Here is a 113,319-nt window from a genome sequence, read left to right as displayed (position 1 = left end):
CCCAGGAGAGCGCTGAGATTTTTTTTCTCCAAACTGTCTCTGATGTTTGAACTTCCCTTTGAATTCCTACAATCACCCCCCAGGCCCTCAAGCCTAGATGTCTAGAATCCCTTCCTGACTCAGCCAATCCACCCTGCACACTGCCCTGCATCTTCGCTCCCACCAGGCCAGTCCTTTCCAAGAATGCAGGTGGCTCCGTGTCCTGTCAGATGCAGCGTTACCCAGGCTACCTCCATCCATGGTCCCACCTGGATCTCTGCAAACTTTTCTTCCCTTAGCAACCAACTCCTCTGGTCCACTTGGGTTTGAAGAGCTTCCTGTTCCCTGCCTTCCCCTGGGCAGCTCCTTGCTTCCTGCTCTTCCCTAAACCTTGCCTACCCTGTGTGTCCGGAATCCCTTCAAGGCTTTTCTGATTTCTAAACCCCTTGTTCCCATTTTTTCCTGTCAGTATGTGTATGTGTCCACACAATACCATGTGACTGGAACACTGCTTTAGGTTTACTTTTACTTTATAATTGTAGCACAACTGACCCTTTCCCCACCTAGTACTCCTTTCCTAGAACAAAAAGCATTGGACGTGGGTGTCACAACCACCTAAGTCTGCATGCAGGGTAAAATTAGGCCTCCCTGAGCTTGTTTCCCTCAGCCGTAACATGAGCTTAATAAATAACGCTTACCTCACAGAACTGTCACTGAGGATTAGATGAGACAACAAGAGAAAATACCGGTGTCTGCTATAAAACAGAAATGCAAAAACTACCGGCTGAATTGTGGCCTGAGCTTCAATCTTAGCTTGATGTAAGAAACAGCAGTTATGTATGACTTTTCAAATTTTACACAAAATGAAATTTTAGAGGTACTATTCACTATGTTGCTCAGGATTTCTCATTTAAAACCCCTATAGTACATTCTTCTCTGAAGAGTAAGGAAAACATTTGTTTCTTCTGATGAATAAGTACACTTCCTTGCACGCCACAATAGGAACTACATAACTTTAAGGCTTTCCCGTTTCTGCCTTTGATTGCCAGGAAGCTCAGAGCGAGGTTTAGTACAAAACTGCAGACTTCCTCGCTGACCTGCGGGAGGCAGTGTGAGATGAGGAGAGAGCAAGGGCCCTGAGCTTGGAAGGTGTGGGCTGGGGCACTCTTGGCCCCTTCTTACCCTGGGTAACCTGCCAGGCCTGTCCGAGCCTTAGTCCCCTCACTTATGTAAAGTGGATAAGAACGATGAGGATAATACCTATTTATAGGACTGCTGTGAGATAATGCATTAAAAACACTTCACAAATTACCCAAAAAGTCATGAAAGTTGGAAATTAGCAGCCTAGATTTTCTAACATGATTATTTTCCTTCTTTTCCCTTTCAATACTTGCAGCTTATCTTTTAACCCTTGTTTTGTTTTGTAGTTTTATTACAACGGTGTCTTTTTATTTGCTGTGATCCTTTCTGGAAGTACACAGAGTATAAATGACAAAATTATTCCTAGACAGAAATCTCTCTGAGGGCAAGAAATCACGTCCTTCACTTATTTTGTTGAGTAACAATTTACAATAGAAAAAACACACGGAGCTATATAGAATATTTTTGTTCCTACATAAAAGCCAAAGGAGGTACTTCATACTGAATTGTTAAAATAAGCTAAATTGTAGGTTAGACTGAGAATGGTCCAGAAAGGGGCTTTTTTATTGGGGTTGCACTGATAATAACTGATGATTTAGTCATTCATTCCTTCTTTCATTTATTAAAGCTTACACTGATGTCTACTATAAGCCAGGCAGTCTGCTGGGAACTGGAAAAACAAAGGTGACAACCCAAACCCAGTGCTCACTCTGAAGGAGCTCACAGTGCAGAATGGGGGTTGGGGACATAAAAGAGTTACAGCAGAGGACACCGCCTGGGGCAGACAGGAGAGGGGAGGGTATTTGAGGACCTGTGGTATTTCTTTAGTCAGAAGAGGGAGGGAGAGGGTCCAGGTAAAGGAACACACAGGGTAGCCTCTTCAGGTAACCCATAGTGGTTCAGTTAGCTCAGGGAAGAAATGGGTTAGCGACTCACAAAAACAAGCAGGAGTCAAAATAAGAAGAGCCTTGTAGCCTCCAAGCAGCCTGGATTTTATCTTGAAGGGGATTGGGAGGGGGTAGTCAGTGAAAGATGCCAACAGCCAGAAAGTGAGGGCTTCGGGACACCATAGACATGAGAGTCCAATCTGGCTCTTTGAAGCAGCTCCGTATACAAGTTGCAAGCAGTGTTTGATGATTGCTCATCTTATGAAGACGGGATTTGACTCCCAGGCCAGAACCATCTGCTGCTGGAAGTATTCAGATAAGGGCCTGTCTGTATGAACAAGGCCAAGTGGGATGTTGAGAAGTGGAATCAAGTTCTGGACCAGGGCTGGACTAAAGGACCTCTAAAGTTCCTTCCAAGTCGGAGATCCCATGATTCTAAAGCAAGCCCGGTAGCTGAACTGGGATCTGTGGCTGGGGAGCTGCTGTGGGCAGCAAATGGGTTAAGGCTCAAATAACTTTTATATATGAATTAATGTGCAGAGTTGGGAGCCAAAATCTGTTCCATTAATTTTTCCATCCATTCCAGGAGCAGTTAGGTACACACAGTAAAGTTTATTTTGGTGCATGGTATACTTCACTCCATTAAAAATAAATTAATCAGCAAATTCCTGCCTGGCTCAGCTCTGGTTTATGTAAATAGTGCCCAGCTGTAATGAGTTACAAGGTGTTATTATCTCACACACACAGAGGAGGCTTCACTCTAGAGCTCCGTTCGCAACAAAAGCATCTTAAATAAACTCAGAGAAGGCGGTTTGATTTGTAATGTTTTCACAGAAGTGGGATATACCTCACCCATATAGAGTTTCTTTATATGACTCATTTTATAGCAAGTTAAATGAAGGAAGTTTGATGGGGGGGAGGGAGGGGCAATATGGTTCCCCGCCCCCTTTCTTCAAGTTAAAGAAAATCCCCCAAGAGATGACCCATACTCAGAGGGAGGAGGGGACTGGGCCTCAAGTGCTCAGACTGAAGTGGCTCCGCAGCACGCGCTCCAGGAGTTGGGAAGGGCGTAGAAAGGTGGGCACGGGGCTGGGTCCTGGGAGGGTACAACTAAGCCAGGAAGAATGTTCTCTTTTCCCCAGTATCTCATATAAGGTGGGAAGCAAGAGAGGGCAGACACCATGTTCCTCACCTGGTTCACTGAAGGGTGACAAAAGGTCCTTTGTTCTTGAGGCCTCTATCCAAATGACTTGGGAGATGACAAGCCCTTGGCCATCAGAGGCCTCTGGGGCCCCAGATGACGGGGGCTGGCAAGCTGTGGCGTGGCCGTAACAGTGACGTCTCCATGAACTGAAGGCAGAAGCAGCAGGAGACCCTCCTGACCCTCTCCCCATCGCCGTCTCAGAGTTCCCCATGCCTGCACTCCTCAGCTTATAGCATCTGCCACCTTAGATAAGTTTCTAAAAGACCCTGGAATAAAGAAGAATCATGGCAGAGTGAAGTCTCTGTTTCCTTTAATGGCCAACTCAATCTCAAGGCTCAAAGCCAGGGCACAGAGCATAGTTAACCTGTCTTGACTCAGCAGCATTACGAACAACTCCTAGGCCACAGTGGGCCCTTGGTGGGGGTGTTGCCTTTCTAGCCTTCTCCATCCCTTCTGTGGCCTTTGGGAAACGCTGTCAATCACAAGGCTGCTAGAGGGCACTCGGGAATGTGTGCTGGGAGCTCCTGCTCAGGGCTTCTCTTGAGGAAGAGGACACCCCAGAAGAGCTTCTTCTAGCACTGTACCCAACTAGGTCAGATTCCTGGGCACACACTAAGAGGAAAATCAACACAAATGGGGCCAGGTATTTGACAGATGCTGTTCGTAGGTCAGTTCGGGCCATTCTTCAGGGTCCTGAGCCAAACAGGCACCTCTCTCCTGGCGGTTCCTCAAAGCCAGCTGGCCAGCTCTTTCTTCAGAGGGACAAGCCTATCAAAGACCCTCGTCGTTATAAACTGGGGAATGGGGCTTCAGGATGCTCTGAGGATTCTTCTCCACCAGAGGGCGCCAGCTGACCTCCCCTGTCAGAAGCAGGTCCTCACCATTCATGGAGTCCAGGTACTGAATCTGCAACAGGGACAGCAGGAAACAGGAAAGGAACAGGGCAGGACAGACGTGAGGTGGCATAAGGAATCGGCTTTCCAAAGGAGAGTGGGAAGGGGGCATGAGCGAACTTCTGACTATCCCAGGCCAAGGGATGCTGGGGGTGTGAGGGGGGAGAGCGGGGCGCACGGAGAACGACCTCTGATCTCCCCGATTAAGTCACTGAGGAAACTCTTTAGGAAATTCCCCATCATGCCTCTGAACAGACACACAGACATACAAGCCCTGACTTTCAGGACTGAAAGACTTCTAGGGACAATGTATCAGGAGGAGACATGTCCTTGAGGTAGGTGTGTGTGTGTGTGTCCATCCATTCAGAGTAGCAATGGTACCCAAGGCAAGCCAGTCCCCTTGTCTGAGATTTAAGTTTCCTGGTCTGAGAGAGGGGTAGTAACCTGCACCCCACAGGACTTACGACAAGATTAAATGACAGAACATGTGTACACTGCAAGTCACTGGAACTTTTTTCGTTTTAACAACGTACATCTTTAGTGAGCTTTGACCCCTTAGTTGGTTGGTCCTGACTCTGGTCAGTGGGTTTCATCCCTCTAGGATGGATGGCTGGGGAGTTTATGCCCCTGAACAGCTCTGCAGAGAGGGGACACCGGTGACGGAGAACAGGAACGGCTGCAGGGGAGGTGTGGTCAGGCAGTTCTGCAAGAAGCAGGTGATCTAATGAGTGGCTGAGTCTCAGGAGATACAGACGGTCCCTGGGAGGAGTCCCCAAGCTGCTGCTAACAAGGGGGGGCAGGGGCCAGAAGAATGAGAAATGCTTGAGTGGCCAGGCAAAATCTAGGGTGAGAGCTGGATCAGAGCAGGGGTCAGCACTGGATACGGAAAGATGAGGCTCCATTTGGGGGTGAGAAGGCATTTGGAGGCTAAGGGGAGGGGGCAGGAGTCCAGAGGCCCCATCTTAGGCCTTGGGCCATCTCCCTCTTCCAAGAATTCCTTTACTCCTGTTGTTTTCCTCTTCAGGCTGCTGACCCTCGAACCGCACCCGTCTCTCACACGTGCCTCAGGTCTAGATGCCACATGTTCTGCTGTCCTCCAGTGCAAGATCAACTGGCCCATTACCTTCCCTAAAGCCACTCCTCTTTCCATCTACTCCATTTCTCTCCCTAAGGCCACCACTACGCGCATCTCCTGGGATGGAAATCTCAACACGACCTGTGACTGGGTCTCGGGCCACCTACCACACCAACCAGCACCGGTGCCAGACTACCGTTTGCTCAGCTTCCTGGTCTCCCCGATCCCCTCATTCAGACTTAGTCCCTCCTTTCTTTGGCCTCCACAGCACTCTGTTCCTACCTGTGTCACCTCACAGACTGACTGATTCCATGTTCGCCTTGTGTCTGCCCAGCTCTATGACTCCTGGAGGGCAGGACGAGGATTTATTAATCTCTGCTTTGTGAACAGTGCCTGGCACCGTAGGTGCTCTGAAGGTTTGCTGATGGAACTGAGTCCCCAGAAAAGCTCTACACTTCCCTGAGAGTCCCATCACTGTTTTCCTGATGCCTGCCTCTTGCTGGGGCAACATGGAACTTCTCGTAGAGGCACTGGGATGGCAGCCCCTTCCTTTAGGACCCACAGAGAGGTCCCAGCTGTGTCCTTGTTGTGGCCCCTGGCACAAGCCCACCACAGCAACTGGAAACATTGGGCTGGTCCCTCAGAAAACGCAGCATTTGCTTTGCCTATTGCTACTCCTGTCTGAGGGCGAGTCCAGTCAACAGTGGTGAGTCTCAGAATTCTCTGTGGGTGGGGTCCTCTGGCCACAGTGCCTTCTCTCTGGCTCTGGTAGATCTGAAGAATCTACCAGAAGTCCTGGCTTTGGGGGTTCTCTCCCCTTTGGGTCTGAAGAGCCTCAGTATGTAGCTTTTCCAGCAATCAACCAGCAAGACTGGTGCTGTTGACCGTCTTCTCTTCAAGAACCAGAGCCTAGCTTTCCATTTTCTGGTTGTTGGGGCCATGGACACAGGTGAATAAGAGAATAATTATGGGGTTAGGCCCCTTTAGCTCCAGGGGCCAGGTCCATGAAAAAAAGGTGTGACTCATGGGACAGCCTGAGCTGATGAGCCGTCTGGAGCAGCTAAGGCCTCCAGTGGCTACATGAATCACCCGGCTTAGGGTTCTAGGCCAGCTGTGTAGGCTGACTCACTGGGAGACCCTGGAAAAGCCTCTATGTTTCTCTTCCTTGCCACTCAGCTCATTCATCTATAAATGAATACAAGATGATGGGGCAGAGAGATCACAGAGTGAATTGAGGAAAACTAGTTAAGCAGTCCTCACTCTGGAGCTTTCTCCTAGAAACCTGCGTGTCAGAAAGCCCTGGAGAGCCAGAGGGGTGAGGAACGAAGTGGCGGGACCCTACTTGACTATGCATAGCAAGTACACCGTGGAAAGAAGCTTAAGGGGTCTGTGGCATGCTGCCTGGAACCCAGACCTGTCAGAAATCAGGAGCAGGAAATATGAATCCTGAAGCTCACAGAGGGTACAGACTGGGGCTACAGTGGGTGGCTGCACTGCACCCCATTGCCCATATTTTACAGGACTGTGTGCCCAGGTTCTAGCATAGCACTTGGCATGCAGAAGGTAATCAATGTGTAGTGAATGAATGACTAAAAGTTTCTGAAAGCAGAAGACTACTTGGTGCCTTTCCTTCCATTCCCATTCCCTGACCTCTTGCCTAGCTCACGGTGGATACACAGAAGGTGCTCTTCATTGGTGCCCAGTGCTGAAATAATTTGGTCAGAATTACTTCAGACTGGCCTCTGGGAACTCAGCCTCTCAGGATCCTCTGACAGTCCAGCACCGGCAGACATCAGGAAGGACAGCTTTCCATGAGATTCTGGAGAGGAGGGGAAGGGCCACTCACCTGTTTCCTCACATATTCCACCAACAATTCAAGTTGTCGAGGGTCTTCACATTTCTGGTTGAAGAAGGTTCTCCAGAGGGCAGCAGCCAGCCCATGATCATCTGAAAGAATCCCCTGGAACACAGAGTACAACTGGTTTTCCGAGGAGTGTGGAAGAGCCATGATACAAAAGCTGGGGATATTTTGAACATGTCAGTAACCCAAGAATTGGCTCAGGACATTACAGATACTACAAAAAATGGAGAAGATACATAGAGCTGGAAGTGGTCTTCAGAGAGCACCTGGTCCAACTTTTCATTAAAATATATAAATACAGAGAAGAACATGAGACCCAGAAGGGCTGAGTGACTGGCTAAGGTTGACGCAGAGATGCGACTCATGTCTGGTCAATCCTCCCAGGTCACCGCTCCCTCTACGCCACAGCACTGCACCCAGGCAACACTTGAGAGGCTAAGAAGAGAAATAGTAGCAGCTGTGGTTCCATTGCTCTCCTCAAGGCATGGGCTCGAACTATTTTAAGTGTGTATTTTTCCCCAGGAACAGAGGAGGGCGTGGACTGCACCTTCTCTCCTGGGCCAAGGGTGCACATCTGCAAGGAAGCTGGCCCTTTGGGAAAGGAAACTAGGTACCTTGGCCTCAGTTACCCAGCTCTGGGCTGGCCCAGCCTCTAAGTAGAGGAACAGAACAGCCTGTTTGGCAGGACTGCCGGGGGTCACAGAGAATGCTCCGAGCCTGTGTGCATGCGTGCCTATATTGTCTCTTCCGGCACAGAGGAGACCTCTGTTGAGAAGTCCAAATATCACAGAGGCTAATCAGCAGCTGGGCCATGGACTAGGGCCATTTTCTAGCTTGGACCTCTAAGGGAGGGCAGGGGGAGGGTCTTGCTTCCTGGATAAGGGGGACTGAAGGGAAAGGCCCAGAGAAGTTGCTCTGTCCAGGTGCCAAGGTAGTGTGTGGAATAAGAAAAAGTGCTGACTGGGAGTTAGACGGCTGGAGCAAGTCCTAGTTCTGCCATTGCCAAGCTCAGAGATGGTGGGCAATTCACTAAATCTGAGTCTCAACTTTCTCATCTATAAAATAGAAATGAAAATACTTGCCCTTCTCACAGCATCCTTGAATTTATAAATGTAAGATAATGTCAAGGTGTTTTAAGTGCAATATATCAGATACAAAGATTAAGAGCTTGCTTTGGCAGGCAGCTGTGGATATAGTTGAAACAACAGTGCAATCTGGGGATCAGACCACCTGAGTGCAAATGGCAGCCCTGTCACCTGATAGCTCTGCAGGCTTTGGAAAGCCACTAGCCCTCCCTGAGCCTCATGGGCTAAACAAGCATAACAATACCCATCCCACGGAGTTGTTGCAGGAATTAAGAGAGGTAATGGCCATGAAAGGTCCTGAAAGTGGTAAATCATTACACAAAGACCCAGGACCATTTATTCGACTTATGCTGTGGGCTGGCCTCTGGGGCATCGCAGTACATGAAGTCTGGCTTTAGTTCTGCTGCCAGGAAGGGCCGTGTCCCGTATGGGGTACTGACAGTTTTGTGGGAAAACAGTCCACCTGTTCCAAATGCCTCTGCTAAACACCCCTAAAATTCCACCACTTGAGAGACTGTCCTGGCACAAGGGCCAAGTCAGGAAAACCAGCTTCTTCCGGTAGATGGGGATAAGAGCCAAGGACAAGCTCAGGCACAACACCGTTTTCCAAGCTATTTGCTAACACAACAGCCTGCCTGTGTCTGAAGTGCCCTGGGCACATGCCGGAGTGCTGCTGGCAGCGACCCACGTGTGCTACGCGGGAAGGAATCGAAGTTGGAGCAGGTATTCTGAGGACTTAGAGATGAGCACAGAGCACAGGACAGCAGAAGCCTGGGAGTCATGGCCTGCTGTAAACAGGCAGCCTCGCGGTGGGTGAGATGGCTGGGAAGGGGCTAACCCACAATCAGTTCCTGGGCTGTCAGAAGGAAAAGGATGACTCAAGACTCTGATGAGCAGTGATAGCAGCCTTACTATTCCAGACGGCCGGAATTTCTGGATCCTAATGACTATGTATGCCAGGAAGAACAGGTATTATTATCCCCATTTGAAAGAAAAGTAAACTGAGGCTTAGAGGTTATCTAGCTAAGTGGTGGTAGAACTAGGACCAGAATGCACTGGTGAGGTCAGGGGATGGTGCCTGACTAGATCCAGAGTGCAAGTGCAGTAAAAATGGCTGAATAAATCCACAAAGCCAGCTTCAACCTTCTTGCCACCATGCTGCTAAGATATCAGTGAAAACAAATGGGAGACTGGTCTGAGAGAATATGAATTTCAAAACTAGGAAGCAGGAAAGGAAAAACGGTGTGTGAGAGCCAAATATTAGGTTGCATGGCAATTTTCCCACAATCTACTAGGGTGCCTACTTGTTTTCCCTCACGATACAGTCCAAGCATCCATCAGGAAAATCAAGACACCTAGGTCTAGAATAACTGAGAGGACGCCAAAGGGCCTGTCCTGGCTCTGGTTAATAATTAAGGGTGTAGAGTAGCAGTTTCCCTCAGTGAAGACTGACTTGACACTACTACGTGCTTAACATGATGCTAAGAACACAGAATCACAGCAAAATGGTCTCAGCTCACGGGCAGCTTGCAATCTAGTTGAAGGAACAAAGCTAATGCACATCAAACGGCAGCACAGAATTCAATCCTGGAGAATGAGCAAATGCTAATCTGTATAGGGAAACTCTGAGGTATACTTTGTACATGGCTGGCTCATTTTCCTTTTTTTTGGTGATGGAGCTAATTACATTTAAAGTTTTTTTTTCCACTGACAGTTGACATACAATATTGTATAAGTTTCTGGTGTACAACATAGTAATTAGACATTTATGTAACTTACAAAGTGATCAACCCCAATAAATCTAGTACCCATTTGACACCATACGGTTATTACAATATTACTATATTATTTATGCTCTACTTTACATCCCCATGACTACTTTGTTACTGTCAATTTATACTTCTTAATCCCTTCCCCTTTTTCACCCACCCTCCCCCCGTTCCCAGTTGGCAACCATCAAAATGTTCCTGTACCTATGAGTTTGTTTTGTTCTTTAGATTCCACATAGAAGCAGAATCATATGGTATTTGTCTCTCTGTCTGACTTACACCATTCAGCACAATACCCTCTAGAGCCATCCATGTTGTTGAACATGGCAAGATTTCATTCTTTTTTACAGCTGAGTTATAGTCCATATATATATATATGTATCACCTCTTCTTTATCCATTCATTTATTGATGGACACCTAGGTTGCCTCATGTCTTGGCTATTATAATTAATGCTGCAATGAATATATGAATGTACATTCCCTTAAAAGTAGTGTTTTGGGTTTCCTTGGATAAATACCCAGAAGTGGGATTACTCGGTCCTTCTTTGTCTCGTTATAGCCTTTGTTTTAAAGTCTATTTTGTCTGGTATAAGTATTACTACCTCACCATTTTTTTTTTCTGTTTCCATTTTCATGAAATATGTTTTTCCATTCCTTTAGTTTCAGTCCCTGTGTGTCTTTCAATCTGAAGTGAGTCTCTTGTAGGCAGCATATGTAAGGATCTTGTTTTCTGATCCATTCAGCCATGCTATCTTTTGATTAGAGCATTTAATCCATTTACATTGAAAGTAATTGTTGATAGATATGTAATTATTGCCATTTTATCATTAATATTTTTTAGGTTTTTTTTCTTCTAATTGAAGAAGTCACTAACATTTCTTGTAATGCTGGTTTGGTGGTGATGAACTCCTTTAGCTTTTTGTCTGGGAAAACTCTATCTGTCCTTCTATTCTAAATGATAGCTTCGCTGGGTAAAAAATCTTGGTTGTAGGTCCTCACTTATCACCACTTTGAATATTTCATGCCAACCCCTTCTGGCCTGCAAAGTTTCTGCTGAGAAATCAGCTGACAGTCTTATGGGAGCTCCCTTGTAGATAACTAACTGCTTTTTTTTTTTGCTGCTTTTAAGAATCTTTGTCTTTAAACTTTGGCATTTTAATTATGATGTGTCTTGGTATGGGCCTCTTTAGGTTCAACTTGTTTGGGACTCTGCACTTTCTGGGCTTGTGTGTCTATTTCCTTTGCCAGGTTAGGGAAGTTTTCCGTCATTATTTCTTTAAATAGGTTTCCAATTCCTTGCTCTTTCTGTTCTCCTTCTGGTAGCCCAATAATGCAAATGTCGGTACACTTGATGTTGCCCCAGAGGCACTCCGTCCCTTAAATTATCCTCATTTTTTTTGGATTCTTTCTTCATTTTGCTGTTCTGATTGGGTGTTTTCTGCTACCTTAACTTTTGAATCACTGATTTGATGCTCTGCTTCATCTAATCTACTGTTGATCCCTCTAACGTATTCTTTCTTTGTTATGGTAGTCTTCATTTCTGACTGGTTCTTTTTGATGTTTCCTATCTCTCTGTTAAAGTTCTCTTTGAGATCAGCGAGCATCCTTACATCAGTGCATTGAACTCTTGTGTCTGGTAGATTGCATGTCTCCCTTTTTAGTTCTTTTTCTTGAACTTTGTCCTGTTCTTTCATTTGAGACATGTTTGTCTCCTCACTTTGGCTGCCTCAGTGTTTGTTGCTATGTAGGGCTACTATGTCTCCCAGCCTTAATAGGGTGGGCCTTATGTAGTATGTGTCCTGTGGGGCCCAGTCATGCAGTTTCCCTGGTCACCTGAGGCAGGTGTTTCCCTTGTGTCAGTTGTGCATGCCCTCCTGTTGTAGTTGAGACTTGGTTGCTGTTTGCATGTCAATGGAAGGGATTAACCCTCAGGCTGATTATTGGTGAGGACTGGCAGAGACTACAGTGGGAGCTGTTGTGCAGAGGCTGACACTACAGAGCAGGATTTGCTCTAGCAGTGCTCCAGTGCCTGCCCAGTCTGCTCTTTGGGTGTGCCGTCTGCAGAGGCAGCTGGGTGGTGCTCTGGCTCAATCTAACATTGGCCACCCAGTGTGCTGGCCCCAGGGCCTTCAGGGAGGGGCCCCACCACAGGCCAATTTCAGCTGCAACCTGTGCCGCCCGGGGCCACCTGGCATGATCCACAAAGAAATCTGCAAATGGCAGCCACCCACACTGGGCTTGGAGGTGTCTGGGAGAGGCCAAGCCTTGAACTAAGTCTGGCTGCCAATGGTGCTAGGCTTGTGCTGTTCAGCAAGAGGTATGGGGCATGCTAAGGCCAGATGCTGCTTGTTTGGGGTTTGTGAACCTTTAAGAAATTTTAGGAAAGTCCGCAGCATGAGTCAAGACAGGCCATTTGTACTGAAAAGCCACTGGAAGAGGCGTGGGTGGATCCACAAGTTGGGTGGGATGAGATCTCAGGGAATCACCAAGGTGGGGCGAACATTGTTAGCCAGGTTTATGGAGACTCAGATATGGCAGCTGCCTGTGTTTGCACATCAGGAGTGGGGGAGAGCTCAACAAAGAAAAAATGGATTCTGCCAGCACTTCTATCTGGGAGAAAACTGCTCTTCCAGCACTCGTCCTGAAGCCAGACAACTCTGTTCCTCACCCCTCCCCCTCTAAATCCCCCTATGTCCCTGGCACCTTTTGAGCTGTTGCTCCAATGTTGGAGCTCAGAGCAAGTGAGTCCGTCAGTAAGTAAGTCTGTGAATGGGCCCTTTAAGAAGAGCACCTGGGACTCTAGCAGCCCTCAATCTCACTCTGCCACAATCTCCACTGGTTTTCACAGTCAGAAATTGTAGGGACTTCTCTTCCCAGCACTAGATCCATAGGCTGGGAAGCCTGGTGTGGGGCTGGGACCTCTCGCTCTTCCACAGTGACCTCTGCAGCTGAGATATCTCTCTCCCCCCTTTTTTTTTTAAGTTTTTTTGGGGAGGGGGAACAGGACTTTACTGGGGAACAGTGTGTACTTCCGGGGCTTTTTTCAAATCAAGTTGTTGTCCTTTCAATCTTAGTTGTGGAGGGCGCAGCTCAGCTCCAGGTCCAGCTGCCATTGTTAGTTGTAGGGTGCACAGCCCACCATCCCCTGCAGGAGCCAAACTGGCAACGTGTGGTTGAAAGTATGCGCTCCAACCTACTGAGCCATCCAGGAGCTCAGCAGCAGCTCAGCTCAAGGTGCCGTGTTCAATCTTAGTTGCAGGGGGCGCAGCCCACCATCCCTTGCGTATCCCAATTCTTAACCACCACACGCGTGTGGGACCAGCCTGTTCTGCCTCTCAGTCCCTCCTACCAGTTTCAAGGTGGTTTCCTCTGTATGTCCTTAATCGTAGGAATTCTGTTCAGCTAGACTTCAGCGATTCTCAATGATGGTTATTCTGTAGTTTAGTTGTAATTCTGATGTGGTCGTGAGAGGAGGCAAGCACAGTGCTTACCTACTCCACCATCTTGACTGGAAATCCCGGGCTCCTCATTCCTGAGTCTTAGCTTCTATGACAACTCTTCAGAGACCTTCCCAGTCCACACTACATACATTCCCCTTGTTATTCTCTATCACTGCATTCCATTTATAATTACTTACTTGTTTACTGCCTATCTCCCCATTAGAAGGTAGGCTCCAATGGGAAAGAACCAGACCATGTTTGTTTTATTCACCAATATACTCCCAGTGCATCACACATGGTAGGCACTTAATAAATAACTTTTAAATTGATGGATGGATGGATGCTGAAATTCGGAGTAAAAAAAGAGATCTAGAGAGGTCAGGGAAAGCTCTGTGGGAAAGGGGGCCTTCAGGAATGGAGCATATTTGGAGAGTTACATGACATTCTAAGCAAGACAGAATAATTTTAGTTCACTAAATATTTACAGAGGGGTTGCCTATAAGGTGCCAGGCTTTGAACCTGGTTGTCAGGGCCAAAGCTGACAGACTCAGCTACTATCTTTTATACCTGGTTGTCTAGAATAGCCTCAATCAGGCACAGCATGTCTATGGGGCAGTGAGGCAAATGGCCTCACTTAGAAGGCTACACATTGGCAGGCAATGAGAGTTTAATAAATGTGGATAGGACTTGTCACAATGGGGACCGTTCACAGAAGGCCTGAAGTTCCATGGAAAACTTTGGACCTAATATTGCAGAAAACAGGAAGGTTCCAAAAGTGTCTAGGGTGGGGGCATAATCCAGGAAAGATTCTAGGAAAAGGGTACTACATAACAGCACTGTCCACTTGAAATTTCTGATGATGGAAATGTTCTACAGCTGCACTGTCCACTACAGTAGCCACCAGCCACATATAGCTCTTGAACACCTGAAATCCAACTAGTGAAACTGAGGAACTGAATTAATTTTAATTTAATGAATTTAAATCAAAATAGCTGCATGTGGCTAGTACTGGACAGCACAGCTCTAAGACCTTGTGACTCCCAGTGTGGTTTGCAGAATTGCTGCATCCATACCACCCGCAGCTTGTTAACAATGCAGAATCTCAGGCCTCACTTCAGACTTGCTGAGTCAGAATCAGAATTTTACCGAGGTCTCCAGATGATCCGCATGCATATTAAAATTTAAGAAAAACCATTCTAGATTTGCATATTAAAATTACCTGGGAAACTTTTACAATTACAGATGCCTACCTATACCAGTTAAATCAGAACTTTTGGGGCATAGAACCCAAATTGATATTCTAAAAAGTGTCCCAGGTAATTAGTACATCTCCCAAACTTTCCCACTCTTAAGAGTTATCTGGGCTACTTGTCGAAATACCAGGCCCCACTCCTATTGATCTGGAATCTTCAGAGAGGTTCTCAAAAATTAGATTTAAAAAACACCCCTGGTGACTTGTGATCAGTCAAATGTTTGTAAGGTGGCTCTGCCAAAATGGACTAGGATGGAGGACGGAGAAGAGACACAATTCAGAACCTCTTTATTAATACTGAACGGAATCAACTGAGCCATCTGCAATAAAGATCTCAAAAAAATGTTAATAGAGACTTATACTGCTTCAATTCTAAGCCTCATTTTTTATACACTGTAAGGTTTCTGAAGTCAGAATGCATCTCATTTAACAACTGATGTATAGATTTAAGCAGTGTTTCAACTCCCATCCCACTCCTACAAAGCTCATGTTAAATTAACGATGGGTGTTGTATGCAATCTAAATTGCTCTCTTATAACTGAGGATATCTGGTGGTTTGGGAATCAGGAAATCTCAAGTTTAACTAGTGCTATGACCCTAAGCAAGTCATTTAACTTAATTTTTTTTGTAAGCTTATCTCCTGGCTTTAATTATTGTCTTCAGGCTGATAACATTTCCTCCAGCCTGAACTCTAGTTTCTTACTTTCATCCTTTTATGCATTTCCTCCTTTCCTCACTCTTCACCTACCACGTGCCACGCACCATATTACCCAATAGAAATACAAACACTGCCATTACCCAGAAGAAACCCCCACCCATCCAGGATGGCAGTTAACACTAATATAGCAAGAACTGTGGAGTCCAGGGAGGATGGAATGCACTGAGCCTGGGGAAGTTCTGGGACTGTTTCCCAGAGGGATGATAAATCTGGAGGTAACCACAAAATGAGCATAAAAACACATGGTTTATTAAAAAGATGAGGTATGATGAATCCTGGTGGTGTGCACACAGGTGTTCATTACACCATTCTTTTAGCTTTTCTATGTGTTTGAAATTCCCATAATAACACGGGGAAAAAGATGAGACAGATGCTACAACATGGATGAAACCTGAAGACATTATATTAACTGAAATAAGCCAGACACAAAAGGACAAAAACTGTAAGATTCCACTTATATGAGGTATTTAGAATAGTCAACATCATAGAGACAGAAAACAGAATAGTGGTTACCAAGGGCTGTGGGGAGTGGAGAATAGGAGAACAGTATTTAATGGGTAGAGTTTCAATTTGGGCAGATGGAAAAAGTCTAGAGGTGGATGGTGGTGATGGTTGTACAATAATGTGAATGTACTTAATACCACTAAAATGTATACTTAAAAATGGTCAAATGGTTAAAATTTTGTTATGTATATTTTTTAATTAAAAAAGGATCTAAATGTTCTAATGTGTAAGAATGCCCAAGACATGTTCTTTAGTGAAAAAAGTGAGTTGCAGAATAGTGTGTATAGTGTTAACTCCCATTTGCATAAAGAAAATAAATACATAGGTGCTGGTGTATGGTGTATGCATAGATGTCTGGAAGGACACCCAACAGACTATTAACAGAGTTCTCTGGGGCAGGGAAGTTGGCAGGATAGGAAAGAGGCCTTCTATTTTCTACTTCAACCACTTAGGTACAGTTTTATGAATTTTTAAAATGAGTATGTACTGCTTTTATAATTAAAGCCAAAAAAGTGTGCGACTTTTCTGGCAGATGGCACTACTTACGTGTGTATGTCTTCCTCTCTCTAGGGGCACCAGGAACTACGAAAGGGACTGATTTGCCTTTGTTCCTCCATCTAGCTCCCCATAGGCACTCAATAAATGCTGACTAGTTGAATGACCTGTCCATATTATAAAATGCTCTCTTTCCCAAGCACAGGCAAACTAGGGCACATTCATTCTATTTGCCAATGAAAATGAGGAAATAAATACTAAGCCATAATGGCAGGCAGTGACAACTCCTGAAGGTCCGGTCAGAGGCTCTCATCAAAACCTCTGCTGGGGAGGCCACTGTTCAGCCTCAGGCTTAGCAAATGATCTTACCTCATCGTATCCCAAGATTGCTGCATAGAAATTATTTGTCATAACCATCATGTTCTTCTTCAGGATATACGGGTTAACCTACAGAAATAAAAATGGCAAAAACGAAAGTATGAAAGAAAGGAACACACCAAATAGTAGGATCTTCGGCTTTTAGCTCTCACACACTCTTAGTAGAACAAAGAGAGAGGGTCTCAAATATGTCAAGTGCCAGTCCATCCCCATTTCCCTGATCTGTCAGGGTACTCCCCAGACTGACAGCTTCTTTTAGGTTTTGATGCCAAATTACACAAAGCAGGAACTCAGTTTAATGAACTGAGCCCCAATTATGTGTCAGGTTTTGTACTAGATCCTAGGAGCACAAAGTAGAAGAAACAGCTTCTTGACTGAAGGAGCACACAGGTTAGTATGGGAAAACAGACATGTAAGAACTACTGTTGACACTTGAACAACATGGGTTTGAATGGTGCCGGTCCATTTACACATAGATTTTTTTGCAGTAAGTACCTGTACTGTTTTTGATCCACAGGTGGAAATCTGCAGATGAACAAGGCCAAACGTATTTGTCTACGCCATTGTATAGAGGGCACTTGAGCACCCACGGATTTTGGTATCTGCAGGGGGTCCTTAAACTAATCCCATGTGGATACCGAGAGTAGTTAAGTTTTTGGGGAGTCAAAAGTTATACGTGGATTTTCGACTGAGCAGAGGGGGGGGCTCAGTGTCAGATTGTTCAAGGGTCAAGGGTAATCGTCCTACAATGTGTTGTCTCAAAATCTATTCCAAAAGGGGTGAACCATGAATGAATTTTAGGATAAATGGTCTCTGCTTGGGGGACTGGGGAAGAGTTCTCTAGGAGGCCATGTTTAAGTGGAACTCAGAGGTGGAGCCTGACAGTGAGGGGTGGAAGAGAGGAAGGACATCCTAGACAGAGGGAACATGGAGTACAAAGGTGCAGAGGCAGGAAAGAAAATCTCGGGAGTACCAGGGAGGGTGAATGGGCAGGAACATTAGAAAGACACATTGGGTCCAGGTTAGGAAATGTCTTAAGGACCACTCAATAGAGCTTATTGTGGTAAACGGACAGAAGAAGGAAGTGACAGAGGTGGGAAGAAGAGGAAGAGAGGCAGGATTCTGACAAGCTGAGGAGAAAGGGGAGACTCTAAGGCTATAGGGAGCAGGGGAGAATAAGATGGGCTGAAGTAGTAAGATCGTTACTGTTAAGAGACTATTTTAGGAATGCAATTCCAGTGAGAGAGTGGAGACCCTGGTACAATTCCTCTCAGAGAAGGGCCAGCAGAGCCTTCCGAGCCTAGAGTGGAGTTCACTGAATGTCTTCAATGGGGTAAAACTTTGGCCTCTAGGAATATGACCTCCAGGAATATGCTTGAGGGCACGACCCAGCTTTCATTCCTCTCTGGGATTCCAGCAGAAAGCCTGGTGTGATGTGTAATGTTTAGTAACGACTCATGGAGTATTTAAACTAACAAGTTTTAAAAACAACCAAAAGTCATTTGGACCCTGACCATAACCATGCCCGCCATCATCTCCTCCATTTACAGAGTACTGGTTAAGAGCCAGGTGCTCTATGGATATCATCTCCTCTAATCGTCGCTGGAACTCGAAGAGGCAGATGCTCTATAGTCACACTCGTACAGACACAGAAAACGGAGACTCAGATGGGAGAAGTGACTTGCCCTAGGTCCCACAGCAAATTAGTGATAAAGCTGAGATTAGCAGCCAGGTGAGTCTGATTCCAAAGTCTGTGCACCTTACATACCATCAAGTTTCTGCCTCCAGGAGGATAATTTTACTTTAGATCATAAATCAAAGACTGAGTGACTTAATCTCGTGGTGTATAACTGGTCTCTGCAGATGGTCACTTCACCATCTGCAGGACATTTCTGAAGAAGGGCCGAAAGGAGTAGTGAAGGATTTAGTTCAGGAAACCTGGGTTCACGCCATAATTCTGCTACACACATAGGATGTGATCTTGGGTAAGTCAAGTAACCTCTGAGTCTATTTTGTTGCCTTTTAAATATCCTACACACAGGGCTGGTTTGAAGAACAAACGAATTAGCATGTATTCATTCATTAATTCAATAATGCATGCTGAAAGCCTTGGTAGGCTGTGATGTACTCAGCAAATGCAAGGGATTATGAGTAAATACCTTCTGGTTTGTTTACATAAAACTGAAATCGGTTCCAATACTTTATAGTCAGGGATAATTTTCAACAAGAGAGAATTGTGAAGCTCAAGACTGGAAAATGTGAGATTGGGTGTAGGCTGGTAGTGCAATCCATGACCTTTCCCACCCATCTTCAACCCAGGCCAAATTAGCTACCATCCTTTGTGTTCCCAAAGCTCTCTGTCTAGAGTTGCTTGGTTTAGAGTTGCTTAAGGACCTGTCTCTCCCATTAGTCTGTAAACTACTCAAAGCACATAAGGTACTCTGTCTGAGTAATCTCAGCACCCCTGACACCCAGCCCAGGGCCTGGCCCAGAGCAGGGTTTACGACAGGCATGCTGAAGACCAAATCCTTACAAGGGCCTGACTGCCACACATAGCGTGGTCTAGCCAATGACACCCATTTGTTTGTTTCCTTTGTTTTGCTGCTTAGTACCTTCCATGTTTCTGAAATTTCAGAAACATATACTGCCCAACTTCCACTGCACCATCCTCCAGAATGGGCTGAGGTGAAAGGAGAGTCAAGGAACAAGCCAGAGCTAGAGTTCATTCCTTCCGTAATGTGAGGATAGGACTAGAGCCCGAACTTGTTGATACTCATTTGGGGGGCTCTCCCTACTCCTATCCTAGTTGTTCTCCTAATTGAACAAGAATAACCACAGCCACAAACGGACAATGTCAGAGGTGTCAAACACAAAGGCGGGAGTGTCTCCGAGGTAAACATATACTGAACCTCCTCACAGAGCTGGTTTATGGACCTGTTTAAAGACCTGTCTCTCCCACTAGTCTGGAAGCTACTCAAAGCGCATAAGGAACTCTGTTATGTGTTTTATCAAACCAGGAGACGTTAGAGCTGCAAGGGCCCTCAGAAATCACCTAGCTCACAATCCCTTTGAGGAAATGGTGAACTGAGACCCCAAAAAGAGAAGAGACTTGTCCAAAGTCACACATCAAGTTAGTGTCAGAGTGAGGATTAGAACTGGATTTCTGGATGAGTGCTTTTCCTACTTCACCATCTGCAGGACATTTCCAGAGATCAGCAACACATTAATCTGCAAACCACAGTTCTTGCTTTCCAGTAAGGTCTGTTTACATATGAACACACTTACTCCTCTCGGGATGTACCTGCATTCTGGCTGGCTATTGCCCAGGAGAACGGATAGCAGGAGTGCAATTCCTTATTAGTAAGGCTCCTCTGCCTCCTTGTCCTACATTCTAACTCTAGTGACCTGTGAGCTGCCTCTCCCCCTCACCTCTAGCTGAGAGATGGCAAGCTGCCACAGCTAGGAATGGTTTGCAGATATCATCACCCAGGCTGGATTAGATCATGAAAAGGGCCCTTCCTGGAAGAGGATGGAAGCTTGATCAGTGCAGACACATGATCTGTAGGCAACAGGTGAGCGTAAGTGAGAGCAGCTTCCTGAACTACTGGACTCACCCTGCTGGGCCCTTCTAGCCAGCCCATCAGCCAAGGGGAGCTGGATATTCCCTCTGGTGAACCTCTGTTGGGATTTTATTCTCTCACTTCAGCTTTTGTTTGCTGGTGTATAGGTTCTGTGTCCCCACTGCTGGAACATTCTACATGGAGCAGCACTCTGCCCATGAATATATAGATGGATAAACAGGAAGAGAAACTCCTCCCAGATAGTGTTGAGCTGTTTTCTTATTAAACTCTTATTCTTTCCATAATGCTTTGCTTTTTATAAAAACCCATACATACAGCACCACCACAAGGAAAAGGTTCCTTTTATATCAGTTACTCATATTTTCCCATTTATTTAAGCTATTAAAATTCATGCAGATATTTTATAAGCCATCAGGATTTGGTGACTGGTATTACTGAATGTTTAATAATAAACTAAACAGAAGAAATCAGAGGGTTAAATGATGACTGCAATTCCTGTAATGACTTAATTAAATTTTTATTGAGTACATAAACTATGATGTCATTTCTAGCCAACCCTGAGTCTGCTTTCCCAGCATGTCACAGGGTGGGAGCACTCAATAGGAGGCGAGGCTAAATGAGCAGCAAGTCTCAGCTGAAATGGGGAGGGGAGCAAGGCTCATGTAACACACTCAATAAATTATCCGTTCATTTTTAAACAAAGTCCATGAGTTATAATATATTTGCCATGCACTTTTTATGACATAATAAAAATGTTACCTTAAGGATTACTTAACACATACTACAAATGTTATAGCAGGGGCAGGCACAAGGGGCAAAGAAAACAAACATGAGCAGGCCAGGGACGGGTCCTGGAGTTTATGTCCCGGGGGAACAGCATAGTATATTAAAAAGGGAATGCAAAAAAAGGGAGGGGGGGGGAATGCAAGAGTTCAGGGTTACTAATCAGCCGATTAATGAATGAGACAACCAACAGGGAGCACGAGCAAAGCAATAATGAATCTTGCAAAGCACATGTTTAATTAATGTAGTATTCTCAAGGAGGAATATTAGCTTTAAAGAGATGCCAGTTCATTTGAGGCCAATTCACTGCCCTTTCCCCTTTTCGTTTATGTGACTGCTTAACAGAGGAACCAGATTATGTGGATGGGGGAACTGATGGAGGATCCAGTTTAAACTCCATGAGCGCTACAAAGTTCTTCACGATCTGCTCCTGATAGTCTTTCCTGCCTCGCCTCGTCCCACCTCCCCACTTTTATCTCACCCTTCACAGTAAACCACAAGCAAGTTCCACAAACATGTCATGTTCCCTGACAGTTAAGTGTACTGCTGCTGGGAATCCTCCTCCTTTCTTTATCCACTGGGATGCTAAGTCCTTCTTATCCTCTAACACGAAGCTTACAAATTTTACCTTCTACAAAGCTGCTTCTCTCCCCAGACTACAGGTGCCACAAAAGTGATCTGAGTCCAGCAACAGGTCCCATAACTCACCGTTTACCATGTGCCAAGAACTATGCTGAGAGTTTTATATGTATGAGCTCACTTAATCCTTCCCAACAACACTGTGAGATGGGTATTGTTACGATCCCTGCTTTAGAGAAAAGGAAACTGAGGTTTGGGAAGGTTAAGGTTACACAGCCAGGAAAAAGTGGGTCAAGATTAGAATCCATAGCAGTCTGACTCCAGCACTTATCTGTGTTGAACAAACACCCTCAATAATGCGGCTGACACTCTGTGTGCCCCACACCTCAGGTTATTTGTAGAGGCAAGCCTAAGAAGTGCTAGTCTGGTCTTGGGTAAACACAACTCAGGGAATCCCAATCCCGATGCTAGCTAGAGATGGACTAGCAGATGGGTCATCAGTGGCTAGTTAACTACTACATCCGACATCGCTAGTACAGCTGAGCCCCACTCCTGGGAAAACTAGGGGGAAATGGTGTAACTGTGCTGTGGGAGAATGGCAGGTTGGTATGGACAACACAACAACTGATGAGCATGAAAGTGAGAATAAGCTTTAAGGCGACCAGCTTGAGGCCAAGTTGCTAACAGTAGCAGGCTGGTCAGATTTTGTTAAAAGGAATGAATGATAAAAGGTGGCTAGAGTTGCTGACTGAAGCCTAAAGAACATATCAAATTCATCATACAGTTAAAACACAGTGCAAAAGATTGTGGGGCAGGTTTTAGTTGTCTTTCTAGTATCCAACAGTGTCATTAGCAATGCTTTGCAGAATCAACACAACAAGCCACAGACATTGCGTGGCAATAGGCTATGTGCACTGAACCTCGGCCAGCGTATTTCAATTTAAGGCCAGAAATTAATTCAGTGCACAGTATCATGTGAAACACAGAAACAGGTGAGAGTAAAAGGGAGAAAAGGGAGAGACCAAATACACACGTATGCACATAACACATTTACTTGCATTATGACTAAAAATATCTAAGGGTCTTTTAGTAATGATCACTAAATATAACAAATACAACTAACTCTAACTGTATGTGTGTGCATGTGTTAGTGTGTATGTGTGTGTGTGTGTGTGTGTGTGTGTGTATTAGAGATGGTACATGGTTAGCAAGCAGAAATGCAGAACCAGTAGCCTTAATTTCTGAATGGTCCCAAAGTACAGGAGCCTTTTCCTCAGGTTTGGAAAAGAGCCAATCAAGAGATAGCTGGCCTTGGAAATGACAGTCATTTAGCCACTTGACAAGGCATTCAAACACATCAGTAAGTCTGTAATCACACTGAAAAGAAGTTGATGAGGTATATGAAGATCAAACTATCACCCCAATTTAACCTTCTATTCCAGGACATACAGGTGAGAGGAAGATAACGCTACAGTCCACTCTGCTTTCTGAAGTTGTTGATTGGATCCCACATGACAAGTTTCATGCATAATCCACTTAGAGGGTCAACAGTGGCTTGAACAAGTCACTGTTTTAACAACAGCACTGATGGCACAAAATCCTAAAGGAAATAATGTTGGGGAAAGACAACATTCAGTGGGGGTCTCCACTGAAAATCTGTACTGATAATAATTATGATGGTAGTGGGAATAATAAGCATATATCACATTTGATTTGATAATGCTTTCACGTATATGATCTTATTTGGGCCTCACAATCATACTTTGCCCTCCAGCAGCTCATAGACTAACCGCTACTTCTGTCTTGATTCTATAAACAAGGAAACAGAAGCAAAAATGTGAAATGATTTGCCCCAATGTCGGGACTTTTATCTCAGACAACCAGTCCCTAAATCTAGTGTCTTCTCTGTACTGTCACACCTTTTGGCTTCGGATGAGTCATGTCAGAAATGGAGAGCCACACAAGCAAAAAGCTAAAATTGCTAATTTCGGTACTTTGGAAAACAAGGGTGAAAATCTGAGTTGTTGAAAAAGTATCCTAGAAACAAAATAAGATTCAACAAGCTCAAACACACAGTAGCATGTCTGGACCAAAATAAATAAATAACAGCATGAAAAAAGGTTTGACTAGGTAGGCATAATAAAGTCCCAGAGCAAATCCCTGATCGTGAGCTGATAAATGAGAACTGTGAAAAGGTAATCATAATTGAACATACAAAAAGAAATGCCACCCACAAAGGTCAAAAAGTTGTCTTTCCTCTACTATCATAATAGTCAAGAGTCTTTGCTTTAGCTACCACACTTGAGAATAAACATGGAAAACCAGAGAAATTTCAAGGAAGGATGTCAGATAGGTATGGTCCTATTGGGTTGGCATTGATCACAAGCCAGGGCATTCAAGATTCTAGGGCCAAAGAGAAGCACACAGAGGCTGTTCCATGGTTGGCCTCGTTGTATCCATCACCAACCTCAATGGACCAGCAGATCTTAGAGGTACTCTGATACTGTCTGCGGTGAGTATCACTCACTCTCTCTGCAAACCCTCTTTAGGTTTGGGAACCCCCCAACTCCATATGAGTTGGCTGGCTGTGATCCTAGAACCCTGTCGCCTCATAACAGAGACGAGCAGAGTCCCAACTCATCTAATCAGACTCTCACTTCTGAGTAGAGATATACAAAGATAAAAAGCAGCTAAAGTTGGGTTGGGTTATCCCAAAGAGACTATATTAAGTTCTTATTACTAATACTAGGATCTCTAAACTTCCTTGTATCTTTCCTACCTGAGGACTGTTGTTACACTCTCCTTTCCATTCTGTGAGCCTTGCTACCCTCCAATACAGTCCCTTGTTTGCTTAAGTTAGCAGAAGTCAGTCTCTGTTGCTTGCAATCAATGGATATACTGTGAATTCAATAAAACCTGTCCATAATGACATAACGAGCTAACATTTGTTACATGCCTACCATGTGCCAGCATATGTGTTATCTCTTTAATCTTCACAATAATCCTAAAAAGGGGGTGTTATTACCCTCATCTTATAGAAAAGGCATCACCTCACCTCATTTTTTGTGAGCCTTTCAAGTTCTCCAAAGCTTGTTTTTTCCTTCACATGGTTTTTAATGTTGCTACCAAGAAGACTTACTGTATTATTTTAATAATCTATTTATAGGCTGCGTCCCCACTCTCCCACTGCATTAGACTGTGAACTCCTTGAAGACAAAGATGGCACATTGCTCAGCACTCGTCGGTACAATGAATCAGTATAATATTTGTCATAATAACTTTATATTATTGATGTCCTCGCACTTTTACAAATTTCAAGAAAGCTCCCTGAGTACAAGGATTTGGGGAGGGGGTGAGAAACTTTGTGTACATGCTGCCGCTCTTTTTGTGGTTTTCAAATACAACTCTAGCTTAAGGAGACACGACTCCTGTCCTTTTCAGTCTGCCCTCACATGGCCTCTGAAACCCCACACCCCGCTCAGACTAATCTCTTCCATGAAATAAGTTTCACGACCACCTCTAGTTCCATTACTGCCATCTACTAGAGTTCTAGATTTGGAGTCAAAAGCAGTTAGAAGTAAAAAGGAGAGCTTCTGACTGGACAAGAACTTTCAGACTGCAAAAGAAAGAAAACACAAAGTGGGCAACTGAGTTTTCCTCTGACACTGTCACTGGTCTCTCTAACAAGATAATAGCCAACTAACTCTCTGAAGTGAACAGGTTAAACACGAACAGATCTCTGATCCTTGCCTGCTCTCTAACAAATGTGATGGAAGAATAATTAGGAAACTTTCTAAGAAGTCCCTTTCTGCTCAAACTCCCAAGTTTAAGAAAGGGCTTATGCTCTACTAACAAGTGCCAGTGCATGAAAGTTTTGGTCAGGCTCTGGTTTTCTTTTGTTAAACACAAGATTTGGAAAGTGAAAACAGTTTATTAGTGATCACTAATGGCCAATAATCAAGGTAGAACCAATTAGCAAGACGATTTACTGAAGTATAAGCCAAAGATAATGCCATTCACACCTATCAGAATGGCTATAATTTTTTTAAAAAAGAAAAAGGAAAATAAGTGTTGGCGAGGATGTAGAAAAACTGGAACCCTCATGCACTGCTGATGAGAATGTAAAATGGTATAGTTACTGTGGCAAATAGTTTGGTTGGTGATTTGTCAAAAGATTAAACATAGAACTATTCTCTGACTGATCCAGTAACTCCATTCCTAAGTATATATCCAAAAGAACTAAAAGCTGAGACTGGAACAGATATTTGTACACCAATGTTCACAAAGCATTATTTTCAAAAGCCAAAAGGTAGAAACAACCTAAGTATTCATCAAGAGATAAATGGATAACAAAATGTGGTATATACACATTAGGTTGGTGCAAAAGTAATTGCGGTTTTTGTGATTAACCTTTTAAACCTCAATTACTTTTGCACCAACCTAATACAATGGAATTTTATCCACCCAAAAAAGGAATGAAGTTCTGATATATGGTACAACATAGATGGACCTTGAAAATACTACGCTTAGTGAAATAAGTCAGACAGAAAAAAAAATACTGTGATTCCACTGATATGAGGTATCTAGGACAGGCAAATTCATAGAGACAGAAAATAGACTAGAGGCTACCAATGTCTGGGGAGAGCAGAAATGGGGAAGTTATTTCATGGGTACGGAGTGTTTGTTAAGGATGATGATAAAGCTGTGGGAAGAGAGAGTGGCGATAGTTACATAACATTGTGAATGTATGTAATGCCACCCAATTGTACACTTATAGGTGGTGAAAATGATAAATATTATGTATATTTTACCACATTAAATGCAAATTCCAATTACAAATGGTTCTTCCCCTACAAGTATTTCAATCTCTGACTTAACTATACGTATATTAAAGCCTCTCATGACATTTACCCTATTCTGAGCAGCGGTATCACGACGTAATTTATGTTCCTTGCCAGACCGTAAACTGTCTGGGTACAGAATACTACACTGCCCTGTAGTGTCCAGTATATGTTGGATAAGCATATGCTGAGTGCTTACTACACTCTAGACACTGTGGTACATGGAGGTGAAAGATGACTAAAACACAGCACCCGTCCTCAAGAAGTTTGTAATCTCATGTGAAAGGCACACCACACACAAATGATTAAAACTCTTAGCACACTGCATGTAAATAATGGCAATGGTTGAGTCTGGGGGTTGAAAGACTTCGGGGTGAGGCAACATTTATTATACTAGGTATTAAAGAATGAACAGGGATTAGAACTTTTTAGACAGAAAGAATGGTAAGTGCAAAGCCACAGAGAGGTGAACGGTATAGCGTTTTTCCAAGGAAAATCTGTCACAAAGACCTTGTGATGGGAAGAAGCAGAAGGTAGAGTTGGAAAGGCAGTTTGTGGTTGACTGTACATGGCCTTAAATGCCCCATGAAGGAAAGATCAAGAAGAGTTCTAAGCAAAGGGAGGTTGCAGGGAATGGCATGGACAGATTTATTGTCAAAAAGTAACACTAGAAGTATGGACCACATAGCTGGGAAAAGGACCAGAGGCAGGAATACCAAAGGAGGCTGGGCCATAGCTCAGGTGGGAGTTGGGAAGGAACTGAATTAATGTAAGTGGCAAGAGTCACAAAGGAAGAAAGGCTTTCAAGAGAAATGTCTACAGCAGGCTCAACAGGATTTGATTGTCAAGTGGAGGAGAAAAGGTAGGCCGTGACCTGCACATGATCAGATCCCACTGAATGCAAACTGAAGAAAGAATTCAACAGTTCCACGCGGTCATAAGCTGATGACTTTCTGACCCTGGCAGCACTGAGTGTAGACAACCAGTCTTGTAGGGTTTTAGCAGTCACTGTGCCCTCAATGTCTCCTATGCTGTGGTAATGGAAAATCTTACTTGGACAAGATGTAATACGAGCAAGATGTGTATTTAGCTTGAGCCCGGCAGGCGTCTCCAGCAGAGCAGGAGTACAGTGCACCAGGGCCTAGGAGCCTGAGCCCTTTCCCCAGGGATTTGTTCACTACCTGTCAGTGGGTATCATTCCTCTGGGTCCTCTGCATTCTACCTGCAGCCGTGACATGTGACTGTTGTCAGCAGGAAGATGCTGACACACCTCAGCTTCCCAGAGACATCCGCAGGCTCCCAATCGCACCCTGGACCTCATGACTGACTGACTACCTTTATGAGGGCAGAAAAGCTTCAGGCACAACTGTGCCCGTTTAATGATTTTCTATTACATTTAGGTAGACTGGGGACAGTGGAAAATTACAGGATGCATGCTCCCCATCAACACTGGCCATCTCAAATGCACTGACACATAAGCCAAACAGCTGAAAACGGATAATTAACAAGTTCATGAGTTCTTTGCTGATGGAGCCTGGGCACTGTCACTTGTCCTGGGTGCTGAGGATCCAAACAACCGAGAGGAGCTAGATGCAATGCTGAGCTCACTGACCCCAGCCGGAGCCACTTCCCACTCGGCAATTCCGAGACACACAGTGCGCCGCCTGCACAGCAGTACTTTCTCAGAGGGTCCACAATCGTGAGAGTCCTAGCCCTTTCATCAAATAGCCCTGCGCTTGCGCGCTCTTCTCTCTCTCTCTCTCTCTCTCTCTCTCTCTCTCTCTCTCTCTCTCTCTCGTAATGAGAAGTAAAAGAGCTGGGCCACTCTAATGAAAGGGATCACACAGGTTAACTGGTGACTCCAGCTGGGCAGAGGAAGTCAGACCAACATCTATAGCCCAAAACAGTAACATGGACATTTCCACTCTTCTCCACGGGTCACAGAATGCTTGTTTTTAGCCACTGTTTCCTTACCGCTTACTATTCAGAACTGTGCGATTTCCAAAATACTGACCCTGTGGTAATCTGAGAAAGAGGCTGTTCCCTGATGTAGCGATAAGGAAACAAGGGCTCAGAAAGGTCAGGGGAGTCTCCCAGTTATCACTCAGCTCATGGATGGACGAGAGGTTCACAGAAACAAGGTCTCTGATTCCTAGTCCAACACTCCTTTATTGAAGGCTCACACAGAATTGCTAGTCAGCTGACATCTTACCGAATCCTGAGAAGTATCCTGAGAACGGCCTGGATTCTGGGTAGGAGCAACACGATCACTCCTGCCTGAGTAATGAGGGGACCCAGAGTGAGGGAAAGCGTGACGTTCAGAGACTCCCTGAAAATGCAATGGACACCTGGCCTTACGAGCTCTGACAGTGGCCTCATCTCTGTAGGATAATTCTTTTTGTCCTCTCTTTTTCAGTAACAGGTTCTTAAAAGGGTAAGCATTTTATCTAAAGGAAAAAGAAATGGTGTATCTGTTAAAGAAATGTTCTCTCTAGCCATCTGTATTCAAGTCCCACTCGGACCTAAGAAACACTACGAAATCTAAGTAAATTCTGGGCCTAAGAGCTCCATTTCCCTACCTTGTGACTCTGGGAAGACAAGTCTCTGAGTCTCAGTTTTTCCATGAAAACTACGCAAAATTGCCTTTCCTTTTTCTTTTTCCATTATCATGAGAGATAAAAATGCTTAACAATAAGCGATAAAATGACTAGCAGCAAACATCTATCCAAACCTCAAGCACTGTTTCGAGTCTCACATGTGATAACTCATTTAACCCCACGATGGTGCAAGGTGAGGTGGGGACTAGAGCAATCCCTATTTTACAGAGAGGAAACTGAGGAACAGAGATTAAGGACCTTGCCCAAGGTCACATGGCTGGAGTGGATCTAAACCCAAAAAGTCTGGCTTCCGTGCCCAAGCGCTTTCAATCCAAGCGCCCTGGAAAGAAATTTACAAACCCAATCCACTCCTCCACCTGAGAAGCAGGCCTGGCAGCTGCCATCCCTTTCAGCACCTGGGGGTCTCCTACTCTCCTACACCATCCTGCCATCACTCTCAGCCCTGCTCTGGGCCAGTTTCTCTAGGAAGTCTGCAGAAGAAAAAAAAACAAACAAAAAAACCCAGCGAACTCGTATGTTACTTGTTTATCTATTTAGTTTGGAACTTAACCTAAGAAAGAGACAACTTCATTTCTTTCCTTGCCATAAACTAGATTGTAAACCCTGTAAGATCACTTCTCTCTGATGTACTCTCTACCAATAGCATTTAGGGATTAGCATGTGGTGAGAGACAAAAATGTCCCTTAAATAAATGACTGAATGAGTGAAACAATCCTTAAGAGAGCCATACAAATTAATAATGCTGCTGGACCTGGAGGGGAAAAAAATTCAACAATGCCTCCGTCATTCACCAAATGTACACTCAGTGCTAACCATGCACCAAGCACTGTTCTAGGAGCTGAGGCTACAGCAGGAAGCAAGAAACATCTTGAACTCCTGGAGCTTACATTCGAGGAGAGGGAGGATGGGACACAATAACATATACAGACTGTTAGGTGATGATTTAGTGCTATCGCCCAATCCTGTCATTCAAGATCCTTAAGATGAGAACTGCCCAGGGCTGTGGTGTACAGATGTGGGCACAGGTTGGGAATCTGCTGCTGCTAAATGCAGGCCAGCACTGATGTGAAAGTAAGAGAAACTGATCGGGGACAGATGAAGGATGTATGATGGAAGATTGACTATAAACTCCTGGAGGACAAGGCTATGTTTCGGCCCCATCTGTATCACCAGCGCAGTGCCTAGCACAAAGCAGGCACTGAGTGAATGCCTCATGATGGTGCAGAACATCTGGGGACTGAGGCAGAATGGAAAGCGCCATGCCTCCGTACACATCACTGCTCTGCACCGCCATGCTGGGTGAGCGAGGGTCAAGAGGATAGCTGGGGGAAATTAATCAAGAACATTTTATTCAGAGTATGTTTTACCCACATATCTAGCACAGACATCAAATAGCTATGTTAATTTTTAAAGGATTATCTTTACTTCATTCTATTCTTCCCTTGGAGCTCCTTGCAATGCAACAAAACTACTTGTTCAATCTAGAGGCATTTCCTGTGTACCTCGACTTAAGAAGTTTACAATTGGGCGGCCAGATAGCTCAGTTGGTTGGAGCGTGAGCTCTGAACAACAGGGTTGCTGGTTTGATTCCCACATGGGCCAGTGAGCTGCGCCCTCCACAACTAGATTGAAAGATAACGACTTAGAGCTGATGGGCCCTGGAGAAACACACTATTCCCCAATAAAAAATTTAAAAAAAAAAAAAAAAGAAGTTTACAATTGTATTGGTAGAACAAAACATAAATGTAAATCTGGAGTGGTCAGGGAAGATTTCAGGAGGGAGTCGGCAGAATATGGACAGGCAGAGGCCAGAAGAAAAGTTCTGCAAGCAGAAAAGATAATAAAATGATGGTGAACCACAGACAGCCTTGAAGACAGGTGAAGGGGTCTGGTGCACATCTAGCAGGCGCCAGGGAGCCATGGCGGGTTTCCGTGTGACCAGTACTTGACATAAGAAGTGTTTAGGAAGATGAACTGGGCTGTTGAATGATTTGCAGGATGGATATGAGATAGTGAGAGTGGAGAGGCAGGGGACCAGTGAAGCAGCCGACAGTGAGTTTAGGGGAGAGGTCAGGACTGGATCTGTGCGTCAGTAAGACCACTACGGTCCTGTTAGTGGTTGTTTTAGAGAAGGGCTCTGGGGGCGGCCGGACGGCTCCGTTGGTTAGAATGTGAGCTCAGGGTTGCTGGTTCGATTCCCACATGGGATGGTGGGTTGCAACCCCTGCAACTAAAGATTGAAAACGGCGACTGGACTTGGAGCTGGGCTGCGCCCTCTACTAGATTGAAGGACAACGACTTGGAGCTGATGGGCCCCAGAAGAACACACTGTTCCCCAATATTCCCCAATAAAATTTGTTTTAAAAATTTATTAAAAAGAAATAAAGAAGGGCTCCGTGTAGCTCCACCTGCTCCTTTGAGGACCAGACATGTTACACTTACAGCAAGTATCAGTGCCACTCAGAAAGGATCAGCCAAACAGATGGCAACTGACATCGAAAAAGAAGTCCCTCCTTTTTAGCTAGGCCGCTTCAGTTCCAACCAATCCCACAGGCTCATATGCCCAGCATTTTAGGGAAACAAAGGGAACAAGGGGTGTTACAGCTGCCTCACCAGTGGATCCAGAAACACAGTACATCCAGAGCAGCTGCAATCAGTGTCTGGCTCTACTGTATCCTGGGTCTGACCCCTAGATTCCAGAATTTTTTCACAGAGCCCTCCAGATCTTAGCTGAGCCACTGCCCTCTGGTAGTGCCCAGCGAGGGGCTAACCCACAGGACAAAGGAGCAGAAGGCTGCCAAAAGAGAGGGGCATCATCAATCTTGCATCACCACCTCAAGAGCTCCTCAAGGTGCTACTGCAATCCAATCACTCCTTCTGAGCACACTATTTACAGAAAGCACTTGTTAAAATGCAAGTGTTATCTGAGACCATTAAACTATTATCCTAGTAGCGTCCATTCACGATTTAGCATTAATTAGTTTGTCAGGTAAGGTAGTAGGAGAGAACTGACTCTAGAAAGTAAGGTTAGGATAGACGCTGAATTCATTCACTAACATTTGATGAAGACCTATTACATACTAAACACTGTGCTAGTCACTGGAACTGACCTTAAAAGGTCAGAAAAGGTCTGTAAGCTAGAAGGACAAAATGGAGGGTGTGTGTGTATGGTCACCCCAGGGAATGGCAAAGGTGACAGTATGATGTAATGAAAAGAGTAACAAAATGAATCAGCAGTGAGTTTAGTCTCTGCTCTGCTACTAATATGTGACACTGAACAAGCCATTTTTCTTGCCAGGACTAAGTGTCCTCAACTGGAAAGGGCTGATTTAGGATCATCACTGCAGCTGTCAAGCTTCTAGAAGGTTGCCGGCCACTGAAGTGGTCCAAAATATAAACGTTGCTTTGCAATTCTGATCAGCTAGGGCAGTCTGGACTTCCTTCACTAGTCACCATCTAGTAGAATTTTTTCTGATATCCATATCCACGCACTGCTTCAGACCAGAAAACTCTAGCATGTTCTGAACCTCACATTTGTCCCCAAACCATGTGAGGCTTTCCCGGGCCTTTGAGCTGAAGATATCAGGAATGGGGCCAGTTCTTCAGGGCTACACAGCAAGAGAGGCTTAGAGAACAAGCAGGAAGCCTGGCAAAATGCTATTCATTCTTATAAATTCTACCCTGGCTTGGAAAATTATTTTTTTTTCCCCCAAGCTGGAAGGGTCCTTAGAAATAACCTGGTCTAGGTTCTTCATCTGAGTCCACTAGTTAATGGTAGAACCAAGTCATTACAAGAGTCCCTCCTCTTCTGGCTTCAAGACTAGTTGAGTGTTTTTTCAACTCTTCCTTCCTCTGCTCCCTCTACAGGAAGGCTCTTTGGCAGTCGACTCAGCTTGGGACCTAAAGCACAGCACACAATAAACATTGTCTTTGAAAGAGAAGAAGTACGGCCATAAATATACACCCAAAACACCAAAGACAACGGAGTTCACTTGCTATCTCAAGAATCTTAGCAAAAGGGCAAGGGACAGGAGGCAAGTCACAGTGCGGGAGACACTGAGACCACTGAGCGCTTGATGGGGATTGTCTCCTCCTTCCCCCACCACGAGGCACACACCACAAGCTTGCTGATTCTTAACCCCAGCAGCTGAACTGCTCAAGGCCCAGAAAAGGGGCAACGCACACAGTTTACACCTTTTATTATTCTGATAGAAATTTCTCTCTCGAGAGCAAAAAGGGGTCAAAAGTCCAAAACCAAAAATATATGTCTTTATAAGTCAGAGCAAAGAAGCATTAAAGCAGTTATTAAAAAAAAAAAAAAGCCTCAGTGAACAGAGCCGAGTAGGAGGTGTTAGAAAACTCACTCCAAGTAATTTATTCGCTGGGAACCACAAAGGGCTTTCCCAAGAACAGCAAAAACACCATTAATTTCCCCAGTACCCTCCTTTCAAAGGGCTCCAAACACTTCACACATATCGTTTTAAATTGTCCTCAAAGGCTCCAAAATAAGGGGTTACTATTTCCCCAGGTTCAGATGGAGAAACTAAAACATTCGTGCCTGCCCTGCTCTGTCCAAGTCATCCTAACAGATTCGGCCAACATGGACTGCGCGCCTGCTCTACATGAAGCCCGTGCCAGGGTGAACAGGAGATACAAAGATGAAAGGTACGATCCCCACCCTCCAGAAAGTCAGAATCCAGTGGGGCATGACAGACGTGTATAGAAATCCTTTTGAAATAAGGCAGCCAACATCAGGTGCCATATACCAGGTCCAAATACAGCGCCCATTTTATTAAGTGCCTAAAATGTGCCAAGCAATGCACTAAGTCTTTGCTAGAATCATATTAAGTCACACATTGTGTGTGGCTTATCTTATAGAGAAAGGAACGGAGGCAATGACAAGGTAGAGAGACTTGCCTAAGATCTCAAGGCCATACTATGGCAGAGCAGGGATTAGAACCCAGGTCTACCTGGTTCCAAAACCCATGTGATGGGAGGTAACTGCTTGGGAAACTAAGTGCTAGCCTTTGGACGTTTTAGTACCAAATGCCCACATCTTAGAGGTGGACAGCGTAACACAGGAGCTATGTTATTAAATTTGGGGGCAATGTCCTGTTTCCCTGGCCCCAAATTGTATCTGTATGTACTAATTTGGATTCTCCAATCACAGGGACTGTCTTTCTGAGTCAGGAAACCAAAGGGAAGAGTCTTCCAAGAGGGAATAGAAGGGCTGAAAGGTCCTGAGCACTTTTTGTTCTACTGGTGGGCACTGGAAGCAGGTCAGGGTCAGGGGGCGTGGGGTCCCCTGGATGGAATGAACAGAAGGTCTGGTGAGGTCATGGTACGCATACCGACAGAGCATTCTTTGCTCAGAGCTGGAGGGAAACTCCGGCAGGGGAAGGAACCCCTTGCTAGAGATCCCTGGAGAAGGGCCTTGCTTGGTGACAGCTCTGCAGAGCTGGGTAATCTTTGTGTCTTTTGTCAAGGCTCCATTTTGGAAGCCAAGGAAGAAAGTACCAGGCTTACAGGAAAAAGAGCTTATAGGGCAGCAGGCCACTGTCCCTAGACCAGACAGGTCACAGCAAGCACTGTCAGCCCTGGGGAATCCCTGGGTCTTAACAAGAGCCAGGTTAATACAGAGGCTCTATTTTAAGCCCACAGGACCTGAGGCTGATGAGGGAAGAAGATACTCCAAATTCTGGGAGCAAATCTGAAACTGGAACTAAGGAAGCCCAATCGCCAGTCAAGCATTCTCTCCATGTCATTCATGACATCCTTCTGCAATTGATTTTAAATCTTAATTTCACCCTAACACAACACCACCAACAAAAACCCTTTGATGGAGCCAGATACCTCTGTGTACTACTATCTCATTTAACACAAGTGACTTTGCTCCAATCAGTGGATGGCTCAGGAATTAGTTCGCTCATTCATTACTTATATTTTACCTACTTCAAAAAAAAAAAAAAAGGTTCACATTGGCTTACTAGAAAAGGCATGTGGTAAGGCCCACACAGCAAAACTGTTAAAATCAGTGAGATCTAGACTTGTGACTTACTATGGTGGCCACAGCCAAGTCCTTTAACTTTTCTGCCCCCCAGTTCTCCTCAGCTGCAAAACGCGGACCCTCTCATCTCTACTTGTAAGAATCAAAGCAGATGGTTTCTGAGAAATGCCTGGCACAGACGTGGGCCCAGAGTATGCATCTCAACCAAAACAAAAAAGCGTTAAGCAATAAAATGTGTGTGAGAGAGAAAGGGGCTGATGAATAATTATATCAAAAGCTCTAAATATGAGAAGCTCTGTCCTTTCGGGCAACAGGGAAGCAGGACTGTTAGACCCTTCTCACTGTTAAATAAAGCGAAGCACAGAAGTTCATCAGGACAGAGAAAGTTCTTCATTCTACATGCAGAGAGGCTCATATACACACAAGCGAATGTGAACGTGCACACACAGACGCACGCACGCACGCTTTTACTATTTTTCTCTCCAACAGGAACAGGGCAAACGGCTCTCCAGAGTCCTGCTGCCCCTGACCCACACTACTGCTGTGCGATGAAGTACTTCAACAGTTAAAACATTTTTGTGCCAATATTTTAAGAGTGCAGAAGGTTCCAAATTACATGTAAAATAAACAATGCCAGACTGTGAAAACTCTTGGCTGCAACGTTCTCTGATGTTAACAAGAGTTTCTTTATTACTGTAACCTTTCAGAAGTGAATAAAAATTATTTCTCTGCCCTAGTTTTGCCCTCCAGTAAAAGGGAAGAGAACAGTGACCATGGAAAGAGCTGTACAATGACCTCTCCTGAAGGCTGGGAGGCTGGGAAGGGGGCAGTTTAAAACACAAAGCCTTCCATATATGTTTCTGGTCAAAGGTTGGAAATTTAGTTTGTGCTGTGCTGATCATATTGTAAAATTTTACGTTCCTAATATTTTTATGTAACTAAAACCCTTAGGGGGACGAGAGGGCATTTGCGAGAGCCCAGACTAAGCGGGCGCTATGGAGAAAACCCAAATCTTGACCAAGACTCCTCAGTCATTCGTAAATCTCCCTACTCAGAAACCGAGTCTGAAGGCCCCTTAAGAAACAGGGAAGAGCTACGGGTGGGCAGGACTTAGACAAAATATGTTACTTTGCAGACCCTTGAGGCAATGTGAATATTGGACACAGAAGGATCTCCAAATGGAGCTAGTCTGGATAGTCTTCTTTCACCAGTGCGGGAAAAGTCACCAAATGAAGGCAAACGTGCTTTGTCCTCTCACCTGTCGGCCTTTATCCACTGTTCCTCTACTAGGGATGCTCTTCTTGCATAGCAAACACTTATCTGAAAAGATACATCCCAAATGCCATCTACCCCAAGCTTTTCTCCTCTAGGCCTTTCAGCAATTTTCAAATATCATAATTTCTTAATACTGTAACCACCTGTTTATGTTTGTACTTTTCCTACTAGACTCGGGAGTCAGGGACAATATCTTCATCACCTTTGTAGCTCTAGTGCCTAGCAGAATACCTAGAAGCTAGCAGGCCACAATAAAATGGATGGATAGATGGGTAAAACCATGTTTGCGTCTGGGAACAGAAATAAGACAGAGAATGATGAACTGCTAAAAAAACAGAACACAAGCTCTGGGATTTAACACAAGGCTAGCTTTTCAGACTTTCACAGAGTTGCAGAATGTTAAGTCTGGAAGAGAATTTAGAAATCATCTAGCTCTCCTCCCCAGAGAGGTGAGGTGATTTGACTTACTCAAGCTCACCCAGAGAGCAGCCAGGCTGGCCAGAATTCCTTCCATTATACCATCCCATCCCTTCTCTCTACTGTTGAAAACTGTAGGTGTAAATATTTATTTGGCAGGAACAGGAGACATATGATTAAGACTACATATTGTGAGAATGTTATTTCATTATAAACAAATGAACAATAGATATCACGCTAGGAATTCAAACAAGATACGATATCTGAGTTGCTCAAAAAGCTAAACACAGAGTCACCATATGACCAAGCAATTCCACGCCTAGGTATATACCCAAGAGAATGAAAACATATGTTCAGACAAAAACTTGTACATGAATGTTGACAGCAGCATTATTCATAAAAGCCAAAAATTGAAAATAACCTAAATGTCTATCAACCCATGAATGGATAATAAAATGTGGTATAATCCATACAATAGACTATCTATAAAAATAATGAAATACTGACACGTTACAATGTGAACCTTGAAAACATTATGTTCAGTGAAAGGAACCAGACGTAAAAGGCCACATATGATATGATTCCATTTACATGAAATGCCCACAATAGGTAAGTCCATAGAGACAAAAAGTAGCATAGGGAGTGCCAAGGGCTGGAGGGGGAGGAGTGGGGAGTGATTGCTAATGGGCATGAAGTTTCTTTTTGAGGTGATGAAAATGTTTTGGAATTAGATAGTGGTGATGGTTGCATAACATTGTGAATTTATAAAAAAGCACATTTAAAATAGTGAATTTTATGGTTTATGAACTATGTCTCCATTTTTTAAAATGGAATAAAAAAATGATACAATTTCTTCCCTCTAGGAGCTAACAATGTAACGGAAAGAGTCAAGACCAACATACAGAGATACTGAAGAACTCTTAGACTCAGCATTATGTGACAAATAACGTTATGCAAGTTAGAGGAAGAAGGAAACACTTCAGTTTAAAATCTTCATGCTAATGCTAGAGCCACCATTTTTAGTAACCATCTTGGCAGGCAATACAGAGTAGTGATTAAGAGCATGATCTCTAGAGTCTAGCAGGTTTGGATTCTAATCCAGGCTGCCATATTTACTGTGCGAGCCTGATGAAGTTACCTGACTGGTAGGCTAAATAGTGGTCTCCCAAAAGATAGCTATATAGTATTCCTGGAACCTATGACTATTACTTTATATGGGAGAAAAGAACTTCGCGGCTGTGATTAGATTAAGGCTCTTCAGATGGGGAGAGTGTCGGGGATTATCCAGGCGTGCCCTTAATGTAATGACATGTAACCTTAAAAAGAAGGAGGCAGAGGGCTCTTAGACCCAGACAGAACAGAAGGCAACATGATCACAGCGGCAGAGTCTGGAGTGATGTGGCTGCTAGCCAAGGAATGCCAGAAGCCACCAGAAACTGGAAGGAGCAAGGAAAAGATTCGCCCCTACGGCCTCCCGAAAGAGCACAGCCCTGCTAACACCTTGATTTCGGCCCAAACTGATTTCTGGCCTCCAAAGCTATGAGAGAATAAATTTCTGTTGTTTTAAGCCTCCAAGATTGTGGTAAATTGTTACAGCAGCTACAGATAACTAATACACTAACCTCTCTGAGCCTTAGTTTCTTCATCTGTAAAATGAGGATAGAAATCCTACCTATCTCACAGGTAAGATTGTTGTAAGATGCTTGGAAAGTACACCGCAAAGAGAACGTGCTCAATAAATGTTAGCCATTACCATAGGTGAGCTCTGTATTGATGAGTTTCTCTGTATTATGCTGAAATCCTCATGTTACTAGCCCATGCCCAGACCCTGCTCTTCTTAGCAGGGAAGGCCAGTGATCAGGAGATCTGAATTGCTGCTCTTCAGTTGGTTTCTAACTTACACTTACTCAGCTTTCCCAGGGCCAGTTTCTCCATCAGTTAAAAATGAAGCTCAGACAAGAGCAATGGGTCTCAAACTGGAGTGTTTGTGAAAACAGATTGCTGGGTCCCGCTTCTAGAGTTTCTGATCAGCAGATCCAAGGTGGGGCACTAAACGTGCATTTTTAACAAGTTGCTATGTGATGCTGCTGGTCTGGGGACCACACTTTTTTGAGAATCTCTGGACTCGATTATTTCACAGTTCCTTTCCAGTTTAACAGATTCTCCAGGCACATCTGACAGATGTAGCACTCAAATAAGAAACACTGCTGTATCAGGCTGAATAACAGCCTTAACACTAAGTTCCTTTCCTGGTAGAGAGAGGGGGGGAAGGGGTAGCATGACTATGAGGTACACGGTAAAGACCAGTTTTAACTTTTGAACTAAGCAGAATGAAAAATCTTATGCAATGGTGGGAACAGGAAGAGGCTGTCCCATTATCCAACATGCTGGCCCCATTTTAATTTATCTTAATCCCACCTTTCTGCCTTTTTTACCAGACCCCCTCCCCCTCACACTCTCCTCTAGAAACACATCTAGGTGTCTCCTGAATTCATTTATTGGCTTTGCCGTGCACAGTATAATACTGCCTTTGTTAGTCTCCCGGCCCAGCCTCTCCGAGCACCAGTATTCAGTCTCGGTGTTCCTCTACTCTTAAAAAAACATAAGCAAGGAGTCTCTGAAAAATAATTGTAAAATCAACTAAGGCAAATTCAGACGATGTGGAGACATTCAGACTCTAAATGCTGGAAAAAGAAACAAATTCAGAACATTGTTAGCATTCTCATCTGTCTCCCCCACCCCCTTAATCTCTATTAGTCCCATTGAGTAGGAAATCTCTGCCGTATTGGATTAGAAATTTTGAATAAAAAGTGCCTCAGGTTTGGGACTGCACTGAAGAAATGGAATGCCTCTGGATTCAAGAAAGGCTGTCCTCTTGGTCTTTGGAAATCTTCAGTAATACGACAGGGGAGAAGGAAGCTGCCATGGGGTTGATTTGGGGAAGATATAAAATGGACGCTGGACTGGGAATCAGCATACCCTCGTTTGGGTCTTCATTCTGCTGTTTTCTAGCTGCAAGACCTCAGGCAAACCAATTAACTTCTCTGGGGCTCCCTTGCCTCACGACAGAAATGAGAGGGAGGGAACAGATCTATGGTCCTTAACCTGAGATGAGCCTAAGAAATCTTCTGGGGAGATTTTTCAAATTATATACAACTGAGCCCCTTCAGACTGAGAACCATTTAATGAGAGAATCTCTGAGACAGTCTAACATTCTAAGCTTCACCTAGTCTATAAAGTGGAATAAAAGTATAAATGACGAGAGAGCCAGGGAACCCATGAGGCAGGGCAGGAAAAGAAAAACGAACTTGGGGTTGGGGGCAGTAAGCAAAATTGAATGCAGGTGTGACATAAGATGACTCATTAAGTCAGTATGTGGAAGACAGTGCTGGCCAGACACTAACAGCAGAAGCAAGTACCTATATTTACCCAGCAAATATCAAAAGGCACTCTGTTTACGACCTCAGGGATCCTAAGATCCTTATCCCACCTAATGGTTGTGACCTGCACAAACCCATAATTACAGTACAGTATAGTACTTTCTAGCTCAGTTCGTGCAAAGTGCTGCAGGAACACAGAGCAGCGAGTAGCCGAATACCCTAACATTGTTGGGGATGCTGGGAAAAGCTTCTTGGAGGGTGTACTATCCAGCTGTGTCTTGTAGCATCATGAGCAGAGAAGATGGGTTACGACCACTTCAGACAGAGGCAGCAGCATAAACAAAAAGACCAGAAGCATAAAAAAGCATGACGTAATGTGGCACCGGTGAAAATCTGGATGAGTGGAGCATGTGTTTGAGTGTTTGTGTGCAGGTACCTGCGCATCAAAAACCCACGTGTGGGTGGAGTTTGTTGGAAATTAGACTACAAAGGCAGGCTGGAGCCAGAATGTGAAAATTCTTTACCCCCAGTTTTTACTTTTAAGAATTGCAAACTTACAAACATGTATGATTTTTAGATTCATAATTAATATTTTGTGGCATTTGTTTAGCTTTATCTACAGTTGACCCTTAAAAAACATGGGTTTGAACGCTGAAGGTCTACTTATATGCGGATTTGTTTCAATAAATACTGTAAATGTATTTTCTCTTCCTTCGGATTTTCTTAACATTTTCTTTAGCTTACTTTATTATAAGAGTACAGTATAAATACATATAATATACAAAGTATGTGCTAATCGACTATTTATGTTATCAGCTTCCGGTCAACGAAGTTAAGTCTTGAGGGAGTCAAAACTTCTATGTGGATTTTTTCACTTTGCATGGGGGGTGGGGTCAGCGCCCCTAAGCCGTGCATTGTTCAAGAGTCTACTGCATTCATACACACACACACACACCTTTTTATCTTTTGCTAAACCATTTGAAGATAGTTGCAGGTAACATTTTACCCAGATACTTCAGCATGTATCTTCTAAGAACAAGCACATTCTCCTACACAGTACTACAAAGGGTACTGTATGCTATTGCTAAGAAGTTTGAATTTTGTCCTATATGAGATGAGGGCCCTCAAAGATTTCTAGACCGAGGAGGGACATACTCATATGTGGGATTTAGGAAGAAAACCTCTGCCAGGGATACAGTGGGAGGGTTCAAGAGTGGGGAAGTCCAGGAGCTAGTGAAGAGGCCTTGTGTGACAAGGGAGAGATGATAAGGATCGACATGAAGCAGTGGAACAGAGGAGAGAGAAAATCCAGATCTATTTTGGGCGGAAATTGGACAGGCCAACTAGATGCAGAGGATGGCAGGGGTTGAAGATGACTTGAAGAATTCTGTCTTGGGGGGCTGGATGGAGGGTGATGACATCAGAAGTGAGACAGGAAACACAGGAAGAACAGGTTCATGGAGCTATTTATCCCTTGTCTGCTGAGCGCGACTTATTTAGAAGTATCAGCGACCCCTCAGGGAGGTGTGGAAAAGGGTTTTGGCTGTGCCTAATGCACACAGCTCTATGCAGTATTGTAACTATGGTACAAAAGGTAATCAAATGGAATAGGGCACCCAGAAAGACTGGAGGCAAGAGATGTGATGGGTTGGAGAGCTGAACAGTTCTGAAATGATGAGCTGAATCGGGATTACTTAGCATGAGGAGTAAGTACTTCAACGGATCATAGAAAGGCAGGACAGGGCATCGAAGCAGCCAAGGCTTGAAAGTGGAATTAGGTCACTGTCTTTCTCCTACAGAAATGCCATGAGATAAACTGTAGTTAACAAAAGGGGATCAAATTCACTCACTCACTGACTCATTCAGTCAAGAAGAAATTTACTGAATGCCTATTATGTACAAAACTCAATTCTAGGAGTTTATAGGAACACAAAAACAAATAGGAATTAGACCTCAGGAAACTTACAATCTCTAACTGAAGGTAAAAATGACCATAAGAGAGATAAATAAATGATCATGTGCACAGATAGAAGATTCATGCTTTATTGAATTTCAAATACAAACAGGTTTATAACTTCTCTTTCAGAGACATGCCCTGAAATAGTGATCCAGTATGGCACTCAGGACAGGCAACCAGAACCATCAGACTGGCATGCTGGGTGCATGTACCCTGGCATAGAATCAGTTGGAAAACCACCTAAAGCACATACTCCACGAACTCTTGCTACCTCGTAAGGCCTGAGGGTATAAAACTTATATAGAGAAAGGAATAGAGACATACATCTTCATTTGGACCCTATTTAAATTCATTAGCCAATTCCAAAATGGAATTGCTCTGCATTCTAAGAATTTAGCCTTCTCTCTGCTAATGAACAAGCATCCACTCCAACAGCTTAAGACATTTTAAAAACTTTCAAAAGATAGACTGATATCTGAGGACAAACATATATTCTGATTTTAAAGGCCTCGAGCCCAAGGGATGTCTTTGTATTTACACTCAACCATACTATTGACCACAAAAACTATACCATTAAATTGATTCTTATCTTTTAAAAATATACCTTTGACGGTTACTTTGTGATCTAGAGATACAAAGTATAGCAAAATTTTTACCTCATGGTAAAACAGGGGAGTTTGAAGTCTGGAAGTGGGGGGAGATCTGAGTGGAATTACAGAAGCCTGGAAGGAAATTTCCAGAAAAACTAAAATATGTGTAATTGTCATTTTGACCACCCCTTACAGATTTAAAGCTTTTGTTAGTTTAGAAACATAAAATACTGTATGTATAAGTTGATTTTTTAATCAAATAATTCCATTAGAAGAGGGGAAAGGATGGAAAAAGAAAAATTGAGGGTACAGGAAACAATTTGTTTTTCTTCCAATATTTAAGACTAACGCAGCAAACACATGTCCAAATAAAAAAGGATACCTCCCCACCCCACTTTTTCCAATACTCATGGTAAGCTTCCAAAACGTTCTTCTTTCATCAGCTGTTTACACATTCAGCCAAGGGGCAATGACAGGCACTTTGCAGACTACAAAAAGGGGTACATGTGATCCTGCCCCCCTCCCCAACCCACTTCCCCTGGAAGGTAGTCAACATACATGAATGACAATGACACAAATGTAGACAGTGAGAGCCAGAAGAAGGGTACATATAAATTATTACGATACTTCCAACTAGAGGAAACTGGGATTGGCTTCCCGTTTGGGGTGGAGAGATGTGAAGGAGTTGGGATTGGGATGTTAGGCCAATCCAGGCTTATGTACCACAGGAGGAAAGGCACAAGACAGGAAGAGCAAGGCATTCGGCTTGGCTGGAGCGAAGAGTATGTGAAGCAAGGATGGAATGTGATGTTCACTGAGTCTTACTATGTGCCAGGCACATGTGCTAGAAGGTTTTACATATTCACAGTTCAAGAAGAGCTAAGGGAAATTAGATTGGAAAGGGAGGCTGGAGTGTGATCAGAGAGAATCTTGCAAAGCAAAATGCTGGTACTAAAAAGCAAAATAGAATTTTACAAAGGCGTCCAGTTCAGCCCACAGCTCCACCTCTTCCTAGGCCCTCTCTGCACCAGCCCATCAGGCAGTTCTGCGAGGGAGAGCAGTAGACCATCAAGTAACAGGAGGGTCATCCTTATTCTGGAATGGTGCTAGCAAAAAGTCATCTGAAGTCCTGCAAAGGCACCCAGCATGCCAGGGCCCACTGATAAGGATAAACTTGTGCAGTGTCTTAACTAGCCCACCCCCACCCTTTCTTCCCACCTAGTCTCCAGGGCTTGGAAAGCTTAAACCTGCTCATTGTAAGCCACAAGGTGGAGATGTCTGGCAGGGCAGAACTGAGAGGAAGTCGTTTAGCCAGCCTAAGGTTACCATTAACACTTTGAGCCACTGCCTTGAGCTAATTTTTATGTTTGTTTTTAAAGTTTGGTTGAAATGTCACAAATGGAAAAATTAAGTAAAGCGCCCCGGTTAGCCACAAGACTGGACACACCTGGCTGCAGACCCAGCAAAAGAAACTTACTTCATTAGTAGGGGAGGCAGAAAGTCAAATTTACATCTGAAATCTGCCTGCACCAGGAGAAAGAGCTGAGGCCAAAGGCGCTGTCTGTTTTTACAGCTGTGTCAAGTCTTAGTTCTCTACTCTTACCAACACTCAGGAGTGAGGCAAGGGCCCAAGGAAAAATGGTCTCCAACCTCTTCAGCTGCAACTCAGCTCACAAAGGTTTTTAAGAACCAGTTAATGAAATAAAACAAGACCAGATGAGGTGATATAATGAACTTTATTTCCACAGCTAATTTATATGTTTAAATCCTAAATAATGTTTTTTTAAAAAGTCAGAACACTCTAAATTATTGATGTGATTTCTGTAACCTCAAATTTAACACTTGCTTTATACCAGCTTCAATGAAGATATATGAGTCTGCCTTATTTTTCACAATAGTTGGGCTCCTAAAAAGCTGGCAAAAAGCAAATTTTTGTAAAATGAAAAATTCCCACCAAACGAGACTGCAATTGTAATTTCAAAGTGCTTGATTCGAATTTCTGATTCGTCATTAATTCATAAGTGGCTCTATTAGTTCTGAATGTTCCCCCACACAAATCCACTCAAGTAAAGTAATGGCCTCTAAGAATTCTTTGGCACAAGAAAAATCACTACTACATTGATCAGTCTTATAAAGCCTTATATGAGTTTTCTTAAAGATGTACACCTGGGATGCCAAATAACACAGATAGATTTGCAAATTACCACCTTCAAATCACAGGTTGTCCAAGCTGAAAAGAAATCATGTAGCCCACCTCCATTCCCCCCCTTTTTTTTAATGAAAACACAGAAACAGAGGAGGAAAGACTTGCTAGCTAGAGTCAGAAACAGGCCAGACAGGCTCCAGACTGCCTTCTACTCCCTAACTCTCCAGCCACATGACCCTAACTTTCCCATTTCTTTAGGTTATACACACAGAGAAGACTGAAATCCCCTCTACATACACAATTACACTCAGAACTTAGAAGTGTTGAATATATAATTTTCTTGCCCGTATAAACGGTGTCTGCTTATACCATGAGACTGAAAAGGGGGGATGAAATCAATTATAATAGAAAAGCAATAATAGTAATTCCTCAACGCTTCCAAATCTCTTATTATTTTTAAATCATCATCTTTTATTTATAGTCTTTGTAACTAAACTGGAGCTAGGCATTTCCCTTCATGAAGGTGCACTGAAGAGTCTACTTGGGGAGCATTATGGATCATGTGAAACCCTGCTCTTCAAAGTGCCGTTGCCCCTTCCCTACCCTGCCCTACCAGTGGAGTTGCCCCTTCCCTACCCTGCCCTACCAGTGGAGTTGCCCCTTCCCTACCCTGCCCTACCAGTGGAGTTGCCCCTTCCCTACCCTGCCCTACCAGTGTCGTTGGCATCACTGAGGCTTTATTGACTCTCTGGTCCCACCTCAACACTACTGAATCAGAATTTGTATTTTAACAAGGTCCCCAGGTGAACTATAGGCACATTCAAGTTTGAGAAACACTGATCTAACACACTTCTCTACAGGGCAGCATCATACCTAGAACAATACAGATTTTTTAAAAAAATGGCTGAGTAAAATGAAAGGATAAAGAAAAGGAAAGACTAATGCTTGCAGGACTGCACCGATATATACACCTGGACCAGAAATTAAGAAATCAAGTATGATTTATCTGAAAGATAGGTGGACTTTAAAACAGAATCTCAGAGGCTGAAGTTCAATTTCTTCACCCAATGTTTACTGTGTAAGCAAGAAAACTGGAGATAAGAGAGGTCTCCTGTCTTTATAAAGCATAATGAACATTAAAAAGTAGCACAGGAGAAGGCTCAAAGTGTTAAATATTGTGCTGGAGATATACATGGAAATCCAAAAGGAAATTCATGGAGGAGGGGCAACTAAAAGGTTTTCCTGTGACCCAGAAGTCACATATGGCTCCTTAAGCTATTCAGGTTGGGGACAGGTGGCCCACATGGCTCTAGTAGTCCAACTTCCAGCACAGTTTAGTCAACAGTGGTAAGAAACAAGGAGAACTAATAGAAGAGCTACTGTGGAACTGCATGGCAGTCAGCCAAGGCTTTAGCTAGCCGGGGGTATCACGGGTCATCATCAATGGGATGATCTGAGTCTGCCAGCACCACCCTATGTCCACTGTGTGCTGCCAGAGTTGGGTAGTAAGTACTTGAGGGCAACTGGAACACTTGGCTGGATGAATAGCCTAAGGCTGCTGACCCCACTCTAGGCAGCTAGGACAGCAGACAGGCATGGCAGGAAGAAAGAAAAGGAACCAAAGAGCACAATTACAAAGACAGTTGAACAGTGACTCCAAAATAGATGATGATGACGATGACGATAGCAGCTAAAACTGTGACATATGCTATCACCTTCTTAGACTGAACCGATTTGCCAATAGGCTATTGTCCCAGAGAAAGGCATATAAACGCCAGTGAAGTATTCCCATGTCCACTGTGCTTCCTAGGCAGATCCTCTAAAGACAAGAGAATTTGAAAATATCCTCAACCCACTCTCAGTAGGCAACCATCATTTCCGTAACAGTCTCAAAGACTATAATTTTACACACATAGTAAGCACATGATACCATTAGACAATAACATAGGGATATGTGAAAATAATTACAATAAATGAAAGTAAACCCTGGGTGAAGATCTTCCACTTAACTCCCATGCAGCATGGAAAGATCTCCAAGACATATTATTGAGTGAAAAAATGGAAGTTTCATGTAAATACATAGAGGATGATATCATATATAATAAAATACATACACCCAAAACCAATACTACAAATTTTCTATGGATAACTGGAAAAAGTCTTAAAAGACAAATGCAAAGTTGAAACAGTGATAACTTCTTGAAAGGAGGTAACTGGCCAGGACTGGGATTTAAAGGGATTTCAGTCTTAGTTAAAACATTTTGAATTTTAAAAACAACTCTAAAGCAAAAACACATCTAATATACATTAAGTTTAAAAAGCCAAGATATAAAACAGTGTGTATAGTATAAGCCCACTTGTGTTATGTTACAAGAATTACAGTTATACATTTGTATTTGTATAGAAAACAACTAGAAAGATACATCAACTCTTAACAATGGTTACTTCTGGGAAGCTGGACTGGGGAAAGACAATCGTTTTTTCCATTAAGCGCTTTTTACTATACGATTTTTATTCTATGAACATGTATGACTTTGTAACAAATCTATAAACTTTGTTTACTTCTCAATCTACAGACAGAACTTTGCTCTGTAATGAAAGAAACCAAATTAACCCATTTTGTGACCCTGTCTGATGGTTCTGTTTTAGATGTTCCCAAGCTGGGAGGCAACAAAATGGGAAAACACAAAGAACTACAATCTAATAAAACATGGTCGAGACACATAAAATACACAAAATACACAAAGGAAAAAAGTATTTATATAACCAACTGTATTCTAATATTTTTGTTTCATCTTTCTATTATATTCTCTGTTATATATATACTACATAGTCTCTTTCCTCATGTTAATGATTAAGTGTACTAATGTGCATTTCCAGAAGGTACCTTGCCAAAAATATTCTTGGTTGTTAGTGATCAAGGAGCTGGTTATTCGGTACCTGAGAACAGTACAGGCCCCATGCCAGGGTCTTTTCATTCAATCTAAATTAGAGAACTGGTTCAAATATTGAATCGGTGTCAACAGCATAGTGTCCTTACACTGGATTATTATTAGATTTCCTCCAGTCACCAAATTCATCCCTATCACCATGTTTTAGGCTTAATAATCCCATCTCCATACACAGGGTATCCTCACACTTACCAGTGTGTGCAAACATATAAATAAAGCCGTCTGTGGCTTGTCAGTCTCCAGAGAGGCAGAAGTGACTCTAGCTGAATTACCACTTGGCATTAGGCAGCATTTCACAGAAATCTAAAAGCAAGGCCATTCTAGAACAAATAAAACTTCAACTCAGTCCCTCATTGTAGTTTCCAGGACCAGAATCTCACAGCACTCACTTACCCCCATGACTCTGCCACGCTGTTCAACATCCTCCCACATAAAATGAACTATGACGCGACACATGTATTTCCCACTCCGGCCTTCCTGCTTCATTCGGACAAGACACATCCTGGGTGGGAAGAAGACGTAAAGAGTCACTGGCTGTTTGCATTTTTCACCACACATTCCCACTGAAGGTCAGCTCATCTGAGTGAATTCAGCAGAGCAGAGAATCACAAAACTGGAAGTGATTTTTAAAAAGCTTTTATTGAGGTATAGATACCATAAACTACATAAATCTTAAGTGTACAGCTTGATGAATTTGTACATATTATGTACATCTATGTAATCACCACCCAGATCAAGGCATAGATTATTTAGGGCACCTCAGAGGGCCCCCTCACACATGGAAGGGACCACTTCAGGTTGTAGAAGATAAGGAAGTCTGAACCCTTCATTTTACTGATGACAACAGGAGTCCTACAGAAGTAAAGGAATCTGCCCAACATCACAGAGTCTGTAAAGATGGGTAAAGTACTGAGCTGTCCAATATGGAAGCCGCTAGCTACATGTAGCTATTTGAGCACTTTAAATATGGCTAGTTCAAATTGAGATGTGGTATAAGTTTAAGATTTCAAAGATTTAGTTCAAGAAAAAGAAGAGAAATATCTCAAATTGTTTATACTGATTACACGTTGAAATATTATCAGATATATTGAGTTAAATAAAACCTATTACTAAAGTTTTCATTTTTTTATTTTTGCTTTTTTTAATGGAGCTACTAGAAACTTTTAAATATGTGGCTTGTATTATATTTCTGTTGCACAGCACTTGTCCAGAATGTAAATCACAGAAAGTATTATGATTTCATCTGTGAAATTATCAAATTGTTTCCCCCATTAGAACGTAAGCTCCACTGAAGGTAAAGACCAAGTCTGGTTTTTCATTATTACTGTTATTTCCAGAGTTTATATATAGTAAGCACTCGATATATATGTGCTGAATAAATAAATGAATAAAACACCTCAGGGACAAATTCAGGGCTCCTTCCCCTTTTCCACACTGCCTTTAATCAATCCAGAGGGCTCTGTCTGCTTAAGACCTTACATAAGAATATGAGAATTATATTTATTAATTCGTAAGTACAATATTATAAGATATTATAATATTATAAGTACAATATTATAAGATATTACATATCTTATTTAAATATATAAGAATATGAACAGGGTCATCAACTTTCCAAGTTAGTTCCTAATCTCATTCTCATACTTATTTCTATTATCTCCATTAGTTAGTCAGTAGCTACAACTGGACTAATCACCTAAAAGACAATTCCTGTTTTAATTATGAAATATTCAGTCTGAACCAACAATTGTATCCCCATACACAATTAATCCTGCCCATTACAATCTACTAGCAATAGCATGGTACATCGGAATGATTCCAGCCTGGCTTGCCCCAACATCTCTGTTAGTAGCTAAGATGGAGAAAAGAAAACATACTTATCAAATTTGCAGATGACAAGACGCTGGGCAAGAAGACAAATATGCTGGATGACCCAACCATGAACCAAAAATACTTCAACAGGCTGTTTCAACGGGCTGAATCTAGCAGAATGAATTTGAACAGGAATAAATCTAAGGTCCTGTACTTCGGCCTAAAAGAACCCGGTATAGAGGTACAGGATAGGTGACTCATGCCTACCTATGTGTGCAAAAGCCTTACAGGCTTAGGTTGACAGTATATGTTTAGAGGGAGTCAAGAGGATGATGAGGTTGCCCCCAAAATGTATGTGGTTTTAGATACAGTAATGGAGATATGATACCTTCAATGTGCAAAGTTAAATCTTCTTTCTACTCAGCATAGATTGACTCTACTTGGAATACTGTTCATAGTTTTGAACATTATGTTTTAAAAGACAAGAGAAAGAGAAGAAAGGTCAGAAGACATTTAACCTGGAGAAAAACAGGAGAGCTGCCTTAAATATTACAGAAGAGTGATTAGACTGTCCAAGAATTTAGAATCAGAACCAATGTGTGGGCCACAGAAAGAAAAATAATTAACATTGAAATAATTAACATTGAAAGCAAAGCTTTCTAACAAGGGTTCCAATGATGGAATGGATAACCTCAAAAAGTAGAGAACTCGTAAATGTTTAGTAGGAACTCAGCTATCTGACAGAAGAGTGACAACCTGATCTCTATCATCCCTTCCAACCTTGGATCTGCTGATGCTGTGATTCTAAATGTGCAACTTCTGAACCCAGTTAGTGCCTAAGAAACACCATTTGTGACAGTACAAACAGCAGGTCATGGAAAAAGATTTGGCCACTTTATATAATATAGGGCATATTCCAAGGCAGAAACAAACTGGGGAAAGTTCAACAGTTCTTTTCATAAGATCACTCATGTCAGCCTCTCACGTGAAAAGAACTGTGTGTACTGATGCTTAAGTGTCGTCAGAGGCCAATTCATCAACAGCTATAGTGAGGTAATGGAATTCTTCATTTATTTGAAAATTCTGTAGTTTGTTAATACACCTGCCCTCTGAGGTTTAAAAGGCACAGATTTTCTCAGGCCATAAACTTATTAACTATATCAACATGGAGTGAAGTATTTTTTGTTTCACAGCTGTTTGTTCTGTAGCCCTTAACCGATAACAGTAAGCTCAAATGGTCATCTGGATTGAAAAGATAAAGCAAATTGAAGACACATTCAGGATGCTGACTGACAATTCATTCAATGAACATAAACTGAGTTCCTGCTGTGTGAGGGAATGTATATGGTTGGATTCTGTGGGGGTTAGAGTGATGGTTAAAAAGAGCCCAGCTTCTAGGGGAGCTTCCTAGGGGAGACAAAATACCGTGTTTCCTGAAAATGAGACCTAGACAGACAATCAAGTCTAATGCATCTTTTGGAGCAAAAATTAATATATATATAATTATATTACATTATATTGTATTATGCTATGCTATGCTATATTATATTATATTACATTATACCCGGTCTTATAGTAAAATAAAACCAGGTCTTATATTAATTTTTGCTCCAAAAGACACATTAAAGCTGATTGTTCAGCTAGATCTTATTTTCGGGGAAACACGCACGGTATACCATGTACAAACAGCCCTAAAAGAGAATGTGGTAAATGTCCCATGAGAAGCACAAAGTGCAGTGGAGTTTGAGAGGATTACTTTTGGCTGAGTGGGATCAGAGAAAGCTTCATGGAAATGAAACATTATACCTGGGGCTTGGAAAGATGAGCTGGACAGGTAGAGACAAAAGATAAAGAGAATTTCCAGTAGATGGAACATTATGAGCAGAGAGGCAGGGAGATGGAAGAGCTCAGCACACGTAAGGGAACAATGAATCCTAGATTTTGTGGGAGGGCAGGTATAGGAAACAGAAAAATATGCCACAGAGGTTATGAAGGGCTTTGAAAGGCCATGCTAAAAAAGTCTGGACTTTACTCAGTAGACAATGGAGAGCCACTGAATGTTTTTCAGGAAGAAGGGCTATAATAAGATTAGAACCTTGGCATTGATAGCAGATGAGTCTCTAAGAAGTTAACGTCATCAGAGTTGGAAAATGACAAATTTGGTGAATATTTACTTAGCAGAACTACAGTATTCAGAATAGTCTGATTCAGACATATAAACTAAAGTGTGCAACTGCCTTTTGAGAGATACGTAACAAGCAAAGCTTATTATAACCTATACCTATTTTTTTGCTGATACCAACAGTTTAGAAAACATGGATTCAAGTCTGCTAAGTGAAAGGAGGGCAAATTCTAATTACTCCTAAAACACTGTTCCTAATTAGTTCAAAAGACACTTAGTTGATGCAAAACACTTTCAAATATAAAGCTCTACAGTAAATTTCATCACACCTGGCTAACGTTATAAAATCAAAACAAAGAATCAGTCTCCTCATCAACAAGAAGTATAATGAAGACTCTCCCATGAATTTGGGAAAATAAGATTCTGATCCACAGAGCTGTCCAGTCACCAGCGTGGTACCACGTTCAGCTAACTGAAAGCTCAACTAATTTTTACCCTGAATGTGTTAATCTAATTCTCTAGGTAGTTAAGGACAGAAAGTAGTCCTGTTGTGAAGAACTTCTGTGTTTGCCCTCTTCAAGGAGAAAGAACAGAAGGTGGGGTCCCACATCTTAGAAAGTCAGCTGCCTGGAATGTCCAGACAGAGCAGCCGAAGGTCAATTCTTAGGCCACCTGACCTTGAAGCCTACACATTCAGTCTACTCCTATCTCTATTTAATAACTGTTTTGAATAGGTAATACATGCACATGGTAATGAAAACTAAGTCTCCTTCCTACCCACTTTCCCCAGCCAGCCAGTTCCTCTCTCTAAGGCAACCACAGTTAGAAGTTTCTTAGGAATCCTTCCACATATAATCCACAAACTAATAGGAATATGTGTTCTTTTTACAAAAATGGTAGCCTCCTTTTTCCCTATTTTTCACAATGATAGCCTCCTACACACACTGTTCTTACATTGAGAAAATACTTAAGCTGCTACAAAAGGATGTAAGTGAAGAAATTGCAATTCTAACTCTGTGTTTCATCCACAGATACCACAGTCACCCCAGTAAAAATTTTTTTAGGTGTCAGAGATAATAGATTTCCACCAATTTACATAGCACTTGTTAGGGTAACATCTGATCTAGCTGAATTGAGCTTATCTGGCAATTTTCCCTATTCTAAAAATGACTAAAGAATAGGAAGAAAAAAATCCTTGATAGCAAAAATGAACAAGTGCTATAATTAACAGCTAACACAACTGTGTGCCAGGCACTGTGCTGTGATTTAGGAGCACTATTTCATTTAATCCTTACAACAACTCTATGAGGCTGGTATTCTTACTGTCCCATATTATAGACGAGGAAACTGAGTCTTAGAGAAGTAACTTGCCCAGAGTTACAAGCCTAGTAAGTGTCAACAGACATCTGAACCCTGATAATCTGATCCCAGAGTCATATTGTTTCTCTGCCTCCTTTAATGACTAAATGAAACCCTCTAGATTCCATTTATTCTATTTTGTATATAATCCTCACAAGGGCAGTAAATTTAAGTTTCAAAACTAGCATCACATTAGAAATAGCATATCAGAAGGGAAAAGACTGGCTAACTTGAGGCTACAAACAACAAAAAGTAACTCTTGGTAGCCTAACAAGAAAGGAAGAAGGATCGGCCTGGTGGCTCAGGTGGTTTGAGCACCATGTTCCTAAACTGAGGTCGCGGATTCGATTCCCATATGGACCAGTGAGCTGCGCCCTCTACAGCTAAGATTGTGAACAACAGCTCTCCCTAGAGCTGGGTTGCCGGGAGCAGCCCGAGGTTGGCGCCGGCTGTTGTGTGCTGCCCTGGGCTACCGAGAGCTGTTGCGGGCTACCGTGTGCTACCATGAGTGGCCAGTGGCGGGAAGCCAGCGTGAGCGGCCGACCAATGACCGGCGACTGACTGCCTCAGCCCAAGGGAGCGCAAGGCTCATAATACCAGCATGGGCCAGGGAGCTGTGTCCTACAACTAGACTAAGAAACAACAGCTTGAACTGGAGTGCGGGGGGAGGCGGGGGGGGGGGGGGGGTGTTGAGGACTAAAAATTTACTTAAAACAGAACCAAAAAATAGTACAGTAACTGAGGTTCAATAGGGAAGGTAAACCCACCCCATACACCTCAAAGAAGACAGCCTGGCAAAATCAGTTACAAGTTATCAGGGCCTCCTGAATCATCCAGAACTTGTTAAAGTATGTTGGAAAGTGAAAAGAAAATGAGTGAAACAAATTCAAAATGGTAAACAAAAAAAGATTTGATGATCCTGGTACCCACTGCAAAACTAAGCTAACACTTGGCACAGGCTCTGACCAAATGACAATGTCTGAGTCAGTAAGTAAACTATTCCACAGCAACTGAGAATACTAGGTTTAAATAAAGGAAGAACAAAAGAGCTCTGCTTCAATTCACATCGTAGATGCATTCCTCATAACAAATGCTTAAATTAAATGTTGAGAGGTCAAATTACATTTTGCTACTGATTCAACTTCATAATTTCAGAGCTCTAGCTCTGTTCTGGGGAGATTAGAGTAGGAGGGCGGGGGGACTTCCATGCTAAAACATAATAAAAAATTCTTTTAAGAATGCAAAATAAACTTTAAAAGGGATCACTTTATGCTCAATTTTGCTGTGAACCTAAAACTGCTCTTAAAAATATAGTCTATTTTTAAAAATCTTTTTAAAAAGAGACAATCTAGATTAGGACAACAGAAATATTTTACAATGAAAATTGATTACCTGGAAGAAGCATATAAAAAGAATAAAAGACTGCATGCTTTAAAAAGAGACAATCTTGTAACAAAACAAAAAAAATTGTTTTAAATAATTTAGTCATTCACCTATCAAGTATTTACTGAGCACTTACTCTAAGTATAGACTTAATCTGCATAAACTACTCTGTTTAGGAGCAATTCCTAAAAGAAACCAAAAAGAAACTACAAATTTATTTAAAACAGAACCAAACACTAGTACAGTAACTGAGGTTCCATAGGGAGGGTAAACCCACCCCACACACCTCAAAGAAGACAGCCTGGCAAAATCAGTTACAAGTTATCAGGGCCTCCTGAATCGTGCGGTTTGATGCTGTTCCTAAATCTACAATTTATTATTGAGGTTTTAAGCTTCACAGGACTATCCTTGTCTCTCAGTGATTCCAGTGGCTCATAAATAATACTGATCTCTTTTACATATAAGGAAAGCAAATAACCCAGCTAGCAAAGTAAAGAAAAAAAGGAGCGTTCAAGCCCTACCTAGTCTGATGGCTCCCTAACATCTCTAAAAGGCAAGCGCAGAGACAGGAAAAGGGAAGAAAGACTCACTGACGAGGAAACTCAAAAACTAAAGCGTTGGGCTATAAATTCTGCCTATGTCAAATAATAATGATTACTACCATTTATTAAATCCTCCCATGTGAGACTTGTCACTGTAAGAAGCGTTTGCATTCACTATCGCTTTCAATCTACCTAACCACCTGACTAGCCTAACTATCCCCATTTCATAGAAGAGAAAACTGACACTCTCAGGAGGTTAAGTAACAAGACTGCACAGTGGAGAAGAGAGGAGCTGGATGAAGCCTGAGCTTGCCCTTTCTTTCCCCCAAGCCACAGTGTCACCCACTGTCAGCATTGGCCATTTCCCCCATTCTGTGACAGCACAGCTCCAAGCGCCTCTTCCTGCTGAATCAGACGAGGAGAAAGACAACACTGCCTGCAGAGTTCAAACGAACTGAGAGTTTCCCAGCCATGCTTTCCTCCTCTCTGCCTAAATCTGGGAGGGAAGAATTCTTGTTATTCCTGACACTGACCTCCTGCCATGTACTGGCAGCTCTGAGTATCCTGTCTCGCTTGCTCTATTTGGGCCTTCTGATAATGCCAGTTGTGTTTTGGCCTGTTTCTCCCTTAGGGTAGTTTAGAAGCTGCTCAGAGCGGATCTGATTTTGAATTAAATGAAGACTAGTGGGCACTCAGGCAGGTCTGTCACTCTGCTGCTATGAAGGAATCCCAAAGGGGACTTTTGCATAGCTTGTTTCCCTTATTCTACCACCAGCTGAGGCCAAGAAAGCAGAGTCTACATGGCCACACTCAAGCCTCCACAGTGTACTAATGAATGGGTTTATTTATTTGTGAGCTGGCACGCTGACCATTTCCCGGGGCTGTGTGCATGGCTATCTCCACCTGGTTTCCTAAACTCTCTCCCCACGAGGCCTAACCTTTATGTGGGGAGCATGGGGGCCACAAGACAGTCTGTGGGCAAACAGACAAGTGGGGTGAGGCACTTCCTGAAGCCATCTCACCTGACAGTGAGCCTCCTCCAAGAGCTATACCTGCCCTGCAGCCTGCCTGTCAAATCCACTGTAAAGAACAAGCTCCTGGGTAGCAGGGACCAGTGCTCTTAGGTTATACAATGTTAGTAAAATGATGCTGCATAAGCCTTTGGTTTGGGGAAAAAGCTCCACGTGTAGGTATTTTAACAGAGCGACTGTAGCTGAGAAAGGGAGAAAGCGAATATGCACAGGGCCAGGGCTCACCATATATAGCAGGTCTGGAGCTGCTGGAATCCGGTGTGAGCTCGAAAGCCCTACAGCTACAGCAACACTGCTCTGGTGGTTTTAAAGAGCCCTCTTGCAAAGACTGGGAGTGTCTGCCAGGGCAGTTCTCGGGCTGGACTGAAACTGGAACCAGTCTGTTTTCCAACCCCTTCCCACCTCCACACTTTACTTCTCTTTTTTCCCAGAGGCTTCTTCCCCTAGGCATATAAAAAAAACATTTCAGTGTTTCCCCGTCTTAAAAAAAAATAACAAAATGTTTCCGCCCCCCATCCTGTTTCTCCCTCTAGTGACCATCCTCTCATCTTTCCTTCTCACTTGGAACATCTAAAAAGTAGTTTACAATTACTTCTTCCCCTCTTAAAAACTCCTTAAGATCCCATGTCCTCCAGTTCTAGCCCCAGAGGCCAATGCAAACTGCTTTCCTTGACCATCCCCAGGAAGCCCCCTTCCCATGTCCCCATAAGAGCTGTATGTCTGCTCAACACACTTATCACCCTGTGCTATTTTCAGATTTACTTGTTGTCTCACCCAGCACACAGACAGTGAGTGCCAAGAAACACAGTTTCATGTAGTTGGTGGTCAGTGCTATTCTGTTCATCTTCAGAGGAAGAAACCCTTCTCCCCATGACCACCAAAAGGGACACTCCAGCAGGAAGCAAAGTGTTGCTGAAGGAGAAGTTCACATAGTTAGCTTTGGATTTGAGCCTTGGATCTTCCATTACCGATAAACAAGCCTGTGACAAATCCCTTAAAACTGCCTAAAGTTGTCTCCCCATTTGTAACATGCCAGTTGAACTAGATCTGCAGTTTTCAAACTGTTCTGAGTTTCCATGGAGCTACGTAAGCATCCCTTCCCAGTGGGTATGTTGTAAAGACCTGAAATGAGCAGGTCATTCCCACTTCTTCAACCCGAGCAGCAATCCTTTTATCTATTCACACATTATGACTGAGCATAAATTTTCATTTTTAAAAGACTCTGCTGCTAAAAAGATTGAAAACCACTAGGTCCTTCTGCCTGGAATGCTTTTGCATCCACTCTTTGACTTATTAACTTCTACTCATCATTTAGGCGTCATTTTAAACGTCATCTCTTCAGTGAAGCCCTACCTGACTGACCCACATCCCCAACTAAATTATGTGCCCCTTTTCTCTCCCAGAGCCCTATTATTTCCTCTCATAGCACCTATCCCAAGTGTTTTATTAATGATTTGTTTATTGTCTCTCTTCCAAACTCTAAGCCCTATGAAGGAAAAAAACAAATCTATTATATACAGCAGGTTCAATTAAAGAATAAATGCCATAATTTTATGGATTTATGTTTAAGAATAAGCAGGTACTTAACTAAATAATAAATATTATTAATACTAAATATTATTAGTATTACTATTAAATAGTGTTACTATTAATAATTAATTAGTTACTTTGGTGGTTTTATACCAATGAGGAAACAACTTAATACTTTGAACCAGCCAGACCCACATTTGAATTTCCTCTCCACCATGTACTAACTAGTTCTTTAGACAAGTTCTCTGACTTCTCCAAGTTTCTGATCCCTTATATGGAAAACAGGAATGAAGCAGTTGTAAAAATGTGTGCGATAATATATATAAGTAAATAAAATATAACATATGTAAAGGACCTAGTAGTTATTATATTTATAATACACATGACTTTAAAATATTTTTTTAAAAATACAAACTGCATTTTACTCCCTCTCCACTTGATCTCGATCATAGGCATATTCTACTTTTATTTGTTCCATTCCATTTTCTAAAATTAATTTGTGCATTTAGAAGGTACTAGTGTTCCATGACAAATTTTAATAGATGAGTCTCTACAAACGTATTAACACAACGCCAACATGACTTCCAACCTCACACGTGTCACCGCCCAGGGAAACTCAAGTAGGAGTAAAGCTTTACCACTCTCACCTGACAGATAGACATGGCCAGGACCCTTCCAATTGCCACAGGAGCCAAGTAGGTTCTGAGGCCATTATCTATTTTATAAACATTTACTGATGAAAACTAAGAGTAAGACATGGAACTGAGGGGAAGATATATCTCATTTTCATATCTTTCTGAATAGATAAAAATTCTCAATAACTTCATCCACAAAGAAGATTAATACATATATGATAAAATATAAAAACGTTATGTGATGAGTGCTATAATAGAGGTATCCAAAATACTAAGGGAGCACAGAAGGGAAACTAACTCTGCCTTCAGAGGGAAGGACAGGCTTCAAAGAGGAGATGATATCTGAATTGGATAATGAACGAAAAACAGGAATTTGTCAGGTGAAGAGGAAGGAGGCCTTCTAGGCAGAAGAAAACTTCATGCAGAAGCCTTGGTATTTCTATTATATAGTTTTGCTTTTTCGTGCAGAAGAAGGAGTGGTGGTGGTAGTGCTACCTAGAATGGACCAGATGAGGCTGGTAAAGGCATTATATTTGGTGGGATATAAATGCCATAGTAAGAAACATACTTTATCCTGAGAACAATGGAGAATATAAGAAGTATGTATGCGTCTGTGTGTGTACTGATCCAATTTGTATTGAGAAGTATTAATCAGTATTAAATATTATTAGTGTTAATTGGCACAGGCAGAGAGAAGTTGCAGGCCAAAGACCAGTTTTCAGCTACTGTTGCTTATGACCTAGTGAAATCAATTTAATGGGTGACATCTTGAATTTTTGTTTAAAATGAATTCAAACGGAATAGAAAATATCAGAGATTATCAGACATTGTAAGAGTTTAAGTTTTACAAAACTTTTATATCAGATACATGTGTGTGTTCTGGTTCATGACGTAAAATGCATTTGTTACTATGGGTCATGGATAAAAGAAGTTTGAGTTAATGACTGGTAACTAACCAGATGAAGAGAGTAAGGGAAAAGGCAAGGAGGGCTCCCAGCTTTCTGGTGTGGGCGCCTAAATAGATCACACCACCACTGACTGAGCCAGGGAACGGAGGAGGCCTGCTTTTCTCAGGTCCGCTGGGGATTGTGGGAGCCCAGACAGCAAGCTCTCTCAACATTTTTTCAGCAGCTATAGTCAACACTAATCTTGTTCGGTGAAGACAAAGGACACGCAGGCATTGCAGCTGCAAGCTCACATGAATATACAGCTGATAAGGCCCCTCTGGAGTGGTCCCAATACGCAGAAAAACTTGAGAATTAGAGAAAGCAGACAGGATAAGGAAAAGATCAACACCTCCTCCAGGGAACTCACAGGATGTGAGAAATCCTGCCCCCGTTCTAAGAGTCAACAGGGAGCCATCACCCTTGGGAACCCAAGGAAGCTTTCTGGAAAGTCCACTGCCAGGATATTCTGTTTATTATTGTTTCCATGGGGGACGGGGATGGTATTCTTCCTACTTTAATGACTACTCTTTAAACCTCACCACCTCTCCCTCTCACTACCACCTACAGGGAGGTATTTCAATCCTTATATATCTCCAGCAAGTCCAGTGAATCCTGTAATGCTGGATTTAGCTACCCCTTGGTTATCCTCCTCAGACAGAAAAGGGCCGGACCACGGCTTCTGCACAGACTTGGGGCGGATCCATGGCTCCTCCACCTATCCCTGACTAGAGAGAGCGTTCCCCATGTTTTCTTGGAGAATCATAGAACAATTGAGCCCCAAACTACCTTTCTGGGGATCCTTCCCACTGACCTGCCCTCCACAAACCTGCCCCAGGCACTTCAGACAACTGGCTCCCCTCAAATACTCGATGTTCTTTTTTTTTTTTTTTTAACTCCCTCCCCATTCTTTCTTTTATTGTGGTCAAATATACGGAACATAAATTTTGCCATTTAACCATTTTAAGTATACAATTTAGTGGCATTAATTACGTCCACAATGTTATGCAACCATCACCACTATCTATTTTTAAAACTTTTCATCACACCAAACAATTCCTTAACCATTAAGCAATAACGCCCCATCCCCGTCTCCTCTCAGCCTGTCGTCTACTTTCTGTCTCTATGAATTTGCTAATTCTAGGTACCTCGTGTAAGTGGAATGATACAATATTTGTCCTTTTGTGTCTGGCTTATTTCACTTTCCATGTCTTTTATATGATCCGTTTTGCTCCTGATATCCCCTCCATCTAAAATGCCCTCCTTTTCTCTGACAGAAATTCACCCTTCATGATGCATCTCAAATGTCACCTCTACTACAGAGCCACTCTTTATCCAACACTCCCCCCGACCACCACCACCAAATTTGGATTTAATCACACCTCCTCGTGCGTACATAGGATCTACTTGTGCCTTGGGCACCGCACTTCCTTCACTGTCTTCTATTACAGGCAACTGTACTTTATGTCTGTTTTCCATGAGACTAAGTTTCTTGAAGGTGCACATAATGTCATAGCCTTCTCTCCAACACCTACAGTCCTTAACACACAGTAGGTCCTCAATAAGAATTTGCTGATTCAAACTGAAAAGCTACTGCTTCATTTCACCAAAGCCTGCAGATCATGAGAACTAATGGAAGCAGGGTGGAGGGGAGAGCAAGGGGAGATCTGAAGCAAACAGCTCCCTCCTCCCACCTAACCGGTGGTGGAACTCCCCACTCCTCTGAGAAATTAAACCAACCTCAGCAAGAAAGACTCGGCGACACGTTTGGAAATGGTGGCCAACTTGAAAGAGCTACAAGTAGCTTCAAGGTTCTCCCAGCTGCTATTAGTCAGGTATTGACCTTGGGATGTGGTCACAGGGATTATATATTTTATTTTGCCATCCACTCCCTCTAACACTCTGATACCTCTAACTATATGGGCAATAAAGAGTCTTTCATACAGGCTCTGAATATTATCTTTGAGCTCCTCTGGGAACAGCCTAGCCTCCTCTCAACCTTCCCACCTTTCCAGTGAGTAATTCGGTGCCACCTCTGCAGTCTTCCCTCTTGAAAAAGTAGTTTTTCTCTTAGTATACCCAGCTTCCCTCCCTGAGGCTTTTCCTACCTTCACCATTCACAAAGAAGGTAGTTTGCCTTCTCAGCTGCCTGACTAAAAGACATGGCACATTTCAAAGAAATAGGTAGAACTAGTAAAGGTTTCTATAGTTGATCCCATAAGCACTACTTACTCAGATTTATTATAGACCTTAGCCATTCTGATTTATAACTGACCATTTCACATCTTATCTCCCTCACTAGATTGTAAGCTTCTTAGAATTGTTGCTAATTCCCAGCAAACGGCCCAGGACATAGTGTGCACGAAATATTACCTACCAGCTTAGCAAAAAAATAACATAAAATGAACTGCCACCTTAGGCCCCTTAGCCAATCTCAGTGACTGAGTTCAGAAGAAATATTTCAGAGATGATCAAAACCAAAAAGTCTTTATATAGTAGTCAGTCCTGTGATGCAAAGCTCAGCTGAACACGGTCTCAAACAAGGGTCCTTTTGACAGGGCAACCATTCCCCACGTTCCTCAGATACTCACTATGGTCAAAGTAGTAAACTTAGTTCTCCAGAATTTACTTTCCCAAGACCTGGCAGTTCAATAAATACATTCCCCAGCCCCCACTTCAATGTCTTTCCTATATCCTTCTGACCTTTAATACTGGGTAACATTAGATGAAAAATTAATTTTTTTTGGCTACTTATTTTGCAGCTGAAGAAAAAATATACTGTTTAAGGTGTTAAATATTTTTACATGCAACAAACCTGGCATGAATCTAACCTGTATGCACATTTTAGAGGTACAGGCGTAAATGTCAGTGCTATAATTTGTTATAGGTTTCTGATGACCAGCAATGAAAATGACCACGGATTCTCACAATTCAAACCACTTTTACGTAAATGTGAACTTTCCTAAAACAGCCAAGGGAGAGAACTTTCCATCCATGCTCATAGAGTCTCTTAGAGATACTGATAGCATTGTTCACTGGGTTAGGTGTTCTTTTGAGAAAATCCTACAAATATTAGCTTCTTTCTGAGACTATGCTTTGACCTTTAATAAAAATTTGCTTCAAGACACCAGTTCTTAAAATCAAAGGAACAGTTTTTAATGCCTGAACAACTGCCATTTCATATAATCAGCCCTGCTGAAGGCTATATGTTACAAGTCAGCAGTGTTTTAAAAAAAAAAAAAAATACATTTGGTGACTTCACTTACATTGCTCACTTACCAGACGTGAAGAAGAGTTATAAGAAACCATGAATTGAATGTATCAGGCATCTCACACCCTAGAAAATAATAATATAGTATAAATGTGTGTGGGTTTAGAGGAGGAATATTGACTATATTTTAAATATTGGTAGGAATGCGTTCAACTACAATATACGGCAGTTACAGCGCTCTCGGCTTATGCTATCAGAGTGGGCCGGGGGGAACCACTGCACAAGGCCACAGATTGAAAGAGCAATGAACGCAGTCAGGCAACCAGCCTTCTAATCCCAGCCCTGTTATCACCTTGCTGTGCAGCCTTGGGGAAATCAATTCTCTCCTCTGAGCCTCCATTTTCTCACTTTGTATAATGGCCCAGATGATCTCTATGGTTCCTTCCAACTTCCATGCAATTCTGTGTTCTTCTCCCTTCCTGGTCTCAAATTCTTCTGGAAAGCTAGGCAGGCACACCTTGCCTACTCCACTGTTAAATACAGGCTTTTTCCACTTGAGCCCCACTGAGAAATCAAACTTCTTCTAGTCTCCTTTTCCTGTCTTCTTTCTTTAAGGTGACCCAATGTGCTACAAACACGGGTGTACTGAATGATTCAGCCAAAACAAATGACCAGGAGAAAGAAGGAGGACTCCAGGAGAAAGAAGGAGGACTCCAGGGAGCTGTGGCTGAATAAGAAAGCAGAACAAAAGGCTGTTCATCACCTCCAGGAATGACAAAACTGGGCAGGACTTCTCCCTTGGCTTAAGATAGCAAAAATCAGGTCAGTGCTCAGACATCCAAGCCTCTCAATTCTCACATCTCTAGGAAATGCCTCTGGCTGGATGAGGGGACCCCCACTGAACGCATTCTCCTTATTCCATGACAAGGAGAAAAACTGGAGCAAAAGAATAAAGAGAAAAGAGAATCAGTGGATAGAATCCGTCCTTTGGAGCCACCACGACTCAAACAATGAAGTACACAATGTACTAAATGATAACAAATAGGGGCCATTAGGAGAGAAAACACACAGCGGGACCCCTGTGAGGTATACTAACACCACCAATAATAAGAAAGGTCTGTCATTCATTATAATAGATGCTTTACATACACTGGCTCAATGCGTGTAAATCCAAACAATCCTACGAAGTGTGTACTGGTGTTATCCCCATTTGACAGGTGCAAAAACTAACTTTCAGAGAGATCAAGACGATTGCCCAAGGTCACACAGCTATGAAATGAGACACGTGGGATTAAATTCAGATCTGCTTGATTCCAGACACTGTTCTTAATTGCTAACTGCCTCTCTAATACTCATATCAGAAAGGAACATTCACGAAGGGCCCATCACGCCAGGTCCACTGCTAGTCATGTCAATACATTATCTCACTTAACCCTCATTTTAACCCTGAAGGGAGGCCTTATAGTCCTCATTCTAGAGATGAGAAAATGGGCTCAAAAGGCTAAGTAACTTGTGGGCAGCCATTATATTAACAAGCGAGTGGCTGGGCAGGGGTTTAAGTCCAGGTCTGTCACAAAGTGACACCAAAATATTCTGGTGAGCTTCCTGGGAGGTGCCCAGCAGCTGTCAAGTGGACTTCCTCTTGGAGCCCAGCAGTAGGGAGGTAAGGCTGGCCTGGCTGGCCATACAGCTATTAAGACACATGCCATCTGAGAGTGGGCCAACCACCCTCCACCTAGAACAAGAATAGCCATGAGAAACTCTCAAGCCCGGATCTGAAGTTGGGTCTTTTTTGGATGCTAGAACAAAACATTAAAAAGAAAAGTTTTCTTGGAAGTCTGTCTTTCAATCTGGAAAATGAAATTTGGCTGCTTCTAAAGGACAATCTGTTCAATTGCTACCTCTACATCAAAGCTTCTCAGCAGCCTCCAGGAGCGTTTCCAATTTTCTCAGAGAGGGAATCAGTTCTTGGGCTGAAAGCACAGACAGACAGACAGGCCAGCAGCTGGACTTGGGTCATAGTTTTCCCTTCTGGGGGTCGGTTCAGGGCTGAGGATGGGAAAAGAGCTGGCATATGATTGACTCCCTGAACCACTGGGGTCAAAATAGAAACCCACAGCATAAAGCCCTAAAAAACAAGACCACTGAATGTTTGACTGTGAGCAACATAAAAACACAGCAGATTCTTTAGCTCAATGAAATGTGCTTTAACACTTCAAAGTTGAAACCTGCTGTAGTCTTTTGCCATAATCACAGTCTTGCTCCAATACACACTCAGTGCATTATTTTCTGAGGTGAGGTACTTTCTTCCTCAGCACCAAGTTGGATAAAATTAAATAATTCATTACTGTTACGGGGAGGCAGTATTAACACAGTTGTTTGTTTAATGCAGGGTCTGGGGTCAGACTGCCTGATTTAAAACTGTGACTACCTCTCACTCGTTACATGACTCTGAACAAAGTTACTTAGCCTCTCAGTGCCTCAGTTTTCTTCTCTATAAAAATGGGGAGAACAAGAGAACCTACCTTATAGGATTTTTGTGAGGATTAAATAAGGCCTGTAAAATGTTTAGCAAAATGGTTAGCATTTAATAGGTACTCATAAATATTCACTATTATTTTTCAGTGAGTTATTTAAACACTAGGGTTTGAATTGTCTTTGGAAAAACTCAAATTATTTAAAATAATATGTCAATAACATGATGAATTTCAATCACTGAATCAGAACTTACTCATTAAAGAGCCTCCTCTCAAAGTATTGTCTCTTAAGGGCTAACAAACAAGCAGTCTGTAGACAACAGTATGGAATTAGACACAAACTTTACTGATTGGCCACCTCTGATCCAAAGTGCTCTTCATGACAGAACTGCTCTCCAAAAGACCATTTAGCAAACCCCTGTGTGCTCATGTATACACAGCAGTGGGCTGCTAAGGTATCTCACCAGTCAAAATCCCTAATATCCAGCTCTCAGGATCAAGACCTTTGAACACTTTGGCTCTGAGATAACAGTCTACTTTAGCATTTTCTGGGAGCCTGTCCAAGAGACTGTAGGCATATTGTTTATTCACAAACAGACTGCGAGTAAATAATGCATTCTTATACAATCAATCTTCATGAAACTGGCCTCACTTTTGTTGGAATCAGGATGACACTGGCAAGCTACCGTTATCCTTTTTAAAAATTACTGAACTCTCAGGACTCTAAAATACCAAAATCCAAGGGACCAATGGCCACTTTAATGATGTAATCTTGAGAAGCAATATATATATTCTCTTCTTTTACCCTAAACCTGTCTGGCCTACTCTTTAGAATCTAAGATGCAAAACAGTCAATCTCAATATTTTATAGATATTCTTTATCTGCCTCCAAATAGTACTTTCCAGATTAGCTCCCTTTTTTATTCACTAGCCACAGTTTGGAGCCACTTTGGTTTGATTTTAAAATGTAATCTATCCACAAACGACAAAGATGGACCAGAATGGAGCATAATATACAAATGAACATTCTATGGGTCTAAAAGGCAATTCTCAAATTGAGTCTTAGAAAACCTGGTGTAAGAGTGGTATCACTGAAAAATGTACAGCCTCCATAGTTAGCTATTTCAAAGAGCAAAGCTAGGACAAAGCTCATTAAGATGTACTCCTTAATATATAATAAACATCAGTTTACTATACTAATAGGGCATCTCATAGGTAGTTCTCGTTTAAGTATAATAAATTACAAAAATATTAAGATGGACTACAATTTCTAGTTTGAAGTTATATTCACTCACAAACAATATGTTATAGTGGGAAAATTCCTACATTTTAAACCAGGTGACATAGGATCAAGACTTGACTAAGCACCTTTGGGCAAGTCTTTAGCCTCTTTAAGTTTCAATTGCTTCTAAAAAAAAAAAAAAAAAAAAAAAAAAGGAAATAAGAATATAAGCCTTGCCTATCCCACAAGGATTTTTAACTCCTAAATGAGAAAAATGTAAAAGCATACCACATAAATATAAATTTTTAGTATATAATGGTAATAATTTTTATGAACTTTTATTTTTATAAGTAGATTACAACAGATTATAAATTGAAACATGATAAACTAATTTAAATATGTAATAGTCTCATTCGATACTAGAATATTAACTCAAGAATCTTCAACAGTAAAGACTGGCTTTGAAGATAGCTTCCAAAATAACTATAATACTTTTCTGAGTTATTTATTGAATCAAATATTAAAGATATCTGAGGATGAGGTTTTAAACATATCTGATGAAAAATACTTGAAAAATCCAGCCTCTACTATTAATAGTTTCTTCATCATGTAGAGAAAGAATATTTTCTCCTTTCAGACTAATTTTTCCTAAAATGAGAAATTGTTAGAGATTAAAAAGCAGGAAAGTTTTCTTTCTTTACTATGAATAAATAGGAAATGGAAGATAGATACTAAATTAGTATTACAACTGAGTATGGTATTTTAAGTTTCTAATATAATATCAACTGGTTGAAATAGTAAAATAAACAAAATTTGCATTTGGTTTTAAAAAACCAAAATAGTTATTAAATCATCAAAACTGCATCTAGCTTTCTTCATTGTTGTTAACATAATTATATATAAATATTTGCTGTCTGTGAAAAATACCAAGTTATTTTGGTATTTGTTTGGTGTTTGTTGCTTTGAGGATAATGGCTGTTACCAAAGACATGCATAGCACACATTTCCTTCCGAAATCTGTGGTACTGGAAATGGCTTAAACTTTCCCAATGGCTTTACAGGCATCTGCTTTAATTAACTTTGTTTATAACTACAACAGTTTACAGCATCAAAATGAATACTGTATTGATACAATCAAAGGCTAGTAGTGATAGTCTAAACTAGTAAATCCCTTTTGGAAAGCAAATTATCAGTGGGCTATAAATAATAAAAGTCTATGTGCCTTTTGACCCAATAGTCCTTGAACAGAAAGAAGAAATATACTGAGGCACATTCCAGGATTAACTAAAACAATTAACACCTAGAAATAAAAGAGGACCGATTGAGGAAAAGTTGACATCAAAATGCTAAGTAAAACATCCAGAATGTAAAACAGGATTCTGTTTGCATGAGTCTTCTTTCATACAAAGATGCATGTGTGGACAAGGGGGATGACAATGTCAAAGTACTAGATACATTTTTAGGTTTTTTTTCAAACTTGTTAAAATGTTTTATTTATAGGGCTCTTCTATTCTTTGTCTATTCTATTAAAAGAGAAAAATAAGCAGCTTTTATTATGCACTTTGTGAAGGAAAAATGATTTTACTAGTGACTTTAAAAAAATCTATCCTATTAATACTCAATCATAAAAATGAAAAGTAGATTTCTTTTCCTTTTCAGAACTATCAAAAACAGTAACTTACTTAGAAAGAATTCCTCGAAGTCAGTTTTCTTCACACAGCTAGTATACATGCGCAGGGCCGCAATCTTAATCTTCTAGACAAAGAAAATAAAACCAAACTCAAGACATGACCGAGTGGATGTTCTATTGCCATTAGACATAAGTCACAAAACTTTGTTTCTTTAACTAGAAGGAATGGTCCAAACCTGTCTCTAGGCAATTTAATAGCTAAACCAACAGAGGTATTTCTTTCTACTTTTAAAGCTATTCATTCATACAGACTTCACACAAGTTTCACATTTCAGGACTTCAGCATGAAAATGTCAAAAGGTTTTTCCAATATTTAAATAAAACCTCTTTTTTAGTTTGAGCCCATTTCACCACATGTGAACCTCTAAACCACTGAAAAGCATCATCCACATTAGCTCTTTATAATCTGAAACCCTTTATATTAAAAAATTACTCATTCCTCTGACCAAAATCAAACAAACAAAAACCTTAATCCTTCAACCTTTCTTCAGAGGTGCAATTTTCTATTCCATAAGTCTTTTTTTTCCTTGGGAAAGATGTCATTTTTTTCTATATTTCCCTAGTTTTATAATTAGCTGATTAACAGAAGACCATATTTATAAAAGTTTCTAATGAATATAAAACATAGTAGAAGAACTGACCTTTAACAATCTTCCAAAGCAATAAGAATTCTCTTAGAATCTTGATATGAGTGGTGGTTTTAATTTATTCACTGAGCTATATACTTAAGATTTGTATGTTTTACTATATGTACATTATGCCTTAATGAAAATAAATCTAAAAATAAAAACTAAGTTCTTTTAAAAGTTGAACTGTAGGTCTGAAGACCAATTCAGTGCTAAGTGAACAGGTATTTCCAAGAACTTTCAAAATGTTTCCTTAAGGATACAATTAAATAAATTAGCACATCAACAAAAGGCTTGTAGAAGTTTATTTCTTCTTAAAATGACAGAGAAAATTATAAACTCAAATATGCACAGACTAAAAAGAAATATGCACAGTCTGAGAATGATATAGCAACTGAAGAAAACTAATCTAGAATTTTAATAGAGGTATGGTTCTAAGGTTCAAAGTCACCAAAGGTATTTATTATAGCCAATACTCCCTGGAGTGCCAAAAAATGTATACACATGACTTGTATTCATCTTTTGTTATCGGTATATATTGAGTATTACAATTTTAATACAGTTTTTTCCTTTCTTACAGTATGTATACATTTTTGAGGCACCTTCTGTATATAATGTTCATATTTCTCTATACTCTCTAGAGTCTGATGGGTAGAATACCCATAATAAATTAAGGAAGAATTATGTTTCTGATTATAATTAAGATTTTTTTATTTGCTAATTTGAGGCCTGTCATGATTTCAAGGTTTTTGTCTAAAGCTCATATAGGGGAAAATAGAACATGTTAACAAGTGGAAATCAGATATACCTATATGGGGAGTAAATCAGCATTAGAAGCCCACAATTAAACAAAATCCATGATAAGGCACTAGAAAAAAAGGGCAAATTAAGCCTAAAAGCAAGGAGAAAGTATAATAAAGACTAACAGCAGAAATAAAATTGAACATAGAAAAATAATACAGAAAATTAAAGAAGTCGAAGCTAGTTCTTGAAATATCAATAAAATTGGTAAAATTTTAGTCACACTGATAAAGAAAAAAACACAAAACAGAGAAGATACAAATTACCAATATCAGGAATGAGAGGGGACATCACTAGAAATCCTTCAGATAGGATAATAAGGGAAGATTATGGAAAACCTTAGGCCAATAAATTTGATTACCTAGATGAAATGGACAAATTCCTAGAAAGACACAAACTACCAAAACTCACTAAAATAAAAAAATAACATGAATAGTCCTATAGCTATTAAAGAAATTCTATTTGTGTTTAAAAACCTTCCCACAAAGAAAACACTAGGCTCAATGGGATCACTACAGAATTCCAAACATCTAAAGAAATGATAGCAAATCTACACAAACTCTTCCAAAAAAACAAGAGAAAAGAACACTACCCAGCTCATTCTATGAGACCAACATTACTCTCATAATTAAACCAAAGTCATCAGAAGAAAACAAAACTAGAGAGCCTTCATAAACATAAATACAAAAATCCTTAACAAAATATTAACAAATCGAATCCATCAATATTTAAAAAGGACAATTATCATGATCAAGTGGAATTTATCCCAGGAATATAGAGTTGATTTAACGTTTGCAAATCAATATATCAGTAGGCTGAAAAACAAGCCTGTTTAACTTTTTAACACTGCAGGTTCTTGGAAGTATGTGATACAACACATTTTGGGAACCACTGGTCTGTACAATCACCAAACTGATGATATCCTAATGATATCATTATCCTACTCCTTTGGCCTTTGACAGACCTATCCTTGTGACAGGGAGTTAGGACATCTGCTAGCTCTTCACTTCATTTGACAATTTACTGAGTACCTAACTCAGTGCCAGGTATTGATTTGGATGCTGGGAATAGAGCAGTACACAAAGCAGTCAAAAACTCCAGCTTTCATGGAGCTTATGGCCTAGTTCAACTATAGACACATTTATCATTTTAAATACAATTCCTAACGGCCTATTTCTTGATTTGTTTTTAACTCTACAGTTTCCTTCAGATTCTTAGATAGAGTATCCTCTAGGTTCATAATTAATCACCCCGCCTGGCAAAGGCAGACTTGCCTCCAAAGCCCAAATCTTTCCTTGAAAAGGAGCTTTTACCCCACAACATGTTTATGAAGAAAGCATTCATTACAAATAATGAAGACGTCACCAGATTGGCCATTGTTATTTATACAGTGCTCATATTGGGGCAATAAGGAGCATTTTATAGTTCCTCACTTTTCCTACAGAGAAGTCAAGCCTTTAGTGAGCCATTTTCCTGGACAAATGTCTAAGGAAGTCCCTTAAGACCATCACACAGGGACTGGAAATAACAACCTGAGGAGAGAACCTCTTCAACATTCACGTGCTAATATATATTAAGGAGGTAGGTGGACTACATTTCCCTCCAGTCAATACATAACCAATTGTTCTGGTCCTCAGATGACTTTGTGTTTATTTCATTCTAACTTTGGAAGACTTCACCAGTCTACCTGACTAAAACAGAAACACCTAAGACAACTTTTGGAAATGAAAATCAGCTCTTCCATTAACTGATGCATTTTATACCATCCCACAAGATGAAAAACAAATCTAGGAAAAGGCTTGTACTAAGGGAAAGGGCTCTGAAGTTATCCGAACCTTTTATTCTGTACTGGAATTCCTACTACAGCACTCTTGATTCATGGTCAACCATCTGGGCTTCAAACAAGTCCTATGACCCTGTGAGGCTGCCTCTCCTACTGAAGGACAATTCTTAGATTGTTGTTTACTGAACTTAAATTTGCCTCATGTAACATTCACTAAACATCACCTGCCCACTGGAATACGTCATATTAAGTATCTTCATTTTGTTTTTCACATTTGCCCCTCAAGTACCTGAGAAGAGCCATGTCTTCTCTTTTCCAGGCTGAGTATACCTATTTCCTTCACCTATTCTTCATTCAACATGGTTTATGGTTTCTAAGGCCTTCACAAGGCTCAGTGCTGACTTCTGAATGCATTCCCGTTCATCAGTATCCTTCACAACTGAACAATTTTTTTTGCTTAATGCTAATCTGGAAACTGCCTATTTTATGACATGTGGCTGAATCTAGTCAATGTTGTCCTTGTCTCACTTGACACTGCTATATATAATGACAAAGAATGTTTATTTCAGAATAGTCAAATATGTAAGGAAAAGCTATACTTAAATTCCTAGATATGAATCTAAAAGAAAAATGGAACTCCACATGAAAACATTACAGAAAAAGATGGAGGATACTGCTAATGTGGACAGACAACTAGTCATTTTACTCCCTAATCAAAGACATGTAAAAAAACACAAAACTCAAAGAATCTTGCCAGTGCAAGATTTCTGAGTCAGCAATTGCTTAAAAGGGCTCACAATCTTTCAAAATGGAAAGCTCTACCTACATTTTCCCACATAAATTTTACCAAAATGTCATATTCTGATGTTTTGAAGTCATGATTAAAAAATGAAGGTTATAGAAAGTAGACATGGCCACATCACGAAAGATTTTTTAAATGCAAATATTAGAGACTTAGTTGAGGTCACAAGGGAATTAAGAAAAATCAGAGGCTAACTTAAGCTAAAACGTGAAGAAATTTTCTGGTGATTTAATAGTCTTCCAAATGGTAACCAACTTTCCCTCTGGAATCATAAAAAAACAGACTAGCAAAAGCATATAGAAGCAACCAAGTGGAAGAAGCAACCAAGTGGAACCCAACCATCAAATTGCTAAAACCAATTTTTTTTCTCTTTTGCTTCTTTCTGCTCTCATTTCCCTTTCCTTTAATTTCTAATTTTCAAGCAAAACACTTATTTTAAGTTTTTAAACCCAAATGCGATAATCACAACCATTTTTTAATAGAGGAAAAGATTGTGGTTAATAACATTACCAAACACACCAATAATTATCAATTGTCAAAGAATTACGATGTAGAAAAGGTAACTTTAATAAATATAACTAATATTTCTTTTATGATTAAGAAGGCACTTCATAACTTTTAATGTCTCAAGAACATCATTATTATCTAGTATGTGTGTTATTTTCTATACTTTTCATAGCCCCTTACAAACAAAATGTTTGTGGAATCACTGTTCGCGTTTCAGAATTTATGTAAAAGGGAGATTATAGAGAGAAGCCTATGTTCGCTACAGTGAGAATTGTTAGGAAGACAACCAGACATTATAAGACGAAATTAAAAATAGACGTCTAATAAAATCGAAATTCTAATTTGAATTCAATTTGTTAAAATGGTATAAATGGCATTATTTGGTAATTTTGGGCAGAGCTATGATGTTTTCTAGAAAAGTCTTCCCTACTGCGTTTGTGTTGGCTTGCTTTAATATATAACTTATGACTGATTAGGCTTATCGAACCTTCTAGCAACCTTGAAAGGCACTTATACCATAATGGTAGAGAGAAATTCATAGTACTAGGTGATAACTGGAATGAGAAACACTGAATGTCAACGTTTTATTTAATTGGTTAGAGCCATTGGTTAAAAAAAAAAAAGTCTGGGGCAGTATGCACCTGATGCAGAGAGGACATTCATTCAGTTATAATAACTACTATGTAACAGTAATTATATGCTAGGCCAAGAGTTGACTAGAAATGATACAGCTAGCAAATTTCCCCCTATAAGTCAATACAATGATCAAGTGAAAATTACTTATGAATAGAGATTCATCAGAGAGTAATGTTTCCTTAAGAACACTGTCCATCACATCTGACCTGTCTAATTCCTTAGAACTCATCTATATGGCATATCATATCTCAGTAGCAAGCAAGCCAGTAAGACTGGGCTTTCCAGGCCCTCGCTACATGATGGACATGTTGTATAGATATGTGTAGATCTGACTTAGAAAGGAGAGTAGAAGGGCAACAAAACATTTTGAAGCTTTCAAAATAATGTATGAATTTCACAAACGCAAAGCAGAAGCTTTAAAAAACATCTTCTCTGAGGAGCACAAAACATAAAGCCTAAACAGAAAAACGAGAAGAACTTAAAAGACTTTACCCATTTACTGTATTTCAAAGGTCCTGTGAATCCCATGGCTTCTATTATCTTCGTGAAGGCACCAACCTTCTCAGCAGACTGTGGAGAATCCTTGGTGGTAGAAAGCTATTTAACCAAAAAGAAGGAGGCCAAAATTAGTTGCAAAAAAGATTTTTTTTTAAAGAATACTTTTGTTTCTCATTAGGTCTAAGGGCATTTTTATTGCTTAGAATTTTTTTCACCTCAAATTTCTAATTCTCATTTTTTTCTGGTCATCTCATCATTCAGTGCAAACACATCTGCAATTCTACCTAATAGATGTCCTCCAAATTTCAGAACAAGACATACCCACCTCACTGACCATATGCCTATGAACCTATGTGTAAAAAATGATACATTTGGGGTATCAGAATAAAAGTTCTATGAAAAAGAGTACTTTTTAAAGAAAATCTTGACCCTCATTTCCCAAAGAACAATTCTGAGAAAAGGAATAGTCTATGTTTATTTATATAACAGGAAAAGGAAAGAAAAATACTGTCTGATAGCAGTTGAATACTCACTGGATAAATGTTTTTGGACTCTCTAATTTTTTAGTATAACAAATTTTATTAATGACTATAGAAGACACGAGGCTTGCAGTTTGCAAATAAACTCCAAGGAAAACTCTGTTCTAATGCTAAGCCTCTCCAAATGAAGGCAGGCTATAGAACCAATAATTCTCCAAAAGTTATATATTACTTTATGTTTAACATATAAAAAAATTCATAAGGACTTCTTTCTCTAAACTATTTTTCAGGTAAGACAGTACAATGGAAGAAATTAAGCCTTTGGTTCAAATATTCAGTTGGTCTGTCACTTATCATCCTTGTGACCTTGAGTAAGTCATTTCACTTCCCTGAGCCTCACGTTCTGCACTGGATAAAATTCCTTGCATCATCCCGCTAACAATTTTGCTGAGATTCAAATAAGAACTCCTGTGTGAAAGTACTCTATAAACATAGAAAGCACTAATGTTCTCACCTTATTTGTGGTGTGATACTTCCTACTCAGCTGCATGTCTATTCCAGGAATCTGTTGTGATCCACCACATGCTAGGGACTGGCTCATTTGAGGCCACTTGGGAATTTAAAAATAAAAAACAAACAAAAAAACAGAGGTAAGTAACACTGAACATTCACTTAGAAGGTGCATCTAACCTAAGCCGAGCTACTTCAAAGAAGACTATAGACTCTTGCTTAACCCAATTCCTGGTGATCTGATCACCAAGAGGATCCAAGATTGACACCTAGAATGTTGTTGGGTTAGGCACTCAGTAAATGTCTGTGGAATACTTAAATTTATAAAAGGATTTGGCCCTGGAAACCTGGAACTAAATAAATCTGAGTCAACTCTAAGAACTAGAATTGCAATAAGTACCTATTTAAACATTGGCAACAGTACAATATGTGGGGGGGGGGGGGACCAAAGACTTTAACATCAGTCAATTTTAAGTTTAAAACTTGCTTCTGTCACTTACAAGCTAGGTGGCCATGGGCAAGTTACTGAACCTCAGTTGTAATGATGGATTAAAGGAAATAACACAGTAATCCCCCCATTATCTGTCGTTTCACTTTCAGTGGTTCCAGTTACCCGCGGTCAATGCAGTCTAAAATATTAAGTGAAGGGCCGGCCTGGTGGCTCAGGTGGTTGGAGCTCCATGCTCCTAACTCTGAAGGCTGCAGGTTCGATTCCCACATGGGCAGGTGGGCTCTCAACCAGAAGGTTGCCAGTTCGATTCCTTGACAAGGGTGCCGGTTTAACTCTCTCAAGGGATGGTGGGCTGTGCCCCCTGCAACTAACAATGGCAATTGGACCTGGAGCTAAACTGTGCCCCCCACAACTAAGATTGAAAGGACAACAACTTGACTTGGAAAAAAGCCCTGGAAGTACACATTGTTCCCCAATAAAGTCCTGTTCCCCTTCCCCAATTTAAAAAAATAAAATAAAAATATTAAGTGAAAAATTCCAGAAGCAAATAACTCATAAGTTTTAAATTCGGAGTAGTTATAAAATCTCACCCCTTTCCATTCTGTCCCACCTGGGACGTGAATCAGCCCTCTGTCAGTGTATCCACGTCGTATACACTCCCAGCCCACTCATCACTTAGTAGCTGCCTGGGTTATCAGATCCACTGTCGCAGTAATGCAGTGCTTATGCTCAAGGAACCTTTATTTTAATTACTAATGGCCCCAAAGCTCAAGAGTAGTGACGCTGACAATTCAGACATGTCAAAGAGAAGCCAAAAGTGCTTCCTTTAAGTGAAAAGGTAATTATAGTACAATACGGTATTTTAACACAGAGACCACATTCACATAACTTTTATTACAGTATTTGATTATAATTGTTCTCTTATTATTAGCTATTGTTGTTAATCTCTTACTATGCCTAATTTACATATTAAACTTTATCACAGGTATGTATGTAGAGGAAAAAACAAAGTATATATAGGGCTTGGTACTATCTGCAGTTTAAGGCAGCCACTGGGGATGCTGGAACATATCCCCCATGGATAAGGGGGGACTACTGTATATGTAAAATGCCTTTTATAAAATAATAAATAATAGAAGCTTCCATCATCACCACCATCATTGTTCAGATCAGTATTGCCTTCCTTTTATGTTCACACATTGCATTTGAAAGCATTTTGGCAATATAATAGCAAAACTATTTACAATTATTATATGCCTTACATATATTATCTTATTTAATTATTACCATAACTCTATTAGGTTGGTAGTATTATAATCAAGACCAATAAATATAGTTTTGAAAATAAATTCCTAAGGAAAAAAACTACATGCAAGAGATCCTCATTGCAGAGTGAATATGGGTAAAACTGGGGGAAAGTCCAATAAATTAAGGTACTCAATGGAAAATCAGGTAACCACTGAGATTTTTTTTTTTAATAGACTTTATTTTTTAAAGCAGTTTTAGGTTCACAGCAAAAACTGCGCAGGAAGTATGGAGAGCGCCATGCATCCGCTCCCCACACCTCCCCCACCAGAAAGGTATGTTTGTTACAGTCAATGAACATGGACACATCACTATTACTCAAAGTCCATAGTTTACATTCGAGATGATTATTTTTAGCAACATGAAAAAATACATAATATGTATATTACAGGTAAAACCATGAATGCATATGGATAAGTCTAGAAAGGAACTAACTCACTACAGAGAGTTATTTTGCTAAGTTAGTAGAATTATGGATGACTTTAAAATCTAGTTTCCACACTCCGTAATGTTATATTATCTTTACAATAAAAAAGGGGTCAGCAGGGGGCAGGAGGAGGGCTAACCCTTCAATTCTGGTTTACTCCAAAAAGAGATGAGACACATGAAACGAAAATTATTTTTTCGTTAATCCTAACAAAGAAAAAATGGAATTTTTAATTGTGGAGTTACTATTTACTTTTATTTCCAAACAAGGATATTCAAAGATTAGTCAGGATTCTTCTGGTCAGTCTCAAGGACACTTGTGCTTTAATTCACAGGCATCCAGCAGGCTTTGTAAAATACAGACTAAACACAGAACACCTCCCATTACATCGCATACATCAATGTAATGGTTCATCCAGAACACAAAGCACTTAAAACAGGTTCAAAAAGCACAACCACCAGCAGTTTTGGCTTTGGGGCAAGTTCTCTTCTATTAAATTATGTGATCTTTCTCTCCCCCCACAGCTCCAGGACTAACCAATGGATTCCTTCCATGGCTGTCTCACCACCTGTTGTATTTCTGTCCTATCATTATTTGTGAGCTAACATTTGACATTACAATGAACGAGTGAAGTACCTAGGTATCTAGTACCAAGAACAAGATCTCCTTTCTCCATACATATACAGTACCTCTATAAGCATACACATTTACTTTTTTGTACCTCCATGACCCCCCAAAACAATTCCCTTTGACCTTCAAGACATCATTTTTCCTTTGTTTAAACTGAAAAGATATCAATATTTTTTCGTAAAAGAGGAAAAAAGCCCCTGAAATACTCAAATGTCACCCTTCTCTGACCATTTTATCTAAAATAGTTTTTTATCATCCCATTATTCTCTATCAGAGCAGTAACCTGTCCATGTCATTCATAGTACTCATTACAGTGTATAATTATATATTTATTTACGTACTTGTTATTTTCCATCACCACTACCAAAAATATCCACGAGGGTAGGAACTAGGTATATTATCAGAATCAAGTACAATGCATGGTACCTGGGAAACACTCAAATATTGATTGTAGGAACAAACCCAACCACCTGTATGGTTATTTCTTATTATTTCCTTCCTGTCCTTTTCACACACACTCCATGCAAACATGCTTCATTCATCCAACCCCTGTAAAATGCCCAGGATATGTCCGCCCTTATACTAGGTTTTAGGACACAAACAGAATCCCTACCCTCAAGGAGCTCATAACCTTGTGGAGAAGAGAAAGAAGATTCACTACATAAGAGACAGACAAATATCACGTTTTAAAACACTTAAAGATCACCTACCCCCCCACACACACACACATAAAAAGTTAGCAAGGATGTAGAGCCACTAGAGCTCTCATACACTGTTGGTGGGAGTGTAAAATAGTACAATCACTTTGGAAAATCATTTGGCAGTATCTACTGAAGCTGAATGTGTGCACATCCTATATGGCTCAGTAATTCCATTTCTAAGTATGTACCGCAATAGAAACGTGTACATACTGTGTTTCCCGAAAAATAAGACCTAGACGGACCATCAGTTCTAATGCATTTTTTGGAGCAAAAATTAATATAAGGCCCGGTCTTATATTACTATAATAGAAGACTGGGTCTTATATAATACAATATAAGACCCAGTCTTATATAATATAAGATCGGTTCTAATATAATATAATATAACATAACATAATACCTATAATATAATACAATATAATCTAATACAATATAATTAATATAATTAATATAATATAATACCGGGTCTTTAATATAATATAAGACCAGGTCTTATATTAATTTTTGCTCCAAAAGACGCATTAGAGCTGATGGTCTGGCTAAGTCTTATTTTCGGGGAAACATGGTATGTCCACCAAAAAACATATACAAGAATGTTCATAGTGGCACTATTAATAAAAGCCCAACCTGGAAACAATCCAAATATCCATCAATAGAAGAATGGATACGTAAATCACAGTATATCCATATAACAAAATACTATACGACAATGAAAATGAATAAACTATTACTACACAGAGCAACATGGGTGAATTTCTAAAACAAAGTTCAACGAATGTAGACAAACACAAGAGAGTACATACCACAGGTATAAAAGGCAAAACCATTCTGTGGTGTTCAAAGTGAAGACAATGGTTAATCTTGGTTGGGGCAGTAACTAGAAGAGGATCAAGGGGGGCTTCTGGAGTTCTACTTCTTGACTTAGATGCTGGTTATGTTCAATTTGTAGTAATTCACTGAGCTGTATGCTTACGATTCATGCCTTTTTCTGAATTTTATTATACTTCAGTAAAATGTACAAAAATGCTTAAAGATGTGGAATAGGCAGTGTAAACAACAGAAATTTGAGACGGAAAAGAATGACCTAGAGTCATCAAAAAAGACTTTATAGAGAAGCCTTAAGAAGTGGGCAGGAGAGAGAAAGTGAGTGAGAAGGCAGAGGTAAGGAAGCATAGTGTAATGAAAAGAGAAAAATACTGAGTCAGAAGACATGGGCTGAAGCACTAGCTCTTTCTATCTCATAAATTTATTCGGAGAACCAAATAAAATAATGTATGTAAAAGGGATGTCTAAACTATAATGCATAATATAAATGTAAAGACCCGTTCCAGACAACTCCAATAATAAGGTCTTATGCAGGCAGCCCGTTGTTAAAAGAAATATAAGGCTTCTGCCCTTATTTTTCACTTCCAAAATGGTTCTGAAAGTGAAGAGACTTTGAGGGAGGGAGGGAAAGGAGGGAAGGAAGGGGAAAGGGAAAGGGAAGGGAAGGACTCAAGCAATTCTTGGATACCATGGGTATGTTTGGTCCTTTTAGCAAAACTGTAAGGTCCATGGCACAGTCTATCTTATACCTCTTTTATTTCCTAACCCAATGCTCAACACCACTCTGGGCATGGAATTAACACTCAATAAAAACTAGGTGGATTGCTGTTTTTTTTGTGTGTTTTTTTAAATAGAAGGACAATCTGGAGAAGGTCCAGAAAAGAACCACAGGAATGATCAAAGAGATGAATAAAAGGTCTTAGTGGAAAGGTTAAAATGAACTAAGGCTGTTTAGCTTGGAGAAAGAGAAAATGAAGAACTAAGGAGTAACTTAGAATAACACTTGAGTTGGAAGAAATCTCAGAGATCTAAGTCCAACCTTTTCATTTCACAGATGAGGAAACTAAGACCCAGAAAGAGGCTGAAACTTATGATAGTTTTAGCACCAACCTTTTTTTTTTTAAGTTTCAATTTATACAGTGAGGAGAAAATTTACCCAAGTAGCATGAACATAAATAGCAAAAAAATACTAGCTACAACTTATTGAAAATCTTCTATATGCCCAGTACCTATATGCTTAGTGTTTTACTTATGGTTTATCTCACAACAACCTTGCAAAATAGATGCTATTCTTTTCTAATTTTAGAAATGACGACACTAAGGTTTAAAGTAGTAAATTTCATTAAGGGGTAGAACATCTATTCAGAACTATCTTCTTCACCTTATATCAAGCAGCTTTCAAAAACCCATGTAGAGTTTAATAACACAGGCTCATGAACACTTAACAACCAGATCTTGATTTCTAAATATTCTAAATACCATTTTCCAAGAAAAGGAACCAGGGCTCCTTGGAGAAATTGCTGAATCTCGGGCTAGAGCAAAGAAAATACAATATGAACCTGAAATATCTTGTGGTGCCAAGAAATAAGGAAATGTTCAAAAAATGATGAAGGCGTGATGAAAGGAACTTGAAGGAGTTCCCAATATCCAAAGCTGGAACAATTTGATCAACAAAATAAATAATGAGAATAATGGATTATAATTCACAGAAGAAAATAAATATCCATGAGTTCCTTCTAATACGATTGAATAAATAAATAAATGGGAAAGAAGTGACAGCTGTTTCTTACAGTAAAATTCAATCAACAATGTTGTAATGATAGAAATAGAAAATCACCATTAAGCAAATACACAGTGATTAGTCAAGAACCATCAATACAATAACCACATGATGTAGCAATCCCTCTTCTGGGTATATATCCAAAAGAATTTAAAGCAGGATCCTGAAGAAATACTGGCACACTTATGTTCACTGCAGCATTATTCACAATAGCCAAGATGTGGAAGTAACCCAAATGTCCATCAACAGATAAATGGCTAAAGAAAATGTGGTATTACATATAATGGAATATTATGCAGGCTTAAAAAAGAAGGAAACCCTGTTATATGGTATAATATGGATAAGCCTTAAGGACATCATGCTAAGCAAAAAAGTCACAAAAGGACAAATAATGCATGATTACACTCTTATATACTACAGAATGTAGTCAAAATCACAGAAACAGAAAGTAAAAAGGTGGTAGCCAAGGGCTGGAGGGGGTAATGGACCCGTATAATGGGTATAGAGTTTCAGTTTTGAAAAATGAAAGAGTTCTAGAGAACTGTTGTACAATAATGTGAATACGCTTTCCACTATGAACTGTACACTTAAAAATAGTAATGGTGGTAACTTTAATGTTATGTGTTTTTTACAACAATTTTAAAATGAATTAATTAATATTATATGTCATTTAAAAAAAAGAACCGATTGACATTAAAAGTAGTGAGCAAAGGTATGAGAAACAGAATATTTGCACTGTCTCAAAGTATCTTCTCACAAGATACTTACTAATCACAAAGGGAAAAAACAACTTCATAGCTGGAGAACCTGACAGGCACCAATGTAATAACCAACTGATCAAAGTTAACACCACCAGTAATAAGACATATTGGCATCATGTATCCTCTGATCTGATGCACGAGAAAGGAACATCACATTTGCCAAAGATACATAACCTCAATCTAATTACAGGAAAATATTAGACAAACCCAAATTGAGAGACCAAAAAAGGACATTAGGGGAAAAAGCTAGTAAAGCTAGGAAAAGGTGTGCAGATTAGTTAACAGCATTATATCAGTGTTAATTTCCTGGTTTCAATAATTGCACTATGATTATATATGATGTTAACGTTAGGGGAAGTAAATGAAGGGTATATGGGAATTCTACTATTTTTACAACTTTTCTGTAAGTTTAAATGATTTCAAAATAAAATTTTTTTAAAAAGTCGATTCATTAAAGTATGACAGAACTTCAAGAGGTTATGTAGGAAAGACGGATGAAAGTACAAAGTCCCTAGCTTTTTAAAAATAATAGAATTATAGCATTTGACACTACCTTAGAAATCATCTGATACTACCACTCATTCAATGACGGACCCCGCTATTTCATGCCCTAACACACAGCCTTCCAACCATTGCCTGAAATTGACATAGTAAATTTGACATTTACTATGTCAAAATGCAGCCCACACATTCTATTACACCACAATTCTAATTAACACAAAGTTCTTCCTCATTCTGAACCAAATTTGCCTCCCTGTCAGACATGTACCTGAGGATGTCATTCTGAGACAAAGGTTTCCAACCAGGGGTTCTCAAAGATGGGGATATGTGCCAGTGCGGTAAAGTCAATAATTACAAAATGTCCAGTTTACTACACTGGCGAAAATTATATCTGTCAGCATGAAATAAACTACCCTCGTTATTTACATGAATGTTTTGCTATAACACTGTCCCCAAGCCTAATACAGTACCTGGTACATGTTAGGTACTCCAGAAATGTTCATTGATTCAAAGAACGAGACACAAGTCAGAGATTCATATAATGAGTTACCCCCTCCATCATCTATGCACACACAAGTAACATATGATTTAGAACCATATGATAAATTCTATCAAAATTTTCCAATGCACAAAAAGCAATAAAACACAGCCCAACTCTGAAAAGAAATAGTGGCCTGACTACCCAGAGTAGCTACCTCTTCTGCACAGGCATATTCTCATTCATTCAACATACATTTAGTGTCTACTCTGTGCCTGGCTTAGTGAGAAGCCCAGGAAATACAGGGACAAACAAGACCCGTCTTCAGAAGGAAAAAGCTTTCACATACTAGTTGGAGGGAATTACTCTATATTTTATATTTTTAGTATATATTTATATAAACATATATACAGATGCTCCTTGACTTACGATGGGGTTACGATCCAATAAAACCAACCTAAGTCAAAAATGCATTTAATACACCTAACCTATCGAACATCATAGCTCAGCCTAGCCTACCTTAAACATGCTCAGAACACTTACATTATTAGCCTAATTTGGACAAAATCATCTACACAATGAATACACTGGAGGGTATCAGTTGCTTACCCCAGGGCTAACTGGGAGCTGCAGCTCACTGTTACTGCTCAGCATCACCAGAATATTGTATCACATTAACACTAGCCCAGAAAAAGATCAAAATTCAGAATTGAAGTATGGTTTCTACTGAATGAATATCACTTTCGCACCACTGTAATGTCAAAATATCATAAGTCGAATCATTGTAAGTCGGGACCATCTGTAGTTATACATATCAAAAATAATTTTTTTGATATAAAGTTAATTGCTACCGAAGGAATTCATATAAATTCGTAAGAAAAATGAATTCCCAGTAGATAAATGGAGAAATGATATAAGCACACAATTTTCCCAATCTAGAATACAACTGACCAACATAGAAAAAAATGTTTAACCCTGATAAAGAAATGCAAAGCAAAACAAGGTAGCATTTTCTACCTAATTAGTTTAAATTTCTTTTAAAAACACCCAATTTAGGGGAGGTAATGATGAAATACTAGTTATATATACATTGCTGATGGCAGTATAAATTAAAACAACTTTTTGGAGAGGGAAACTGCTCATATTCTTTGACCCAGAGTATAGCATCCTAGGAATTAATCTTTAATAAATAATTAAAAATAAGAAAAACTACATATCGTGCTCGCTTCAGCAGCACATATACTAAAAGAAAAACTACATATCAAGAAAATGGTAACTACATGGGGGGAGGGGGGTTCACGGTGTGAGGGATGTAAAAAAAAAATAAAAAAAAATAAAACTGAAAAGAAAAAAAGAAAATGGTAACTACATTAAAGCCTATAATGGCAACAAAATTTGGAAATAATTTTAATATCAAACAAATGCTAAGTAAATAGAATAACACATAGCCATTAAAAATTTAATTATAGAGGGCAGCCACGTCTCGCTGGTTAGAGCGCAACCTCTGAACAACAGGGTTGCTGATTCAATTCCCACGTGGGCCAGTGAGCTGTGCCCTCCACAACTAGACTGAAGACAATGAGCTGCAGCTAAGCTTCTGGAGGGGCAGCCTAATGGCTCAGTTGGTTAGAGCGCGAGCTCTCAAAAACAAGGTTGCAGGTTCAATTCCCGCATGGGATGATGGGCTGTGCCTCCTGCAACTAAGATTGAAAACAGCGACTGGACTTGGAGCTGAGCTGCGCCCTCCACAACTAGATTGAAGGACAACGACTTGGAGCTGATGGGCCCTAGAGAAACACACTGTTCCCCAATATAAATTTATTTAAAAAGAAAAATTTTAATTATAAAATCTATCTACCAACATGAATAATGTCTGCTCAAACAAGTGATAAGGCACCAAAATATAAAATATTTTAAGATACCTAAGGGAAAAACAGTACACAAACATGCTCAAGACTGGAAAAGAACCAGCAGATATTTTCAGGTTTGAAGTCATGAGTGATGTTGTTTTTTTTAATCTAAAACTCTTAAGAGTTTATTTAAGCAAAAATCAATTGAAATCAATCAGTACAAAATCAGAGGTGGTTTCCAGCTCTCCCAAGTCATGAGTGACTTTTATTTCCTTTATTACTAAATTATTTGTACATTTAATAAAAATCAGAAAGAAAAATCTCTCAAGGAGGGTCCTAGGTAAAGTACATTATAATGAATGATGTGGTCAGTGGTAAACTGAGGCCTCAAATAATTGTTCTTCGGATTTTATGTTCATGAAAAAAAAGAAAGAAACATTTCTTACCCCAAATCAAAGTGGTTATGAAAAGAAAACTGAAGCAAAGTTAACTCTGAGATGAATATCTGGAAACACTCCCGACAGTAAAAAATGTCCGACTTAGCACGGTATCCTGGGCTAAGTTCCACTGCTGGGGTATTTAGAAGCAACGCCCTAGACATCATACTGTAGGAATCAGTCCTGAGACACACCACAGAGACCCACAAGTGGTCTCATGAGGTTTTTCCATCACACAATTTGGTTGGCTAATTTATAAATACATGACATTTACACATAAACACTAAGGTTTTCATACCAACCAAAGGAACAACAAACCTTACCTGGGAAGTGCCAGACAGAGCCCTGCCACACTGTCCCTGTGTAGGGCACACAGGTACCAATCGGCTGCATACTGGAAACCACTGGGAGATGCTAATCCGGTCCCTCTAGAGAAAGAAAAAACAGTCCGTCAAGAATCTATATCAGACTCCACATGTAGAAGGCAAAGAGCATGTCTAAGTTGAGAAATCCTGCCAGAACAGGGCACATGAAAGGAGCACATCCAAAACAGGATGAGGATCAAACCTCCTCATGCTTATCTCTTCAAGGGTAAGACATACTATGCCCATTCCGGATCTATGAACTAAACAAACTCTAGAAAGAGTTGACTCACGCAGCGGAATAAGTGTTCTCTGTCAGGAGAGGAACAAAATAAGCAGATTTGGGGCATTTTACAATGAAATTATCATTTAAATCAGAGTTTGCAATATCTTTTCATAAATATGAATTCCTCTGATCTTCATAGAATCCCTTTAGATGAGCAGTGCTGAGATTACCATCATCCCCAAAGGATGAAGAAATTAGGGCTGAAATTTTTAGGGTGGGAAAACACATTTGGGCAACTTGATTTCCAAGACAAAAGAGAGATTGAATGGCTGGCTGCATTATGATGGTGGTTCAATTTTTCCCTCTGGCTTTAATGACCCAGAAAACTCTAGGCCAAAGTAAAAGGCTAGGCTGGAGAAAGGAGGACCTCTATCTTGCTAAATGAGAAGGCTACTTTATTTTATAAATCTGAAATACATTCCATTGTATAAATGGCATCCATGTATATACAGCACTAGAAATCTCTATTCTGGGAACCAACCCTGGGGAATCCAAGGATTTCTTTCACTTGACCTATAGACCTTATAGAGTCATAATGAGGACTGGATACACAAATTATTTGAAAACAATTTGCCAAGCATAAACTATGATATTAGGAGTCAAATATCTGGATTCTAGTTTAAACTCAGCTACTCTAATATGATTTTTATAAATAATTTAAACTCTGCAATCCTCAGTTTCCTCATAGCAATTATTAGTAGTAATACTTATGAGCACTTACTATGTGCCAAACATTTTTCTAGGTATTTTACTTACATTAATTCATTTAAACTTCACAATCACCACCCAACGACTTAGGTATATTTTTATTATCCTATTTATATAAAGAAACTGAGGTACGCGGCAGCCAGATGGCTCAGTTGGTTAGAGCACAAGTTCTCAACAACAGGGTGGCCAGTTCGATTCCCACATGGGCCAGTGAGCTGCGCCCTCCACAACTAGATTGAAGACAACGAGCTGCCACTGAGCTTTTGGAGGGGCGGCTGGATAGCTCAGCTAGTTAGAGCGCAAGCTCTCAACAAGGTTGCGGGTTCAATTCCCACATGGGTTGGTGGGCTGCGGCCCCTGCAACTAAGATTGAAAACAGTGACTGGACTTGGAGCTGAGCTGCGCCCTCCACAACTAGATTGAAGGACAACTATTTGGAGCTGATGGGCCCTGGAGAAACACACTGTCCCACAATATTCCCCAATAAAATTTATTTAAAGAAAGAAACTGAAGTATGGATAAGGAACTTCCCGAGGTCACATACTTAATAAATGGCAGGGATAGGATTTGAACCCAGATAGCACAACTCCAGGATCCATGCTCATTTATGGGAAAAAAGCGTCAAGGGAATATCTCCAAAGTACCTTCTAGCTCTAACACTGTAGGACCTAGTCTTGAACCAATTAAACCACAGCATAGTACTGTGGAAAGAGCCATGTACTTGGAGTAAAAAGGCACTGATTTGATTCTTAGCTCCACTGTTAGTAAGCTACGAGCCTTTGTTGCTTCTATAAAATAAAGAAAAAAACCTTCTTTAATTTTTCTAAAATAAAGAAAAATGCTTTTCAGGAGTTTATTTCAAATCAACAAATGTGTACCTTGCAGTATATCCAATTCAGTAAGTATTAAGTTCAATCTGAATCTCCATTTCCTTATGAGTAGGCAGGAAAGGGCAAGGGTGAGGTTAGAATTTTAAACCTAGAGATGCTTTCTAAAGTGTCTCAGTTCTAAAACTATGTAACTTTCTAATAGGCCACTCACAGACCTTGTTTCAATGAAAAGTAAAAATCAAAAATATTTTATTTCAGCCGAGGTTTGATTCGTTGGGATGGTTTTCAAATGAGAGGTAGTTACTGGCTTTTTTGTTTATTAATGCTGACAGATTTACCAGAATCATTCAATATCAGATGTTCCTTTCCTAAAAATGTAAACATGGGGTAAGATGCAATGGGATACAGATTCATGTCCAAAAGAAAAAAGTAAGAGAAAATTACCAAGTAGGAACAATGAAAACTTTTGGAAGATTTTCTAAAGAATTTCATCATATTTTTCCCAATGTCAACAAAATTTTTCTCTGTAATTTTGGCTCTACTTGGGCTTATGCCAATACTTCAAATCAGTTGTTATTAGAAGAAAGGAACAATCAGCTCTGTTCTTTCCTTCTCCAATCCTACAACAGCAATTCTTGTCCAAACCTTTAATTGAAACTGCTGAGGTGTAACAGAAAGGGTGTTTGAATCCCAAGCCTGCCATGAAACAGCTGTATGACCCTGAACTAGTTTCTCAATTCTCTGGGCCTCCATGTTCCCTTATGTAAAGGGGAAATAATAAAAGCCACCTCACAATAGTGTGCCAAGGATCATTGTAAAAGCACTTTGATAACAGTGAAACACACACACAAAGCCGTCATTATTGTTAGTAACAATTGTTACTGAATTACGTCAGTGAGCATCTCTCTCTCCCCAGCAAACTATTGCAGAACCGTTTGCTGAAAATATTTTGAACCTGGAATTCCCTTCCTCAAAAGCTCACAATGGATCCAGGGACCTCTTGAGTCAAACTTACATATCCGATCTTTACCAACTGGACCTGTCCAGATTCATCATTATACTTACATACCCTGCCCTGTAGTCTCCACGCAGCAGTTCCAACACCTGACTCAGATTCTCTGGTTTGGGAATCATTACTCCACTCTACACAAGCCAGTCCCCTTATAGTCAGTTGCTCTGGGACTCTCTTCTTCACTCCTACCCGAACCAGGAGCTCATTCGCTTCAATGAGTCTCCCTATACTCCAGGTTCTGGTTCTACTGACTCTATTCTGCTTTTTGCTTTCTGCCTCTTCTTTATTTGTAAGTCTGTGGAAATAGTTACGGTATCTCCCTCTTACAGGTACTAATTCATTAGGCCTATACCAATTAGCAAATCTCAACTACTCCCAAGTTCAGAAAAACATTTATAGCCATTCCCAGTTAAAATTATTGCTCTTAGGAGAATATATATATACACCATTACTAAGTGGGAAACAGCTTTATTCTTTTTGCCTCGCCCTTCAAAACTAAAATTTTAAAGATAGAGTTCATGTTTTTATTTCCTATGCATATTGTAAATTGCAGATGATTTTACATTAATATTTCAAAATATTCTGAGAGCCCAGCTCTTTTTTCCTTTTTCCTTTTTTTTTTTTTTTTTGCTATACTTGACTCAGTCCACTAACCAGTCTGTTTCTGCATGTGGTTTCTAAGATACATAGTATTTTCCTTGGCTCACACATGAGCTCCAAAAGGCTTTACAGGTAGCTGATTCTCCTATGCCCCATAGCTGTTTTACAAAGTGACCTCAGACACTGAGTTAGCAAATACTGAACCATTGCTCCTAGGGGAAATACAGGGTTAGCTTCCTGCAAAGCTCTGTTTACAACATTTTCATCAACCAATCAATACATAACCTTGTTCTATGTGTGTTTCTGTTTAAAGATGTCTTATTTAATATATACTATTGATTCATTAACAATGAACTCAGTCCACAGCACTATAATTCACTCCTGAGCAAAGGTGTGTAGCACACACGTTTTCTCCAGGAGAAATAGCACAGCTTTCTTGCACTCTGCAACACTAGAAAGCACATCAGCACTACACTTAGACTCCATTTTAAACAGGAAAATCACCAACAGAAGCATAAAAATGCAAAAAAAAAAATGGCACTAAATAGACCGTGAAAAGGATACTCGTTTACAGTATACGAGGTGAAACAAGGAGACAGAGTATTGCCTTATTCAACCTCAGCAAGGAACATCCATGTTGTAGCTCAAATTTTTCACTCTCTGTACATGTCCACAAATGACTGCAAAAGCACCTTGAGTACTGATTTTAGGACTACACCTAAATTTTAGCAAGTACAGAATGTATCCCCCTTATCTGCCTGGAATACATTCCAAGACTCCTGGTGGACGCTGGAAACCACAGATAGTACCAAACCCTAAACATACACTATGTTTTTTCCTGTATATACATCTTTTCACTTAAAGGAAGCACTTTACAGCTTCTCTTTGGCATATCTGAATTGCCAGCATCACTTCTCTTGGGCTTTGGGGCCATAAATAAGTAAAACCAGGATTACCTGAACACAAGCACTGGCATACTGCCCGCCGCCAATCTGATAACCAAGATGGCTACTAAGAGACTAACGGATGGGTAGTATACACAGCATGAATAAACTGGACAAAGGGATGATTTCCACTCTGAGTAGGACGACGTGAGATTACATCACGCTACTCACAATGGTGCGCAATTTATTTCTGGAGTTTCCCATTTGATATTTTTGGACCATGGTTGACCATGGGTAACAGAAACCACAGAAAGCAAAACCGTGGATGTGGGGGGAGCAGGGGACCACTGTATGTGAATTGACAAATAGAGAATCTGTGAATAATGAAAATCGACTACAGTCAGCAAATCTTTTAGTCTGTAATTCTCCAGTGGTGCTTGTATTCTCAGTGCCATCAATACTAATCCAATTCCATAGTCCAAAGGACAAACACTACTACAGCAAACTCTCCTGCAAGTTACAATATGGCATGCTACAAAAGGATACTTACACAGACAGGAGGATCAGAGAATGTTCAACCATTCCTTCAGTAATTACTGAATACTATGCTTCCTCCCATTTTGTTGGGGGTATCCAATCAGAGCTTTCAAAAGACTCAATACATACAGGAAGGATTTGAGCAAAATCAGCAAATATATTAACAATGAGGAGTCAGGTTTCTATCACAGAAAGGAGTTTACAAATATGAAAGGCAGAAGGGTAGAATAAACCCTGTGTATTAGGTTGGAATTAAGAGTAATTGGTATGGGTTTTTAATACATAAATAAGTAAAGAAATAGATGTGTGTGTGTGTTTATGTGTATGTACACACATACATATATTTCCCACCATTGTCCTGACAGGGCCTAGAGCAATGACCAGTAGCAATGACCACAGGTAGCGTCCAGACTAGGTTTCTAAATAGCAATATTCAGTAAAGGGAACTAGTCTTCTCTGGAGAAAAGTTGACTCCTGAATGGGACTGATGCTCCCCAAAGCCTTATTCACAAAGAACTGGCATTATTTGGTCTGTCTGGTAGTTCCTTGGAAGACTCCATTTCCAAGGCTGTCTTGGAACTCATCCAGTGTGAAAAACGTTTTCCCCAAGAGCACTGATTGAAAAAAAATAGAGGCAACTGTTTAACTTCGTGGCTGCCTGGGGCAATGACTAATACTTGTGGAAAACAAAAAGCTAACCAAAAAGCTTAAAGGGAAAAACAGGATAATGAGATGCTCATAGGGGCTTTGAAAAAGCTCTGGCATATTCCTTCACGAATGTAAAGGCCATGCACTTTCACAGGACTGTACACATGCCCAGAGCTGTGCACATAAACAGGAAAGACCTGAGAATGCCCTAACCTCTCACCTCTGGGTGACCCTGAGGCTCTACACACGCAGGAAATGATGGTTAAGGCAGAGCTGTCAAATGATTGGCAGAATTTTGAAGGCATGCCCCACCATGCACACAGAGCCCCTCAGCAAAAACTGGGAGACTTATTGGTTCCATGCATTTAAAGAAATCTCCAACCAAGCATTATCTGACCACCAAACAAACTGAGCAGAGACCACACGATAATTAATGTTACATAATTAATTCAGAAAAGCCACTGAACAGAAACAATGACAAACTCTTGGAAAGAAAAGAACTGATTTCCAGAGTTGCCACATTATTTGAAGTGCCCAGTTTTCAACAAATTATGAAACATAAATAAAAAATCACTGTCCATATATAGAAAAAGAGAAATCAATAGAAATTGTCCCTAAAGAAGCCCAGACATTAGATAAACTAGACAAAGATTTTGAACCAACTATTTTAAATATTTAAGATCTAAAGGAAACCATGTCTAAAGAACTATAGCAATGTATGAGAACAATCTTACAAAATAGAGAATATCAATGAAGAAATTATAAAATAAATAAAAATTCTGAAATTGAAAAGAACAATAAATAAAATGAACATTTCCCTGGAGAATTGCAACAGCATATTTGAGCAGAAGAATCAGTGACCTTAAAGATAAGTCAGTCAATTGAGACTGTCGAGCCTGAAAGAAGAGAAAAAAAAAAGAATGAAGAAAATTTAACATCCTCAGAGACCTGTGGGACACATAAAATGTACCAACACATGTATAATGGGAATCTCAGAAGGAGAGGAGAGAAATAAAGGAACAGAAAAAACATTTGAAGAAATACTGGCAGAAAACATTCCAAATTTGATGAAAAACATCAATTTGTACATCCAAGTTCAACTAACTCCAAGTAGGATAAACTCAAAGAGATCTAAAAATAGATATATGATAAAGGATTGATATCCAGAATATATAAAGACCTCCTATAACTCAACAACAAAAAAAGAAACAATTCGATTAAAAATGGATATAGGACTTGAACAGACATTTGTCCAAAGAGATACAAAATGGCCAATAAGCATATGAAATATGCTCAACATCACTAATTACTAGAGATATGCAAATCAAAACTACAATGAGATATCACCTCACACCCATTAAGATAAAAGAAAAAAAACAGAAAATACTAAGTGTTGACAAAAATGTGGAGAAATTGGAACTCTTGCGCTTTGCTGGTGGGAATGTAAAATGGTGCAACTGCTATGAAAAAGAATGGCGATTGCTCAAAATATTAAAAACAGAATTATCATCTACTCCAGTAATCCCATTTCTTAGTTTATACCTAAAAGAAATGAACATAGGGACTCAAACAGATATTTGTACACCCATGTTCATTGCAGCAGTATTTCACAATAGCCAAGGGTGGGATAACCCACGTGTCCACTGACAGATGAATGGATAAACAAAATGTGATATATACACACAATGGAATATTATTCAGCCTTAAAAAGGAAAGCCATTCTGATACAGGCTACAACATGGATGAACCCAGAAGATACTATGCGAAGTGAAATAAGCCAGACACAAAAGGACAAATACTATATGATTCTACTTATATTAGGTACTAGAATAATCAAAATCATAAAGGTGGAAAGTAGAATGGTAGTTGCCTGGGGCTGAGTAGAGGGGGACATGGGGATTTATTACTTAATAGGTACAGAGCTTCAGTTTTGCAAGATGAAAAGAGTTCTGTGGATGATGGTGGTGATGATAGCATAACAATGTGAATGGATTTACTATCACTGAACTGTACACTTAAAAATAGTTAAAATGGTAAACTTTACATTCCTGTGTATTTTACTACAATTCCTTTTAAAAGTAGAGTGGCTTTCTGCAATTTCGAATGCTGTCGAAGAAAAGCAAAAATGATCACCAATGCCTGGGACAGCTCGTAACACTTGAAGTAAGATCCCGTCGAGCTACTCAAATGTCCAGCTCCTCTGCTGGAGCTACTCAGCAATGGCAGGGTTTTAGTTTCTCCTCCTTCCCAAACCCATCATTGGAGAAGGGAAAAAAACTGGCCAACAAGACCGAAAGAAGAAAAAATAAAGGGAGACTAATGAGTGCTTCAGAAATACTACCTCCCTGTGGTTCAATTTTCTTCATCTGTAAAATGGGGGAAATAATAGCGCTTACCTTTTCAAAGGGCTGTTGTAAGGATTAAGTTCACATATATAAAATATTTAAGAGTGCTTAGCACATGGTAAGTGCCCTATAAATGTTAGCTATCAATATTATTGCCTGGGAAATCTCAACATCTTGCTTTAAATACAACCTTTATCTCCTCTCTCCCTTTCTCTCTTTCTCTACCCCCCCCCCAACACCAACTCTCCAGCTGCTAAAAAAAAAAAATCTCCAGCTGGATATTCTCAGTGGACACTGCTATTAACTCAGTCATCAAAGGCTGACCTGGGACTTACTATTAGATTCCTCCCTCTCCCTCACCCTCAACATCTAACCTCTCCCCAGGCCCTGTAGACTCTATTTCCTCTTGAAACCACCCCGTCCACAATTTAACCGCACTGCCCCTCCCCCTTAGTACAGGCTTGCATCACTTCTTCCAGGATTACTTAAGCAGTTTCTGACTGGCTTTGGGGACTCATCGCAGCTCTCTCTGATCCATCCACAACTGCTGCAGGGATGTATTAAAACAAAAATTTAACAGTGGGTATGTCAATGTTTACTATGTTGACTTTAAAAAAAATTTTTTTAATACTATCTTTTAAAATAATATTTTTTAATTTCAATTAAAAAAATGAGAGAAGAAGGAAAAATGTTTCCCCAGACCGTGGTGGTTGGCGGAGGGAAGAGCATGAGAAAAGAATTACAAAACGGCACAAAGAAATTTTTGGGAGTGAGAATATATTCATTATTTTTATTGTGGTGATGGCTTTTCAGGTGTATGCCTGTGTCAAAACATCAAACTGTACAATTAAATAAGTGCAATTTATTGTATATCAATTATTCCTCAATTTAAAAAGTTTAAATGGGGGGGGAGAAGGAAGTAAATGCATCAAAAACCTTTCAAAATAAATCTTCCTTTGCTTAAAATACTTCAATACCCCTTCTGCCTACAACTCCTAACCATGACTCGTCTCCTGACATTTCCCCAGAAGTACCCCTGAGCCCAACCAAATAAATTTACTTGCAGTGACGGTTGTCCAGCATTCTTAGCACGAGCGAATGCTTCTCTTCTATGCTCTTGTACCCATTCTCTATCTTATGTTCTCTCATTTAGGTCACGCTTTTCTCCCTGATGGAAGCTTATATAATTTGAATGATAATAATGGCACAAAGGAGATGCTTCTCCTCAGGCTGGGTTAGGTGCCTCTCTACCCTGCTCCCACAGCACCTGGTACCGGCTTCTGTCACGGCATTTCAAGTACTGTATTAGTAGTTTTCTGTCTCTTCTATTAGATTATAAACTTGAGCAAGGTCTATTGTTTTTCATCCTCAATCCCTTGGATAGTTCCTAGAATGTAGTAAACACTCAAAATAGTTGCTTAACTAAAAGGAAGGGAAGAAAAGCATTTAAACATCCCTTGTATCAACTGATTCTCTGATAAACCCTACCAATCTTACTGTTAAAATCTGCAGCTGGGAGAAGGTAGGTGACTTGCTCAAGGTCACACCCACAGTAAGTAATGGAGCCAAACTCAACCTAAGGCTCTTCAGCCTCCTAGACACGTGCACTTTCCTGTACTTGTGAATTCTTCAGAGTGCCTAACCCAAATTCTTCAGAGTAGGTGATCAATAAATATCCGCTACTTTCATGTTTACTAGTACTTTCAACTAGTCCTAAGGGAATTTCCATTGCTTTGCTACACATTACATTATACCATAAGAAGGCCTCAAAGAATCACAGTATACAGTGAAAGTGACTTTCCTTATCTAAACTTGCTTTTTATCTAAAAAGATGAATAGAAAGGAATAAACAGAAGTAAAAAATCCTACTAACAGAGGACAGTTAGAGAGGTGGTTTCTATGGATGCTACTGCCAGGTTTATTTCTAAGAAGAAATAAACCTGAAACAGTGCACATGCTCAAGAGCAAGAATATTTAAGATAGCTGGGGCATCCACGAACTTCCAAGATAAATCACGATGTTTCAGGTATACAGCCCAATACACTTTTCATCTTTTCCCCCAAATACCCATCTTAAAAACTAAATAACTTAGGACACCCTGTTGCCATTTCCTCAGCAGTCCTCACATCTGAATCAATTTCTGCCCTGGCATCAACCATTACTTCAAGTGAATCTTTCTGTGGGTTATAGAAGCTACTCTTCAAACAAATATTTACTGCACCGCTACCAAGGGTACTGCACTTTGCTAGGCTGACAAGGAACACGAGAAGTCAAACTGCAGTCCTCGTAAGCCACATATAAAAAGATTGGAAACCAGAGTGTAAAATAACAATTCAAAAGATAGCCAGAGGCAGGAGGAATAGGCAGCGTCTGCCCTGAAAAACAACATCCTTGACCCAGTTTTGAAAGACTTGCTAAAATTATAAATTCTCCCACCCTTCCGTGATCAGGAACTAAACTCTGTATCTTCCTAACCTGTTTCTGCTGCCCTTTTCCTTCTCCTTGGATTCCTAGAGGTCACAGTATGCTAGAAGCATTGGGACTGGATCACAAGAGGGGCAGTAGCTCCCCATAAGGGCGCTAAGAAGTCTAACAGGCCTGCCTTCCTTCCTTCCTTCATTGAACAGATATTTATTGAACACCTCACGTGCCAGGCACTGTGCTAGGCAAAATGAAAAACGACAGACAGGACCCTGGTTCTCGTGCAGCTTTCCACTCAATAACCTATAAGAGTATTTCACTTAACCGTCGTTAAAAACTGGCGTACTGATGTCTGAAACAGACTCCGGGACCCTCGGAATCCGAAGGGACTGCAGATTAACGTCCTCGTTTTTCACATGGGGACCCTGAGGCCTGAAAGTGACTTGCCCAAGGTCACGCTGTGCATCAGGGACAGAACAGGGACTAGAACCCAGGTCTCTCAAAACTCCAACCGGGGCCCCAGGTGCTGCCCCTTCCTGAGGGGAAGCGGTCACAGGGGGTAACTGAGGAAAAACAAACTTCATCAAATTCAGGTCCGATGTCACTCTCCGTCTCCACCAAAAAAGAGGGAAGCTACCGCCAAACCCATGGTAGAGGGAGGTGGGAAGCTGCCTCTGTTTCCCCGCAGAGGCGGCGGCGCAGCGGCGCGGCCGCACAGGCTCCCGTCCTGCACTTCCCTCCGGTCCCTCCCGCCCCCGCCCTGTCCGACTCCAGCCCCAGGGCCCGGAGGACGACCATGCAAGATGATTCCTTCACTCACAAGGACTCGCACCAGCAACGCCATATTCCTCAACAACCATTTCCGGGTGAAGGGTGGGCTTCCGGAGTCCCCGCTGCCGCCACCCCTCCACAAGTTTGTCCTTGCGCTGGCGGGTGCCCGGCAACGGCGGCGCAGGCGCATCGAGGCCTCGGCGCGCACGGGCGCGCGCTCTGTCCGCAGGACGCGAGGCTGCTGGGCCCGCGCTGGGCAGGCGCGCGCCTCCCGCTCTCCGGTCTACGCCGGAGACGCCACAGAGGCCAAAGGCCTCTCCGCAACGCCGGTCCTCCTTGACCAATGGCCTCGGGGTGTGTTTTCCATGCCTCTCCTCTATCCCCACCTCACTCAGGCTCACTCCTCAGCGCCCCCTTGGCCCAGCCCTTCCTTCCCAGACTGTACCCCGAGGACGAGCCTCTTCCTTTTCACTGGGGTTGAAAAAAAGATCTTGGGGGATCCCAACTTGAAGGTCTTCCTAAAAAGAGTCTAAGAAGGGGTGCTGAGTCCTTAAAGTCAGGGGAAGAGGACGGTCACATGCTGACCTGAGGCCTGAACAGGAAGGAACTTGGGTTTCTGATTTGGTGTGTTAATGGGAACCCCTTTCAGTACTGATAGGAAATGATTGTAAAGAAGACGCAGAAGAAAGAATCAAGGACGTGAGGAGTTCCCTGAGGACGTGGGAGAGAAAGGCCTTACTTAGCTAGTAGAGCTGAGAAATGTGTCAATGCCCCTGGGGTTGACTGGGAGCAGAGGGACAGGATGTTGAGGGAGTTCCTTCCTTTTCATTCAGTCAACAAAAACCCATTGAATGTTCACTAAGTGGTGAATACCAGACGGTTGTGGATACTGGCTTCATGGAGTTCACAGACTGGTGGGGGGGAGGCACAGAAAAGTCTAGTAAGCCAATGAAAATATAAAATAATTAAAAATTGTGGTAAGTGCTTATGAAGGAAATAACCAGAGAATAACACGGAAAATGAGATTTTAGGCAGTGTAGCCAGGTAAAGCCTCTGAGGAGGTGACGTGGAAGTTGCAATCCAAAGGATAAAAAGGAGCTAGTCATAGGAAGTGACTTTAAACATGCTATTCTATCAGCAAATATTGGGAGAGTGAGAGAGGGAAAACAAAATTTGAGGATAAGAGTCCTGAGATGGAAAAGAACGAGGATTTATTTCAAGAATCCAAAACAGACCAGTGTGGTATTGAAATTAATCTTAATCAATTTAAAGAGATAATTAAGAGAGCTAGACAGAGCTAAATTAGGCAAGGACTTCTGGACGAAGTCTGGATTTTATTTTAAGTATACTAGGAAGCCGTTGGAGGCTATTAAGCAGAAGAGGGCTAACTAGTTCATGTTTAAGAAGCTAACTTTATTTTGTGTAGAATGGATCAGAGAGAGTAAAATGTGAAAATGGAAGAGCAATTGGTAGACTAATGGCCTCTGAACACTATGATTTTAGTATATAAACTTAGTTTTGTTTTTATGCAGAATATAAAGATCTCCCTCATTAATCTTCCATGTGAAGGATTTTGTAAACCGAAATGAAGATGCTTTCTACACTTAAGTGAGTCGCTTACGTGAGTTAGACACATAATGTCCTGATTTATGTCCTAAATTATGTGTAGGACAACAGTGATGCAGTGTTCCTACACATAAGTTAAGACAGTGGCATCACATATTAAAAAAGATCAGAGAAACATTCTTATTAATCAAGTTCAAGAAGCAAATGCATTACAAAAACTGCAAATTTAAGACCAAGTAAATAATTCACACAAGAGATAAGAAACTAAGATGATGGAGACAAGAAAGAAGATTGAAAAGATTGATACTTAATTTCCTTTCTGATAGCTTCTATTTTCTCTATGAACTAGAGGGGAGAGTTTTTTTATTAATAGGAGTGCAGATGGTATGAGGTAGTTTAGAAGAGTGGAGAAAGCTTAACGTGTAACAAAGAATGAAAGAAAAGGGGGCCAGTGAAATATGGAGAATCTAGTTGAAATTGGTGACCCTTCACTTTTTAAATTTTAATTTATTAATTTTAAATTGAAAGGTGATGTATGATTACATTTTCTTTTCTAAATTTAGCATCTTACAGATAAAGTTAACTTTTACCACTACCTTGAATCCCAACCCCTTCCACGCTCTCTAAAAATTAAATTTCCTGCAGATCTTTCTTAATGCTTTCACATACATGCACATATTCCCTTGGAAAATATATTATTCTGGTTGGTAAGGGTTTTCTTTTGTTTTTTAATTGACAACATACAGTTTATTTTGCTGCTTTTTTGTTTACTCAACAGTTTTTTTTAATTTTATATATGTTGCTCTATATAGATCCAGTTCATTTGCTTTTAACAGCTATTCTATCTATGATAGAGTTGGCAGATAGTTTCCTTTCTTTTATTCTTATGACCAATGTTTCCATGAACATTCTTATACACTTAAGAGCAAAAATTTAATGGCACCAATATACTTCTGTAGGGTTTTTTCTTCAAAAGCATTTGCTAGCCTGGGCTTAGCAGAGGAGAGAGCTGATAGTTGGATTCAATAAAGGATTAATCAGTTTTCCCAGGTCAAGGAACGAACGTCATCAATGCACAGAAGGTGATGATACTGGCAAGCAAATGTTTCAAGTGATAGGCCAGGAAATTGTATAGTAAAGAATAAAAAGAGAGAAAGAGGTTGTTAGGCAAGAAGAGGTCAAAGAAAATGTAACAAGCAAAACTGAATAAGAGCAGCTTAAAGGATAAGAAAATGTGGTCGGACAGTGAGATGTTTTAATTTAAGGTTTTAGGGTTAGAACCATTCTGAATGATGACACAGTATAGGGGGTGACTATGGAAAAAAGTGCCTGCAGTGAGGTGAAGGTGAAAATCCTTGGAAAATCCCTGGAAAAAGCCTTCAAAGAATTGAGAGCTTACCATTTAGGGTGGGTCATTTACACAGACATTTAAGTTACCTAGGATGATTGCTAGATTGGGAATGAAGAGTCGTACTCTGTGTCTAATGCCAAAGCCTACGATAAGCAGAGAGTGTTCCACACTCTCTGGTTGGTGGTAGCATAAACATATAGCATGAGCCTTAAAGGAGCAACAGGTAGATGTAAGGCTTGAAAGTGGTGTTAGAAAGCTAATGAATGAAGATTCTGTCAGTCTTCACACACACAGGGTATAGAATAATGACAAGCAACATCCCAGAGAAGGAAGTCTACAGGGGAAATAATATTCAAAGAGGAAGCCAGGTTTCAGTTAAGGCAGGAAGTAGAAGGAACTTTGTGGGAACAGGTTGAGGGGATAGGCTAGTTTACCTATCGTGGAGTCCAGGGGGATCACAGATTCCACAGACCCCTCACAATGCTCCCCCTGCCCCTTGGCCTTAACTCCCCAGGGCTGCTGAGCTTCCTGCCACTGTCAGGGCTCATCAGCTACTTGTCCCCAAAACACTCAGCCTGAAGCCCCAGCAATTTCCATTGTTTTCCTAAAGCTCCCTCTCTACTTTCATCTTTCTCTTTACATTGCCTCTACCCCTCTACCCCAGAATTCCCATACTTCTTTGTAGACACCACATTGAAATTCAGTCATTTATTTAAAAACTGTATTTGCTGAGCACTTACCATGATCCAGGTTCAGATCTAGATGCTGAAGATACAGTAGAGAATAAAACAAAGTTCCTGCTCTCATGGAGTTTATATTCCAATAAAGGGAGACAAACAATAGGCAAATAAATATAATCTAATGTCAGGTAAGAATAAAAAGTGAGAGGACAAGGTGCTATTAGGCTGATCAGTCAAGACCTCACTGAATTTAATCAGAAATGTGAATGAAATAAGAGAATGACCCATGTCAGTATCTCAGAAAAGAGCCTTCTTGGCAGTGAAACCAGCAAATACCAAGGCCCAAACATGGGAGAATGCTTGGTCTTTCCAAAGAAGAGCAAGGAGGTTATTATGGCTAGAATCAAATAAAAAAGAGTATAATAGGAAAAGAGGTTGACAAGGTTGCCCTAGAAAGCAGATCATGGGGGACATTGTTGGCTAAGGTTTTGGATTCTATTCTAAGTGTGTGCTAGTATAGTTACAAAAAATCACTGGAAGAGTACACAAGAAACAGAAATGGTGGTTATGGTTGATGATTCTGAGCAAAAGGGCTGGAGCACCAGGATGTCAGGTATGGAAGGGACACATACCATACTTCTCACTATATATCTTTTTGTCTTATTTGAAGTTTGTTCTATATCTATATAATTACCTTTAAAATTGAAATAAAAATGGAGGTTGGAAGGTTCAGTTGGTTAGAGCGTGAGCTCTGAACAACAGGGTTGCTGGTTCAATTCTCAAATAGGCCAGTGAGCTGCGCCCTTCACAACTAGATTGAAGGATAATGACTTGATTTGGAGCTGACGGGCCCTGGAAAAACACACTGTTCCCCAATAATAATAAAAAAATTGTAATAAAAACATCCATGTCACTCTCAAAATCTTATTCTGAAATAAATTTACTCATTGGTTTTATGGAAAATACTTGCAAATCTAACATCTGATAAGGGACTTGTATCCAGAATATACAAAGAACTCTACAACTCAATAAAAAAAAACAAAAAAAACACCCAAATAAAAATGGGCAAAGGATTTGAATAGCCATTTCTCCAAAAGAAGATATACAAATGGCCAATAAGCTAATGAAAAGATAATCAACATCATTAATCACTAGGGAAACACACACACACACCACACACACTGAGACACACTTTACACATCCACTAGATGGCCACAATCAAGCAGACATATACAAAGTGCTGGCAAGGATGTAAAAAAATGGATCCCTCATACACTGCTGATGGGACTATAAAATGGTGTAGCTGCTGTAGAAAGCAGTCTGGCTGTTCCTCAGAATGATAAACATAAAATTACTATATGACCCAGTGATCCCATTCCTACGTATATATTCAAGATAAAACATATGTCCACACAAAAACATGTTCAGGGGCCGGCCTGTTGGCTCAGGTGGTTAGAGCAATATGTTCCTAACTCCAAAGGCTGCCGGTTCGATTCCCACATGGGCCAGTGGGCTCTCAACCACAAGGTTGCCAGTTCAATTCTTCGAGTCCCGCAAGGGATGGTGGGCTGTGGCCCTTGCAACTAGCAATGGCAACTGGACGTGGAGCTGAGCTGCGCCCTCCACAACTAAGACTGAATGGACAACAACTTGAAGCTGAACGGCACCCTCCACAACTAAGATTGAAAGGACAACAACTTTACTTGGAAAAAAAGTCCTGGAAGTACACACTGTTACCCAATAAAGTCCTGTTCCCCTTCCCCAATAAAACCTTTAAAAAATTTTAAAAAATTAATGTTCATCACTGCATTATTCACAATAGCCAAAAAGTGGAAAAAACCTAAATGTCCATCAACTGATAAATGGCTAAATAAAATATGGTATATCCAGAAAGTGGATAATTATTCAGCAATAAAAAAACATGAACTGAGACATGCTACATGGATGACCTTCGAAAACATTATGCTTAGTAAAAGAAGTCAATCACAAGAGGCTACATATTGTATGAGTATGATTCCATGTCTATGAAGAGTCCAGCCCCCCATTCTCATGACCAATTCCTGGACTTCATTACCAGAATTGTTTTAATTCTGAAATTTTTAATTAATGTCATTCCGTGTTCTCACCATCTTGTTATTTCAGCTTTCATTCATTACTCCTAGTACACCTGTCATTCTACCCTGTTGAGACCCCCATACTTTTTAACTCTTCTATTTATAGTCTGTCAACCCTCTCCTCTCTTTTCTTCTCCTATCAAGCTCAGATTATATGGTCTGTCACTTAAATTGTTCTCTTGCCAGTATCAACTCCTTTGCTCAAATGTCTTTCTATCCTGCCCACCTAGAAAGACCCCAACCCTGTAATTGTCTATTTATTCCATGCTGGCATCTAGATTGTTGAGTACTATTGGAGAAAATTATGCAAGAGGCATATTGGAACCACCAAATATGATTACCAACCTCTATTATGCTCAACTCTGTCTCCTTCTCTAAAACTACTATTTGTAACTGTACTAGATTCCTAGACCTGCCATAACAAACAAAATCCCACAAACCAGATGGCTTAAAACAATGAAAATGTATTGTTTCACAGTTCTGCAGGCTAGAAGAGCAAAACATGCTTTTTGACAGGACCATGCTTTATCTGAAGACTCTAGGGGAAGATATTTTCTTGCTCTTCCTAGCTTCTGGCATTTTCCAGCAATCCTTACATTTCTTGCTTTTTACAGCTGCATAACGCCAATCTCTACTTCTGTCATCACACGTCCTTCTCACTGTATTTCTCTTCTTATAAGGACCCCAGTCATATTGGATTAGGCCCACCCTAATTAGGCCCACCCCACCCTTATCTTAACTTTATTACATCTGCAAAGACCTTTTTTTCCAAAGGTCATATTCACAGTTGTGGAGGTTAGGAATTCACCATATCTTTTTGAGGGACACAATTCAACCCATAACAGGAACCTTTTCCACATTCCTCAAACCTTGACTCTGACCTCTGCCTCCTGCTCTGAACAGATGGCCTAACCTGCTACTTCACAGAGAAAAATAGAAATTATGAGCCTTCAGAAGGAAACTCAACTTCCCAATACTAACCCAACAAATCTGCTTTTATCGTGTGCATGTATCCTTTCTTTTTATCATTTCATGAAAGAATTGCTGTTTTTCCTATTTAAAGCTAATTTCTTAAGGGTTTCTCAAACTTGACATGTCAAAAACTGAACTTATCATCATCCTCTCCAAATCTATTCCTCCTTCTGTGGTCTCTTTGGTTGTTACTGAACAGCACACGATTTACCCAGTTGCACAAGTAAAAAAAAAAAAAAAAAACACACAGGATTCGCCCTTGACACGGCTTCTCCCTTACTCTTTCCATCCCAATATTCCCCCAGTCCTGCTTAACAAAGCAGAAACACAGTTTCCTTGGGTTTGTATGCTACATGTCTATTACCCACACTTGTATTCACATTTAGGCACCCACATTATATTCAACTGATTCAAATGAGTTCACTGCTACCTACAACACTATCTCTTTCCCATCTGAAGTTGGAAAATCACATTGTTTTCACACCCTGTATTTGTACGGTTGGTTTCATGCATTCAGATATATAATTTGACTTTTCCGCCTTTTATGTCATCTCCTTTGATTCAGCCTATCATAAGCTTCGCATCCCAGCATCCTCTGGGATCTTGATTTTCTCTTTCATTCATGCATGGAACTTAAGAACACGATCATTGCAAGATCAGAGAATTCATATAAAGTGCTAAGCACGGTACCTGGCACGTAATAAGCCCTCAATAAACATTAACAGTTGTGGTGGTTGTTATTATTCCAACACTCAACAGAGTCTGAGCCATAGTAGACACTCAATAAATATTTATTAATGAATGAATAAATGAATCAAAGATTGATGGAATCAGTGAATATCCCCTTGCCTGAATCCCAAGCCCGGTAAATTTGGAATTTATTTGGGATATTATTATCCTTCTTTTACAGATAGGGAAATTGAGGCTCAGAGGGGTTAAGTAACTTGTCCAAAGTTACTCAGCTGGAAAGTGGTGGAACCAAGACTGGAACCTATGTTTCTCTGTCTGACTCTCAAGCATCTGTGACTAACCCCTCCCTACTCTGTTTTCTCACATCTATATTCGGATCAGAAGAACTAGTTGTGAAGTCAGAATGAAGTCTGAGAGGCTTCCCAAGATTTTGTGTCCTAAGCTTTAGAAAAGTTGATTTGTTTGCTTGTGGCCCTGGAACACGGGATGGTGGAAGAGGCCAAGAGATGGGTATCAGAGCACTGGGAGCTTCCCCTCTTTTCTCCCCTATGGGCCTCCCATTTTCCCTGCCCTAAGTGTTTCTCTCTAGGACTAACAACACTGTGTGTCCCCAAAGGGATACTGTAAGACCAGGCAGCCAAGCCTTAGGTATGTAATTCTACTGCTTGCCACCACTGAGGTCAGTGGAGTCGGGGGCCAAGAAAAGAAGCAAGAATGGTACAAAGAACACTGAGACCTATAGGAGACCTGTAGTTACAACAGGTCAACTTTGGGTGTCAGTTTCCTTATCTGTAAAAATATTTCTTGTCCTGCCTGCTTCATGGGACTGTTTGAGGCACATTAATGATAACAGCTAATATTTATGGAGTGCCACCTCTGTGCCAGCTACTTCTGTGTATGAGTGTCTTTCATATCCTCACAGTTGGCCCTATAAAAAAGGTATATTGTTGATACCGCCTGCCACTTTTTTTTCTCTCACAAATGAGGAAACCAAGGTTTATGGAATTAAGTTACTTGCCCAAGGCCTCTAACTCTAAGTGACAATTCTGAAATTTGAAACTGGGCTGCCTTTTGAGCCCTTCGGGGCTTTGAGATCACAGCTGGGAGAGTGTTTGTGATCTCTAAGGAATGATATAAGCCTTGTACCCTTTTGCATAAGAATGTACTGGACAAGTATGTAGCTTGTTATGATTAGGACTGGAGGAGGGTGCCTGGTAGAGATAATTTTCTAAGGAGGCAGTTGAATAGATCAGATGGGTAGGGTGGAAGGGCTGTTCCTAGCCACCCCACAATTATCTGATTGGATCACCATAATTTGGGTGGGAAAGGGGGAGGGTACAAGGTCTGAGTGGCTCTTTTGTGAAAGACAGTCCTAGGGCAGGTGGAAATGGGAGAGGAAGCTCCCTGGGTATCAAGCCAGAGCCACAACAGTCAATTCAATGCCCAGCCCTTCAGCAGGAAGAGCACAGTGGCTGAGATGACATGAAGCTCTCTGATGTGGAAAAGGCAGGGAGCAACTCCAGTTCTGTCAGACTTTCCAAGAAACTAAGGACACGCAGCCCAGAAAACGTGTGTGTAGGAGCCAGCCCCACCTGTGACCCCTTCATCCCTTGCCTCTCTGCCCTTGGGTTTCCAGCCACCCACTTTTTACACAGCACTCCCTGTATCCACAGCCCACGACTTGGCTTCCTTGGCACCTCCCTTCCAGGCTCAGTCTCTCATACACACCAGAACTCTTGTCTGCAGTGGCAGCTCCTTTGTTTACTTCCAGAGCTCGCAGTCCTGCCACCAGCCAAACACAACGAAGCCCGGCCAGCAAGGGCAAGGCTCCAGGCTCAGGTTGGCCCCTCAGGGACAGGTAGTGGCCTCCAAACCAAGAAGGCAGCTCGAAGGTAGGTTTGCCCCCTGCATGGGGCTCTTGCTTTGGGTCCTGACAACCCAGGTTTCAAGTCTAGAGGGAAGGGACACAAGATCTGCCCATAACTGGGCAGGAATGTCCACTGTTGAAATAGCTTTGGCTAGAAGCCCTGGGAATCAAAGACTCAGCTGGAGAGAGGTGGGGAAAATTTGGAGGCCCCCGGGGTGAGAAGCAGAGGCGTAGACTCCCTTCTTCTTGTCCTTCCTCTCTTCAACCAGGCAGAGCCTGCTCTTGATCCCTTAGAACAAGAACTCAGGTGCCCAAGTTTCCCTATCAAAGGGTTTGCTCCCCTCCCAAGAGTTCATGTCTCGTTTCCCCCCACCCCCAAAGATCTTAGTGGAAAAAAGAAAGTGGGCATTTAGTCTGGGCCAAGCCCCAAGCAGGAAACATTGTCAGGATGTGGTTGGCACTGGTCTATCTGAAGTTACTGGGGAAGTTATTTATCTAATGTGTAATTATGCATTTGTATAATATAGAATGTAAAGCAGAGCACCTCTAGCTCTGTTTCTGGAGATGGGGGTGAGGAGGTAGGAGATGATGAGTGAGCAGTGAGGGTAGCAAGGCCACGGATATGATTACGTGAGAAACAGTGGTCAGTGGCGAAAAGGAAATGCCTCAAGAGGGGAGGAGATGTGTGGCAGCCCAGGTCCCCCAGTGAGAGGTAGAGGGCTTTTTAAATAGTGGTCATTTCATTCTGTGAGACTGGAGGGAGCGGGGGACAAATACTAGTGAATGATGTGGGGATAATTTTAGAGGAAATGAAATCCCCCATTTCCCTCCCATTTAAGGATTCATTTCAGAGACAACCAGCTTGACTAAGAAATGCCAAAAAGAAAACTTAACTCTGTTGCCAGGCCCCAGTGGAGCAGATGGAGCTCCAGACCCATGGGCCTTTGGAAAGAACTGGAATGGGGTTAGAGGTAGCACTGGCCCTGCTCAGCCTGTACTCTCTGCCCCATTCTGTTTCAGTTTCCAGGACTGGGAATGGGGACTGGGCCCTGGAAACCAGGTTTATACATGAGAAAACCCAACTCCCCTCCCTGGGTCAGTCATTGTTTGAGGGGTAACTGGGTCCCCTGGAGTAAACAATAAATTTGCCACAGTCTTAGGCACAGTTTTGCGTTTTATCTCATCGATGTACATTTTAATCTAACAGTCTAACAGCCCCACATTCCTCACCCCTGCCCAAGCCCTCTTCCCCTCTTTCCCACCCCTGCCCAATCAGCATCTCATTTACCCCGGGGCAGAAAGTCACCAGGCACAATGGTGATTCAAGGAGGAGAGGTCCCAAGAGGAACCCTCTTGCTGTCCTCTTGAACAGCAAGAATTCCTCTTGCTGTCCCAAGAGGAACCCTCCCTGGAGAGTCAGAGTCCAAGAAGGCCCAGGTAAGGAGAGGTCGTGGGCTGAGTCTCATTGGAAAACCAGGTCTGCTGGGTCTCAGTCTCATTCAGAGTCTGTCTCCCTGGGCCTGTCCCTGCCAATCAGAGCAGCAAAAGGGCAGAAATCCTCAGACAGGGGGACTTGTGGGTAGAAAGGGACCTTTAGCCCAAGTCCCACTCGGATAGTGAGCAAGGCTGTTGGAATCCCCTTTCATGGAGGCTGAGCAGATGCTCCCGGCTGCAGCTTCCTGACCCCTCTGTGATCCCACAAGTGTGGAGAGGGGCTCTTGTGACCAGCATCTTGGGAATGTGCCACCCAGGAAGATAGAGGGCAAGTGCTGCTACCTGCAGCCACAAGACTCCACGACCATGTCTTCATACTGTTTATAGACCACGTTGTTGGCAGAGTCAATGAAGAGAATGCTGATGGGACTCAGCCGCGTGGGCACACAGCAGGTGGGTGGCGTGGACTCAGGGTCCATGGAGTTCATCAGGGTCTGGATGACTGCATGGTTCGTGGGCTCCAGGTGGGAGCGCAAGGGGAACTCACACAGCCCCTCACAGTGGAAGGCCTCGTACTCAAGGGGGGCAATGATCCAGTCGTCCCAGCCCATGTCCTTGAAATTGACATGCAGCGCCTTCCGACTGCAACGGGCCTTGGGGTTCTTGCTGGGCCTCTTGCCCTGGCGTGTGGCCAGTGGAGCCCTCCGTTTTCGCCGCTGGCTGAACAGGTATTCATACACAGTCTTATCATCCTGGCCAGAGCGAGCCTTAATCTCATTAAAGAACAGGTCCCGCTTCTTGGTGCGGCCGAACACCAGGAACAGGGCCTTCTCATGGACCTGACGGGCAGCCCGGTCAAAGCCCAGACCACGGAGGTCCACAGCCCGGCCCCGTTCCCAGGCCTCCAGCTCCAGACACAGCTGGGCCGAGTTCTTAAAGTTTCGGAAGAGCTTCCAGATGTCGAACACCTCCCAGCCAGATCCGTCCAGGCCTGGCACGGAGCGCACATCCAGCAAGGCTGCCGGCTGCCGGCCGCTGGGGCAGCTGGACAGCTTCAGCTGGGCAGCTCGCCCGCTACCGGGGGCCACTGGCTTGGCTGTGTCTGAGGGCTTCTTCCGCAAGATCCGCAGCTCCGCCCCTAGCAGCCCATCCTTCTCCAAGGCACTAATGTCAAACACGTACCTCTGCTTCCTGACCGCAGGACCTCGGTCATCTAGAAAGAACACCCAGAAGTCATTCCCTGCAACCTTATCAAGAAAGCTAATCATCTCCAGGACTCCAGGGAGGGCAACAGCTCTTTCCCTCTCCAGAGAGCTTTCTTTAACCTCTTCCCCACTCAGACAGAGGCCAAGACCCAAAACACTGAGAGCCTTTTTCAGAATAAGGGAGCGTCCTACACAGCCCAGCACGTAGGGTGGCTGTGGGTAATTCTGGGTGTTTGTGTCAATCACTATGTGAATCTGAGATCCATCAGCCTTAGAACTGCCTTCTACCTTCTCTCTCTCTTATCTATTATCTAATATGATATCTCATTGGTGAAATACGTGGGGTGGGCATTATAATTACCCTTGTTTTCTCCAGAGGGGGAATCCGAGGCTCAGAGAAGTTAGGTGAGACTTGCTCGAAGTCAACCAGCTAAAAACAAGCAGAATTGGAACTCTAGCCTAGAACTTTTCATATCCTTTCCTGAGCGACTTCCGCTGTACCTGTAAGAAGATCTTAATCTTCTCATTTTATAGATGAGGCACAGAGAGGGGGTGTGCCTTGCCTAAGGTCACACAGCAAGTTAATGACAAAGCTGGTCAGCAATCCAATTTCTCTGGCTTCCCAGTCTAATGATTTTGTTGTATGTATGTCTTACCCTGCTGAGTATACAAGTTTGTGTGTGCGTATGTGTGTGTGTGACAGTTCGTGTGTTGATGTGTATGATTGGGTTCATATGTGAATAAGAAAGTGACATATGTGAGTGACATGTTACGTGTATGCATGATCGGGCTCATGTGAAAATTTAAAGGATATGTGTGTGTGTATATATGTAAGATTTTGTGTATATGTGTATGTAAGAAAGTGTGTGTGCAAGTGTGTATGTGTTTCAGCGTGTGTGTACAAATATAAAGTTGTGTGTATGTACAAGAAGCTCAGTAGTATGTCCAAATCAGCATGCCCTCCTTCCTAAATACCAATTTGCCATTGGGAAGCATTCATATGTTGCTCTAGAAGGTGACTAATTAGGCCTTTAAACTCCCCATCTCCCCCACTCTGAGATCCCTTAGTGCTGGGGGGCACAAAGACTTACTTTATGAGCCCCCGAGGGGTCACAGCTTTCTCTGGCTGGGCAGGCAGCCAGGCCACCTCCCCCACCTCAGCCAGACCTGCTGCCTCTGTGCCTCCCCCCGCCCTCTGTCAGTCCCCCACAGGCCAGCTATAACGAGGAGCCTCTCCCACTCTCTGACCCCTCCCCCATCCTGCCAGCCAAAGTCCTAAGAGTCACAGAACCAGACCATATGAGTTGTAATCAACCCTAGCAATCAGTGGTCCACCTCTCTCTTCACATTTAGGGAGAAACTGAGGCCCTGAAAGGGGAAGGGACTTGCTGAGCTCACGCAGCAAGTTGAGGGAAAAAGCCAAGACAGTAATGCCAGGTGGGCAGAGGGAGAAATGAGGTGAGCAGTTATTCTCCCGGGTTAATGATCAAAATGATCTGTGTTTCGGAGAGAACATAAAGTTTCATATTTGAAGGGCTCTCAGAAATTGCCCAGTTCAACCCCCATATAGTTGTATAGATGGGGAAACTCAGACCCTGAAGGGAGAAGGGGCTTTCCCAAGGTCACAGTGTTAAACCGTAGGTCTGTTGCCCACTCCCAAACTCTATATATCTAAATGTCATTCCATGACTCCAAGATGTCTCATTTACTGTCTTCATCTATCCTGCCTCCTTTGCCCCCTAGCCTGAGGGCAAAGTTTCAGAACCACAGGTAGCTAGAGATTAATTTTTCTCTCTGCCACCTGAGAAAACCTACAACCCCCTGGAGCTTAGAAAGTTTGGCCAACCCACACAGGAACAGAGCATGGCCTGGTGACCAAGGGTCTTAGAGTCTGGTCCCTAACTCTGCCACCAACTCGCAGGTCTTGTCTCCTCTCTGGGCTTCAGTCATCCCCTCTGCACCTTGCAGGAAACGGACTTGGTTATCCCCAGGTGCCCTCCAGCCCTGACATGCCAGCAGCCTGGGACTTGGTATGTATGAGATAGTCCCAGATATCACCGAGGCCAGATGCACACGCCATCTCCCACCAGAGCAGTGTCAGGGCTCCAAAAGGCCCCTTCATGCATGCCCCTCCCTCTGAGCCATGCCCCTGCCACCCCGCCCCCTCACCTTGCCCTTTGTCAATAAAGCTGGTGATGGTGTTGGCCAGGCCAGCCTCCAACTTCACGCTGCTGTTGCTTCCCTTTCTGTCAGCATCGGACAGCGTTCTGTACAGCGAGAGCATGTACTCGTGGGGCGTGATGGGGGGCGGGCGGAATGGCTCCTTGGGCTCTCGAGGGGGCCCAGGCTCCCTGGCCTTCTTCAGCAGGAAGGGGCTGGGGACAGCTCCTGCCTTTGGGGGTGCCTTACCCCCAGGAAGCTGTCCTTTTGGGGTCACAGTCCGCGTTGCAGCCTGTCTTGTCTGGGGAGGGTGTCCTGGCTTGGGTTCAGGGCCACCAGATCTGGGGGGCAGCTTTTTGGGTTCATCCTTCTTGGGCTGTGTCAGGCCTCCTGCCTGCCCGATGCCTCCCTTTGCCCTGGTATTGGTGGCCCCCCCACCATAGCTGTGACCCCCTGGCCTGAAGATGTTCCGAGCCAGAGGGGGCCTCTCCTTGGCTTCTGCTTTGGTCAATCCTGGCCTGGCCCCCTGGGGTCTCTGGCCCAAGTCAGGGGCCCCCAACACAGTGCAGATAAATTCCAGGTCCAGCCAAGCCAGGTGCCAAAGCAAGAAAGTGAGGAGTTTGGAGAGTCTCATCCTCTGGCCAGCCGCTGAATGACACCAAAGAGAACGGCGGCAGCAGCGAAGGTGCCTCTGGTTTGGCAGGAAAAACCATGAAAGGAGTGGACCCTCAAAAGCAGCGGCAGCAGCAGTAGCAGCAGAAGGAAAGGCTTTCTCCTCAGTCTGAGACTCTTTAAGTCTGCCGGGTGTGTGTTTGTATCCAGTCCCATAGTGGAAATGCTCTCGTATCCAGACGTGCACCGTCTCCAGTCAGCAGCTGAAAATAACTCGTTCTTGAAAGGAGAAAGCCGACCGCCCCCTTTCTCCTGCACAACTGACTGAGGGCTTGAAGGAGGCTTGTATAAGGCTGAGGGATTTTTCCAAGAAGGAAGAATGGCGTAATGCTGCCTGTGTGCTCCAGTTTTTTTTTTTTTTTAAGTTTTGAATCCTTTCCAGTGAAAATACTTCACACACACACACACACACACACACACACACACACACACACGCCTGCAGGTGCTCAGAAAAATCTTTTACAAACCTGAACTCAGGAATTGGAAACGGAATTCCAACCCAAACCAATTTAATTACTCTCTGATGTCATGCTGTCTAAACTCATTTAAGTGCGATATATTTATGTGAAAAAAATCACCGCTGCCCTTTCGAGGCCATGGCTCACGGGGGCTCTTGGCACAGAGCCCCGAAGCTTGACTCTAGGCTAAGGGGGCCCCTCAGTCCATGGAGCAGACTCAGGGGTCTTCACCTCCACCTCACGGGGCAGCCCACCCCACCTTCTTTAGGAGAGAGAGATGCTGAGGCATGAGCTCAAAGATCTTAAGCCCCAGAAGCATGGGGAGTGTGGGTTTTCAGCTAAGTCCTTGGGGTGTTTTTAAAGCAGTTTCAAACCCTGTGTCTAGTCTGGGGCCTGATTTGTTGTTGGGGGGGGGGCAGCACAGATGGCAGCATTTACCCACAGTTTCTTTTATTTTAATAAACTTGTGGTGACCCAGAGAGAGAACTATCAGTACCCACTACACCCCTCCCCCCAAATGCCATTGACTGAGCTCAGATGATTTCTTCAGGCTTTGGGGGACACTGCCACTTCAGAGCACACTCCTTGGATGGAGGCAGGTCCAGGGTGTACCTCACTACCACCCCCCACCAAAGCCAGACTTGTAGTTTTGTTGGATAGGACTGGCAATGGCTGACCCAGCCTGGGGCAGCAGCGGCCCCTGCAGGAGGCTGGAAAAATGATTTCCCACAATGATACTTTTCTGGTAGATCTGAAAGAAGTCTGAATTCCAGCTGGACTCATGGGGGAAAGCTGCTCCCTTCACCTGGAATACCCTCCTTTCACTCCCACAACTGGAGGAAGTCCTCCTCATCCTGAAAACTTCAGCTGAAAATTCACCTCCTCAGGGAAGCCTTCCCTGATCCCCAGACAGAGCCAATTACCTCCTCTTGTGCATTTCGCTACACTTGTCACACTGTAAAAGGTATAGCAGCAGTGGAAGCAGTAGTCAGGCAGCCTTCCTTCTTAAGGTGAGATTCTTTGAGCCTGCCTAACAGAGATCTGTTCATACTCTAAAGTCCACAGATTGGTTTCCCAGCATAAGCTGGCACAGAGTAGAAGTTCAGTAAGTGCTTGGTGAATGAAAGAAGATGAAATTCACAGCTGGGAATGTCCAGGTGCCCTATGAGACCTTTCACCGTGACACTCCTAGATCCCTGCTGATCTTCAGAGCACAGCAGCAGAACTTGGCATGTCAGGCTTCATCTGGTGCACCTGAGTCAGAAAACCCAGTAGAGCTCCATCTTCCCATCTCAAAAGACAAATGCACCACTAGGCACTCTTTGGGAGAGCTTTAAGGAAGAGCTAAATTCATTACTATCCCTCCAGCTGCCCAGGTGCTCAACACTTGACTTCCCTTTGGACTTATCCCCATTTAAGCAGTCATCTCTGGCATTTTTCTCTCTTCTCCACCTCCCCAACCTCCCATCTCCCACCCCTTCCCATCCCCATCTCACTGTCTCAATCCTCCTCTCTGCCTTTAGGATCGCTGTATTCTAACCCTTCTCTCTAAAACCTACGCTTTGAAAAGTGCCAACTCGGGCCGGCCTGGTAGCTCAGGTGGTTAGAGCTCCATGCTCCTAACTTTGAAGGCTGCCGGTTCGATTCCCACATGGGCCAGTGGACTCTCAAGCACAAGGTTGCTAGTTCGATTCTTCGACTCCCGCAAGGAGTGGTGGGCTGTGCCCCTTGCAACTAGAAAGGGCAACTGGACCTGGAGCTGAGCTGCGCCCTCCACAACTAAAATTGAGAGGACAACAACTTGACTTGGAAAAAAGGCCTGGAAGTACACACTGTTCCCCAATAAAGTCCTGTTCCTCTTCCCCAATAAAATATTTTTTTTAAAAAAGTGCCAACTCATGAGCCCTCTCCTCCATGAATTCTTCCCTCATCCACCAGAAAACACCTCCTCCTGAATTGTCATCATGCATTTTCTGCACCCCTTTCCACTTTGGTAGCCCAAAGATTATCCAGTCTGCCCCTACCCCCTGCCTTGAACACAATTCATTTCTTCCACTCTCTGTACTTTTTTCATGTTTTTCTAAAAATCATAACTTAATTCCTTATAACTGTAATAATTTATTTACATATCTGTCTCCCCCATTAGATTATGACTAGACTGTACTATAATTATCTTTCAATTATTCCCAGTGCT

The 113,319-nt window shown here is 41.6% G+C and overlaps 2 protein-coding genes across 2 annotated transcripts; both read right to left on the bottom strand.

Annotated features, from left to right (window-relative positions):
* Positions 1-3,503: 3,503 nt before the first annotated feature.
* Positions 3,504-96,246, bottom strand: UQCC1 (ubiquinol-cytochrome c reductase complex assembly factor 1). The gene is made up of 10 exons (XM_081033588.1): positions 96,006-96,246; positions 84,876-84,980; positions 74,411-74,506; positions 73,412-73,516; positions 67,757-67,829; positions 62,444-62,501; positions 48,200-48,308; positions 16,673-16,750; positions 7,025-7,138; positions 3,504-4,116 (listed from the first exon to the last, which is right to left on the bottom strand). The coding sequence occupies exons 1-10, from the start codon at positions 96,144-96,146 to the stop codon at positions 3,982-3,984; spliced, it is 1,014 nt and encodes a 337-aa protein (XP_080889714.1). The 5' UTR covers positions 96,147-96,246; the 3' UTR covers positions 3,504-3,981.
* Positions 96,247-106,354: 10,108 nt separating this feature from the next.
* On the bottom strand, positions 106,355-110,855 carry GDF5 (growth differentiation factor 5). Its single transcript, XM_081034105.1, has 2 exons — positions 110,005-110,855; positions 106,355-107,843 (listed from the first exon to the last, which is right to left on the bottom strand). Exons 1-2 carry the CDS (start codon positions 110,627-110,629, stop codon positions 106,969-106,971), a joined length of 1,500 nt encoding a protein of 499 aa, XP_080890231.1. The 5' UTR covers positions 110,630-110,855; the 3' UTR covers positions 106,355-106,968.
* Positions 110,856-113,319: the final 2,464 nt, after the last annotated feature.

This window comes from Rhinolophus hipposideros (assembly GCF_964194185.1).
Source record: "Rhinolophus hipposideros genome assembly, chromosome: 22".
Classification (NCBI taxonomy): Eukaryota; Metazoa; Chordata; class Mammalia; order Chiroptera; family Rhinolophidae; genus Rhinolophus; species Rhinolophus hipposideros.
The sequence above is the reverse complement of the archived record's forward strand: the minus strand, read 5'-3'. Positions and strand labels throughout refer to the sequence as shown.

Excerpts from the sequence above, each read along its gene's own strand:
- UQCC1 (XM_081033588.1), bottom strand. The coding sequence starts at position 96,146 with ATGCGCCTGCGCCGCCGTTGCCGGGCACCCGCCAGCGCAAGGACAAAC. Across the intron at positions 74,507-84,875 it reads CTCTGTCTGGCACTTCCCAG|TGGCCTCAAATGAGCCAGTC; the intron begins GTAAGGTTTGTT and ends TAAATTCCCAAG. Across the intron at positions 7,139-16,672 it reads CAATCTTGGGATACGATGAG|GGGATTCTTTCAGATGATCA; the intron begins GTAAGATCATTT and ends TCTGTGTTCCAG.
- GDF5 (XM_081034105.1), bottom strand. The coding sequence starts at position 110,629 with ATGAGACTCTCCAAACTCCTCACTTTCTTGCTTTGGCACCTGGCTTGG. Across the intron at positions 107,844-110,004 it reads CTTTATTGACAAAGGGCAAG|ATGACCGAGGTCCTGCGGTC; the intron begins GTGAGGGGGCGG and ends TGTTCTTTCTAG.